General features: G+C 35.9%; 1 protein-coding gene across 3 annotated transcripts; it reads left to right on the forward strand.

Moving 5' to 3' along the window:
* The first annotated feature begins 47,344 nt into the window (after nt 1-47,344).
* SCCRO3 (defective in cullin neddylation 1 domain containing SCCRO3) lies at nt 47,345-110,180 on the forward strand. 3 transcript variants are annotated; one of them, XM_090405232.1, is made up of 4 exons: nt 47,345-47,555; nt 68,497-68,566; nt 98,321-98,475; nt 105,642-110,180. In XM_090405232.1, the coding sequence occupies exon 4, from the start codon at nt 105,698-105,700 to the stop codon at nt 106,652-106,654; it is 957 nt and encodes a 318-aa protein (XP_090261358.1). In that variant the 5' UTR covers nt 47,345-47,555; nt 68,497-68,566; nt 98,321-98,475; nt 105,642-105,697; the 3' UTR covers nt 106,655-110,180. The 3 variants fall into 3 exon arrangements, with proteins under 3 accessions (XP_090261358.1, XP_090261366.1, XP_090261373.1); XM_090405240.1 differs by having other exon boundaries at nt 47,345-47,544; XM_090405247.1 differs by lacking the exons at nt 47,345-47,555; nt 68,497-68,566 and adding an exon at nt 68,777-68,821.
* Nucleotides 110,181-144,179: the final 33,999 nt, after the last annotated feature.

Genomic DNA, 144,179 nt, shown 5'->3' on the forward strand with positions numbered 1-144,179 from the left:
AACTACTAATAGCTTGCTGTTGACCGGAAACCTTGCCAATAACATAACAGTCGATTAACACATATTTCATATAGTATGTATGTATTATATAGTATATTCTTATAATAAAGTAAGCTAGAGAAAAGAAAATATTATTCAAGAAAATCGTAAGGAAGTGAAAATACATTTACAGTACTGTACTGTACTGTATTTATCGATACTGTAAGTTTACGTTGTCTGTTTACAAGATGAATTATACCATCAAAAATGAAAATATAATGTAAAAAATAAATTATTCATATTTATTTACAGGTGTAATGATTCATGCATTGATAATGAAGAAGCAGCAATATGATTGCTTAGTGGTAGTTTAGTGCAGTCGATATGATTGCTTCGTGGTAGCCTGGCCTATACACTAATGAATGAATCGTTATAAAATTTTTATTTTATGCTAATTAATTTAACTAATTAATAACCATTAATCTTATGTAGTGATGATTTAATACTGCAAATGGCCATGTACGATCTGCAAGTGTTTGTGTGCATAAGTTTTGATAAATTTTAACTTTTTATAAATTGATTTGTGTATACTTTATGGTAGCAAATGATAAAATAGACTAGTATCTACATATATTTTATGCATTCATGACATACTTAACTTTTTCATAATTTTTTTCGATATTTCTAATCTATGCAGTTCATCTGAGAGTCGTTTCAAATTGTCGAAATCTCTAAAAAAAAATTTCCAATATATTTATTTTAAAAAAATTCGCATATAAGTGGACCTATGCAGTTCAAACCCGCATTTTTCAAATATCAACTGTATATAGCAATGTTGACATCTATGTCCCACAAAAGGTTATATAGTAGTAGGGAAGAAGTACAGTAGAATAAGTTAATTTGAGATGAGCTGACAAAAATAAATAGAAAATGCTTGTTGTTGTTAGACTTACATACCACAGTAAGAAATAAATCTATATATGAAAATGTTTTTAAAAGATAAGGCATTCAAAATTAGCTTTGTCCATTTGAAACAAAGGCAGAAGCAATCATTATTATGGTAAATTCTTGCTACATTTCTGTTCAGAATAAGACCTCATTACTAGTATAAATAAATGAATGGTTTGCATAAATCCGCATGGAAAGAACATTGCTATTACAAGTAATGACTCTGAAGTTTTAAAAAGAATCAAAGTCAAGAAGCTTTTAGAGATGAACTTGTACATTCAGATACAGAAATATTGGGGGAAGGGAAGATTAAATTGAAAACAAGAACCAAATCTTAGAATTACAAAATCAGAAGAAAATGTTGATTCAGTTAGTAAAGCATACGGCAAAATTTATCTGCAAGGATAGAAAAATTGGAATCTTATGTTACTCAAGACATTTAAAGAGGTTTAATGGCCGTCCTGTAAAAGAAGTCATATCAGAAATTCTTGGAAAGTATGTCTGCACATGCCTTTAGAGAATAAACAAGAAAATGTATTGTTAGGAAGTGACCAAACAAAAGTCAAGGAAATCTTATGGATGATACATATCATAAAGACATTCTGAAGGCTATTGAAAGAGCTTAGAGAAAAGAGTCAAAAGGAATTGGAGGTAGAGCCAACATGAAAACTGAGGATAAGGGTATGCTGGATGTCTGCATTAATTACTATGAAAAAAATTGCAGAATAGTGATGGAAAATATGTAGGAGTGTAGTCATGAGTATGTCAATATAAATTAAAAAAAAAAAAGTATGGAAAAGCAGTTGAGATACATGATATTCAACTGTGAATGCTAAGATATGGAGGTTTTCTGTGGTTATTATAGTATATACTACACAGAGAATTTATGTAGATGATTGCATAGAGTTCTCAAGATGCTATGAAAAAAGGGCAACACAGGAATGAAAGCTATAGATAACTTTCCTTACTGAGGGTTTTTGGTAAGATTCATTCAAACATATGTGACAATAGACTAAGAAAAAAAAAATTTTTTTTGACAAAGAAAAACCTTAGTTCACAAAAAATATAACTTACTTTTGGCAGTCAAGCAAAAAAATAACAAGGATCTGGATATGTGTTTTAGATCTGAAATAAGGCATATGAAGTGCTAAGATAAATGCTGTTTAAAATATAATAAATATTGTGTATGAGATATTATACAGACAACATATGCATATACTTAAGTTAATCAGCAAATTAAGGATGTATATAGGAAGATGTTTCTATTTAAAATCAGGTTTAATGTGAGATGCACACTGGGTCTACTGTTACAACTTGAACAGTGCATAAACCTTTATCAGTAAATCATTTACAGCTCTTAGCAAATACCAACCACGTGTATAACATGCAAATAGCAGCACTCAATGTTCAAAATTTCCCATTTTATGTACGCCCAAAGTCTGTTAGGCCACATATCGATGCCAGCATGTCACTGCTTGTTCCAAATTCACCTTCAGGCAGGAAATGTTGTCTCTTGCAGGCTAATCTCTCAAAACTCCAACTAAATTGAAGTCCAACAGATTCAGATCTGAACTTCCCGATTGGGGGTGCTTAAGGGTCAAAGCTGTATAACTGAGAGGAGGCCTCCACATAGCCTTTAAAGGAATGCGGAGAACCGACCAGGGCTTCTGACTTAATGTCCAATCCTCACCTTCTCGTGGTGCACCCTGTTGGGTATCTACCTGGATACTGAACGAACGAGGATGGGCTTGGGAATTGAATAAGTACCAGATTGATATAATAGGGGCAACTGAAACAAAAAAGACAAAAACTGGTGAGATCTTTCTGAGCAATAAATACAAAATGTTATACTCAGGAAATGACAATCAAGGAAAATAAGGAGTAGCCATAGTATTAAACACAAAATACGAGGCTAATCTTCTTGAATGGCAAGCAATCTCAAGTAGAGTGATGTGGGCAGATATGAGAATGGGGAACAAGACAATGAGACTTATTTGTGCCTGTGGCCCCACTGAAGGTTCAACTGAGGTAGAAGTGGAGGAATTTTTTGAGGCTCTAGAGAAAGCTACTGACACAATGAAAAAGGAAAAGTTGGTCCTTGTTGGGGATCTAAATAGCAGAGTAGGAAGTGATGGTCAGACATACAAAAATGTTTTGGGAAAATTTGGAGAAAAGAGCAAAGCTGCTAATGATGGCAAATATCTGTTGGATTTCTGCTCAGGACATGGATTGGTTATTACTAAAACCATGTTCCAACATAAAAATGTGCACAAATTCACATGGAGAGAAGAGGCAAGGAATAAGAAACGTCTCATTGACTGTGTTATTGTTGATAGTGATGTTTTCTCCCTGGTGCAGGACACCAGAGTGTACAGAGGTTTTGAAATTGGAAGTGATCACTATTTAGTCTTGAGCAGGATAAAATTGAATTTATATTAAAAGGAATGACATGTAAGTTTTAAAGCGAATAAAAGTTGAGCAGCTCTCAGATGTGAACTGTAGACTAAAATACACAAAGATTATTGAAGAAAAAATGAAAGAGTTTGAGAACAAGAACCAAACCTTACAGATTCAGTGGCAAATCTTGAAGAAAACATTGATTGATTGATTCAGCCAAAGAGGCATGTGGTGAGGTTGTCTGTAAGGATAGAAAAATCAGAACTCCATGGTGGACACAGGAAGTCAAAGACGCAGTGAAGGAAAAGAAGAAAGCAAATCAAAGGTTCCTGGCAAATAAGTCAGCTTTTACTCTTACAGAATACAGAGACAAATGTAAGAAAGCTAAATACTGTGTAAAACTAGCTAAACAAAAGTCATGGGAGGACTTTGGCAAGAACGTAGAAAATAAACAGCAAGAAGGTGGTAAGATATTCTGGAGGTTGTTGAAGAAGCTTAGAAATGGAGGAAAGAGTGCTGTAAAAGGAGTTAGAGATAATAAAGGTGACATGAAAATGGAAGGAAAAGATATCCTTGATGTATGGAGTAATTACTTCGAAAAATTGCTAAATGAAACAAGCAGTGATAGCACAGTGGTAAAAAACACTCAACAGGCATACAGTCAGGAATACATATCCATACTTGTAGTAGAAAAAGCCATCAAAGGCTTGAAATGTGGAAAGGCAGCCAGAGTATATGATATTCGACCAGAAATGCTGAAGTATGGTGTTATAAAAGTCTTACAGTGGCTGCACTGCATAGTTCAGAAGGCCTGGACAGAGAGGGACGAATTCCTGATGATTGGAGTAGAGCTCTAATAGTAGCCATATATAAAAAGGGAAATAAAACTGAATGTGAGAATTACAGAGGTATTTCCCTACTGAGTGTTTCGGGCAAGATATATGGAAGTATACTTAAGAAACGGTGAGAAGGATTGTGAAAGAAAAGCTTGGTGAAGAACAAGCTGGATTCAGGCCAAATAGAGGCTGTCAGGATCAGATCTTCACTTTATGACAATTAGTTAAGAAAGCATGGGAATATAACAAAGATCTGTATTTAAGTTTTGTTGATCTGGAAAAGGCATACGACAAGGTGCCAAGAGAGAGAAGCTATTCAATACAGTACTGTTATATGGTGTCAGTTGGGCATTATATCAAGCAATACTTAGTCTTTATTTGAGATGCAAGTCAGCAGTTAGAATTGAAGGAAGTACAGGAAGATAGTTTAATGTTAAATCTGGTGTTAGACAAGGATGTACGTTATCCCCTCTGTTATTCATTATCTATGTGGATTACATTATGAAGGGAAGTGGTATTAAACATGATATCAGAATTGGAGATGTTAATGTCTGGTCTTTGCTTTATGCGGATGATGTTATACTTCTAAATAAATCCGCTACAAGTTTGCAAGATTCCCTGACTAAATTGAATAACTGTTGTAATATATATGGTATGAAGGTCAGCATTAAAAAGACAAAGACAATGAAAATAGGTAGAATTGTTGAAAATGTCAACTGTGTTGTGAACAGGGAACCTGTAGAACAAGTAAAACATTTCAGTTACTTAGGCACGATTTTTACTGAAGATGGTAAATTAAATATGGAAATAGACAACAGAATCAACATAGCTGATATTGTAGGAAGTCGATTGAATAAATTCATATGGAATATGAGAGAAATTAGTCGGAACACTAAATTAGCTGTATACAAGACAGTGTTCAAACCAGTTTTAACTTGCGGATCTGAGAGCTGGGTCAGAAGTAAAACACTTGACCAAAGATTAGAGACTGCAGATATGAGAGTCATGAGAAAGATTAGAAGCGTGAATATATAATTAGAGGCGTTAGATAGAAATATAAGATCTGGTGATGTTGGAGTCTTGACAAGTAACAGAGTGATTTGGAGGAAAATTGTAGATAGGAAGTTAGTAATGAGGTAAATTTTTCATGAAGTGCTATCATATCCTGTACACCCCCCTTGAGGGTACATGTCAGGAATTTGATGATGATTTTCAGATTGCCAATGAAATGGTGATATGTGGTTGGGCACATTCATGTCCAACTGCTGTTGTGTGTTTCTTGCCTTGTGTCTTAACATATCCTAGCATGGTGTCTTAATATATTTTGATGGAGGTTTTGAATCCTTTTATCACTGAAATCAACTTAGATACTCCCGTCCCCCATTCATCATCTCCACCACTATTAAACCATCACTGACACAGGATGATGACCTCTCTAAATCCTGAGTGCAATGCCACATGCCTGCTGTGTGACTATCCGGGTCATATACTCAATTATGTTAGGGATTAAACTACTCTTTAATAACGAAAATCTCATCTGAAGAGAATATCTCAGTGTCTGTTTGCATACTGCTGGAGAAGTGACTGATTTTATCACTCTCTGCCACATCAGTTGTGTTAGGAAGTGTCCAGTAGAATGAACAATAAGCTCTCAACCCTAGGTCATGAAGTTAGTAAACGTGAGATTGTTCTTTGTGAGACATTCATCTCTTGCAAAATCAATTTCTGTGTTCTCACAGGATTATTGTGGAGGGATGCCTTCACGGCCCTCAAAAGCTGTTGCGTCCTAACACATTGCGGCAGACCCGTTCCTTTGGCAGTGAGATACCTTCCTGTATTCTTATAATGGTTAATAGTTCGATACACAAACATCCTATTGATTCCAAGTGCTTTTAGTGTGTTGAAAAAACGTGACTGCATTTCAACCTTGTGAAATGCTCTTAAAGTTGCATGGTTCTCACCATCTCCCCCACTGCATGTTAACCCACACAGCTAGACAACTCTCTCTACTGATAAACATGCACCACGTTGTACCACTATAGGAACTGGGCTTGTGCAATTCTGTGGACAAAGCAGGGTGTGCAGAGGTTGTAACAGTATTTATGGCAAGACTGTATATATAGAATACACAATGAAGAAAGTTGCATTAAACCTGATGCTTTATGTAGATGATGTTATAGTACTCAATAAATCCACTATAAGAAGTCATCATTGTGGATCTTAAATTGAATTAACAGCTGTACGCAGCATGAAAATCAGCAGTTTAAAAGATAAAAACTATGAAAATATAGAAAACCAGAATTGCATCCTCAATGAGGAACCAGTAGAACAAATCACGGCCTGCTGATCATACCAATGTACTATAGATTTATTACCTTTCATGAGCAGGATATTAAAAAAAGTACATTTCAGCTAAATACAAAAGTTTAAGTAAATGTGATAGATGAAATATGCAAAAGATAATAGAATAATTAAAGATGGTTGTGCACCACTTTAATAAGTTGCAGGACTTCCTTTCGCTGCGATGGCTGCAGCAGTCCTACAAGGTATACTTTCCACAAGTGTACGATAGCGATCAGTGGGAATTTTGGACCATTCTTCCTTTAGGCATTTAATGAGGTCCTGGACTGTTGAGCAGAGGTCTCTCAATAGACATTTCAGTTCATCCCACAGATGTTTAGTAGGGATGAGATCAGGGTTGGGTTGAAGCTAGCATAACTTTTATGTCCACATTGTATTCCAGTTACAGCAGCAGCCTTATGGCATTGTATTGTCTTTCTGAAAGAGACACCACAAAGTAGGAAGCATTGCATTGTCTTGAATGTTCAGATACCTCTCAGAGTTCAGTGTTCGTGACACCTCAAAAAGAGGTCAGAGGCCAAACTGGGAAAAAAACAAGATCATATCATCATACTGCCATGTCTGAATTACATAGTTGGGGTTATGCACTGTGGTAAGAGACAATAACTCGGCATTCATCATGCCCACATCCATCCATCTGCTTGGTAGAGGATGTAGCATGATTTGCCATTCCAGAACAGCTTTCCGAGCTTCCACGTCCCACTGTACTTTGCACCACTGAAAATGATGTTGCATGTTGGTTCGGATAACGTGGGACTTGCATATTGTGCTCCTGCCATGGAAACCCATGTTGTGATCTTCGGTTCTGAATGTTTTTACGTAGGTTTGTTTTCCAGTCGATGCCTGGAACTTCTCAACTTCTTGGCCAATGAATGGCAACTTTACATATATTATCCTTCGTAGTACCCTATGGTCATGTTTGGTGAGTGTTGTGGGGGTTATCCACGTGGGTAGCACTTGCAGTTGACTCCTTGTTCTTCCATCTCAGTATGGTATCACTGATTGTTGACCTGGAATGGCTCAGTTTCCAAACATAGTCCTGCAGCATGCATCCTATTGTAATGCCTCTTTTAAACTCCGTCAGTTCCCTTCTTGCAGGCATTTCACCCAGTCACTGTTGCACTGGCTTGGGTGCATCATATTCCTCCAATTTATGCCGACTACAAACATATAGCTCATTTCATGCTATTCAGTGAGCCCTATGTTTATAGCCAGTAGAAATTGGAGAATATGAACATCCGAATGGGCACTTTGACCATTGGGATGTTCATTACTTCTTTGCAAGAAACATATATGAAAAAGCAAAAAAATTAGCTAAATACCGGACTAAGAGTACATAAGACAAGTGTTTTAACCAATTTTAACTTATGGATTTGAAATCTGGATAAATCAGAGACCACAGATATTGCAAGTTCAAAATTGTGGAAGTGAATGCAGGTCTTAAATGGTAGAATTATTTTCAAATGAAGGTATTAGAAAAGAATTTGACATTGGCATTAAGTTAAGTATGGTCACTTAAACAATAGGGAATGGCTAACAAAACAGTTCTTTAATTCCTGCTTTGTAGGAAAGATCCAAAAGAAGAATAAATCTGAGTTTATAAACTTAAGTGGTGCTACGCTATCAGATATGTTCGTTTTTAAGATACATACTAGAAAATTATGATCAGACATTTTTTCTTATGATACAGAATATTTATAAACAAGCTTTGCAATTTCAGACAGCTACAAAAAAAATTCAAGAAGTTATATCTTGATGTGTTTAGTTCCTGTCTTAAAGTTTGTTTAAATCATAGTACCACATAAGTTAAATGAAAAGACCAATACTGGTGCACAGTGAACAAAGTAGTTCTCAAAAAAATAATCATTTTCAGTATGATACAGATCCTCTTAATAGGGTGAGTAGTAGGCAGGCACAAGTGTGTTATTTTGACAGTTTTTTTTTTTTCTTTATCATAACAGAAACAGCTTATGACATCAGTGAGGTAAAGAATTTTGCAGAGAGTGCTAATTTCATTGCAGCATGTGAGTCAGTAGCATGGAATGTGTTACTCATGTTGTTGCGACCTTCAGGGAGTCAGAAACTCATTGAGGAAGGACATACTGTTTGCAAGAGCTGTCATACGCATTCTGGAATTCATTCATGCTACTTGCACACAGAACATCAAACGGCAGTTCATTCCAATCACGCACCACAATGACAGAAAAATCTACCCTTATCTCCTTCTTGACAGCACTCATTCTCATCTTCCAAGAATGTCCTTGCATCCTTTCCCCACCCTTCGTACAATGAAAAATTCCATCTGCTGAAATTTTGTATAACCCTTTCAGAAGTTTGTAAGTCTCAGTCATATCACCTCTCTTTCTCTTTTCTCCTGTGTGCGACTGTCTGCAGCCTACAAATTCTCAGTCTGTCTTCATAAGCAGTATTCCACAATTCTAATATCATTTTTGTCACTCCTTTGCACTCCCTCCATTGTATCAGAATCTACTTGGAAACCAAGAGACCAGACCTGCACACAATAGTCCAAGTGACATCTTATCAAGACCTTGTAAAGAGGCAAAATAACTTCCATATCTTTACTTGTCAAGGTTCGTTTCAGCATTGCAATTATTCTCTGTGTTGTATATTTACAATTTTTGCTATATGACCCTTGAACTTCAACTTCCTTTGTATTTCTTTTAGCATAATCTCACTATTATAATACAACCTTGGATATCTAATCACACTAAACATGTCCTTATATTTTTTTTAACATTGAACTGATAGTCATTTTCACATTCCCACAATTCCAGCCTATTTAAATTATTCTGCAAGTACTGCATATCAGCAGCACTCCTGATTACCCTACCTATCTTTGCATCATCAGCAAATAGCTGTAACTGCATGTATCCTTTCCAATGTCATTAATGTATAGATTAATGTTAATGATTAATTAATTAATATAGATCCTTGATGCGCGCACACACACCACTGGTTACCTCGACTCTTGCAGATCCCCCCCCCCCTCATATATACTACTTTTTGATATCTGTCAGTCAGTTAGCCAGACATTCTCTTATCCAATCCCATATTCTCCACTTTATGCAACAAAAAGAATTAAAGATGCCTAGAAATTATATTCATAGTTTCATCCAAGTGTAAGTGAAGTCACTTCACGACTGGGCTACTTCTATATAGAGGCTAATGACTTTCACATCAACTGCCTTAGTATCACATAATGTAATGTGCATATCTTTACAGACATATAATGCTGTGCATTATGGGAAGGATTGCTACCCAGGCTGGTTTCAACCTTTATTGAGGTTTCATCAGTGAAAGCTAGATCTAGAAGTGGTACCATGGTTGAAGAAGTAATGCAGAAGTCATATTTCCATATATAATTAGTCAAAAGGTGTCGCACCTTATTACTACACCTCCGGATTAGAGTGAAATGTTGAAAGTTTTTCACTTGGTTATACTATAAATTAAAGATGCCAAGTAATTATATTCTTGATTTCATCCTTTATCCAAATGCAAGAAAACAAATTTTGCACATGAAGTCACTTCATGGCTGGGCTACTTGTATATAGATGCTAATGACTTCACATCAGTTGCCTGCAATTCATAGCATTATACATGTCTGTAAGGATATGTGCATTATGGGATACTAAGGAAATTGATGTGAAGTCATTAGTCTCTCTCTATATATATATATGTATATATACAGGGTGGTTCAAAATTCCACATACAAATTTTCAGGGAAGGTAGAGAACATCAAAATCAACCATATTCATATAGGAAAGTATGATCGGAAACACTACCAGAAGGTACTAACGGACACAAAGATACAGAAATAACATAAGGCAGTAAGTAATGTAAAAAACTTTATTAGGCCTAACTGAACAGTTCAATAATAGGATACGTAACATGGTAAACGAGGTGCATGTCTGCCATCTTTAACGCCTCTGTAGTGCAATTGGAAGAACGATGGTACGTTGCACCCTTCAATTGGAAAAGGCATATGTTCGAGTCTCGTCATGATGGGAGGAATCATTATATGGACTTTTTCAATCGAAGGGAGTTAGCTGATCTCATACGGAAGTAGCAGGGTTTTTTCTCCCGGAAACTCAGGTTTTCCATCCTGCATACAGAGGCTCTTCAGCGCACATGCAATTTACAGACAAAAAAATACTAGTTGTGGTGGTGGGCGATAGATGGCATTGATGTAGATGATTGGTAGTAGAGGTTCAGTGTAGTGGTGGAGATGGAGAGTTGTGCAATAGGTGGCCTCCCGCGATGAGTCCTCGGGCTCCTTGGAGGTGTCACGAATAATAATAATAATAATCTCAGCGTTCGTAAAATGGCGCATGTACTTCCTACGACGTCGAAAGATTGAATGAGGAAGCTCCAAATGCTCACTTGGAGCACCGACGAACAGCGCCACCTATCACTTTCGGGTGGCGTTTCCGGTCATGCTTTCCTATGTGAATATGGTTGATTTTGATGTCTCTACCTCCCATCAAAGTTTGTACGTGGAATTTTGAACCACCCTGTATATTCAAGAAGCCCAGTCGTGAAGAGACCACGTGCAAAGTTTGTTTGCTTCCACTTGGATAAAAGATGAAACTAAATATAATTTCTTGGCATCTTTAATTTATAGTACAGTAGAATCCGCTTATACGGATATGGATTATACATAAACCTACAAAAAATAAAATCAGACATTGAATTCTTAAAGATACAAATTGAGAATGTAAACAAGTTCACTTATCTAGGAAGCATGTTGAGTCAAGATGGTCGCTCAAAAACCGATATTAAATACCGAATTGCTAAAGCAACTGTGGCCCTACAGAAGTTAAAACCATTATGGGGAGATAACAGAATAGCAATCACAACCAGACAAAGACTAATTGTCACCTTGACGAATTCTATCTTCTTGTATGGTTATGAGGCCTGGACTTTATTGAGGGAAGATGAGAGGAGACTCCTGTCTTTTGAAATGAAAACTTATAGAAGACTTTTGAGAATTCCCTATACCCTTCACGAAACCAATGAAAATGTCCAAAAACATTTATTCAATAGACGGGAGAAAAAGGGAAAATATTCTGACAGTCATCAGAAGAAGGCAGATAAAATGGTTCTGACATGTGGAGAGGGCTAATGGCATTCCAAAGCAAGCATTAGAAGGAATTGTTCTGAGATTAAGGGTTAGGGGGCGACCTCGATTAAAATGGACAAATTCCTCCCTTTCTCAACTGACATCAAGAACAAGAGACCGAGATGATTGGAGGAGGCTAACAGAATATCACCTACCAGCCATGAGTGACCCAACGGTCTATTTAGGACTGCGGGAGAAAAGAAGAAGAATCCGCTTATTGTGATCGCGGATAATATTATCAATCGACTATTGTTATCAAAATCAGTCGAACCAAAACCACATCATTTAAAACGAATTAAAAATAATCCGTCTATTATAATCAAAGTTTCGGTTATTGTTATCAAAATTCTGGAATGTTTAGCTTTTGGCGTCTCAGAATTCTAAGACATAAGGGTTAATCAGGAGAAATTTTGAAAAAAAAAGAAGAAAAAAAAACATTCGTCGAAATATTTCTTTTTTTTTTCTTTCTTTCTTTCTTTTTTTTTTTTTTTGTTAATCTTCCTTAAATTTAATATCTTCCAGGCAATTGCAGGTGGTTAATCTTAATCTTCCATAAAACTTAAATCTTCCAGGCAAATGCAGGGGGGTATAAACACAGTCTAATTGTGATATTATGAGTTTATTTCGTGCTCTCTTTCAGTAAGTGAATTTGACTTTAAGTGCTCGTTGAAACAGCCCTTAGCATTATGGCAGAAGCAAGTAAAAAACATAAAGATCGCTGTAATTGGTTCCTTTGTCGCGTGTGGCAGTTTTAACACTTGCCGGCCGATGCATTCGGAAAATCTACTTTATTATATAACGGACTTTCGGATTTCACGGACATCCCCTCGCCCCAATTAGTCCGTTATATCGAGGTTTTACTGTACTTCGTCGCGTTGTGCAACATAGAAGACAAACTTCCAAAGGCATTATGAGCATGAGCAATTTATTCATTAATTACTATATTCAAACACGACAGTCAACACTAGATAAATTTTTTAAAATAAATTTTATGTTGTTGCTTATTAAAAAGTTGTTTATAACAAATTAAATAAATTTGTTATCCTTTGCTTAATGTTATCAGCCAGTTATTGTTATCAAAAAGTGACTTCCCAAAGTGATTACAATGAGCTGCGTCTACTGTATAACCAAATGAAAAATCTTTCAACTTTATGCCACATAATACAATAGTTTTGTATTCTGTCAAAAGCCTTAGTAAACTCCAAAACTATCATGGTGTATTCATTCCCCTTGTCTAACTCAGTGGAAATATTATTATACAATAGCATGTGATCAAGTTGCTAAAACATGACCTTCCTTTAGTAAACCCAGGGCCGTCCAGTGAAGGTATGTAGGTTGTACCCTGCACAAAGGTGCCTTATCAGGAGAGGCGCCATTTCATTTAAAATTAGATTTTAATTTTCAAATTCAGTTTTGTGGGGGCACCCTCTTACCCAAGGGGCAGCCCTAAGTAACCCATGCTGTTTGTTACAAAGTGGGGATTCTCTGTCAACTCATCTCAATGCTAGCAGGATGTTATTTCTTCCAGTCCACCACCATCATTCCTGAGATACTGGTTGGTCGATAGTTGGATGCATTTGTCTTTGCACCACCCTTGTCCAATGGGATTACTCTACATTCTTTACACTCCTATGGAATCTTCCCTATTTTGAGACTCAAATTATATAGCCTTGTCAAAGGAGTAGCCAGTTCAGCTGAAACTGTTTTACCATCCCTGCTGATATATCATCAGTTCCTATTGCAGAATGCTTATTCAATTTATGCAGCAGCTCTAGTATTTATTTTCTCCTCATTCACATGAGTTTCCTCACAATAAAGAGGTAACAATGAATTCAATGTTGCATATACCAGGTTCATAGCTTTTAGCAAAATCGCTACTCAGTTGAATAATCGCTTCAGCATTCAGTAGAGTTATTCTTTCGATTTATTCTTTCTTTTACTTGCACCATAATGATAGAATTCTTTTGGGTTGTCTAACTTGCAGAGCCAGTTTCTTTTCATAGTCAGACTTAGCTTTCCATACAACACTTGGACTCTTCTCGCCTGCTGCTTATAATTATCATAACTGACATCATCCTTATGCACACTGTATTCCTTCCAAATCTTTTTTCTTACAAATCTCATTTCTCTCTTGTGAAGTGATGCATTTCTTTGTCATTATTTATTGTTCAAACTCTAGGGCACATTCTGATATTGCATCATTTAAGTATTTTTTAAACACTTCCATGCACTGTCAATATCTTTCCCATCCAACAACTGATACCATTGCACAGAACGTAGCATACTCCTGAGGTGGTCATAATTTCCTGCTTTAGTTCAGCACATAGCCTTTTCTGAATGGAACATTCATAAATTTAGCCACTTCCCAAGTGTGTACCGCATGATCACTATCACCTACCGTAAGCAGAATAGTTACATCTTTAACTGAAACTCCCTCTGACAGTATAATCAGATTTACACTTTGACCACGAGTTCCTTCTGTCATGCTGCTTGAAGTTATCTTTCAACAACAATAAATTCAGTTTCATTCTTATGTGATTTCAGTTACCCAATCAATGTTCAGACGAAGTCATCCAGGACTATAACAATACTCCCACTAACATTAACTTCATACAGTTATTAAATGATTAGATTAAAATTTTGTCTTGGCTTGGTCATCAAGACATCTTTATGGGCGCAAAATATAAATAATTTATACTTGCACATGCAGGTATACTAGCAAGAAGGCAAACAAAGACGGTGAGTAAAGGCAGGAAACTAAAGCACTATTGGCATTCTCTACACATGCCCTCATTGGATCTTGCTTGTTCCACTGGAGGTGTCAAGATGAATGTCTCTGATTATTAGTTAAGGCAGGCATAGTTATTTAATTTCATAGAATGTTGTAATTCCAGGAAAATGTTTCAAATTGGTATCTATTTTTGTATTTGTTACAATGAATGTTATCCTTAAAAAGAAAATAAATCCTTGTTTTAATCCTTTACCCAAGCACAGGCAAACAAAGTTTGTGCATGAGTTATCTTCACATCAGTTGCCTCAGTATCCCATAATACAAAAATATTATTAGAAGGGTCACTGCCAAGATTAGTTTTGACCTTTATTGATTAAATTTGTTCAAATTCTGAGAGGTCCCCAATTTTTCTGATCTAAGAGAGTTCTCATCTAGCTCGAAAACTAGTTTTCAGCAAAGAGAGACATGTGTGTGTGTGTGTGTGTGTGGAAAGGCTGTGCCATCCACTTTGCCAAGCCTCAGCTATATACATCAGTAGACAAATCCACCACATGATAAGCATCATCTTTACTTGGCAGGCAAGAAGTTGTCACTATGCTAACTCAGTTTTGTGCAGTTACAAACAAATACCTACCATGTAACAAATATCAGCATATGCTAGTGGGGTGTATGGGCCTACTGTTCTACTCAGAGATAAGGCAAGACTGTAAGGGGATTACCAGTTAAGCATTATTGAAATCACATTAGCAGGAGCTAAACAAGGAATAAAACCAAGGTGATATCAACACAGAATTCATATATTTTCCCCTGTGCAAACTGTAAAATGATGTACCACCCATGCCAAACATTCTCAATCAGAATAGCGCTAAAATTGTTTCCACTTCATCACAAAAAATTAGAATATATTATCTTGACAGAAAATTATATTGTTTTAAGTTTGTGTGCGAATTATCGCCTCTACTAGTATGTAGAGGCCATTGACATCCCATAATGCAAAAACATAGAAATGGTTACTACCTAGACAAATTTCAACTTATAAATGAGGTCTCATCAGTGGTAGCTAGAGCTTAGATGATACCAAGGTTAAATCAATACACAATTAATATTTTCATACATACAATTAATATGTTGTAAAAGAAAATCAGCTAATGCCTTTTTGCTCCCGCCTAGGGAGTAGGCGAGACCCGTTTAGTCCTATCTAACTTTTGGAGACTGAGTGGGCAGTTTAATCTCCACTGGTAGCATTCAGAGATAGCTCTCACAAGGCTATCACTAATCTGTACACAGTGAAGAAGGCGGCTAGCAAGTGCCGCCATCTCGTGGTTTCTAACACAATATTTTTAATGTCTGAAAATAGTGTGGGTTCGACGGTCGAATTTCTTGAGTTTACGGAACAAAAAACCCTGTCGCCCGTGCCAGAGATGGACTAACTCGGGAATGGGTCGAGAAAAGGGTTAGAAAATTAGGACTACATTTTTCACTTGGAGGGTTGTGAATGGGTGGAATGCTTTGCCAGAGGTGGTTGCGAATGCTTCAACTGTGAATGAATTTAAGGAGAGGTATGAAAAGAATTGTGTAAATAATGGTTAGTGTGTCAATGTCGGGTCTCCCGCGATGAGTCTTTTGACTCCATGGAGACACCGTTAAATAATAATAATAATAATAATAATAATAATAATAATAATAATAATATATTTCTTCTGATTGGAGTGTTTGGGCAATGGTAAATATGAGATTTTTGTGTTAATTTATAAAGGAAATCTAATCCTTAAAAGTACCTGTGGCATAACTATAAACAAATTAAATGATAACCACAGTAATTAACTTTAATAAAAGTACAGGTAATTCTTACTGAAAATATCAGTACATTACCAGTGTGTAGAAACAAGCAAATCAAAGAACAGGAATACAAGATCAAAAAAAACCAGCTAATGCCTTTTATTCCCTTATAGGGGGTAGGCAAGGCTGTTTTAGCCCTAGCTAATTTTTGGAGACTGAGTGGACAGTTCAATCTCCACTGGTAGCCATTCAGAGATAGCTGGCCCATGCAGTGAAGAGATGGCTAACAACTGCCCTTTATTTTGTGGTCCTTGACACATTATTTCCAGGAGAAAAATTCCGCTTCCCTGTGCTAGAGGTCGACTAACTCGGGAACCGGTCGAGAAAAAAAAATAAAAAAAATAAAAGAAAACAGGCTTAGAAAAAGTTCCTCTAGTTAGCGACTAGAAACAAATTCGGACATTCTAACGCTGAGGAACGCAAACACCACTTCCATTGAGCTACACAGGCTCGAATGTTTACCAATTAAAAATGGCTGCTGCGAACTAGAAATGAATATTAATAAACAATAAAACTTTTATTAACCATAATGACAGTGAAGACTAGCAAAAAAGTTAGCGTTTAAAGAGGGAGGCCTATAAAGGAGGATAACATAAGTGTTTGTTATATTAAAGCTAAGCTACTACATTACTACTGTCCTAATTAGTCATAGTTAACTCTTAGACCAAAAGGTTACGTGAACAGAATATGTGCCATAGACTGGATTTTTAGACCACCAGTATTAGGGTAGTTGATATGAGTCAATTTAAATTGGCTTGTGAAATTCGTATCAACTACCCTAATCTTAATAATAATGTTGGTCTAAAAATCCCAAGAATATGGATGGCACATATTCTATCCACGTAACCTTTTGGTCTAAGAGTTAACTATGCAATGTAAAGAACAGGCACCTTTCCAGCCAATTCTAGATTGTTTATTTAGAGTATTTAGGGTATTTAGGGCATAGTCAGAAATTCCAGATTTATTATAGTTATTAAATTTAATGTGTCATTTATGTTCCTTTTTTTTCGGATAGGAATTGTGCATCCTGTGTCACCTATATAGGGCAAATTACAGGTGCAACGAATTCGTATACTCCAGGATGGGCCAGTGAACGAATGGATTCTTGGATGGCTAGATAAGTTCTTTAATTTTGCAGAAAGTTTACGGTGACATTAAGGTTGAAGTTCTGTAGTATTCTGTTTCGTTTATCTCATATCCCTTATCATATCATATCTTCTCATATCATATCTTATCATACCTTATCATATCATATCTTATCATATTTCGTTTATCATATCTCATATCACTTTCATTGCCAAGCTGAAAATTGTAATTTCGTGTGGTGGCCAATTTTTTTTTATTTTTTTATTCAGTTGGCGACGTCCACGCGATAACACGTGATCGGATGTTTGGTTGGAACTTGCATCGCGCGATATCGCGTGATTGGCAATGAACATGTTAATGCATAGAATGGTTACAGTTTTATTGTAATCTAGTTTATTTTTGTTTTTTAGTGGTCTTGAGAAGTATTCTGTTGATAGTATTTTGGCTGTAGCCATTTTTCATAAAGGCGTTTTTCAGCCCATCGCCATGCCAATCTTCAGGTTTATAGTAGCAAGATGAAATCCATCAGGTACTCAACACAGTGGCAGCAACGTCCATCAAGTAACTGAGCTGGGTATGTTCTATGAATTATGGGATAGTAGGGTAATTTGATGCAGAATTATGTTTTCATGTACAAGTATCTAGTTATAAAGCGTTTTCATGTGTAAATTTTTGTTTCCTTATGCTCGGATAAAGAATAAAAACAAGAACAAGTTCGTGTCAAGTATAATTTACTTTTCAACAAGTTGTAAAAAATAAGAAATAAAACTTGTAAAACTATCCCTCAGAATTTTAAATTAATACATCATTTTCTAACTTGTTTATGGAAATGTGATTTGTAACTATTAGCTCATCATTCATAAGTCGGTGGGAGATATACTTCAATGAACAAGTTCTCAGAGTAGTGGAAAACATCAGTGTATGGTAAACGAACCATAAGCATAGGGTTTGTAAACATGAGCTAATCCTTATACGACTGGTCAAACTTTCCAATTCCTACCTCGGCGGCAGTGGCGGCTCGTCCATAAGGGCTGCAGCCCCGCCAGTATAAAATGAAAGCCCCTGTTTTATTATTACCGTTTTTAAATTTTTATATATTTACCACACATTTACACATTTACCCTGTGTGGGGACATGACCAAACCGAACGTTAAAGAATCCCAGAGTTTTTAGAGGATTATTAGAATATGCTGGAAAATTAGATAATAGTTTAAAAAATCATTTTAAACTATTATCTAATTTCAAAAACTATTCAACACGAACTTTTAGATTGCATTTTAAGTGTATGTGTGTGTAAAGAAGAAATATGTAATGAAATTGAAAGAACTAAATATCTTGCTGTCAGATGACATAACCGATGTTTTGGAACGCACTCAGCAAGTGTTTGTTTTTCGTTATCAACTAGCAGATATAGTTTACGAAAGACTCTGGGGATTTTTTAATCCAAAATTAGTGCCGCCGTAATGACTGGAAATAGAGGTGTACAAACAATTATAAAGCAATCATACAGAAATCCACATTGTGTACATTATGCCCACCAACTTAATTTAACCACGCTACCGGATATAAGTCCGTATTACTATGGATGCGAAGTGCATATTAAAATTGCAACATCATTGATATTACATTGAAATTGATGATGGATACGAAGCTTTTGAGGATGCGTATGTGATCTTTAATGGTCGGTAAGGTGGTTTAATTGGAAAAAGCTGCATCACAAAATTCGCAAGCTATTTTTTTTTTTAGTAGTCTTGCTTTAATACCTGCATTTTTTTTTTCTTTTTCAAATGCACCTGCAAGTTTTGCCGCACTTGAGGATATTTTTAAACGAATTCCTCGAAGGTCAAATACTCGATAGAATTCCAATAGTAGAGTTGTAAATACAGTTTTTGAAAATAAGGAAATTTTGAAACAATATTTTGAATCTCTTCAAAATAATAAAATTTTTGTAACTATACAAAGAGCTACAGGACTACTTCGCAGTTCACTCAGTATTTGTGAAGCAGTGGAGAAGTTTACCGGGATTATTGAAGAAAAAAGAAATAATCTTCCCTCAATCAATCAGCAAGAGTATTTTCCTTGCGCACAAAGGGCAAGATTTTCGAAACAGGATAATAATATAGCAGCGAAAGAAGTGTGCGATTATATTATATGCCAATTATATGCTTCACAAAACACTTGTGAAGCAAAATCCAAAACACTCAAAACTACAAGAAACTGTGGATTCATATCCAATTTTAGATACAGAGCGACTAAATATAGAATTACGTGTTTTTTATGAACGATCAGAATTTAAAAACTTGTCAGGACATACAAAAATGTATGACGTATAATGTATAAGACAGGAATTTGTGAATCTTTCGTTGAAGTATTCAAACTTCTACAAATAATAATTACTACACCTATGACAAATGATGAACCTGAAAGTGTATCTCAGCTCTCAAAAGAATTTAAAATTCTTTTGAATTCACTGCTTTAGCTATTAAGTATAGAGAAAAACATGATTATAAATATTACAAGTTTTAATGATAAGATCATGGATAAATTTGTAAATCAAAAAGAACGAAAAATGGAATTTGTAAATAGATAATTATTTATTGACAATATTTTTCTTTTTACATTCAATTGTATTTATATGTATAAGTTCACTTAGCAAGTAAATGATATAATTTTCTCAATTCATATTTATTTTTTATTTTAATTGCTACAGCCCACCACTACAAATTCTTACTACCACTGCTTGGCGGACGGATTTATTTATTTAGCTACCTCGGCGAGCACAAATTCATAGTACACCTGAGACTAATCATCTAGTCTGAACGCAAAATCATAGAAGCTCTCCCACTCAGGATTCCTGCTATCTTCTCCTAACCATGTATGTGAAGCGGACATCCCACGCAGAGTTGCTACTACAACAGCCCTATACAACGATACTGCAACAATGGTTTGCTCACTCTGACCTAGATCAGCAACTGAAGAAAAGAAATCTAAGAACTGCAACGATGGTTCATAAAATACCGAATTGATGTCAATGCAGACAAGAGCACTGCAGCGCTATTCGCAAGAAAATGAGTACTCCCGAAACATAAAGTGTACATAATTGCCATACCCCTTCCATGGCAACCTCTATCCATATACCTACGTTACAACTAGAAAAAGGGCTTCGCTCCACACACTCATGACGATAATATTTGCCCAAAAGCATAGAAGAATAGAGGAATAGCTTGAAAAGAAGTCAATAGACACCATAGTGTCAGGAACAAACAGCCATGGCTACTGCCTTAATAAGATGCGGAATTTCTTTCTGCTGCGATGACTACAGCAATCCTGTGAAACATACTTTTCACAAGTGTATGATAACGATCCATAGAAATTTTGGACCATTTTTCCTGTGGACATGTAATGAGGTCCAAACTATTGTGGGGCGAACTTGACTTCACTCCGGATGCTCCAGTTCTTTCCACCGATGTTGAATAGGGTTGAGATCAGGGCTCTCCGAAGGTCAGTCAAGTGTTGTAACTTTTGTATCCATAAACCACCACAGTTACAGCAGCAGCCTTATCCTTATGACACGATGCATTCTCTTGCTGAAAAAGACAGTGATCAGTTCTATAGAAACCATAAAGTAAGAAGCACTGTGTTGTCCCTAATATTCAGATATTTAGGACAATCACTCAGAATTCAATATTCATATCACCAGAAACAGAGGTTCAAGACAAAATCAGGAAAAACAATACCATACCACCACACCGCCACCTCCGAATTCATAATTGGGAAGATAACACGTTTCTTACCACAGGTTAGGCCCTGTGGTAAGAAACGTTCACCGAGAATCCGCCACACGCACACTTGTCCATCTGCTCGGTAGAGAGAGCAGTGTGATTCATCGCTCTATAACAGCTTTCCAATCACCCACGGCCCACTGCACATGCTTTTTGCATCATTGAAGTCAATGCTGCATGTTGGTTCGAGTAATGTGAGATTTATGTATTGCAGTCCTGCCATGGAAACCCATGTTATGATCCATGGTTCTGAAAGCTTTTATGAATATTCATGTTCTAGTCGATACCTGGAACTGCACAATCAACGCATAGGCCGACGAACGGCGTTATTTACGTATCATTTGTAGCACTCTGCGGTCACATTTGGTGGGTGTGATGGATCATCCAATTCGGTTAGCACCTGCAGTTGATTCCCTGGACTTCCATCTCGGTATGGTATTACTGTTTGTTCACCTGGGATGGCTTAATTTTTAAATGATATCCCTAAACAGATAGACCTGCAATATGGCATCCTATCACAACGCACCTTTCATACTCCGTCAGTTTCCTTCTCATAGCCTTTTCTCTGGACACAGTTGCACTGACTTCGAAGCACCACATTCCTCCAGCAGTTCATACCGCCTACAAATACGTGACATGTTATACATTGTTCTAGTCAAAGTATTGTAGGAATATTCGTTACTCAACTTGCTAAACACAGAACTTAATACACTCCTACTAGGACAATCATAGATGCTCATAAGCCTGAGGTATAGCTCAGAAGTTTAGAACCACACGGCGGATTCAAATGTTAACAAACAGATAATCGAACAAAAATATTTATGACAGCGTTGAACCCATCATTGTATTTCATCACTGAAAATGCTGCAAAATTCCGTGCAATACACATACCAGCTACTGAATTAGAAACCTTTATGCAGATGCACGTAAACGTCAGTTATGCAACGTATATGCAAAATATTCTTCTTCGAAAGAAGTCAACGTACCCCCCACCACCACCACGAACAAGATGCATCTTGCTATGTAACGTGTTTGTAGCCGGTATAAATTTGAGGAATGTGATGCTCCCAAATCAGGGCAACTGACTTGGGAGCATCATATTCCTCATGAAATGGCTGCAAGAAGGGAACGGAGGGAGTTTAAAACAGGCGTTGTGATAGGATGCCATGTTGCTGGCCTATCTGCTTGGTAAATATTTAACAAATTGGGTTACCCCATGTCAAGTCAATGATATCATAGTGAGATGGAAACTCAGGGAGTCATTTCCAAGTGTTACCAGCAGAGGATGACCAAACCATACTCACCGAACGCGATCGTAGCGTTCTATGAAGAATAATATGTAAAAACTACTATTCGTCAGCTGACCCATTGAATCTGGAGTTCCGGGCTTCGACTGGAACAAGAATCTGCACAAAAACATTCCAAACCGAGGCTCACAAGATGGGTAACCCAATGGTTGCATGTGAGTTGTTTCGTGATTCAGACAGTTGAACGAATTCCAGCAGTGATGGAATTCGTTTACAGTGATTGAAGGCCATGCACCACAACTACAGGGAGTGGCCGATATTTCTGATTGTCTACCCTGCAAAACAGGAGTGATACCCCAAATCAGCTATTATCTCACCTTTTGTCGCTAAAGGAGCATTGGTATCTGTTTCCGCTGTGCATAGAAGGCTTAGAAGTTTGTATGCTGGGCGATCTGGCAGAAACTCGCACTTTCTTTAAGAAGGGTGCCAATTCCTTCATAGTTGAAGGACCCTCATTCTGGAAAAATTTTTTCCTTGGCTTCTTTTTAGTAGGTCATCGTAAGAAATTATACTGTCTTCACTTTCTCAGTTGTTCCTTCCTTCCTCAGCAACACGGAATGCTACCGGTGGGTAACATCAGTTTCTTCAGTATCACCTTCTGCAAAAATTAATTTCGAATTATTACGAGGTTAAACTGGTAATTTTGATTTCTATACATGACAAGTACTTAAAATTTGTTCTTTTTGATAACCTCTGTTGGCTGTGATAGAGTTTGCAGGCAGACTGCTAATAGATGGTATGGAACTTAGCATTATTAGAACTACAGGACTTGGTTGGCGGCATTGGCTAGTGAAGTAATTATTTTCTTATGAAGTTTTGGATTATTTTCGCACCGAGATTTATGGCAGAATGAGGATTTTTGGTTGATTTTTCTCCAGTACTGTGCGCCCACAGATACGAGATCCTTGATACTTCTGCCAATGTCAGAAGAAGGATAATCTATTCCGATAATAAGGAAATCAATCCATCTTGTCGATTGAGTTTTTATTGTTACACTTCAGAATAGTAACTTTTCTTTTAAGAACATTGTAATTTTTAAGGTGTTAAACTATTTTGCTTGTATAACAGTTTGAAAATTTTACGTATAAATCACGTGATTTAGCATGTTGGTGATCAATTCGTACATCCTTTATTCTTTCTCCCCTTCAGCATTAATTGACTACTCTTGGCAATCTGCCAGCCCCAGTTCTATGAACTGTGAGCGTACAATACTTTGATTTTTTTCTTCTATAACGCTATTCTGAGTCACTGATCCACTCTGAGATGGGATATTCGTTCTTGAAGCCGTTGGAAATATAGATGCAGTGTTTACTAATGTAACCACTTCTCATGGTAGAAGTTGGACAGTGATGGGACAGATAAACAGAGAGTCAGATATTATTATCGTCGGGAGAATGCCCGTGTAGCTCAGTAGAAGTGTCACTTCCTTCCTTTACTCCAGGCCATCCTTAAATAGACAAGTTCCAGTCTAGTCTCCGACTGTAGAATTTTTTTAAAGCCTTTCTTCGACCGGTTCCCGAGTTAGACGATCTCCATGGGCAAGAGTTATTTTCTCCCGAAAATCGGGTTTTCGTCCCAGAAACTCAAGAAAATCGACCGTATTATTTTAGTCATTAACAAATCCTGTTTGGATTAGCTAAGAAGAGATGAGAACACTTGTTTGTCCATTACCTCATCGGTTGCCGCTTATAATTAATTCTAGTCATAGGCCAGCTATCTCAGATTGGCTACCTGTGAAGATTGAACTGCCCACTCAGTCTCCAAAAGATGGATAGGGTTAAAAGGCCTCGCCTACATCTAACAACTTTTTGTTCCCGTATAGAAAGTAAGCGAGACCGTTTAGCCCTATCTAACTTTTGGACTCTAAGTGAGCAGTTCAATCTATACTGGGAACCAATCAGAGATAGGCTTGCCCAAGACTATTACTAATTAAGCAGCCCGTTGTGAAGATATGGCTCAACAAGTACCGCCATTTCGTGGTCTCTAACCATAACATAATATTTTTAATGTCTGAAAATAGTGTGTGTTCGACGGCCGATTTTCTTGGGTTTACGGGACTAAAAAACTCGTGTTTCCGGGAGAAAAAACTCGCGTGCGAGTGCCAGAAATCCACTAACACCAGAGCCGCGAAATGGCTTAAAATTGTACTTCTAGTCGACGACTAGATTAACTCAAGTCTTTCTTCTTGCGGTCAAGTGCAACAGAGTGCAAACGCCACTTCTACTGAAGGTATTTACTTATTATTTTTATTTTTTAGATTGTAGTGTGCATCGTGGTTTGGAAGATATATTGGTGCCTGTCTTCTGCAGTCGAGCGAATTGCAGAATTGTCGTTGTTGCTGAAAACGCGCGTTTTTCAGGTGAGAGCCATGTCTTGATAATACGGATCTCGATGAGTTGATAAGGAATTTTCTCAGAATGGGACTCCAAAGACTCGATAGCGAAACTTTCGTCGGTGTTACTTTCGTTGGAGTCATTTAGAGGCAATAGGCATTGATGGTAGCGCCAATTTGTAGTACTGTTTGTTCCTATTATGTGTAGCTGAATAGCACCAGTACAGTATTTACAACAGAGGACACTGGTGATATATTTGTCGGCACATTTTGTCAATTTCTATCGAACAGTCTTTCATTGTTTTCTTTGAGGCAAAGATCACAACTCGATATTCTATGGAAATAATATTCGTAGCGGTGTTAAGTTACGGAATCGTTAATTAGACTGTTATATGCTGATGTGTGTGAGCATTGCTTTTCGGGAGTATAAGATATTTCTTACTAAATTGGTAAGAGATAACATTGTCTGAAGAGTTTTCTGCATCCAAATCTGTTCCTTATCTCACAGAGTGTGAAACAGAAGGGGTAGGGGATCTTTCTTTTGCCTACTTCATTTGTAGTAGAGGACTGTCCAATTTTCATAGTAAATAATACTTCATAGGCAAGTGCTGCAGGTATGCATTCAAGGTGCCCAAATAGACGAGGAAAGGAAATGAAATTATGGCAATGAAATTCAAGTTAGCCTAGCACTATTATACACTAGCTGCAAAAGGAAATTGTCATATGTCATTTTTTTATTATAAAGACACGTGCATAAGTTATATCAATATATGACTTGCAATGTAGAAATGATTTATACAAAAATTATAATTTTTCCTAAAGGAGAAATGCATAAAATATGGAAACGGCAGAAATGAAAGAAACACATAACACACTCTAGTCACCAGTGGAGAGGCTGCCTTCAGCAAGGAAAACCTAGATTAAGTTGTTGCATTTTAATTCACTTAAGTTCAAGTCTATTTTATGACTGAAGGAACTTTTTCTAAGCCAGATTCCAGAGTTAGTCGATCTGTGACAAGGGCAAACAAGTGTTTTCTCCCCTAAACTCAGGTTTATCGTCTGGTTAACTCAAGTAAAATTTCACCATAGAAACCATAGTATTTCAGACAATAACACATCCTCTTTGGGTAAGGTACAAAGATACGACAGCACTTGTTTGCCCATATCGTCATTTGTTGACGCTTATAATTAGTGATAGTCAAGTGCCAACTATCTCTTATTGGCTACACTGGAGATTCAACTGCTCACCCAGTCTCTACAAGCTAGATATGATGAAACACCTTGTCTACCCCTATAAGGAAATGAAAAGGTCTTAGCTGATTACTTATTTTTATTGATTATTTTCATAGTTGGACACATTGTGTTTAAGCCATGAAGTTTTGTTTTCAGAATTTTTCTGACTTTTTTCGTATATTTTGTTGTTGTCTGCTGTTTAACTTTGGAGAAGAAAATTTCACTGGCTTCTAATATTCCTAAGTATTTATAATATTCCTCAGCTGAAATTCATTTCATATATATTATTTCTGATCAAATTTAAAATTGCCTCTGCCATTAGATTTTCTTAGTTTAATTAGATGAAATTGCACATTTTTCCAAACCAAATTCTATTTGGATGTCCTGACTGAAAACTCGAATCATGTTTAGTAATAAATCTATTTGCTGTGCGATTTACCATATAACTTCAAATTATTCATATATAGCAAATGGAAAAGTTTAATATTATATTTAGGAATTTCATATAAGGTCTGTGTAGCTCCTTCGAAGTGGCACTTGAATCCTCTGTGCTTGATCTCTAGAAATTAGACTTAACTTCAAGTCTAGTCACCGAATAGAAGAACTTTTTCTAAGCCTTTTTTCGACTGGCTCCCGTCGATCACTGGCACGAGCAAGCGGGTTTTTCCTCCCAGAAAGTCGGGTTTTTCATCCCGTGAACTCAAGAAAATCGACCGTAGTACCCACATTATTTCAGACGGTAACATATCTTGTTAAAGTTAGGTATCGAGAGATGATAGCACTTGTTTGCTAGCCTCTTCGTCGGTGGCTGCTATAATTAGTGATAGACATGGGCCAGCTATCTCTGATTGGCTACTGGTGGAAATTGAACTGCCCACTCAGTCTCCAAAAGCTAGATAGGGTAAAAAGGCCTCGCCTACTTCCTATAAGGGAATAAACGGCATTAGCTGATTTATTTTATTTATATCCAAGTTTTGTTTTCTTCATAATAATAGACAAAGGTATCAAAAAAACGTTAAAGTGTAATGGTGACAAGCAATCACCATTTGGAGATCTGTGTAACTCAGTGGAAGTGATGTTTTCACTCATCAGCGCTGAACCATCAGAAGATAGACTTCGAGTTCAAGTCTAGTCGCTGACTAGAGGAACTTTTACTAAGCTTTCTTTCGACCGGTTCAAAAGTTAGTCGATCTCTGGCATGGCAAGTGGGTCGTCCCATAAACTGAAGAATATCGACCGTCGAACCCACACTAATTTCAGACATTAAAAATATTGTGTTAGGGTTAGGTGCCACGAGATGGCAGCACTTGTTACGCCGTATCTTCACTGCAGGCTGCTTAATTAGTGATAGCCTTGGACCAGCTATCTCTGATTGGCTACCAGTGGAGATTGAACTGCCTACCTAGTCTTAAAAGTTAGACAGGGCTAAAATGGCCTGGCCTACTTCCTATACGAGAACAAAAAGGCGTTAACTGATTTTTTTTCCATGATTTCATAGCAGCCTCCAGAAACGAACATGTTTTGCTTATTTGTAGTGATTTTAGGATCCGGAATGGTGGGAAGAAATTGATTACATATCATTTTATCTATTAGAATTTGGTCATTTCTTCCTCTAGTTTTTGAATATTATTTATTTGAATATCAATGAAATGGTTGGTAGTGCTGTACAAAATTTGCAATGTTGCCGTGAACAACTTAAGCATTATTGAAAGACATGTGATAGGACGATAAGTTACTAGGGGGATCTGGAAATTTCTGATAAACACCTAGAACAAAACTGATATTAAAGCCACTGATATTATTATTATTATTATTATTATTATTATTATGGAACATCTCCTGGGAGTCCAAATACTCATCGAGGGAGGACACCTACTCCACATCTCTCTCTCTCTCTCTCCACCAACTACAACTAACCGCACCTACACCAACGCCATCTACCACCCGCGACCACCACTAGTATTTCCACAGACAATCACAAACAACCATGCCCATGGCGGGATTCGAACTGCAAGCCTTTTGGCTGGAGATCAGATACACTAACCGCTCAGCGAACCAGGCTGACCATATAACCGCAAAAAAAAAGAACATACGAGGATAACAGAAATGGCTACACGATGATTTTGCAAAGGAATTTGACAGAATATGGAATTCTGTTACGCAAATTAGAACTGATGAGAATGGACATGACAGTGATTATGCAGATAGCAGGGTGTCTGCTGACAAATTTCATTAACTCGTGTATGGAAGGGCAGACTCGATACGAAAACATTTGACTAATGGTGGGTAACAAGGTTCAGTGCAGAGACCACTGCTGTTTAATTTGCACAAATAATATCGGAAATAACCTGAAAGGAAATACACAGTTATTTGCTTATGATGCAAAATTAGGTAGAGTAATAGTTAATCAAAGCGATGTGGTGAATTTGCAGGAAGATTTTAATAGGCTGTATTGGTAAAAGATATATCAGTTTAATGCGAAGAAATGAAAAGTTATGCATTTTGGGATAAATCGATTACAAGCGGTGTACCACATTGATAGAACTTTCCTCCGGGAAATAGATGAAGCGAAAGATTTAGGGGTGGTGGTAGACACAGAGTTAAAGTTTAAAGGACATGTTGCTAAGGTAGGCCATAAGATTATTTGGCTATTGAAGAACACATTAACATGTGGAGATAAGAAATTGTTATTCCTCTTTATAAGGCCTTCACACATCCATATCGGGATTACTTCCTTATTCCCAAGAAACCCTTGGATTTCTTGTGGATGAGGAAGCAGTAGGATATTTCAGAGGTTAGTGACCAAGATGGTGAGTAGCCTGTGGATTGTTCCCTATGAGGATAGATTGAGTCCGTGTGGATTGTAGAAGTTGGTTGATAGGAGAAAATGAGATATAATAGAAATATTTAAGTTACTTAAAGAGGTTTATGGGATTGATGCGGGAGAAATATTCCACCACTTGACTAGAAGAACCAGATCAAGGGGGATAATCCCTGGAAGTTTAATAAAGGTATTGTTAGTAGAGGTGTGAGGACTAGGTTTTTTGCTTGTAGAGTTGTAAGTGAGTGGAATGGGCTGACAGAGTCCGTTGTGAATGCTTTGTCTGTTAATCGTTTCAAGAGGTATAATCGATTGGGTCTCCGCGATGACTCTATGGACTCCATGGAGGTGCCCGTATAATTTATTTATTTATTTTTTTTTTTTATTGTTCTTTCAAATATTTACATATGTACAATGATCATCTATTCAGTATATTATTTTACACGGTTCAGCACTTTGTGCTACATATAATGAGATTTAAATTGTAATGATGATAACAGTTTTTTTTTTATATAACAATCATAATAATAATTAAAATTATATTGTTCAGAGTTACATAAGTTGTATAATATTACATGTTGTGGTTTACTATTTTTTTTTTCAAGTTTGAAAAGGTGTGATTATACAACAGTATTTACACATATGCAATCTGAATATTATGTGTCTTTATTTTCACAAACATACGGTGTAAACTCATGGTTTACTTTTAAGATAATTTTTTTTTTACATTGCATACATTGGTTACAGTTATTATATACATTACATTCATTTGTTTACATATGATACATTACTTTACATTGGTTTACATGTGATATTTACATTACGTACATTGGTTTTCTTGTGATTCGTACATTACATACATTTCGTTACATATGATACATCTTGGATGAGAACTAATTTTTTTTCCTTTCATCCTCGAAGCTTAAATGTAAGCTTATCTGAGGATGACAACAGTTGGTTATTATGTATTGTTTTTTTTTTGCTGTGTTAGGATGCTACGGAATCTATAATTCAGAAATTCGCGCGCGCGCACTCACACGCCCCCCCCCCCACACACACACAATAAATTGGAATGTACTGATGCGTCGCTGAACTGGAAGCCTGAGCGAATATATTGTGTTTCATTAAGTTTGTATGGTATTTTGGGTGCGTGTTTCTTGTTCGTAGAATGTCCTTAGAGCTCTTTTCAGGCTATTGTAGTTTGTAAGGTTTCTGTATTCAAAAGGTAATTTGTTTATCATGTCTGGGATGTAGAAGTTTCGCGTGGCCTTTCCGTAGTGATTATTGTATTTATATGTGATATAATTAATAGTCTGAGGTCTTGTTATACGGTATGTATTTCTAACTGTCCTGTAGTTGGCATTGAAATAATGTTTTAGCAAGGCTGCATAGTAACATAAATGTTTTGCTGTCAGTATTTTGTGTTCTGCCATTGCAATGTTTATAAGGTCGTGATTTTCTCTTTGTTCCCAAAAGATCAGTTTTGTCATTTTGTACTGTAGCGACATTAATCTATTTAATTTGTAGGGTGCACAGAGAGCATACGTTGTTATAGCGTATCTTAGTATATTTTGGCATAGTGCTTTGTATATTAGTGTTTTTATGCGTATGGGAACTATGTCTCTTAATCTGTAGAGTTTGCCACTTATTGTTCGGAGTTTGTTGTGTAGATGTTTTATATGGCTATTCCAGTTCATATCTGCATCGAGATAAATTCCAAGGTATCGTATTGTTTCAACCTGAGTGATTGTAGTGGTTTTGCTTTTCTGTGTGTTTTTTGTGTTGGAAAGTGGATGTTGGATGGTTATATATTTGTTATCAACTGGTCGAGTCAGTGGATTTCTGAATATCATTAATTTTGTCTTTTCTGAGTTTAGGTGTATGGAGTTTTTCGTGAGCCAGTCTATGATCAAATTTTTACATGTTGCATATTTGTTTGGGCTATGCTTGCGTTATTATGGATGGATATTATTGCTGTATCATCTACGTACTGGAATATCTTACCTTTGAGTTGTAATTGATTAATATCGTGCGTGTAAATGTTGAATAGAGTTGGGGAGAGTACAGCTCCCTGTGGCACTCCACAGGTTACTAGTAGCTCTCTGCTTCGGTTTGATCCGATACGTGTGATATGCTTTCTATTTTGGAGGTAGTTTGTAAACCACCTGTGAAGAGGCCCGTCTATTCCAACATGCCTCAGCTTTTCTAACAAGGTTTGATGTGTAAGTGTATCGAATGCTTTGGTTAGATCTATAAAGATTACCATGGCTATTTTGTTTTTGTCTAAGGCGGTATTAATTACGTCTGTAAAGTCTTCCAAGAGAGATGTTGTTCCGTTATTTTTCTGAAAACCATATTGTGTTTTGGGGATAATATGAAAGATCTCAGTGTATGCTGTGAGTTTCTTCAGTATGGTCCGCTCCATAATTTGATTGATAATTGGTAATGTTGCTATGGGTCTGTAATTGCTGATTAAATTTCTCTTTCCTTGTTTGTATATGGGTGTAATTATGGCGGTCTTTAGTATACTTGGTATCTGTCCTGTTTTAAATATTTTATTTATTAGTTTTAGTAGGATAGGACTTAAACTAGTTGCATGTTGCTTTATATATTTAGGTCTGATACCATCTATTACTGGGCCTTTGTTTGGTTTGATTTGATGTATTGCTGAGAGAAGTTCTGCTTCTTTTATGGTTGGGAACCATAATGTCTGTTTTGATCGCGGTCCAAGTGGAGGGTCTCGTTTTTGATTGGGGGAATGTTTCTGTGAAGTTCTTGGATGGAGTCTGCAAAATATTGGTTACAGTCATTTGCTAGTTGTTGGATAGGTTTTGCATCTTTCATGAAGCTGTGTTTTATGGTTTTGGAGGCAGTGGTGTTTGGAACAGAATCTAGCATCTCATTAATCAGATGCCAGGTTTGTTTCATGTTGTTTTGTGCGGAGGTTAGTTCGTCTCTGTAGTAGCTTCTTTTTGCATTTCTGATTTGTGTTGTAAGGCGATTCCTTGTTATCTTATATTCAGTTTTTAAAGTTGTGTTATTTGGATATCGCTTTAATTCTTTCCATAAAGCGTCCTTTCTGTGTATTTCTAGGATTAAGTTTTGTGTTATCCAAGGATTTTGTGTTGTTTTTGATCAAATTCGGACTTTCTTTGTAGCTTTCTTATATATTTCCTCCAGTGTGAGTTTAATGTTGTTTTATAAGATATCTGCTGAATCTGATGCCAGGTGTTCCCAGTCTGTTTTTCTTATTTCGTGGTTGACTATTTCTTCTTCTATTATTGTTTTCTGTCGTTTTTCTTCTGTGGGACATTGCATGGGTATTGTCTTGGTGTGCAGGTTTAGAGCGGTGAAGTAATGGTCTGCTACTTTGCACTTTATGACAGATGCAGTGTAACTATTTGGTGATGCTCGGACGTTTATATGGTCTAGACAGGAGGCAGTGATAATATTTCCGAATATTTCTTCTCTAGTACATGATGTTATTGTTGGTATTAGATTGTACATGGATAGTGTGTCTAGGTATTGTACAGTGTTGTTCTGGTTTTCATTTGCAATATTTATGTTTATGTCGCCAATTATCATTAGGTGTTCGGTTGAGCATATTTCTTGGCTTGAAAGCCAGCAATTGAGTTCATGTAAGAATTTTATCATGTTTAGGTTTGGTGGCCTGTAAATAGCATTTGGTATTATGGGATGCTGTGTATTCGTGGTATTCATGATTTCGAGGCAGAGGGTTTCAGCATGCTCAAACTGATAGGCCATTTCTTTTGCTATTAATTTTTGTTTCATAAATATTAGTATTCCACCCCCTCTTCTTGTTTGACGGCATGATCTATGTTGTTGGAAGTCTGGAATTTGGAAAGCAGTCGCTTCATCATTAGTTATGGATACTTCTGTAAGAATCAATATATCAATAATATCAGTGTAATTCCTCAGATAAGCCTGTAATAATAACCAATGTTTTCGGATGCTTCTGATGTTAATATGCAAGATTGTGAGACCACTCGCTTGTACTGTGTTTTGTTTCCATGCATCAAGAGATTCGAAAGTACAATTACTGTGTATTTTGGTGTAATTACATCTATCTGATGATTCACATTCATTTTTGTTGAGATCTTCTTATTGAACTAAGTTAGAGTCTTTTGTTTCACTCTGGCAACCTCTCTATATCTTCCGAGCTTTTTATTTGTATAGACTTTGAAGTCTGTGACTTTCTCAAGAATATTTTGCCGTCTTTGATCCATAAAAATTGATACATTTTTTGTTTTTTCCTTTCTTGCTTGGTACAAAAAATTCTTATTGAAAGGTGTTAAATACTCAGATAGATAGATTGGCGTATTGTCTTGCGATGCATTTAAATCCTTGACTACTGGTTTTTTCAGCCTGCTGGCTTTTATGAGATTGTCTCTTGTAGCCTTGCTTGTCAGACGAACTATGACTGGTGCCGGTCGTGGCGAACCTTGTTTTCTGTTCTTCCTGGGAAACCGATTCATGGTCTGAATATCATTATGCTGTAAGGGGATGTCAATTGCATGGCCTAACTTTAGAACAACGTCTCTGAGATTTTCTGTGGATTTTCTGTGTTGTTGTTGGTTTAAAACTTCGTATTGTTGTTTCAGGGAATTAAATTCTTGACGGAGTTCCGATGCGTCTTTTATCAATTTGTGCTGCCTCTCAGTTAACGCGTTAATGCTGGTTTTAATGTATTTTACCGTTTGTAAGACTTCTTCGACTTTTGAATTATTAAATTTAACAAACTCTTCATATTCACTAATTTTTTTTGTTATTTCTTTATTCTGTTTATCAAATAGTTCTTGGACAAGATCTACCAAGCTGGCTTTTATATTTTCTAAACCTTTTTCTAGTAATAAATTAACGGAACTCAAATTATAAGACTCACCGGTGTTTTGTTGTCTGTTCAGTTCATCGTCCGATTCTGCCTCCGGCGTAATCAGTTGCGTCGTGGGTGGTGGCGTTTCTTTGTTCTCTCTACAGTTTAGGCACTTTCATTCTTCTCGTTTGGCATTGGATTTGCGTTGCCAGGTTGTTTCAGAAAGTCCGGAACATGTAAAGTGAAGATTCCTATGGCATTTCCTGCAGGTTATGTAACATCCGTCGGACGGCAATTCCTTCTGACACGTGTTGCACTTCATGACTCTTCTTTCTTCCTCTGGACAGCTGCAAAGATGGCGACGTCTTTTGTTCTGTACTCGTTAGCAACCGCTGTGTACGCTTCAATTTTTTTTAGCACACCCAGATTTTAAATTCCACTTGGCCGATTTCGATGAATTATATGTCACTGTTTTCAGCATGACAAGTAGAGTTTCTTTATGACACTTTTAAATTAAAAGCAGGAGTTAGAACCACATTAAAACTATAAAAACGGGACGAGCGATACGACCATGCAACCGATCGTAATAATAATAATAATAATAATAATAATAATAATAATAATAATAATAATAATATTATTATTATTATTATTATTATTATTATTATTATTATTATTATTATTATTGTTATTATTATTATTATTATAAGACTGCATTAATCACACCCATACACAAACAGGGAAAAAGAAACATAATAAGTAATTACAGACCTATCGCTACGCTGCCTGTAATCAACCAAATCATGGAGCGCATTGTACATCAGAAACTCTCCACATACGTTGAAAAATTTCAAATCATACCCAAAACACAATATGGCTTTCAAAAAAATAAAGGAACAGCAACACTCCTGGAAGATTTCACAGATCTAATAAACGCTGCATTGGATAAAAACAGAATAACATTAGTGGTATTCATTGACCTAACAAAAGCATTTGACACACTAACACATAAAACCTTGTTAACGAAACTTACCCATATCGGAATTGGAGGTCGCCTACTCCAGTGGTTTATAGCATACACGAAAAACAGAAAGCACATCACACGTATAGGATCAGCACACAGCAAAGAGGTACATGTAACCTGTGGAGTACTGCAAGGAGCTGTCCTATCTCCCATTCTATTTAACATATACACACACGACATAAGCCAACTCCCCCTAAAAAGTAAAATCTTCCAGTATGCAGACGACACTGCCATAGTATCCATTCAAAACACTGCAAAAATCGCTTACGAAAATATGCAACACGACATCAATCAAATCACTAACTGGTTAACCGAAAACGGCATATATATAAACCCTGGAAAAACAAAGCTAATGATATTCAAAAACCCCCAAACCGTGCCCATAGAGACTAAATATCTCAATATCAAACATTCATCCTCCTATACACAAAGTGCAGAACCTAAAATCACAATCATCACACAGGTGAAAACAACACGCTACCTTGGACTTCACTTCGATGCAGATCAAAGTTGGAATAGCCATACAAACTACCTACATACCAAGCTTAGGATAATAGCAAGCAAACTATACAGATTAAAAGACATTGCCCCAACCCACATAAAAATACTAATCTATAGAGCATTATGTGAAAACATTTTAAGATATGCAATCACATCATACGCATTCTGCGCAGACTTAACAGGCTACAATGGCTGCAAGATAAAATGATAAAACTGATATTCTGGGAACAACCCACTCTTATGGAGGAAGCATGGACAAAACACAAAATATTTAAGGTGAAACACTTACGCCACTACACAGTCATGTTAAAACACTACTACAGCCCAACATATAGAGTAACCAGAACAACATATCAAATAACAAGACCACAGTCAACAAACTACATAACATATAAGTACAACAATCACCACCGCAAAGCCACCCGAAACTTCTACGTACCTGACATGATAAACAAACTGCCGTTCGACAACAGAAACCTAGGAACATACAGAGAGCTAAAACAGGCACTATATAAATATTATAGCGAGAATGAAAATTAGAGCAATTCCTGTTTCTCTCTCCCCCACCACACATACACACACACACACACACACACACACACAAACCTATGACAACCCCTCCTCTCAAAAAACTACCACTATAAGAACACAAAGAAACAAACACACCATGTCTAAATCCAGCCCTATTTGCACAAAAAAAAAAGTTAAACTGTAATAGCAGTCGAAGTCTTTCAAGCACGTACCAACAAACAGTAAAATCAACACCTGGCTTGTGACCACTATAGGAACACAACCATGAAACCATCACCCTCTGTCATCTATTATCTTCCTCAGATAAGCTCTGCTAAGCTTCGAGGAAGAAAATTACTAACTAGCAAGTATCTGTTATACACACTTGTAATGCGTTATAAATATTATATACATATAATTACTACAGCAACTATGTATGCAATTCATCTGAGACATAAAAAAAAAAAATTCTGTACAATCCTTATTGTAATTCTGTAAATATTATTATTGTATGTAACTTATACTGAGACATAATAAAATGTAAAAAAAAAAAAATAATAATAATAATAAAAAAATTATTATTATTATTATTATTGAAAAAAAAATTATTATTATTATTATTATTATTATTATTATTATTATTACTATAAGAACATAAGTTCATAAGTTATCTTCATAACTCCTCTACTAGTATGTTCTTCTGGTCATATCAGTTCCTTTAATATCATTTTTATCTAGGTGTTTATTAGAACTTTCCAGCCGCCCCCCCCCCCAACTCGTACGTAGGCATACCATTATCCTTATCTTTCATGAAGAGAAGAGTACGCCCAGATATCATCCAGTCTTCCGCTGAGCCTGACTGCGACAAATATTAAATTGTTCTTCCATTCGACCACAAAGATTGGTTACATGCTTTAACCAAAATCCATGTTGTTTGTCTTTGACAGGTGCTCTCCTGTTTTTTTTTTTATTTTTAATTTTTGTAACTTGTGCACTAATGATTTCTTAAATAATAATGACATTTTGCGTTTGTTTTTATTTTATTTTTCATTCTCTTTCCTTAACCCATGAGGCATCTTTATTATGTAAATTTTATTACCAAATTGACTTTCAAATTCAGTGTTTCTTCTTTTCCTGGTGAATGACTGTTTGCTTTTGCATTTGTCTGGAGAGATTGAAAGAACTGACGTTGGTTCAGCCGAAATTGCATATTTTATACATATTAATTAATTCTTGCGTCATATCTTTTAATTCTCTGTGTACTCGCAATAATTCTTTCTTTTAGCTCTTAGGTAAGTTTAACAATTGTTTTGTTGGATAAATTGTAGGTATTTTAGTTTTTGAGACTATTATTTTTCAGTTGTCCTTCTTTAAGACTCTAAGTTGCTTAGATCTGCTCGAAGTTTTTTTGCTTTTCGTTTCAATCGGAGTAGGCGAGGCCTTTTAACCCTATCTAGTTTTTGGAGACTGAGTGGGCAGTTCAATCTCCACCGGTAGCCAATCAGAGATAGCTTTCCCATGTCTATCACTAATTATAGCAGGGCCAAAATAATTCATTGGCACGTATGCAAAAAATATGGCTTTCCTACATCTGATAGCTGGTGGTAGCATAAAATAGAGACTGTATTGGAAAACGAAACAGCAAAAATTCTCTGCGACTTTAGACTGATCGGCATTTGGAATACAATAGACTGGACATCACAATTATCGAACATCGACAGGTTTGGATTATTGATATCGCAGTACCCAGTGATAACAACATTAACAACAAAGAACTAGAAAAAATTACTAAATATCGAGATCTGGCAATTGAAGTTGGCCGACTGTGGCTTAAACACGCCACAGTCGGCCTGTTTATAGGTGCACTTGGTGCAACTTCAAAGAAGCTATCCCACTATTTACAGCAATTAAACATCAACGAAATGACCCTATATGACCTACAGAAAACAGCATTACTTGGAACAGTCCATATTTTACGACGCTATCTGACGGTCTATTCTTAGATTCTTGGGTAGAATCTCAATTGTTCTGTATCACCAGTCAAATTTTTGTTTAGATGATATCTTCTTTTCACAGTGTATCAATTTTGTGAATAAAATACTACTACTACTACTACTACTACTAATAATAATAATAATATAAATAAAATAAATCAGCTAACGCCTTTTATTCCCTTATAGGGAGTAGGCGAGGCCTTTTAACCCTATCTAGTTTTTGGAGACTGAGTGGGCAGTTCAATCTCCACCGGTAGCCAATCAGAGATAGCTTTCCCATGTCTATCACTAATTATAGCAGCCACCGATGAAGATGCTGGCAAACAAGTGCTGCCATCTCTTGGTACCTAACCCTAACAAGGTATGTTACTGTCTGACATAATGTGGATACCACGGTCGATTTTCTTGAGTTTACGGATGAAAAACCCGAGTTACTGGGAGCAAAAACCCGCTTGCCCGTGCCAGAGATCGACTAACTCGGGAATCGGTCGAAGAAAGGCTTAGAAAAGGTTCCTCCAGTCGGAGACTAGACTTGAACTTAAGTCTGACTTCAAGCGACCAAGCGCAGAGGCCGCAAGCGCCACTTCCACTGAGCTACACAGGCCTCCAATAATAATAATAATTATTATTATTATTATTACTGTGGCATCGTGGCATTTATCAAAGAAAAATACAGTGCGACTGAAAAACAAAATCATTTCGAACATGCGGAAACATTGTTGGAAATCACAAAGTTATATCTTATGCGTCTTGCGTCTGTGACTTTGACTATCTCTGTATCTTTATATCTTTAATTGTCTTTACTTTAGCCTTACAGTTAACATAAATTTTTGTATCACTTAATATCAGATATTCGTTTGCCGACGAATTTGTATTAATTAAAGACTGCGCCAGCCGGCAACTAAATTCTGATATGTCATCCAAGAATACTTAAAGGAAATGTAGGGATCAAGAAGTAAGCAGTCCTGGTCCCAATTCTTCTATCACTAATTGTTTCCCCTTAAATGTATGGTACGAAATTTTCCAAACGGTAGCTCAAATCCGCAGAAAGGATAACAAACTCATTTGATTATATTTTAAGAAACACATTTATTATTGCACAAAGACAAGTATACATGTTAATCAAATCCTAAATCTTAAAAGAGTCTGGGTTCCCTTTACTTAATTAATCACAAACAAAACTTCTATACTATAGTCCTTTACTTGACACAAATTCCTCACTTCTAAACGTACATCTATTTTCAGACTCAGCCTGTGTAGCTCAGTGGATGTGGCGTTTGCATAGCACGCCCGCACGAAGGAAGACTTGGTTTCGAGTCTAGTCGGCGACTAGAAGAAATTTTTCTAAGCATTTTTTCGACCGGTTCCCGAGTTAGTCGATCTCTGGCACGGGTAAGAAGGTTTTTCCTCCCGGAAACTCGGGTTTTTCGTCCTGTAAACTCAAGAAAATCGACCGTAGAACCCACATTATTTCAGACATTAAATATATTGTGTTAGGGTTAGGGACCACGAGATGGCGGCACATTTGAGCCGTCTCTCTTCACTGCGTACCGCTTAATTAGTGATAGCCTTGGGCCATCTGTCTCTGATTGGGTACCAGTGGAGATTGAACTGCCCACTCAGTCTCCAAAAGTTAGATAGGGCTAAATGGCCTCACCTACTCCCGTATACGGGAATAAAAAGGCGTTAGCTGATTTTTTTTTTTTTTTTATAACTAAGTTACCTAATATTATTACACATGTAATATTTCATATATACACAAGACAACTCAATACTTCTGACATGAATTTCTCTAGGATAATACTTCTTAATCTTACTAAATCCTCCTTCCAAAATTTTAGTTAACAATTAGTTACGTTCTGACCATATAACATTACTGTTCTTAAATTACACAAACAGTTCGGATCTCGGCCTCCTGTTCGGCTGGAGCCTAATATGCGTCCTTCTCAAATGTAGACAAAAGTGTCCAAATCGCAGACTGTTCCTATAACACTATACAGAAATAGCATGCTTCCTTAACTTCTGTTTCCCTACTCTTCGGTTACTTTAATTCAACATTTAACATAAGAAAATCTTCCGCTTACCGTTCTTGCCTTGAACTGGATACTTTGGTCGGCTTACTGTACCTTCACTGATGGCGGTCTTGCTATTCCTTTGTTTCCATACGAACCGAAAAACACTCATACACAGATTTGAACACTGACGTTGATTTCATCAGTGGCTCTTTCTTCTTATGGATCTGAATACATTGTAGTTGCAGCCTTGGCCCACGTAGCACTCATAGCTAGGGGGGGATTCTTGCTACACGTGGCGGGAAGCTCTACACAGCTCTCCAACAGGACTAGGTGCCGACGAAACCCGGAGACAAGAGATAATAGAGCGATTCGAATTCCCGCCGAAACCTTTATACTCCAAAACAGCTGCTTCACGCGGTGGTGTCGTCACACATACGGCGGCTGCCGATTGGACGCTGTGGCTACGAACTGCTTTTACATGGCTTAAAGTTTGCTCTAGCTTATACATATTTATTTGTTATTCATTTACAAATATTCTCTATTTAACTCATGGGTTATTTCAGCATTGTTTAGAGCTTACACACTTGGATATTTACATGCACTTGGATTGTTAAAAGGCACATTCTCTGTTCGGAGGCATAAGCATGTCCTTAAACTCTCCTTATGAGGTAACTTAATGCTGAGCGGGAAAAAAGGATGACTCATCATTTTTTTCCGACACAACAACAAATAGCCACAATAGTATCAAATATTCAATAACACAATATACAGACCCCCAGATAATAATCCACTCAGCTTTCTTCACGAGGTTAGAAACATGGCTAAGCGACATCGAATCCCGTACAACACACAGGCTCATCCTAATAGGAGACATTAACATAAATACTCTTGACCACGCTTCTTCAACCACTGACACATATCTTGATATACTAAGTCAGTACAACATAAACCTTACCATTAACTCCCCAACAAGAAAAGAAATACTCACTAACACAATCATACATTGATCATATCAACATACGGGCTCCCATCCATACATATACATCATCAGTAATTAACGTCAAAATTGCCGATCACTACTTTGTCTCAACTTCGTTTTATTACGTTTCCTACCCCCCCCCACCACAAAAGTCGACAAAACTCGATCATACTAAACAGCATTGTCGATAACCATGTAAAAAATACAGACTGGAATTTCCTACTTAAAATAAATAATCCTGTAACATTATACGAGAATTTTCAACTAAAGTTCAGAGAAATATACAAAAAAGCACAAAGCCTACACAAACGAGGCGACAAACAGACAACAATCCATGGATAAATGACGACATACTAGTAGTATTACTGTAAAAGAAAATCTACGGAAAAAACTGAAAAAGTCACCCAGAAACACAAATTTACAAACCTTCTACAAAACACAAGAAATCAACTAACAACAAATATTCGTAGGGCAAAAAGACGCTACTACTTCCAAAAATTCATGGAATATAACGACAACATTAAGCAAACATGGACTACACTCAACGAAATAGTAACTAGAAAATAAGAAAACTTCAGCACAAGATTTAATTGCAAAAAAAGCTTCGATCAGGACAAAAACCAAGAGGAACTAGCAGACTCCTTCAACCATGCTTTCGCAAACAATATCACACAACTCAAAAAGGACAAACCACCAACGATCAACAAAAAACTACCGACAGAAAGTCAACAACAAACGATATATTTTCCACCCGTAATTTTAACAAAACAGGAACTGAAAGAAGCACTCCAACAACTAAAACCAAAGACCAATTTAGGAATAGACAAAATAAGACTCACAGACCTTAAAACACACTTTGAACCAATAAATCCAATACTTTTGAAACTCATGAACATAATATTCGACACAGGCATTATTCCACAACAACTAAAAACTGCAGTAATTACGCCAATATACAAACACAGTAAAAGAAACGATACTCAGAACTACAGACCAATAGCTACACTACCAGTCATCTCAAAAATTCTAGAAAAAATAACACACACCATTTACAGAACTATTTACAGAAGTACAACATCATCTCACAAAACCAATACGGCTTTCAGAAAACAAAAAAGCACCATTACTTTATTAGAAGACATCGCCGACACAATAAACAAAGCCCACGACAAAAACAAGTAAGCCGTCCTTATACTGCTGGACCTAACCAAAGCATTTGGCACACTTGAACATGTCATACTACTCACCAAACTATACTCAATAGGTATAAGAGGAACACTGCATACATGGTTCAAGAACTACCTCTCAAACAGAACACAAGTAACAAAAATAGGTACATGTCACAGTCGGAGTATACAAGTAAAACACGCAAGGTGCCATATTATCACCCACCCTATTCAACATATACATTAACGATGTTCATAATATATCCATAAGAAGTCAAATATTTCAATACGCAGACGACATGGCACTACTAGCAATCCACACAGACATTAACACAGCTCTCTGCAAAGCACAACAAGACTTAAACGAAATCGCATCATACTTCCACCAAAACCCAATTCTAATCAACGGCACCAAAACACAGATGTTGATATTACACAACCCAAGAATTATATGCGCTGCATCTCTATCGATGCACTGTCACACATATACCGCTGCATTAACAAAAAAATACCTGCCAATGTTCCGAAATCAAACCTGTAACACTTGCAAAATACCTCGGTCTCTATATAGATTCCCACCTTAAATGGACAAATCATATAGAATACCTACACACCAAACTCCGGATCATCGCAGCAAAACTCTTCCAAGTTAAAGACATTATTCAATTCAACATAAAAAAACTCCTATATCACGGTATCTGAGAATCCTTAGATATGCTAGTAGTGCAGTGTCATCTGCGTACTGAAATATTTGACTTCTTATGGATATGTTATGAATATCGTTGATCTGTTTCAAACAGCCACCTAACAAAATTAGAAACATTACACAGGAAAATCATGTCAACAGTGATCTGGACACCTTACACACAACAACCAATATCCGACAAGCACATGGTGATACACAGAATTCTGAGCATTGAAAACCTGAAACACTACATTACATTAACAAGAAATTACTTCAACATCACCTATCGAAACAACAGAGACACATATCGTATAAAACGACCTACAACAACTCTCTACATCCCTACACCCTTCAACAATTCATACGGTTCTTTTGTGAGATCACATCAGATACCCACGCAACTCAACAACCTACCAAGAAATTTAAAATACGTAGATAACTACAGAACATTAAAAAACGAACTCTGGAAAATATACCAACAAAGTTAATATACCATTAACACCAATATACACATCACAAATCACCAGCATCCCATACATAAACAGTAGTAACAACATAAATAGTGAAGCCTAAATCCCACTCTCTTCACAAAAGCTAACCCAAGCTTCGAATTCGAAGTAGGTGGGATTAACTTGCCTGACTCAAGCACACGATCCTTATAACAAAGAAGCAGATTATGTATTAAAACAGTTATTAAAGTATACAACAATATAGAAGATACTGATTATTATGTGATAATATCATTAATATAATACTCTTATGTAACATGAAAAAATAATGTAATAAATCAAAAAAAAAAAATCAAAATCAGCTAACGCCTTTATATTCCCGTATACGGGAAGTAGGCGAGGCCATTTAGCCCTATCTAACTTTTGGAGACTGAGTGGGCAGTTTAATCTCCACTGGTACCAATCAGCGATAGATGGCCCAAGGCTATCACTAATTAAGCGGTACGCAGTGAAGAGAGACGGCTCAAATGTGCCGCCATCTCTTGGTCCCTGACCCTAACACAATATATTTAATGTCTGAAATAATGTGGGTTCTACGGTCGATTTTCTTGAGTTTACAGGACGAAAAACCCGAGTTTTCGGGAGGAAAAACCCGCTAGCCCGTGCCAGAGATCGACTAACTCGGGAACCGGTCGAAAAAAGGCTTAGAAAAATTTCCTCTAGTCGCCGACTAGACTCGAAACCAAGTCTTCCTTCGTGCGGGCGTGCTATGCAAACGCCACATCCACTGAGCTACACAGGCTCTAATGTAATAAATTATTCTTATAATTAAAAAATTATATAAACAAAACTAAATTATTATACAAAAAATTCTTAATAATTTTCATTCTTAACATTAGAAGAACACGTGTTGTAAATACATAATATAGAGGTAAAAAAATACTACTAAAAATTTTAGTTGAAATCAATGTAGAAAATGCAGCACTTAGAGCAGAATTCTGTAAAATTATAAGTTGTAATGTCACTCAAGATGTCAATTGTATGTGTAAATATTTTAGCAATCAATAAATTACTATTACTTAAAAAAAATTAGCAGCAGCAACAGTTCTGCATTAATCTCCCCACTATTTTATGCAAAGGTAGTCAAACTGTCCTTAAACTCGATCAACGCTTCCACATTCACCACACTTTCAGATGATGCATTCTGAACAACCACTCTCCATGCATAGAATCTCATACTTATCCACTTGTTTGCGACCTCCTTTATATTTCCAGCGATCCCCCCCCCTTGTTCTACTTTTGTATATCTCTATTCTACGAAAAATCTCTTTCACATTAGAATCATAATTCCTTTCTCTACTTCAAAGTCATCGTCCTTCTCATTTCATAATCCGTATATTATGCAATAATATACGGATTATGCAATGAGAATTACATCTGGCATATATATAATCCATATATGCCAGATGTACTTATTGTACTTACAATACCAGATGTACTTCCAGAAGAAATGGAACATGCCCTTAAGAAAATCAATAAAGCTAAGGCCTCAGGACTTGATCGTGTTAAGGCTAAAGAAATCCAGCAAGGTGGACCAACTATATTCAAAGCCTTGGTTATCAGATTCACTTGGTACTTCAAAGAAAGAAAGATTCCAGAGGAATGGAAGACCTAAAAAACCAAACTTCTATTCAAAAAAGGGAAGAAGGAAGACAAAAAAACTATCGTCCAATCTCTCTACTCTTTCACACATATATAAAATCACGAACAGAGTAATACTGAACAGAATCCAAAACACTCTTGAAGACAACCCCACTAGACAGCAGGCAGGATTCAGAAGAGGCTTCTCCACAATAGATGATATACAGGTCATTTCACAACTAACAGAAAAATGCAGAGCATACCGAATCCATCTATGTTTCCTCTTTATTGACTTCAAAAAAGCATTTGATACCATATAACACAATGTAGTCATCAGTGCATTATTGGAAATAAATATGGACCCCACTTACATCCACATGATAAAATAAATTAACAAAAATCAGACCCACAAATAACACTGTTTGATCAACCTATCAATGCAAATATAAAGAGAGAGATCTGCCAAAGCGATGTGATTATCCCAAATCTATTTACTCACACTTCAGAATATATTCTGAAAAAAAAAATAGGCCTAACTGGAGGAATAAGTATGGATGGTGAAAAACTACAAATCCTTATGTTTGCCGATGATCTGGTACTGATAACTCACACCCCAAAAAACCTAGAAGAAATGGGTGAAAAAATATATACGAATTGCAATAAGATAGGCTTAGAAATGAATCTAGAAAAAACAAAATGCACGAAAAACATCTACTCAAGTGACAGTCACCCATGTATTATTAACGTCCCTATAGAACAAGTTGACTATTTCCATTACTTAGGACAAACAATAAAAATGAATAATGATTTATCTGAAGAACTAGTAAAAAGAAAGATAGCGCAGCCATCATTCAACAGACTAAAAGAAACATTTACTAATTCAAATCTTGGCATCTCTGCAGAGGCAAAACTATTTAATAGTGACATTCTTCCATCACTCACATAAGGATCAGACACATGGAACACTACAAGAAAAGAAGAGATTCTCAGAATAACTCAGCGTGCAATAGAACGTAGGATTAGCAGGGTTTTTTCTCCCGGAAACTGGGGTTTTTCATCTCGCATACAGACAAATCGCCCTTCAGAACACACGCAATTTACAGACATAGAATACCAGTTGTGGTGGAGGTGGGCGGTAGATGGCGTTGATGGAGATGATTCGTAGTAGAGGTTCGGTGTAGTAGTTGAGACAGTTGTAGGTGTCCTCCCGCGATGAGTCTTCGGACTCCTTGGAGGTGTCAGGTATAATAATAATAATTTGTAACATCAGCAAAATGGAACATGTTAGAAACACGGAACTATGAAAGAGATTAGGCATAAATGCTGTGGTAACTGCAAGATACAAAAGCAAGATGAGATGCGCAGGCCACATAGCCAGACTTAGGGATAACAGATGGACATATAGAATACTATTGGCAACCAAGAATAAAGAGAAAACCAAGAAGACCACCTACAAAATGGGAAGATCCGCTACTGAAATCTATGGGTACAACATGGAAGAGAGATGCTCAAGATCGAGATAGTTGGAAGCATCTTTGTGACCTGCACTCATAGAGAAATCCTGAATGAAACACAGGCCCATCAAGGTAATCATCAATGCAATACCTGAGCTTCAGCCCATTGTGAACCAATGTAATTCCTGTACTTCAGCCTCTTGTCAACCACCATTCCCAGATCTTTTTCTTCTGCACATTCTTTAAACTTTTCTGACCAAGTGTATACATGGCATTTCTTCCTTGTTATTTGTCTCCTTCAAACTAATGGGTTGGTTGGTTGGTTGGGTAGATGCTACTTTAATCGCAATAATCATGGAACAAAATGGATTCCTGTTGCGACATTTCTTAAGTATTTTTGTCTGTAGATATGTGATCACGGGGTCGGTTTACATGATTTGAGGGACTAAATCTCCGAGGTTTCGTGAGAAAACCTTCACCAACGTATGAAACTATCTCGCTTTTGACTAAAAAGACCTATAAAGGTTCTTTGCATTTGTGGTTGGAACTCAAACCCAGGTCTTTTCTACCGAATGTCGAAACCAACTGAGCGCCGGTGGCACATCTCATCCTTACCTCCGAAATTTCAAAAACCTCACATTCTGCCGGATTGAAATAGTAGTTTTGCTTACTTGCACATTTATACAGTCTACTCAGATTCTCATGTAGGGTCAGAATGTTTGCTTGACTCATTGTTCTTCCCAACTATTCTGAACTGACCACGCTAAGGAAATGTCAAGTGATTCGAGTCACAATGCAGTAGGTATTATTCTTGAATCAGTATTATTCCCTAAATACAATAGGTAACGTGTTGATGACTGAGAACATGGGAAGGGACTACTCCTTCTCTTTCTCGTTCCTCCAGGCAACCCCGTTTCGGTGAGTCCCTTGAGCGCTTTCGACAGACTTATTTAGAGTTTACGTAGAACTTCGTTATCGCTTTTAGTAATCCCTTGCATTAGAAGATTTCGAAAAATGTTGATACGTATAATAAGGACAGTAGTAGTAATACAAAGAGGGACTGATAACGGAAAGTCCCTTAGAAAGTTTACTCACTGAATTGGGAGAAATAGGCATTGCGAATAATTGCTATTACAGTAGTGTTGTAGTTATTCGTATTATATCATAAAGTTTTGTGTGTGGGTTTTTAAATAGAATAATTTATGGCTATCTTGAGTATACAAAATTATTGGAATAATATTTTGCTATCTGAATCAAAATCACGGAATTGTGGGGTAGTTGTCCTAAACCTGTATTTGAAAACCTTGTGTGATTTTTAAGAACTGCAATGATATGGGAAGTGCTACATTTTATGTAAATATGTATAAATAGTTTTATTTTTATTCATAAATTGTCGAACAGTGAAATATGAAGTTAGAATATAATACTGCTTAACTACAGAATAAACAGATCTGTGAAACAGTATATTCTAAGACTGAAAAATGAAATGATATTGAAGTGGTAAACATCAGGTATTATTTCTTATTTATTGCGGATTAGGATTACATCTGATCTATTTAATGAATGTTAGAAAACATTCAGTAATGCTTATAAATTTGCGAAAAAATAAATTCACTTCTACACCCTTTCTATTATAAGTATTCACGCAGGCCCTCATTACTGCTTTGCATTATTCGTATACATTTTCATTTGCCTTGCATTATGTGCATACATATATTATAGATTGAGAGATGGATACAGCTTGTTAGATAATAAAGTATAAATTACAACAGATCCCCTCATTGTAGCTGTATAATATCTTACAGAATTTATCGTTGTCGAAATTATTAGTAGGCAAATGCTAATAGCCATTTGAGTACAATGCCTTATCGAAAATACAGCCTATTATAGTTATTCACAGTGTATATGTAATTTATATTCACTGTGTATTTGTGATTGGAATTAATTTTTCACTGTTTTTGTATCTCGTCTGTTTATTGTGGAAAGAAAGAAACATTTACATTCCTCCTTCCTTGCAACCTTAAATCCAGCCATTGGAATCTGATATCCCTCCTATAAACAGTGACATTAAAAATGAAGCAAAAGACAAGAAAATCTTTACAAGTGGAATCTTCATTCCTTTCATAGGTAACAGAATGAACAAAACTGTTATTTTCATTCTTTGAATATTGAAAATATTTATATGTCTACATGGGATATGTGACACTTGAGAGGGAAGAAATATCTTGGATGCTTATTGCAGCAAAAGATTTTTTTAATGGATCTCTCGCAATATCACCATATAGATCATCATTATGACAAGCACATTTCTTGTACTATTTCCTTCTCAAAGATAAGCTGACATAATGTTTTACTATTAGCTTTTTTAGCAAATTAAAAAGAGAGGCTTATTGCATGGTTTTTGAAACCATTTCTTATTTCTGTTAATTTTTGATATAATATTCTTTATACTGAAGTTTTATTTGAAAAAATAAGTTCTGTAGTATGCTGTCACTCATTGATTTTCCTTATCCTGGTTCTATCAAATATCTGTCCAAAAACATTTAGAATGCTACTTTTAGATGATTGAAATATTTCTTTAGTTGTAACAAGGTGCATTCACATTGTCCACATGCAATATATTATTCTCTAATAAAGTATAGCCATTAATGGTAGCATTAATAATTTGGTAACAATTTCTGCTGATACATAAGCAATCAAATTTGCAAGTGTCATTACATTACATAAGTTGCAAGTTGTCCAACCATAAATTGAAGTACGCCAGCTATTGGCAAGGTGCTAAATGGCATTATAATCGCCTCCTTATTTAGTTATGATATATATATATATATATATAGCAAAAAGGCTGATTATTTGGGGAAGGAGAATAGAGATGACTGAATTCAGGAGAACCTATCTGAACCTATAATTTTTTTTGTGAATCCTGTTCATGAAAGGCTGTAAACCTACAACACATTTCAGACCATCAGGAATTCTGCTCTAGAGACCAAACATGATGTCTTTCTATGTCATTTCAGTCATTTAGTAAGCAGGGTAGAGGTCATATGTTGTTGAGTGATCGGGGGGGGGGGAGCTTGCCATTTGCAATTATCATATTATCATGTGATGATGGAATTTAAATCCATAGCTTGTTAGAGCTAGGATGCTATCTACTCAACTAAACAGGCTGGATAATCCTTTGTAAATCATGAAGCCATACATTTTAGCTTGTGATGGAGGGAAAAAAATGAAATGAGTAAAATAATGAACTGATGCTTAGCCTGATTGATAAATATAGGGTCTCTGTTTTTCATCCTACAGTGGGATCAAATTGCACTATGCCATGGATGTTTGTGAATGTTTGTAGGTGGGAGATAATTTTCATCGTCCAGTGTAAAACTACCATGCTGCTTATTTGGAAGACTGAAGCATCTTGATAAAGTATTGTTTACTCTCAAGAGAGAATTTCCAGGTTATCCAATCTTTAGCTAATCACAGTACTAATGGGCAGTAGGCTACAACCTTTTGGGTGGGATTCACACTAAAAAAATTGTTCAATGTCACTAGATTATGAGAATTGTAACAACTTTTTGTATATTAATATTTTTATGCACATTTTCTCAAATGATAGGAAGTGATGTACTGATATTTATAGTGTTTACAGGAACTTAGTGCCATTATCACTGCAGCTTTTTGCTCATAGGTAACATCAGCATATTAAGCTTTCTTTGGATGCCATCAGCTAAATACAAATAATGATTTACCTAATATTTCTTATTCTGAAGGCAGTAATAGAGTAAGCAGGTACTATGAAGGAAACTGTCATCTTTATTTATTGTTAGCATTCAGCAGAAATGACTTATGTATTAAAATTGGCTGAAAATAACAGTTCTATAAGGCACAAGTTATAATTATAGGTGCTATCCATTAGGTAGCAGTTTCATTCTCCATGCATGAATATTTCAATGTAGTGAACATTGAAAACAGTATGTTCACTACAGAATACTGAAATTGGAATGAGAAAGTTCTATCTCTGAAATTGTATGTGCTCTTTATGTATCATAGAAAAAATTTAATGTTATATTTTTGATCAACAGCTGATATTAGTATGCACCACGTGTTTCAGAACAGCTATCTTTCATCCTTATGTTTTCATATTTCTTGTAACATTAATCTGAGAAACTCAGGTTTTTTATCTTGCAAAACAGACAGTACACTGGCCTCATAGCCTTAGTTGAACCTATCACCTCCAGATAGCCCAACTAGCTTATGACATTAGCTTGATAATTTTCAGTTGGAAGACACTATGAAAATGAATAACTAGTATGCTAAACAAAGTGGAAATGACTTGTGTATTAAAATACTTATACTTATTTAAGAGGAATTTCAGACACCCTAGTGAATTTTAAAAATTATTCATTAGTTAAATGGAAGATATATATACTTTTTGTTTATTTGATTTTTAAATTAGAAACAATTTTCACTGAAATAGCTAAGTTTTTTGCATACCTTTAGTGCTAATACTGAATAGAATAAATATGAAGTTGAGTTAGACAAGTGGAATGGATTATACCATGCTACTTTTAGACTTTGCTAAGGCTTTTGACAGGATATGGCATGGAAGACTGCTGCATAAATGGAAGAATAGGGGATTGGATTATAAAATATTGGCATTTATAAGAGGATGGCTGACTGAGAGATATCAAAACATGGTATATTGGAGATGAGTCTGCAAGATTTAAAGTGACCAGTTGTATACCACAAAGATCTGTTTTTGGTCCATTGTTATTCATTCTTTACATTGATGTACTGGGATGGATTTGACATATACCTGTTTGCTGATCATTCAAAGATAGGCAGGGTAATCAGGAATGCAGTATTTGCAGCATAATTTGAATAGGCTGGAAGTGCAGTGTAAACGAAAGCGGTTTTTATTATCCTACCAGCTGCGCCATTGTAAACTAAAGTGTTTTTATTAACTTTTATTTTGTTTATCCTTTATTTTATCTTATTTCTTTGTATTCTTTATATCTCTCTAATTTATTTCTATACCTCGCTTCTATATCTTATATATCTTATATCTCTTATCGTCAATACCCACTTCTTTAACTTATGTCTCTGTTCCTTATACAACTCTATTAACTTTAAACTAATATCCTCCTGTTCCTTATTTCTACCTCCAGTATTCCTATTTTTTATTATACCAGGGATCTCTAGATATTTATTTGAATTAGTGACTGCGCCTCAGGAAATCCTTTTATGGCATTAAATATTACTACTTTTGGTAGATATCATTCCTTACTCTTATATACAGTCGTGGCTATCCCCTTATCTAATTCTCGTATTAATTATCTATCTTCCCCGCTCACAAGCTCGGTTGTTTTTTAGAACAGTGCATCAAAGAATTAAATTATCAGGCAACACTCTATTAATATTTAAACAACAAAATTTTAATTCACATAAGACACATTCTTACACTGCATTTTCAATAATAAAAGGAAACATCACAATTTAAATCTGTATAAATAGGCTAATTGTTCCTGCATTATCTCACGCAGAATCATGTCACATATTTAACTAATTTTCTTAATGCAACATAAGTCATTTATACTAAGCAATGGGACTTGTTACTAAATGATTAAATCTTACTCATTGAACACATAAACAATATCTTTTACACTCAATTGCTCTTTCCTTTCTGTGCTGGGAATATTCCATAGGCAAATTTCACCAATTCAGCAAACAGTTATACTATGACATAATTCAAACTACAAATTCCTGACACTTAATTACTTTATAATTCTTTAACTGTTAGATTTGCCTATTTAGATCAGCCTCTACTTACAGTCCATTAATAAGTGTTCTCTTAAAAGCGCAAGGAAATTTAACAAATGGGTCAACTCACTTTATAGCTGTTACCCTCTGTGTACTTAGCTTCGAACTGGACTTCCGTTCTGTGTCAGATCTTTTTTCAATCCCTCTTTATGCTGGCGATGGGTCACTGATGCTTCCTTGGGACGCTATACTGCCGCACTTCAGGCGAAGATTATCGGCTTGTGGAATGCTTGCATGCACGTTGGATTAATGGAGCAATTTCTTCCCTCTGACAACAGCTCCCAGCGAAGACTCGTCAATTCGTCATCGACTATCAGTTTTGCCTGGTGGATCGGCTCCTCGTCATCTTTCTTTCAGACCACTGGCATAATTTCTCGAACCGATGTCGCGTCCTCAGTGGCTTACATCTGCCGGACAACCGTTGGCGACTTCTCGATCCTGACCTCTGGATCTCTGACGAAAATTTCTCAAACCGATGCTGCGATCTTTTCGCCCACGCCTTTTATTCGGTCACTTCTGAATCCTTGTGCAGAGATATGTGAACCCCGAACATTTCGGCGAAATCCCTTGATCCTTTTCTTTGACTGACCCTTCCTTTGTTTTTCTCCTACACTCCCTAAATCCTATTCGTTCTGGCAGTGGACATTTGTTTGAAGCTTTTGTCGGTCCACCTAGCACTGACCTTGAGCTTCCCATGTAGAACACACACGAAGTTTGACGTCTTTACAAAAATCAAAAATTATACTGCTTTACTATTGGCAAGGTATTGCCTTAATACTACACCTTCTAGAATATTCCCTTATTTGGCATAGAGCACATATACAAATTCCCATTGGGATTATTTACATATAACATACAACTATTTACAAGTTACGGGTCTTACTGGGCTTGACCTTGGTAAACTTTATGTAAAAATATTTAGACTTGTTATAGCTACATAAATATTTTTACACAGGCACGTGAAAACGTTGTCACTTCAGTGACAGTAAATTTGAAGTCCTGCACTTTTGCGTGATGAGATATCCAATGTCATTATATTGGTGGCATTATGCTAGAAAAAACTGATCGGCTAGGGTCTTGGAGTTTTAGCAGTTCAAGAACCATATAACAAAGATTGCAAATACAACTCAGATGATAACTGCAATGATGAAACAAACCTTAACATCTAAGGATAAGGAAGTCATTTTTGCTTCTTTGCATCATTTACAAGGTCTTGATAAGACCTCACTTGGATTATTGTGCATAGGTCTGGTACTTGGTTTCTGTGGAGTGAGTGCAAAGGAGAGTTTTACAGATGATATCTGGAGTGGGGAATAAAGATTATGAAGACCAGTTGAGAATTTATGAACCTTAGACACAAGCAAATGGGAGAAAGAGAAGTGATATGATTGAGAAACTTCTGAAAGAATCACACAGGATATCATTAGATGGAATTTTTTATTTTATGGAGAGTGGATAAGAGGACATTCATAGAAGTTGAGAGTTGAAAAGCCCAGAACCACGTGCTGCATTGCTTTTTATTCCATCTTTCATCCTTTGTTCTTAATTAAGAGTATTTCAGGATTAGCCAGAAGCAATGAAAGAATTGACATCATCATCACTGGCCACTTGACCTTACAATTTTGGTGGTATTCAGCTGTAATCCAGCTTAACTCCTATTAAGCTTTTTACAAACAAGTCTAAAGTGCAGGTGTATTCTAACAGTAATTTATTCTTTTATATTTTTACATCTTACTAAGCACAATTTTTTCTTATTAATTCAAACAAAAAAAATTGGAAAATCTTTAGCGAAAATTTTCTAAAAAAAATAATTTCTCGTGTATGTAGACAGTACATAGCCTTAAATATCTGCATTCACAAATATAACACCTTGTACTTATTAATATTAAAACTACATCTCCACTCATTTGTCTAAGCTAAAAGTCTCTTCAAGTTACTGTTAATGTTAATCTCTTTAGGGATTAACCTCAATAGCGCTTGGAAGTTTATTTTATTTTTATTTTTTATTTTTGCACTTGGTTAGACTATAATAAATTTAGTTTAATCCTTTATCCAAGTGTAAGCAAACAAAGTTTGCGTCTGAAAATATTTTCAGGACAGGTAAGGTGGTGCAACTCTGAGCAAAGGTGGACCAAGCTCTCATCACTCATTGTCTCAGTATCTGCCATAATGCAAAGCACATCTTCTTGCGGACATGTATACTGCTATGCATTAAGGGAAGGGCCACTACCCAGACCGGTTTTGACCTTTATTGAGGTGTATTTAAGTAAAGACCTCTCTAAAAATTAGATGATCCCGAAAGATTGCCCAACTCGGCATTCTTCCACTCAGTGATGATAGGCTCACCCTGTCACCGAGAAGAACTTCTCAGTGTTGGCTCAACCCAGTGGCAGGTAAAAACCTACCCCGAGAAGAGCCTCTCATGTATCCAGCTCTCGCCCCTCATCAGTGAGTGTGGGAGGCAGACCCAAACGTGGAGATACTAAGGCAGAAGCAATAGGAGAGGTCATATTTACCTATACAAGTTGGTAACAGGTGTACCACCTTATTATTGAATTACTCTGGATTTAGAGAAAGATATTGGAAGTTTATTTTTGCATTTGGTTAGACTATAATAAATTTAGTTTAATCCTTTATCCAAGTGTAAGAAACCTGAAAATATCTTCAGGTCTGAGGTAAGGTGGTGCAACACCAGCCACTCCGAGCAAAGGTGAACCAAGCTCTCATCACTCCTTGTCTCAATATCTCCCATAATATAAAGCACATCTCCTTGCGGACATGTATACTGCTATGCATTAAGGGAAGGTCAGTGGGAGACCTCTGAGGTCACTGACAAGACCTCAATAAAGGTCGAAATCGGTCTGAGTAGTGGTCCTTCCCTTAATGCATAGCAGTATACATGTCTGCAAGGAGATGTGCTTTGTATTATGGGAGATACTGAGATAAGGAGTGATGAGAGCTTGGTTCACCTTTGCTCGGAGTTGCCTGGTGTTGCACCACCTTACCTCAGTCCTGAAGATATTTTCAGGTGCAAACTTTGTTTGCTTACACTTTGATAAATGATGAAATTAAATTTATTATAGTCTAACCAAGTGCAAAAATAAACTTCCAACATCTTTCTCTAAATCCAGAGTAATTCAATAATAAGGTGGTACACCTGTTGGCAACTTGTACAGGTAAATATGACCTCTCCTATTGCTTCTGCCTTAGTATCTCCACATTTCGGTCTGCCTCCCACTGACGAGACCTCATTAAAGGTCGAAACCGGTCTGGGTAGTGGCCCTTCCCTTAATGCATAGCAGTATCCATGTCCACAAGGAGATGTGCTTTGCATTATGGGAGATACTGAAACAAGGAGTGATGAAAGCATGGTCCACCTTTGCTCGGAGTTGCCTGGTGTTGCACCACCTTACCTCAGTCCTGAAGATATTTTCAGGTGCAAACTTTGTTCTCAATAGTGCTTCTTGTAATGTCTGTTGTTTTTACTGTTGTACCATATATTGTTTTTTCTATTATAATGTATTTATCAGTCATCCTTCTAAAGTTGTAGGGATGGCAAGTACTAACCTCCTAAAATTTTCAACAACCACAATTCTTTGAAAATCCCTTCTGCTTTCTTGGAGTAGGTAGAGTTAGTTCTAGATTTGGTACATTTTCTTTGGTCATGCAGTCAGATACCTGTGCTCTGGTCTAATCATGCTAAACTTGAAAGCATATAATGTATTGTTTTTTTTTTCCTATTATAATGTATTTATCAAAAATCAGCATATGATATCTGTAGGGAAGGAAAGATAGTCATGAAGTTATTTCATGTGGAAACTTGTTTGTATATGCTTTTATAAATATGAATTAATTCAAGAATATACTTTGTCTATTATTATTATTGAGAGAGACCTCCAGGGAGTCGGAGACTCATCGAGGGAGGCCACATATTACACGCACCACTATCATACTTATTCGTGAATTCATTCACATTGCTTGTACGCACAACATCCCATGGCAGTCCATTCCAATTATGCACCACTCTGTGAGAGAAAAATCTTGATCTCACTCCTTTTTTAGTGGCATTCGTTCTCAGCTTTCAAGGATACCCTTTTGTCCTTTCTCCACCTTCATAAAATAAAAAAAAAATGCATCAACTGAAATCCTGTGTGACCCTTTCAGAAGTTTGTACGTCTCAATCATATCACTTCCTCTTTCTCCTGTTTGCTAGTATCTGCAGTCTAGAATTCTCGGTCTGTCTTCATAATCAGTATTCCACAATCCTGATATCATTTTTAACACTTTCCTTTGCACTATTTTCATGCTGTCAGAATCACAACAGAAACAAGGAGACCAGATCTGCACACAATGCTCCAACTGAGGTCTTATCAAAGCCTTGTAAAGAGACAAAAATGATATCTTTACATCTCAAAGTTCATTTCAGCATTGCCATTATTATTTGAATAGTATTATAATTTTTGCTATATGACCCTTGAACTTCAACTTCCTGTCTATAAAACTCCAAGATCCCTAGCCTCATCAGTTTCTTCAAGCATAATCTCAATAGAATACGGCATTGAATATCTAATCATAACAAGTTGTAGGGATGGCAAGTACTAACCTCCTAAAATTTGAGGATACCACATGGAATTCTAATCAGTAAAATGCAGCATATGGGGACTGTATACCAAGAGTCTGAATAATAAATCAAGTAGGGGTTAAATGGATGAATAACGCTATTAAGCTTGAGCTGCAAAAAAAGAAACAATCGTGGAGTGAATTTAAGGAGAAAGGTGACGGTGCAGGAAGCAGGTGCAGGAACAGTATAAAGCTCAGACCAGGAAGGTAACAAGGATGGTAAGAAAAGCAAAAGCGGATTATGAAAGAAAATTGGCCATGCAGGCTAAAGAAAATCCCAAACAGTTTTTTCAATATGTTGCAAGTAAAAGGAAAAATGTTCATGGCAGAATGATTTTAAAAAATGATGAGGGTAGGGAGGTAACCGAATCAGTCGATATAATGGAATTACTGAGCGAGCACTTTGCAAGAGTATATCATCCAGGTGGTGACATTGCAGAAATTGGAGACCCAACAGCTTATACTGGAATTGTGATGAATGAAGTAGAAGTAAACGGTCTATTACAAACCCTCAATGTCAATACATCTGTGGGATTGGATGGTATACCAGCTCGTGTTGTACATGAAGCGGCTAAAGAATTGTCAGTGCCCTTGACCATTTTGTTTAATTTGAGCCTCGGGTCTGGGTCGGTCCCAAGGGGGTGGAAAGAGGGGAAAAATAGTTCCGCTGCATAATGGTGGTTCCAAGGCTGCTGTTGAAATTTACCGGCCAATCAACATAACAGGAATCGTTATCAAGGCTTGGAGAAAATAGTCAAGAGGAAAATACAAGATTGGATAGATGAAAATGGGATACTGTATTGGGGACAGCATGGTTTTGTGAAGGGTAGGTCATGCCTCAGTAACTTGCTCACGTATTATAACACAGTGACGGCTGAACTGGATAAGGATAATGGGTTTACAGTGATTCTACTGGACCTTGCTAAGGCCTTTGACAGGATACCACATGGAATTCTAATCAGTAAAATGCAGCATATGGGGATGGATATAGGGTTGGCGAGATGGATAGGAGGGTGGTTGACAGAGAGATATCAGAGAGTAGTTTATTCAGGAGTTGAGTCCACAAGACTGCCTGTGACTAGTGGTGTACCACAAGGATCTGTTCTTGGACCACTGCTGTTTAATTTGTTCATTAATGATATAGGTAAGGATCTGAGAGGAACAGTTCATTTGTTTGCAGATGATGCAAAGTTGGATAGGACAATAGTGAATGCAGATGATGTCAAAATTTTGCAGGATGATTTGGATAGATTGGAGGTCTGGGCTAAGGAGAATGGATGTCAATTTAATGTGGCAAAATGTAAGGTTATACATTTTGGGGTGAAAAGATTAGCAGCGGTATATCACATTGGTGGAACTGTACTCCAGGAGATTGATGAGGCCAGGGATTTAGGAGTGTTGGTGGATAAGGAGTTGAAGTTTAGGGGGCACATTGCAAAAGTGGCCAAATCAGCTCATCAAATCACTTGGTTGCTGAAGAATACGTTGACAAGCAGGTTATTGTTCTTCTGTATTGAGCCTTGATAAGACCCCATCTTGACTACTGTGCCCAGATTTGGTCACCTAGGTTTCTTCTTGATGGGGAGGAGGTTGAGAGGATCCAGAGGCGAGTGACCAAGATGATAGCAGGTCTGTGGAATGAACCTTATGAAAACAGGTTGAGGATTTGTGGGTTGCAAAAATTGGTTGAATGGCGGAGGAGGGGAGATATGATTGAGACATTCAAATTACTGAAGGGTTTCTATAAAATTAATTCAGAAGATATTTTTGAGAACAGGGCTGGTTGTGGGAGGACTAGGAGACATCCATGGAAGCTGGGCAAAAGTGTGGTTAGTAAGGGTGTTAGAGCTGGGTTCTTTACTTTTAGAGTGGTGAATTAGTGGAATGGGCTGCCAGAGTCTGTGGTGGATGCTGTGACAGTGAATGAGTTGAAGGCAAGGTATGATAAATACTGTAAGAATGTCGTATAGTTGCAATGAACATGATTTGGGGGCCTCCCTCAGTGAGTCTAAGGACTCCCTGGAGTTGCCCGTAATAATAACAAAGTGTATGAACTTACATTTATTAGTGTCATTTGAAATGACAGCCATTTTCCCATGCTCACAATTCCAGCCTATTCAAATCATTCTGCAAGTACTACACATCAACAGCAGCAGCACTCCTGATTACCCTACCTATCTTTGCATCATCAGCAAAGAGCTGTATGTCACATGTCAAATCCTTCCTAATGTCATTCATGTACAGATTAATAACAATGGACCAAGGACTGATCTTTGAAGCACACTAGTTGTGCTTCAAAGGATCGTGCAGATTCTTACCTCCATATACCACTTTTTAATATCTGTCAGTCAGCCATCCTCTTATCCACGCTAACAGTTTATAATCCAATCCCATATTCTCCAATATATGCAACAATCTTCCATGCTATATTCTGTCAAAAGCCTTAGCAAAATCCAAAAGTGTATCAGTGTATCCATTCCCCTGGTCTAGCTCAATGATAACATTATTATAGAACGTGAGAAAGTTGCTGAAACATGACCTTTCCTTAGTAAACCCATTCTGTTCATTACAAAGTAGAGATTCTCTGTTAACCCATTTCTGAATGTGAGTCCTAACCAACTTTTCCAAAATCTTCACTACCACTCGTGAGATACTTATTGGTCGATAGTTGGATACATTGATCTTTGCACTGCCCTTGTGTAATGGGATTACCATACATTCTTTCCACTCCTGCAGAACTAGAGGAACTTTTACTAAGCTTTTTTTTTTTGACCGGTTCCCAAGTTAATTGATCTCTGCCACAGGCAAGTCTGTTTTTTCTCCTGAAACTCGTGTTTTTTGTCCTGTAAGTACATGAAAATCAACCAACCCACACTATCTCAGAAAATAAATATATAGTGTTAGGATTAGGTACTACGAGATGGCAGCACTTTTGAGTTGCAGCTCTTCACTGGGTGGCATCTATAATTAGCTCTCTCTGATTGGCTACCGGTGCAGATTGAACTGCCCAATCCATCTCCAAAAGTTTGATAGGGCTAAAATGGACTTGCCTACTCTCTATATGGAAATAAAAGGTGTTAGCTGATTTTTTTTAAATTTATAATTAAGAGTAATAATAATTATATATAATCATAACTATATAACTGAAATTATAATATTATTATTATTATTATTCAGATCTCCATGGAGTCAAAAGACTCATTGTGGGAGGTCCTTCCTAAGAAACACAAAGTCTATCAAGACTCATCGAGGGGAGTTCCTCCCCCTTAATTTATAATTAAGAGTAATAATAATTATATATAATCATAACTATATAACTGAAATTATAATATTATTATTATTCAGGCCTCCATGGAGTCAAAAGACTCATTGTGGGAGGTCCTTCCTAAGAAACACAGTCTATCAAGACTCATCAAATGGAGTTCCTCCCCCTAAGAAACACAAAGTCTATCATACCACTCCTTGAACTCATTGACCGTTCTCGCTCTCACCACTCCATCAGGCAATGCATTCCATGGTTCAACCACCCTCCATGCAAAGAAACCACTCCTCACCCTCTTGCTCACAGTTTTCTTTCGTAACTTCTAGGGATGGCCTCTTGTCATCACTCCTTCCCACTGTTCAACCAAGCAAAAGAACTCCCCAGTGTCAACCCTGTAACCACCTCTCAACAGTTTAAAAGTCTCAATCATATCACCTCTTCTTCTTCTTCTATCTACCAAACTCTGCAGTCCACATTCCCTCAGCCGATCCTCATAACTATCATTGTACAGTCCTGAAACCATCTTTGTTATCCGTCTTTGTACCCTTTCCACAGTTAATTTACCCCCTTCAAATCCTGGGGACCAAATCTGAGAACAATAATCCAAGTGTGGTCTGATCAGGGTCTTATACAATGGAATGATAACTGTTTTATCTCTACAGATCAGTGTCTTACTCATTATTGCAGCAATCCTCTGTGTTATCTTTGCCACCTTTGAATATGTACCCTAAATTTCAGGTTTTTCTATCAATCATCAACCCCAGATCTCTTGTCTCCCCTACTTCCTCCAGTATAACTCCTCCCATAGAGTATGCATCGATGTTTCCCAAACCTCAAGACCTTACATTTTGCTGCATTAAACTGACAACCCCATTCATTTGCCCATCTATCTAGCTTATTCAAATCCTCCTGCAGGTTTGTCACATCTGCACTATTACTAATAATCCTTCCAAGCTTCGCATTATCTGCAAACAACTGAATAGCCCCTTGCAATCCACTGACAGTGTCATTGATATAAAGGTTAAACAATATAGGTCTCAGTACTGAGCCCTGTGGGACCCCACTTGTAACTCTCTGCTTCCTTGAAACTGCCCCACCATACACAACTCTCTGATACCTATCGGATAGCCATTCCTGAATCCAGTTGATCAATCTGACAACCAGACCCATGTGCTGCAACTTAAATATCAGCTTATCATGTGGCACCCTGTCAAATGCCTTCGTTAAGTCTAAGAAAATGGCAATATATGCCTTTCCCTCATCTAATGCTCTTGTAACTTTATCATAAAAGGCTAGCATATTGCTAAAACAAGAGCACCCCTCCACAAATCCATGTTGACTCTCACAGATAACATTACCTTCATCTGCCCAATGCTGTATACGGTCCTTCACTACTTTCTCCAAGATCTTACTAACTACTGATAATACACAAACTGGTCTATAATTAGACACTTCCAGTCTGCTACCACCCTTATGCAATGCACTATCTTACCTTCCTTCACATTCCATGGGCACCTTTCCAGCAGCTAGACTTTCATTGAAAAGCCAGGTCAAAGGCACTGTCAGTTCCTTAGCACATTCTCTCAAAACTCGTGGTGAAATACCATCTAGTCCCACAGCTTTACTGACATCCAGAGTACTCACTATTTGAAACACACTCTCCTCCTGTACCTCTAAACCTTGAACCTGCCCTATCCCTCTAGCATTAAAACTGACTCCTCCAGGATGAAATACTCCAATAAAGTAGAATTGAACAATTCTACTATGTCCTCTGCATCAGTCACTCTATTCCCATTTTTATCCCACAATATCATTCTTCCACAGTCATTTCTCCTCCTACTTGCCACATATCTAAAAAAATTCCCTAGGATTTTCTTTGGATCTTAGGGCTAATCTCCTCTCATATTCCAGTTTCATCTTCCTTACCATACTAGTCACTCTTCTGGCCTGTACGCTTCATGCATCTTCTCTTCTCCTGTCTCCTTATATCTCTTCCACAGCCTCTTTTTCGCATGCAATTCCTGTTTAATATTGTTTGTCATCCACTTTACTTCAAATTGTGTCCTCTTGTTCACTCGTGGTATACAACTTACCATTGTTGCTAACAAATATTCTTTCATAATTTCCAATGCACTAATGATATCCTGGTCTTCCAATTCCTCCCTCCATAAACTTCCCCAAGTTGATGTCTTAGACTATTATAATCACCTGCCTTATAATTCCACATACGTTCCCGTCTCTTTGATACTCCTGCATGTCTATTCATCTTCCAAGTCAAAACCACATGGTCACTCTCTCTCTCCCCCCCCCCAACTGGTGGGAGAGATGTCATCTCAGTTATTATCAACTCTTCTGATGCTACGACAAAATCCAAAACTCTTGAACCTCTTGTTCCCTCTATTACATGTTGCTTAAGACATTTATCCCTCAAGAATTCTAGAAATTCCATTCCCTTATTGCTACATGCATCTTCCTCTCCCCAGTTTATACTACTGTAGTTTAAATCTCCTATAACAATCATTCTTCTTGCACTTGCCAAACTCAACTGTCTAAACATTTCCTGGTCCCCACCCTCTGTACTCCTGGGTCTTTAGCAACACCCCCACTAAATACCGTGTCTTGCCCACCTCTACCTCGCACCATATGCTTTCAAAATCATTAGTGTCACTGCTTTCCAAAGTCTCCACTTTTAGAGAACGTAGGTCGTCACTTATCATAAGCATTACTCCACCACCACGCTTTCCCTTCCTATCCTGCTGAAAAATGCTGTACCCAGCGACTTCTATTCCTGTTATTATATCCTCTTCTGTCAACCACGTCTCAGTGATCCCAATAATCTTTGGCCAGGCTGATGCTATCTGCGCCACCAATTCCTCTCCCTTATTCCGGATACTCCTGGCATTAGTATATAGCATATAAATGCCGTTGTTTCTATACCCAGCATTATCCCCTCTAGACTCCACTGGGCTCGCTGTTTCCTGATGTTGTCCCTCCTTCTCCCAAGTACCCATTTCCACAAGAGGCCACCCCTGCTACCGTCCTCCCTGGGACATACTGGCTTTTTCAGAACAGCAATCTCTCCAGATGCCTACATCCTTCCTCATTCAAATGTAAGTGGTCTCTTGCATACAATTCTTCTGTCCTCAAATGCACTCTAAGCATCCACATATTCCAGACCTCTCTTGTCACACATTCTAGCTATTATGTCATTCAATATTACCGCTCTTCTGCTCAGTTCATCATTATCATACCTAGGCAACATGCACACTATCTTTCCTCTCTGTGTCTTCTTTCGTCCCACTTCAAGCAAGAATCTCATATCTCTTGCTGCCCTATTTACACCACTACTCAAGTTATTTGTTCCCACCATCACAATCATCTCATCCACCCTTTCACCTCTCTTAACTGCCAAAGCCACCCTTTCTATTGTTCCTCCTGGCAAACACTCCTCACGCATCCTATCTTGAACACCACTAATCATTGAGTCCCCATACATTATACCTCTTACCATTCCCTCTCTCCTGTTGTTTCCATTTTCTCCTCTTCTTTCATTCCCATACCTCTCTCTCATTCCCTTTCTCCTACTGTTTCCATTTTCTCCTCTTCTAGCACTCCCATACCCCTCTCTCATTCCATTCTCTCCTCTTCTAGCACTCCCATACCTCTCTCTCATTCCATTCTCTCCTCTTCTAGCACTGCTATACCCCTCTCTCATTCTGTCTCTCCTACTGTTTCCATTCTCTCCTCCTCTAGCACTCCCCTGCCTCTCTCTCTCTCATTCCGTCTCTCCAGCTGTTTCCATTCTCTTCTCTTCTAGCATTCCCATACCTCTCTCTCATTCCGTCTCTCCAGCTGTTTCCATTCTCTTCTCTTCTAGCATTCCCATACCTCTCTCTCTCATTCCGTCTCTCTCTTACTGTTTCCATTCTATATATAATTATTACTCTTGATGTAGTGTATTACTCTTTAAAAGTTAAACTTTTCTTAGATTATATGAAACACAGAGTTGAGTTAGATTATTAGTATATGGTGATACAGTTTGGTGCTTGCTTGCTGTGTGTCTGTGACCTCTGAAATGTCCATATGGCAATTCTCTCTTAAGCATGCAATAACAATAAACAATAAAGCTTACTCTTGCTGCAACAAACTAGGGACCAAAGAAGTAGTGTGTTAGGAAGGTTTTGTATACAGATTTCCTTTAATGCAGTGTTAATGCTGGGGAGCTTTGGCTGAAACTTTATGGCAGTTTGTTGGAGTGAGCTCACTGTTATTATATTTGTTTACTGTGGTGCAGATTGACATTCTTTCCATTATTGAGTCAGCTGTTCTCAGTATACACGAAGCACAGTAATGAATTTATTTATCCACAAGCTATTGTTTATACATTTCAGTAAAATATGAGTGAAGATGAATATAAAATTTCCATGATTATTTCATAGGCTAAGAATGGCAAACGATTTCTGATGCCATATATAGTATTCTTGAAAGCCATTTTGGTTTCTTGCTTCAAAGCTTTAATTGTTGTATTTTGGCTAAAATGTGGATTTGCTTGTTTCTTAAAATATAAATCTTTTGAAGATAAATCCTTGTTTAAAGTGTATTAAACAAATTAGTTCACAGTTTTAAGCACTTGTATCTCCACAACAGAGCTAGAAGTGTACATGGGCAGTTAACAGAAGTTTTGTGCCTCTGAAATGAGTTCTTGTGTTGATTGTTTAGTACTGGTGACATCCACACTTAATGGCATTTACAAGGTAGTACAGTTACAAGGACAACACTGAACCCTTTGGTTGAAAAACACCTTGTTTTGGTAATGTTTTTGGCATTAGGAACATTCTTCTGAAATGTTCCTCTTGTCAGAAATGCAACCAAACAACTTCAGATTTTGGAGGGGGGGAGGGCATATAGTGGTAGTAGCAGAGTTTTTCTTCCCAGACATCCCTCCCATTTTTGTTATCTTTTCTTACACATTACTGTCGGATCTAGGATCCAACATCTTGACAGTGTTTATAGAGCAGCAACCATCTGACATTCAGATAGGAGAATCCTGGTGGTATGTGCATTGCTTGGCAAGATGGCTAGTGCTAGATAGCCCAGCCAAGATCAGTCAGTCGGGTTACCTGCACATGTTAGTGATATTGTAGTAAGTCTCTTTTCCCTTAGTTGGGAACATGGATCAAGGCTTGCTGCAGTGCTGGTCCATCATCTGGGATCATTGCTGTTCCACTTCCAAGCACATTTATTACTTGTTGGATGATGGGTGCCCACTTGCAGCACTGTGGTGTGGGGAGGGGGAAGAATCTCTGGTGTCAAATCTAAAATACCCTTGAATATGAATTCTTTATCCTCAAATTTATAGGGACTTCCCCCTATAAATTTGAGAATAAATTTATAATATTTGGCTCATATAAATATTCCATTGTTCATCATACGTGTATCAGGTGAATGGCCATTTGGGAAAATATCATTCTTGTTTATTCAAAAGGGTTTATAAACCCTTTGGCAGGATTTTATAGAACAGTTAAAAAATTATGTTCAGGTGATAACATCCTTACAAAACATAATTTCTACAAATACTCAGAAATATTACCTGAGCAATCCCCATGGGAAATACCAGTTAAGACAAAATTCCATAAAACACAGTTATTCTAGAATAGTGATATCTGAATGGGATCTGCTTGGCATTCTGGATTATCAGATATGCCTAATTTGGCAATAGTGTCGTAACAAATTCTGTTTTGTTAAAAAGTCTAAATGCATAAATTGGAAGGGAGAACATTCAGCCCACTTCCAGGCATGCCAAAGGTTGAAGGATGAAAAGCAGTATAAATGATGAGTACAGAGAACATCTTATTTCAGGTAGTAGAGAGGAAACTTACTATCACAACATCTAGTGCAAAGGCCTCTTGCTGAATAGGCAATAGAAAAAAATATCAGAAAGGAGTGCAAATATGGTTGTCCTATCATCCTACAACTATAGCATATCTGAATGCTATGATCTTATGTACTTCTGTGTGAAACATATTAATAACATCAGCTAGTATGGCTTCCTGAAACAACATTAATAATGCCAAATTGGGCAAAATAAAATGAACCATTGAGCAAAATAAAATAAAAATTATAATAAGAGCATGCGAACTCTCCAGATATCTCCATGGAAAAAAATTAACATTTGGAATTATCGCTGAAACAGTTCAGGCAACGTCCAGTATGTTTGTCAATTAATTGCATGTGTACTTCTGACTGGTTTCTTTGTTTTTGTGGGATGAAAAATAATGATATTCTGGAATAGAAGTGTGCTATGTCTGTTCTAGCCACTTTTTTTTGTTTTTGTGGGATAGGAAAAACCCAAGTAAATAAAACTGCCATGCATTCTCGCAGAACATAAACCTGTTTGTTTCTGCTTGCAGGAGATATATCTAAAACCCAAAACAAATCCCACCATGCAATTTGCATGGATAGGAGGAAGAGGATTGATGCGATAGAAACAACTTGGTACGGGATTGTTATAGGATTAATGTTAAAGAGGTTTTTCATAAAATGGTGGGAGATTGGGGGAGAATAAGATGTCATCCCCGGAAGCTGTATAAGAAGGGAGAGAAACAGTTTTTTTTTTTTTTTTTTTTTTTTTTTTTTGCATGGAGAGTTGTGAATGATTGGAATATACTGCCTGAAAGTGTGTTGTCTGCAGAGAATTTGAATGTGTTTAAGGTACGATATGATGAGCTGTGTATATGACAAAAGGGACCTCCTAGATGAGTGTGACTCTATGGGATCTTAGGATAATAATTTTATTATTATTCATAAGGAGAGAACTAGAGATAGACCTACACATGGAGTTGCTATTGTTATAGGCAACCAAACTCCATTTTCATCATCTGATAGCCATTCCGACATAATGATTAGCTTTGATATTACTTCGCTATTTACTGATATACCATTAACTGAGACTCTTGAATTGATAGTCCTATTTCCCCCAGATATGTTTAAATTATTGAAATTTGCAGTACATGCTAGTTATTTCACGTGGAAAGGAAAAAATACAGACAATTAGATGGAACAGCAGTGGGTTCATCACTTTCTCATCTTTTGGCTACTTTCTAATTAGAACACTTAAAGAGCCACGCACTCAACACAATCATGTTCAATTGTGGTTTGACTGCATTATATAGATGTGTTTGCTATTTGGCCATATGGTCCAGACACAATAGATACATTTTTAGTGCATTTAAGTAGCCATCATTCTAAAATTCACTTCACAATGGAGAAAAGGAATCTAATAACTGTTTACTCTTCTTAGATGCACTAGTAACCCCCCCCCTCCCCTTATAGATAGCCTACACTTATTGCCAGATATTTGCACAAATAATCACACCACCAGCCTGCACAACAGTATGGTATACTGAAGACAACCACAGAGCCAGAGCTGTCTGTTCCAATAATACTGCTGAACCCTCCTATCTTTGCCACACTTTTTCAGCTAATGGCCATAAGGGAGGTATTTAGTATTTATTTAAATAATAAATACCTCCCCTCATATCCCTTTCCTTCTCTAATACACAAGACCATAACAAAACTGTTACTATTTTATGTATTCAGGACCCATTTAAAAAGATATCCAGAGTGCTTAATAAATACCAACTTCACACCACAGTAAAACTATATATTAAATTGATAACCCTTATCTGTTTGTCTTGGACAATCCCCCCTTTCTCCCTCCTTGTTCACGTTCAGGAGTATATGAAATGCCTTGTACTTGTGATTTGGCTTACTGTGGATAGATTGCCATCTTTCCACAGTAAGCCAAGTTGATATCTGCCTTGAATGAATTCATCACCATCATTATTATTATTCCTGATGCCTCCAAGGAGTCTGAAGACTCATCGCGGGAGGACACCTACAGCTGTCTCAACCACTACACCGTACCTCTACTACGAATCATCCCCATCAACGCCATCTACCGGCCACCACAACTAGTATTTTTTGTCTGTAAATTGCGTGTGTTATGGCAAGTCAAGACTAGCAAATTGTGGACATCCCTTCTGCACTGGATTAGATTGAAGAAAATAAAAGTGCTACATACACAGAAGTCATTGCAAGTCACAGAGACTGTTTTTATAATTTGCAGCTATTTTAAAACATTCTTCAAACCTCAATAAGTATAACTATCATTTTACCATAAATATTGGAAACAATCATTTTAAGATTGAATTAATACTTAAACTTCTCTGTCTCTGTATCCATCAATAGGCAGCACTAACTAGGAATTTAGTTCTTTCTTTAGTATTGTTAAATTTTACAATTACAATTTTAAACTGTTTCCCACCATTAACTAATTGTTGCTGTTTATGTACTGTAACAGTTTTGTTCTCGGATGATGCTAGGTAGAAAACCTGCAAAATATCAACCCCTAAGTAAATAAATAATAAATGGATTATTTATTTTCTCATTAGTGTCTTGTGTTGTGAATTAAACTGGTAAAAACAAATTTAAATAGATTCATTCATTAATGAGTGCTTTATTTATCATCAAATGAGTTTAAGGAAAGGTATGATAGATATTATGTGTGAATATCAGCCTTCTCTCTCTCAGCGAATGTTAAATGATATTGAATTACATAAAACTAAATGAAGACTTTTGTAAGTTTTGCTTAAATATATATTATAATGAATTATTTGTTTTCAGCCTTTTCATTTTCTTGAAATTTAAAAAGTTAAAGGTGATCAAAAATAAGAACAACAAATTGAATATTTTAGGTTATATACATATTTTATCCAGAGCAGATGGAAACCAAAAGCCTTTGCTTCAGGAAGCTGAGGAAAGCAGGTATGTTAAAGGTTTTGATTGAATATAGTTTGTTTGGTTTTAGCCTAAGTGTACATGTAGATGTATATTTATTTAAATATTTGTTTTTTAATTGAGAGAGAGAAATGTTATTGAATGAGCTGATATGTTTATGTAAAAAATGTGAAAATTTTGTTTCTTCCTACTTACAGAAGTGGAGGAGAGGGAGGGGGAATGAAGATACCATGCATATGAATGCATACTCAGGCTGATATTGGATTATGATTCACTACTATGGTTATGTATAGATTTTTGATGTTTGTCAAGATAATTAAATTTTTTAATGTAACTAATAGGAGATGGCGAGAAGGTAGAGAAAAGCAGCTCAAGACAATTTCATAAATTTAAGTTTACAAATCTGAAACAGAAATGCATTGAATTTATTATAATTGTTAATTTTGGTAAAATGAGGATTATATCTATATTGTATATTACAACTACTACTCTGAAAGACTAATAGAAATCAGACTCAAAGCATTAAGTGATCACATAACAATAATCAGGGAATATGCACCAGAAAAGGGGAAAGACGAAATAGATAATAACACCTTTTATAAAGAATTGAAGAATGTCATAGTCTGTTTTATTTATTTTATCTATTGCTGGTGGCAGGATATTGAAATGCCAGAATAGTAAACAAAATACAAAACAAGGACAGAGAAATGGACACAAACGCTGAGATCTTGTCATTTTATAATAATATGAGAATAATGAACTTGGTATTTGAACACCGAGAAATACATAAATATACATTGTCAGCCAGAGGATGTAAATCATTTATTGACTACATTATAGCAAATTTTAAATTAGCCAAGTTAATCCTAGATGTAAGAGCATATAGATTTAAACCAAAATGGTTAAAAATAAATAAAATGGGAAAATACCTATCAACTAAGTTACAAAATTTTCTTATTACAAGATTCCCACACTAGGCAACAGTATTAAAAATGCACAGATTTAAAAACCGAAACCACACATGAATCAAATGATAGAAAAATCAGAAAAAAGATTCTGACAAAAGCAGCAACAGAAAGTTTAGGAATAAAAAATAAATGGAATGGGAAAAAAGGACTACGAAACTGGAACAAACAAATAGAAAATATAATAATAAAAAGTTACCAGAAATGGCCAAATTCCAAACCAATAGAAGAAGAAATAAAGTACAAAAGAAAGTGTAATTGTAAAATGAGAAAGAAGTAAGGGAAGAAAAATAAAAACAGAGAGAGAGAGAGATGATACCAAGAAATTATATACTTGGTTTAATCCTTTATCCAAGCATAAGTAAACAAAGTTTGTGTGACTGAGGCAACTTGTATATAGAAGCTGATGATCATCACTTGCTTTAGTATTCCATAATGTAAAGCACATATCCTTGCAGACATGTATAATGCTATGCATTATTGGAAGGGTCGCTACCCAGACCGGTTTCAGCCTTTGAGGCAAGGATATGTGCTTTGCATCATGGGGTACTAAGGCAAGTGATGTGAAGTCATCAGCTTCTATATATGAGTTACCCCAGTCCTGAAAATACTTCAGGTGCAAATTTTATTTGCTTACACTTGGATAAAGAATTAAACCAAGTCTATAATTTCTTGTTATCTTTAATTTATAGTATAACCAAATGGAAAAATGGAAAAACTTCCAACATAGAGAGATGGAATTTTGTAACAGAACTGGAAAAGGGTGCAACCAAACCACAACCCAAAAACCTACATGGGCTGTTCAATAAGTAATAAGACTAATTTTACTGTGGCGAAACCACTCATCACAATATTAATTTCTGTGGAATAAAGAAATGTTGCTGTCTGTATTAACAAAAGAGGTTGATAGATGGCATATACAGGCTGATGTGCCAGAGTGTCATGTGACTAAATGCAAGTGCTCATTGGCGCGCCTATGAGGCGCTACCAGTCTTCGAAATGGAAGCGTCCTTGGAACAGTGTTATGCGATTAAATTTTGTGTGCGTTTGCAAAAATCGGCATCGGACACTTTTAACATGATACGTGAAGCTTTCCACGATGAAGCACTGTCGAGGGAAATTGTTTTTCGCTGGCATAAAACTTTTAAGAAAGGAAGGCTGTGGAAGATCTTGAACATGAGGGAAGACCTTCAACGTCCATCACAGGGACAATGATCAACACAGCAGCGATTATCATCAAGCACGTCAAAAGGAAGCGTCCATTGCTGAAGAATGGCTTCTTATTGCACCACGATAATGCAAGGCCACATATTGCTGGTTGTGTAGTGGACGTTTTGCAGAAGAACAACACAGATATCCTACCACACCCTCTATACAGTCCTGATCTCGCACCGTGCGATTTCTGGCTGTTTCCTCAGCTCAAGAAACCACTAAGAGGCCGCCATTTCGAAAGCAACAAAGCATGTGTAAAAGATGTGGAGGCGGTTTTGAAAGAACTCTCAAAAAACGGACTCTCATATGTGTTTAAGAAGTGGACGCAACGTTGCGACAAATGCATCGCGTCTCACGGTAGTTACTTTGAAAAAGACCATGTAAATGATGACGATTAAAGGTAATCTGTTTTCTGTATAAATATAGTCTTATTACTTATTGAACAGCCTGCGTATAAAATAATGAATAAATAAAAAAGATAAAAATACAAATAATAGATTTAGAAAAATGGTAACTTGTTTTCAAATCTTTGGGCTGATAATAATAAAGAAGTAAAATTTTATAAAACAAAAGCATTACCTAACAAAAAATCTTACAATCTCAGAACTATAAAATACAATTAAATGAAAAATAGAAAAACATCAGGAGAAGACAGTATAATAACTTTGGAACTAGACAAAAATGCAGGTGATAAATGCAATGACAGACTCCTGTCATTGCATCCTTACAGGCCATTATGGATCAAATACGCATCCTCATACGCTTCGTATCCATCATATATTTCAATGTAATATCAATGATATTACAATTTTAATATGCACTTCGCATCCATGATAACCTTGACATCTATAGACGGTCTTGGGTGGTAGCGTGGTTAATACGATATGGATTTCTGGAGAGCTCCAAACTCTTGAAAAAAAATCACCAGTTATTCAAAATTTATAAAAAAGGAAATAAAGATGACTGCATTAAGTGTAGGGAAATTAGTTTACTAAATGCAGAGTACAGTGTGTATACACACATTGTCGTCGTCATCATTGTCAGCCACTTTCTGTTCACTGCTGGATGAAGACCTCTCTCAAAGTTCTCAATTTCTATTGTGGACTTTTCTATGTCATTGAATTCTAGCTATCTCTTTAATCTCATCCTCCCACTGTCTGTTTGGTCTCCCTCTTTCCATCTCACTCTCTCTCTCTCTCTTGGATAGTATTCAGATATCAACTTTGTCCATTTTTGAGTGTTGCAGCTTGCAATATGACTTGCCCATTGCCATTTGGATCTTTTAATGACTGTTATAATGTCTCATTGTGGTCTGATCTCTGATCCAAATATTGTGCTTTCTGTCTAGAATGGTTATACCAATTTTTGATCTGTCCATTTTTCTCTGGGTAATCCTCAACTTGTTGGTCAGTTTTTTTTTTTTTTTTGCAAAGTCCACAATTTATTTCCATATGTCATAACCAGAAGTATACAACTATTAATATTTTTCTATTAAGGTAGATTAGGATGTTTCCCCAAAAGCTATCCAACTAAGTTGAATTCTATGTATAATTTCTTCTTCTCAGTCTCCTTCTACTATGGCCTTTTGTCCTAGATAAACATAAGAGGTCATCATCAAATTACTGACATGTACCCTCAAAGGATGTACAGGATATGATAGTACTACATTAAAAACTTGCATCATTATTTCCTATCTACAATTTTCCTCCAAATCAATCTGTTACCTTTGAGGACTCTAACATTATCAGATCTTATATGTCTGTCTTCTAAGACCATTTTAACTATATCAATCCACCTATATCTTGGTCTTCCTCTGGGTCTTTTTCCTGCCAACTTGGAAGAGAACATTTGTTTTGCTAATCTTTCCTCTCCAATTCTGTTTAAGTGACCATACCACCTGAGATTAGCTCTGCTATCCTGGATGCTAACAATGTCAAGTTCTTTCCTAATATCCTCTTTTTAATATGATATTGCCATGAATGTCATCTGTTCGCTTCCCTAATCTTTCCCAGGACTCTCATATCTGTGGTCTCTAGTCTTTGGTTAAGTGTTATATTTCTAAACCAGCTCTGAGATTCATAAGTTAAAATTGGCTTCAACACTATGTTGTTTACAGCTAGTTTAGTGTTTTGACTAATTTCTCTCTTATTTCATATACGTTTTTGCCATGCTGGCTTTGTTGATTCTGTTGTCTGTTTCCATATTTAATTTACCATGTCCACTAAAAATCGTGCCTAAGTAGCTGAAACGTTTTACTTGTTCTAAAGGTTCTCCATTCACAATTCAGTTGATATTTTCAATGTTTCTGCCTATTTTCATTGTCTTGTTATTGCTGACCTTCATACTAAATCTATTACAACAGTTATTCATTTTAGTTAGAGAATCTTGCAGACTTGTAGTAGATTTATTTAGAAGTATAATATCTGCATAAAGAGCAAAGAACTGAGATTAACACCTCCAATTTTGATATCAGGTTTAATACTACTTTCCTTCATAATGTGATCCATATAGATAATGAATAACAGAGGAGATAATGTACATCCTTGTCTGACACCAGATTTAACATTAAACCATCTTCCTGTACTTCCTTCAATTCTAACTGCTGACTTACAACTCAAATAAAGATGAAGTATTGCTTGATATAATGCCCTGTTGACACCACACAACTATAGCGTTTTGAATAGCTTTTCTCTTGGCACCTTGACATGTGCATTTTCCAGATCTACAAAACTTAAACAGATCTTTGTTATATTCCCATGATTTCTCAACTATTCTGAATCCAGCTTGCTCTTTACCAAGCTTCTCTTCCAGAATCCTTCTCAACCATTTCTCAAGTATATTTGCATAAATCTCACCAGGAACACGTAGTAGGGAAATACTTCTGTAATACTCCACATTCAGTTTTATTTCCCTTTTTATATATGGGTACTATGAGAGCTCTACTCCAGTCATCTGGAATTTGTCATTCTGTCCAGGCATTTGAATTATGCAGTGTAGCCACTGTAAGGCTTTTATACTTCCATACTTGAGCATTTCTGGTTGAATATCATCTACTCCAGCTGCCTTTCCACATTTCAGGTTTTGACTTTTTCTACTTCAAGTATGGATATATATTCCTGATTGCATGCATGCCTGGTCAGTGTTTTTTACCTCTTTGCTATCACTGATTGTTTCATTTAGCAATTTTTCAAAGTAATTACTCCATACTTCAAGGATATCTTTTTCTGCTGTTTTTATATCAACTTTATCATCTCTAATTCCTTTTACAGCACTCTTTCCTCCATTTTTGAGCTTCTTCAACAACCTCCAGAATATCTTACCACCTTTTTGATATTTATTTTCTATATTCTTCCCAAAGTCCTACCATGATTTTTGTTTAGCTAGTTTTACACAGTGTTTCACTTTCTTACATTTGTATCTATATTCTCTAAGAGCAAAAGCTGACTTATTTTCCGGGAACTTTTGTTCTGCTTTTTTTTTTTCTCCCTTCACTGTCTCTTTAACTTCCTGTGTTGACTATGGAATTATGATTTTCTATCCTTGCAGACAACCTCACGACACGCCTCTCTGGCTGAATCAATCAGTTTTCTTCAGGATTTGCCACTGAATCTTCAAGATTTGGTTCCTGTTCTCAAACTCTTTCAATTTTTCTTCAGTAATCTTTGTGTATTTTAGTCTACAGTTCACATCTGAGAGATGCTAAACTTTCTTTTATTCGCTTTAAAACTTTCTTACATGTTATTCTTTTCAATATGAAATTAAATTTTATCCTGCTCAAGACTAAATGGTGATCACTTCCAATTTCAAATCCTCTGTACACTCTAGTGTCCTGCACCAGTGAGAAAACATCATTATCAACAATATGATAGTGAATGAGACTTTTCTTATTACTTTCCTCTTCTCTCCATGTGAATTTGTGCACATTTTTATGTTGGAACATGGTGTTAGTAATAACCAGTCCATGTCCTGAGCAGAAATCCAACAGATATTTGCCATTATTAGCAGCTTTGCTCTTTTCTCCAAATTTTCCCAAAACATTTTTGTATGTCTGACAATCACTTCCTACTCTGCTATTTAGATCCCCAACAAGGACCAACTTTTTCTTTTTCATTGTATCAGTAGCTTTCTCTAGAGCCTCAAAAAATTCCTCCACTTCTACCTTAGTTGAACCTTCAGTGGGACTATAGAAACAAATATCTCATTGTCCAGTTCCCCATTCAGATATTTGCCCACATCACTCTACTTGATATTGGCTGCCATTCAAGAAGATCAGCTTCGTATTTAGTGTTAAATACTATAGCTACTCCTCCTTTCCATGATCGTTATTGCCTGAATATAATATTTTGTATTTATTGCTCTGAAAGATCTCACCAGTTCTTGTCTTTTTTGTTTCAGTCATCCCTATTATGTCGATCTGGTACTTATCTAATTCTTCAGCTAGCTCCATTTCTTTGCCATTCAGGCTTTTTATGTTGATAGTACTGATCTTGAACTCTGGTGATGTTGAGTCGGACTGTATTTTAGGATTTGTTCCAGTAGCTGACTTTTTTGCTGTTTCAGTGATTCCCTGAGGAAAACAACGAGGACCTTGTTTAACCGGACGATGACCCAGCCGCCATGAATTATGTCATGTATCATTATTTTATGTTGTGGTTTAATCCAGTAGAATACAATTTGTTTGGCTAAATCCCAAATTGCCAGCCAATCCTTGTTCGTTCAGTATCCAGTAGAACAGGGTGCACCACGAGAAGGTGAGGATTGGACATTAGGTCAGAAGCCCTGGTCGGTTTTCCGCATTCCTTTAAAGGCTATGTGGAGGTGGCCTCTCAGTTATACAGCTCTGACCCTTAACCACCCCAACATATGAGGTTACTATATCAATTTCCAGGCATTCCATATGTATTGGTTTTTTGGTGATGTATTTACTATACATTATTTTTGTTTTGTCTTTGTTTATATTTAATCCTTTCTTTTTTTACTTTTTACATTCAATTTACTGATGATTTGTTGAAATTCTTCTGCAGCGTTTCCTAAAAGAACAATGGCATCAGTGAATCGTAGGTGATTTTGTTCTTCACCACCTACCATAATTCTTCTATTTTTCCAATCCAAGCTTTTAAAAATTTCTTTTGGGGTTACTGTAAATAATTTAGGTGAAATTGCATCTCCCTGTCTAATTCCTTTTTTATAGGAAATTTCGTATTTGTTACCGAAAGGTACAGTTAAATTTATATATATATGACTAAGTACAGGATATTTCAAAAGGATGTATTCGAATTTGCAGGAGAGCAAAGAATAACTTGGAAGACATGCAACAACTGAGTGAGTGTCATGATGTAGTGAAACACATCAGTTTTTGGTCTTGTAACTTTATTACCAAACGACAACACTAAATGGTGTAATATATCACACCATTTTTAAAATCTCAACTTTCGATGGTGCAGAGCGAGCACGTTGTGTGTTTTGGTTTGAGGAAATAAAGTCTGCAACACAAGTTCATAGGAATTTCTGCGTGCAATATGCCAAAGAACCTCCGTAGGTGCACAGTCTACACGTGGCACAAGAATTTTGTGGAAACAGACTGTTCTGTACATCATCCAAAGTCAATGGGAAGGTCGCGTGCTGCCGATGTTGTTGTCGAAGAAGTTCGGGAAAGTTTCCAGAGAAGCTCTGAAAAGTCAATCAGATAGGCGTCTCATCAAATTTGAATTCCACATGACTGTATGGCATGTTTTATGACAGTACCTACATTTAAGGCCCCACAAATTTACCCTCATACAACATTTGAAGAGAGATAAGATACACTAGGATTTCTGTATGGAAATGATCAGTAGGATAGAACAAAATAAGGACTTGTTGTAAATGATTGTTTAAGTGCACTTTTCATATAAGTGGGCAAGTAAACACAACTGCAGAATTTGGGGAAGCAAAAATCCACACACCATCATAGAACATGTTCATGGCATCCCAATGGCTAACATTTTTTGCACCATAAGTAAGAAGGAAGTGTATGGATCCTTCTTTTTTTCGGAGTCTACCATTACTGGTGGTATGCATCTGGACCTGCTACAATGGTACCTAATACCACAATTAGATGATGATGATGACCATGACGGATGCTTACATTTCCAGCAAGACGGGGCAGATCCTCATTACTTGACAGACATAAAGTTGTACCTCGACATCTGTTTTCCAGGCAGATGGATTGGTAGAGTGGTACCCACTGAGTTTCCCCAAACCTTACACCATTAGATTTTTTTCTTGTGGGGCTTTGCGAAAGATCAAGTGTTTGTACCACTACTACCAGCCAATTTGGATGAGTTCTGTTCCAGAATTACTGCTGCCATTTCTGAAGTTACACAAGATATGCTCTGCCACTTGTGGCAGGAAATTGATTACAAATCGACGCCTGTAGGATTACTGGAGGCGAACTTGAACTGTTTTTGTGTTAAAACTTCAAGTGTTATGCTACATTTGCATGGTAATAAAAATTGTTCATCTATCTCAATTTACCTTCTGTTCTTATTCAAAGGTTGTATACCCCCTTTTGAAACACCCTATATAGCAATGTAAGTTTTTTTCTACTCCTTGATTTTTAAGAACTTCCAAAATATCTAATGTTGAGATTGAATGAAATGCTTTTTCAAAATCAATAAATGCCAAGCCTAAAGGTTTTTGGTATTCATTTGTCTTTTCAGTGATTTGTCTTGTTACATATATATGGTGAATAGTGCTGTAATTTTTTCTGACTCCTGCTTGTTTTGGAAGTTGGCAAAAAAAATCTTAATTTATTTTGTATTCTGTTGCTAATATGATTTTTGTAAAAATTTTTGTATATTCTTTCTTTTAAGTGTACACGGTGAACAGCACTCATATTTGTAAATTTAGGGACACAAAAACACACGTATTGAACAGATTATTTTATTAATTACTAACAAAATAAAACTTGACGTTTCGATCCCTGTATCGAGGTCATCATCGGAAGAATACAAGTGTATAAGGAACCAAGCTACATGCTCATGTCCTCTATACTGGTAAACTAAATCTATGTAGTTAATTAATCCTTTTCCCTAGCCTGACCTTTAGTGATTAAAAAATAAATAAATAAATAAAGTAAAATAAAATAAATAATTAATTACAACTACAATAAACTGCTAAAGTCCTCATGTATTAATATTCTTCTGGATAGTTCTGATTGTTATATGATTTCTTTCAGTTGTTGTAGGATGTTACAAACACTTCACCAGGTGTCTTCTTGTAGTTGGATTTTTTATGGCTAGTTTAAGTTGTTATACAGGTTGTAGATGGGTCCTCCACATGCTTGAAATGGTTAGGCCATCATTTTTGTTGAGATTTGGGTTGTGTTTGAGCATTTCACATGACTCTTTAAATTCTCTCTCAAACCAGGTTTTGGTGCGGTGTAAGGACTTTGTATTTTTCCAGTCAATTCTGTGGTATGTTTGGAGTGTGTGTGGTCAGAAAGGCCTGTTTTTCCAAAATGGAGGTATTTAATGTGTCGTTTGTGTTCGTCTTGTCTGATTGGGATAGTTTGTCCTGTTTCCCCTATGTATGGTATGTTACATGTGCATTGTATTTTGTATACCCCTGGGTGGGCTAGGTGTGGAAGAGGATCTTTAGAAGAACTGAGTAGGTGTCTTAACTTATTTGGGAGGTTAAAGGTGGTTTTAATGTTGTATTTGCGTAGTGTTCTGTCTATTTTTTCAGAAATGCCTTTAACATAAGGAATGGCAATTGCATTCCTGAAATCATTTTTGTTCTTACTGGTATCTTTATGGAGGATCTTGTGAATAGTTTATGATATGATAGTACTACATGACATGATATGATAGTACTACATGAAAAATTTACATCATTACTAACTTCCTATCTACAATTTTCCTCCAAATCAGTCTGTTACTTATCAAGACTCCAACATTATCAGATCTTATATTTCTATCATCTAAGGAACTTTGTACCGTATCAATCCACCTATATCTTGGTCTTCCTCTGGGTTGTTTTCCTGCCAACCTGGCAGAGAACACTTGTTTTGCTAATCTTTCCTCGCCCATTCTGTTTAAGTGACCATTCCACCTAAGATTAGCTCTGCTAACGCATTCCTGGATGCTGATAATGTCAAGTTCTTTCCTAATATCCTCATTTTTAATATGATATTGCCATTGATGCCATCTGTTTACGCCTCTAATCTTTCTCAGGACTCTCATATCTGTGGTCTCTAGTCTTTGGTCAAGTGTTTTACTTCTGATCCAGCTCTCAGATCCATAAGTTAAAACTGGTTTGAACACTGTCTTGTGTACAGCTAATTTAGTGTTCCGACTAATTTCTCTCATATTCCATATGAATTTATTCAATTGACTTCCTACAATACCAGCTTTGTTGATTCTGTTGTCTATTTCCATATTTAATTTACCATCTTCAGTAAAAATCGTGCCTAAGTAACTGAAATGTTTTACTTGTTCTACAGGATCCCCGTTCACAACACAGTTGATATTTTCAATGATTCTGCCTATTTTCATTGTCTTTGTCTTTTTAATGCTGACCTTCATACCATATCTATTACAAGAGTTATTCAATTTAGTCAGGGAATCTTGCAAACTTGTAGCGGATTTATTTAGAAGTATAACATCATTCGCATAAAGCAAAGAGCTGACATTAACATCTCCAATTCTGATGTCATGTTTAATACCACTTTCCTTCATAATGTGATCCATATAGATAATGAATAACAGAGGGGATAACGTACATCCTTGTCTCACACCAGTTAACATTAAACCATCTAACTATACTTCCTTCAATTCTAACTGCTGACTTGCAACTGAAATAAAGACTAAGTATTGCTTGATATAATGCCCCATTGACACCATATAACTGTAGTGTATTGAATAGCTTCTCTCTTGGCACCTTGTCATATGCCTTTTCCAGATCGACAAAACTTAAATACAGATCTTTGTTATATTCCCATGCTTTTGCAACTATTTGTTGTAAAGTGAAGATCTGATCCTGACAGCCTCTATTTGGTTTGAATCCAGCTTGTTCTTCACCAAGCTTTTCTTCCACAATTCTTCTCAACCGTTTCTCAAGTATACTTGCATAGATTTTGCTAGGAACACTCAGTAGGGAGATACCTCTGTAATTCTCACTCAGTTTCATTCAGTTTTATATCCCTTTTTATATATGGGTACTATTAGAGCTCTACTCCAATCATCGGGAATTCGTCCCGCTGTCCAGGCTTTCTGAACTATGCAGTTCAGCCACTGTAAGACTTTTATACCACCATACTTCAGCATTTCTGGGCAAATATCATCTACTCCTGCTGCCTTTCCACATTTCAAGCCTTTGGTGGCGTTTTCTACTTCAAGTATGGATATGTATTCCTCACTGTATGCCTGTGGAGTGTTTTTTACCACTCTGCTATCACTGCTTGTTTCATTTAACAATTTTCGAAGTAATTACTCCATATTTCAAGGATATCTTTTTCTCCTACGCCTGGATAGGCTTATGTGTTCGTCAGACATGTTGTAATAGGTTTCACGGTATAATAAGAACACAGATGGTTAAGAAAATAACTATTTATTAACTTAAAAGCTAATATTTCGCTGGTATTATATCCAGCATCTTCAGAGCACACAACACAAAGTTTGGTACAAAGGCAAGACAACCACAATCCGGCGTAACAGTGGGGCTAGTAAAAGTGATTGCAGCGTGCAACACAAGACTAAAGTCCTAATATGGCGGCATCTAGGTAAAAAAAAAAATGTTTATACAGCATAGTTTCTGTGAGAGGGAACGTGATTTATTAGTTAGCACCGTTTCTATTCCATCTGTCTCTAATTGCACTATTTGTTGAGAATGACACAGACTGCAAAAGCCTCTGTACAATACCTTATTCAGTGATACAATAAAACTAAATTCAATACTTATGACTACTCGCATGATAAGAGCAGACACAAATTTAACGAAGATAAAATTTGATTTTTTTAAGTCCCGTGTTGAAAAATGTGAAAAAAAAAAAAAATTAAAGGGTTACTAGAAATGCTTAAGGGTCAAAGCTGTATAACTGAGAGGAGACCTCCACATAGCCTTCAAAGGAATGTGGGGAACCGACCAGGGCTTCTGACCTAATGTCCAATCCTCACCTTCTCATGGTGCACCCTGTTGGGTATCTACCTGGATACTGAACAACGAGGATGGGCTGGCAATTTGGGATTTAGCCGACCAAATTGTATCCTATTGGCTTAAACCAATGTAGAAAATGATGGTACAATATGACAAAATTTCATTCCGGCTGGGGCATCGCCCGGTTAAACAAGGCCACCGTTGTTTTTGCCATGGAACCAGGACGAACAGCGAAAAGTCAGCTACTGGAACAAATTTGAAAACACACCCAACTCAACATCACTAGAGTTAAAGATCGGTACTATCAACATAAGAAGCCTGAATGGCAAAGAAATGGAGCTAGCTGAAGAATTAGATAAGTATCAGATCGACATAATAGGGATGATTGAAACAAAAAAGACAAAAACTGGTGAGATCTTTCAGAGCAATAAATACAAAATATTATATTCAGGCAATAACAATCATGGAAAGAAGGAGTAGCTATGGTATTTAACACTAAATACGAAGCTGATCTTCTTGAATGGCAGCCAATATCAAGTAGAGTGATGTGGGCAAATATCAATGCGGAACTGGACAATGAGATATTTGTTTCTATAGTCCCACTGAAGGTTCAACTAAGGTAGAAGTGGAGGAATTTTTTGAGGCTCTAGAAAAAGCTACTGATACAATGAAAAAGGAAAAGTTGGTCCTTGTTGGGGATCTAAATAGCAGAGTAGGAAGTGATTGTCAGACATACAAAAATGTTTTGGGAAAATTTGGAGAAAAGAGCAAAGCTGCTAATAATGGCAAATATCTGTTGGATTTCTGCTCAGGACATGGACTGGTTATTACTAACACCATGTTCCAACATAAAAATGTGCACAAATTCACATGGAGAGAAGAGGAAAGTAATAAGAAAAGTCTCATTCACAAAGCAAAACCATATGTTGCATCGAAACAGCATCTAACTAAAAACTATTGTCCAATTTTTCAATTATGAAATAAGTGTTTTATTGCATTTGAAATTCTCGATGTCATTATGACAGATCACGAAGGCTAACTTAAATTAAAAGACTACCAAGAATTGAAACATGCCATATAATGAATATGTGAGTTCGCCTGCCAAGAATCCATAAAATTCAACCAAGGTTTGAAACGTTTGTATTAGTTGAGCTCAGCAATGAGAAGTTCCATCTGAACGATAAATGACACCCTATTGTGAATGTGTTAAAACTAATAGTGAATGTTGTTATGACAGTTTCAGATGTTATGGAATTCGATTGAAGAGAATTAGCATTTCGACTCGACGCTTGTCAGTTGCTTTTGTCTTTGGGTCGCGCGATTTTTTGTTAATACTGCATCAATCATTTGCACATCTTTATAGCTGCTGTCTTGTGTAAAACAAAATTCAGATTGTGTATTGTAACAATTATAAAAAAACTTGAATAATTTATAAGCGTATAAAAGGATATCACCTGTAAATCGTTGACATCCCAGAAAATTCTCAGACGTGCCACCTCTGGCACGAGTGCCACAGGTTCGCCATCTAGGGTTTACTGTATAAAGTGTTTATTGTTGAAAATTGTCTGTTTTCTGCCAGGAAAGTGCATTTAAAATCATAAGTGTGTTATTCTCAAGCTGAGCAGTTTATTTTCTGGTGAGTTACATACATATGTAATGCTTTTTTTATGTAAAAGTTTATTTTTATTGTAATGGCCACTAAACTGCAACAAAAGGGAATAAACCAACATTGAAGAGGAAATTCATTTCTCTTGAAGGAAAAAATTAAGATCTTGGATCGGTTTAAAATTGGAGAAAAAACAGGAGTTGTTGCAAGGACTCTGAATTTAAATGAATCAACAATTCGAACAATCAAACAAAATGAACATAAAATCTGAGAAAGTGTTATTGCTGGGTGAACGGTAAGTGCAAAGCGCATTGCTTGTGTTCGCGATATTCTAATAGAAAAAATGGAGAACTCTCTAATGATTTGGATAGAAGATTGCACTCAAAAGAAAATTCCTTTGGATGGACACCTTATTAAGCAAAAAGCTCTCAAAGTTTATAAACATTTAAAAGAACTCGATCAAGATCCTTCAGAAGAAATCTCTTAGCATGGATTTTGTGCCAGTAAGGGTTGGTTCGAAAACTTTAAAAAGAGGGTTTTCTCTGTATAATCTTAAAATCCAGGGAGAATCAGCATCAGCAGACGTTGAAGCTGCCCGGAAATACCAGCAGAACTTTTAAAAATCATTAAAGAAGGTGGTTACAGTGCAGACCAGGTGTTTATTGCAGATGAATCTGGGTTATATTGGAAAAAAATGCCAAACCTCACCTATATTTCAAAAAATGAAAGTTCAGCTCCTGGATTCAAAGTTTCTAAAGATAGAATTACTTTACTGTTTTGTAGTAATGCATCAGGTGATTACATGACAAAACCAATGTTTATTATTCGATCTGCAAATCCTTGTGCGATGAAGGGCTCGACAAGTCCACCCTTACCTGTTTATTGGCGAGCCAACAAAAAAGGCATGGGTTACAGCTAGCATCTTTGAAAATTGGTTTTTCAAGTGTTTTTTACCCAATGTAGAAAGTTACACAAAGAAAAAGAATATTGACCTCAAAATTCTACTTATTTTAGATAACGCACCAAGCCACTCAACAAATTTAAGCCATCCGAATATTATAATAACTTTTTTGCTGCCTAATACTACTTCACTTATTCAACCACTCGACCAAGGAATAACATCAACATTTAAGTCATATTATATTTGGTGAACATTTAAATTAATTTTGGAAAAAATGGAATCTAATCCAAACATGACACTGCCTGAAGCATGGAAAGAGTTTTCAATATTGAATTGTGTAAAAATTATTTCTCTGTCCATTCAGGAATTACAGCCCTCTACGTTGAATGATTGCTGGAAAAAAATATGGCCTGAAGCCGTTCTGGAACAAAATTTCGTACCTCCAGTGGATGCTGAGCTACGTCGTATAATAAACGGCGCACACATTTTTGGTGGAGAGAGATTTTGCGATATGGTTGAAAACGAAATTAGAATTAATTGATGGAGAAACAGATTTAAATGAGGAGGAACTGATACAATTAATAGATGGCGTCGAACCAAATGGCAGGGAAAGTTCTGCTGAAGATTCTGATTGTGATGAATCTGTTAAAGAATTCAGTTTAAAGAAATTAGCAGAAGGATTGGACTTGGCAAGAAAGTTAGGAAGTTATTTTACTAATAATGATCCCTCAATGGAGTGCTCAGGAAAATTCACGAGACAATTGGATATTTGTTTAGTGCCATATTATGAACTTAATAAAAAATTGCAGCATAGTGGAAAGTGAAGTCTTATTACTGACTTCTTGATGACTAAACCAGCTGAAGTATGCAATAAGAATTATACAAATGATGTCCAAGAGATTTCAAGCGGTGATGATCTCTGGACACTTAAAGAACATCTACGAAATGTTATTTCTGAAGACAGCAATGACGATTAAAATATGCACTTTTTTTTGTGTCTAAAACATTTACGCATTATGTGCAATGAAATTTATGTATAATTTGTAATTTTTGTAATTTTTTACTACGTATTTGTCTCATAGTTTGTTTTCTTAACTTACATGAATTACCTGAATGAAATAAAAATATTGTTTTTGTTGGATATGGCATTGTTGTTTATATAATTTAAAAGAAAAATGATTTCGGAACCTAATCCTACTTTTTCTATGTGATCTAAGTCTCGTATAATGCGATTTATATAACACGGCATTTCTATGGAGCCTAACATCCGCATTATATGAGGGTTACCTGTACTTTCTAGTCCTTTGTCTGATGATAATTCAATAAGTTGGAGGATTTCTTAATGGGAAAGGGATATCTCTTTGTGTTCGACAAAGGAGTTCATAATCCACATATTTTGCCTCTGGAATCCTCATGTTCGGGATAATACTTTTCAGACAACTACAACAACATCTTCAATTGGGCTGCAATAATATCTGAAATTGAATTCTATGAATAGAAATCATCTGCTTTCATAATATAATCTGAGTATGACTGAAACATTTCTTTATTTCATTCGGCAGTCATATTAAGTCAGAGTTCGAGTTTCTTTTTGAATCATTTGATCTTATTCCAAGCATTAAATATCGTTGTATCTGGACCTTGAAGTTTTAAATTCAACTCATTTATGTAAGAAAATATGTTACTGAGATATGCCAGCCTGGCTACCCATTTCTTATCCTGGAAATAATAGGACAGGTCACTTTTCTTATCAATTAGAAACAGCTCAACTTCCTTTCGGAGTTCATATAACCTCTTGAGAACTTTACCGCATGACTGCCAATGAACTTCCAAATGGAAAAAAGATTTTGATGATCAGAGCACATTTCATTGCACAATGCTTTTAACAGTCTTCTATTTAAAGCACTGTTTTTTATATAATTAATAATTTTAACAGATTGAAACAGGACTTCATTAAGCTTGGCACCATGTTTTTGGAGGCCAGGTTTTGCCTATGAATGTAGCAATGCATTGACAATAAGATATTACCTGTCATATCCTTTATTTTAGTGACTAAAGCTAAATTTCTACCTGTAAGACAGGCAGTGCCATCAGTACAAACTCCAATGCAATTTTTCCAATCGAAATCTCTCTCTTCAATGAAACCATTTAAAACTTTGAAAATTTCACTGCTGGTATGTGCATAGGTAATTTAGAAACACTAAAAATGTCTTCATGTCATTTTCATCATGGTCAATATATCATAAGTAAAATGCTGTTCTGAATATCTGTAGATTTGTCCAGTTGTAATGCAAATAATTTCGATTTTTTAATTTTTTCTATGAGTTGCATTTCTGTATCTTCTGTCATATCAGATATCCACCTTTCAACTGTATCATTCGACAATTGGATGTTATAAGCAACAATCAAAGAAGGCTTAATGAGTTCTTTGCCAATGGAATACGGGTTTTTACATTTAGCTGTCTGTAATGATATAAAATAGGATGTTGTCAGAAATGAAGTGTCAGTGGTTGAAGCTTTCAAAATAATTTTCTTTTCTATTTTAAGTGTGTGTCTTTTATGTGTAAAGAATTCAGTGGGTTTGTTGACTAGACCGGAATATTTTTGTTGAGATGTCGGGTAAGTCGCTATGGCTTCATTTCCCAGAACCAATTGCCACATTGAGGTTGTGGCAATTGGTCATTGTGAGAGCATTGTATGAAACCAAATTTTAAACACTTAATCGCGTAGAAAGGTTTATGTATTCGTCGCACATGTTGATTGGATTTTAACGGTATAGATGCGAACACAAATTGATAAGAAAATACCAGTTATTAACTTAAACACTAATATTTCGCTGGTATTATATCCAGCATCTTCAGAGCATACAAACAAAGTTTGTTACAGTAGCGAGACAACTGATCCGGTATAACAGTGGAACTAGTATGAGTAATTGTAGCGTACAACACAAAGACTAAATCCTAATTAGGCGCCATCTAAGTTAAAAAAAAAAAAAAATAATAAAATAAAATCCCCCAAAATGCTCCCACTATCTACCACAGAAGACTACAACAAAACTATCACCATCCTATACATTAAAGGCACATCTGAAAGATATCTAGGGTGCTTAACAAACATCAACTATGCACTGTTGTGTCCCTATTTACTACTATTAAACTTTCCTTTTCTCCTTTCAAGTGAATCTCTATATTTTCTTTAATCAAAACTTAACCATGCACGAGATATTACAAAATTCAAATATTTAAGCTTTTTCTCCCCTTAGTGTCCCTAATATTTATATTATACTGCACCTTTCAGGACATTTAGTTTAAGATACATAATTCGAAAACAAGGAGCAAAATACAAAAATATGTCTGAGTGTGAAACTATTAAGCAGTCGTGACCCTTTATCTCATAACTTAATTTCCTGCGTGATTAGGTTCGTACGTTTTTCAAGTGGTGCATTAGGCAGCAATTTCAGACAACTGTGTTATTAGTGAACAAAAGTTTATTTAAAATCTCAAACATGGTACAATTCAATTTCTATTATACACACAATTTAATACTAAGAATAAAATTTACAAAATTACACAAGCAAAATACAAGTATTAGGGCAAAATCCTATATCGGAATTTGCGATCATCCCGTCATAACAGACTTTATACATATAAATATACACATATAATCCTGGAACAAATTAACACTTTACTTAACCTTATACTAGTCAGAATGCTCTATATTGCTGTAATACCATGGACATTAATGTTTATTTTCAGTTTACCTTATCCAACTTACAAAACAATATAGGTTAAACTATCCTTTCGCTATACCCATACATACGTTTGACCTTTAAGACACTCTCATATGAGATACCATGCGCATACATAAATCTCTAGCACATGAATGCTTATCAAATAATATAAACTAGTTTACTCTCATTCTACTCTGATTTGTACTAAAGTCCTAGTATATCTTCGACTGTCCAGTAATTAACAATGATTGCAACTATATGCGATTTCAATTGATACAAGATTTTACAGTACCTTTCTAGGACGAACCCTGGTTTTCACGATCTATGCCTTTCGTGCTTGAATTAAGGACACACACAGGATCTTCTATTCTATCACTCTAGAACTCATCACGTGGGCATGGACTTCTGTATGGATTTTCTTTCCCTCGATATGAGTACTGGATGATGAGATACATAGACAATTCTTTCCTTCTTGTAACTATATGCCATTCCTTGTCTCTTGCAATAGGTATATGGGATCGAATTCCCACACACTTTGTTTCCTTGTTGCATCGGACGGAGATAACTCCTACGCTGTCACTCAGGAAAACCCGTGTTACCTATACGAAAAATTCGTGAAGAAACTCTCAGGAAAATAAAAGCCTTGTCGGGGGGGGGGGGGGGTTCCTAACCCTTTTATCTGCATGGCTCCTATCGGCACCTTCTTCAATTTCCTATCCCCCCCCCCCCCTACTGGAATCGATCTCACTTGCCAATTAAAGTCGTGTTTTTCTGCCCAAAACATGCTATGGTTCCTTGCACGCAACTCTCACGGGACGACATCTCACTTTCGGGAATTGACCTTGAGCGGTCATTTGTTTTAAGCTAGCCTCTATACTAAATTAATCCCCTTTTTAGAATTTACTTGAATATTTTAATCTCCTTTTTTCAAGTGTTAAACTAGCCTCTCATATACAAATTCTTATCACTAATCTTCTTTGTCTTACTTAACCTATTTTTTTCTAATCTGAACGAGCACGGTTTTTATTGGTTCGGATTAGCGAGATACCACTGTATTAGCACAGTATTAGACCAAATAAATATGGGGTGCTTAAGGATCATAGCTATATAACTGGGATTAGACTTAGCCTTTTAAGGATGCAGAGAACCGACTATTTGTGCTTATGGTCTCCACAGAAGGTTCTACCAAGGAAGAAATGGATGAATTTTTTGAGGCATTAGAGAAGGCAGCTAGCTCAGTGTATAACTGGGAGTAGACTTCCACTTAGCCTTTTAAGGAATGCGGAGAACAGACTAGGGCTTCTGACCTAATGTCCAGTGCTCACCTTCTCATGGTGTGCACCTTATTAAGCATCTACCTGAATACTGAATGAACACTACTGGCAATTTGGGATTTAGACCAAATTGTATTCTTATTGGCTTAAACCACAATGGAAAACAATGGTACAACATGACAATTTTATCCTCCTTTTTTTTTTTTTTTTTTGTAATAAGATTCCCTTCTTTATTATTTAGTTAAATAAAAAATTTCTGCTATAATTATTTCACTTGAATGCAAGCATATTTTCTATCTTTAAATATTTTGTATTAGCAACTTACATAGGACTTTATATTTTTATTTTCTTGTTACACCATGATAACTGAAATTTTTACATTCTAGGTTATCGGGGTGTAACAGCACTGTATTTAAACCTTATGTGAAATTGGCAACACTCATCTGTTCACCTAAGGACAGATTCTCTCCTTTATTGCATCCAGCAGTCTATGAAGTGCCCTGTTCATGTAATTGAGCCCACTATGGACAGACAGGAAGAACTGTGGACATCCGCCTCAGTGAACACAAAAAATATATCTGGCACTTTCGCTATGGCAAGTTGGGTCTGGCAGACCATTCTTTGGATACTCCTGCACACAGGATCAATTCCTGGAATCAACAGAAGCCCTGAAACATACTCTAAACTTCAACAAGTATGGCTGTATAAATCTACCAAAGATTTGGGAGACAGTCATCCTAAGACCAAATTAATATATTTTTTCTTTTTTTTTTTTAACTTAGATAGTGCCTAATTAGGACTTTAGTCCTTGTGTTGCACACTACAATTACTCATACTAGTCCCACTGTTACACCGGATTGCAGTTCTCACTACTGTAACAAACTTTGTTTGTGCTCTGAAGATGCTGGATATAATACCAGCGAAATATTAGCGTTTAAATTAATTAAATAGTTATTTTCTTATCAATCTGTGTTCGCATCTATACCATTAAAATTCAATCAACAAATTTTAAATAGCTGTCCATGTATGTAGAGTGAATGCAGACTTTTTCTTCTGTGTGCTGGTAGTTTTCCCCTCCTTTAGTACATCCTGGAGATCGCTCTGTAGGCTTGAGGTGGATGAATCACTATTTGTTGCATCACAAACACCTTCAATAAGAGATTTCTTAACACCAAAAATAAACAAAGTCCCTTGTCTCTTATTCACATTAAAATTTAAATCAGTAGGCCTTTTAAAAAACTTAAAAAAATCACAGCACTCGGGTTTCAAAACAAGCACTTACACACTGCAATGCAAACTTGTGAAGAAACAGTATTCTGTATTACTAGATATGAAAACCGGATACAGACTGCCTTAATCTTCAATTTCAGTGGAAAAAATTTCTTTATACTTCTTAGCTGATTGGTCACTGACATTTGCAACACAGATATTATTTTGTTCAGTTTTGAGAACAGAGGATACGCCACCCATTGTTGTAATTGGCTTGCAGGCAATTTTTGTGACCAGTCATAAACAGCAGTATTCCCTTTCCCGAATGTTAAAAGATTTTGATGTCTGAAAATTCCTGATCATTCATGAATACTTCCATGTTTAAAAATATGCAGCTTGGTCACTGACATTTGCTACACAGATGTTATTTAGGCATTCTGGGTCTGAGCTTTTCGACACATTCACGAATATTATTCTCCTCAGAATATTTCCACTATAAAATATTTATTCATGAAAAATGCTTAGAAAACTAAAATGACAAATTCCTCTCGTGGCCCGGTATAATTGATGCTAGGGCCCGGTACCAGGCTGTGATATGTTGGTTGAGAAATACTCTTGTAGAGGACAATCTACTAGAAGAACAGAATGGATTCCAAAAAGGTCGATCTTGCATAGACTTAATTTTTACATTAAAATTATTAATTAAAAAAAAAAGAATTTCAAACAAACACACATGGACTTTATTGATTATGAAAAGTCTTTGATAAACATAGATAAAAAATTGTTTAAAATATTAACCAATATAAATGTACCAAACCAGCTCATAGTCTGTTCAAGAAATATAAACAAGAAGTAAATAGCAGTCACAGTAGAATACACATATCAGAATGGAAAGACATATCAAAAGGAGTACAGTAAGGATGTACCCTATCACTACTTTTTAATATATACACACACGCAAAATTAGAGCAATCTGGAAACAGCATAATCCCTTTGGTATATAAATAATATACCTACAAATAAAGATAGATATACTATTATTTCCAGATTAATATATTGTACTAGCTACATCAGAAGATGATTTACAAATATCAGTAAAATCATTAAATGAAATTTCAGAACAACATAATATGAAAATATCTGAAGGACAAAAATAATGGCTTTCAAAGAAGAAACTCAAGAAGTAATATAATGATAGATAATAAAATATTAGAACAAATAAATACTAATATTTTATTATGTCACTGTTAGAGTAATTTAATATTAGAATACAGTGGTATCTTGCTAATCCGAACTTCTTTAGTCCGAACCCTCCAGTAATCCGAACTGTGGTTTGAAAGAAAAAAAGTTTTATTTATTATGTATTATTATTTTGTGTACTATCATTTTTATTTATTAATTATTATTTTAACTATTATTATTTATTTTATTATTATTACAATACAGTATAACTACAGTGATACACAAAAAAGAGGAAATTCAAAACGTGCAGAATTTAGTTAAAAATATAAATCCAGATGTTGAAATTTCACAAACAGATGTTATGGAATGGATTACAGGTAGAACCGAAAGTGAATTTGAAATCAAATCTGATGATGAAATTATAAATCTGATGCTACAGAATGAATTAGAAGATGATGATGATGAAGAACTCAAAGAAAAAAAAAAGTAAAACATGAAGAGGCAGTTGACAGTTTTAATATGTGTATAGAATGGGCTAAGCAGAATGATACGCCATTCCACAAAATGTTATTGCTAATGCAGCTCCGAGAAGAAGCACTCGAAAAAAGTTTAGCTTCAAAGAAGCAAAAGAAAATCGGTGACTTTTTTACAAAGAAATAAAAAAAAAATTTTGTGTTATTTTATGAAACGTTTTTTGTGTTTTGTACAAGAAAGTGATATTTTTTAAGCAAATTAAGTTATGTACTGAACCGTGCAATTTTATTAAATCAGAATCCCCAACAATACAGGTACATACAAACTAAATTTTTTACTAAAATAAACTTCTGTACTGTATTATATTTTGAAGTTTTACATTAGTACAGTAGATTTTTTTTCTATCAGTTACTTCATTTATTTACAGAATTAAATTGATGTACCATTAGAATCTGATTATTTTTGTCTTAAACGCTAGTTATTGTCTCTTGGGGGGAAATTCGCTAATCTGAACGAGCACGGTTTTTATTGGTTCGGATTAGCGAGATACCACTGTATTAGCACAGTATTAGACCAAATAAATATGGGGTGCTTAAGGATCATAGCTATATAACTGGGATTAGACTTAGCCTTTTAAGGAATGCAGAGAACCGACTATTTGTGCTTATGGTCTCCACAGAAGGTTCTACCAAGGAAGAAATGGATGAATTTTTTGAGGCATTAGAGAAGGCAGCTAGCTCAATGTATAACTGGGAGTAGACTTCCACTTAGCCTTTTAAAGAATGCGGAGAACAGACTAGGGCTTCTGACCTAATGTCCAGTGCTCACTTTCTCATGGTGTGCACCTTATTAAGCATCTACCTGAATACTGAATGAACACTGCTGGCAATTTGGGATTTAGACCAAATTGTATTCTTATTGGCTTAAACCACAATGGAAAATGATGGTACAACATGACAATTTCATTCCAACTGGGGCATTACCTGGTTGAACAAAACTCCCATTGTTTTTGTCAGGGAGCCAGGGTGAAACAGCGAATAGTCATCTACTGGAAAAATCCAAGAACACATCCCAACTCAACATCAACAGAATTCGAGATTGGTGCTATCAACATAACAAGCATCAATGGAAAAGAAATGGAGCTAGCTGAGGAATTGGATAAGTACCAGATTGACATAATAGGTGTAACTGAAACAAAGAAAACAAAAACAGGTTAGATCTTTCTAAGCAACAAATACAAAATGTTATATTCAGGCAATAACAGTCACAGAATTTAGTATAGTATTCAATACTAAATATGATGATAATCTTCTTGAATGGCAGGCAGTATCAAGTAGAGTGATGTGGGTAAATATCAGAATGGGGAACTGGATAATGAGACTTATTTGTGCTTATGGTCTCCCACACAAGGTTCTACCAAGGAAGAAATGGAGGAATTTTTTGAGGCATTAGAGAAGGCAGCTTACTCAATGAAAAAGGAAAAATTTATCCTTGTTGGAGATCTAAATTGCAGAGTATAAAATGATTATCAGACATATAGAAATTTTTGGGGAAAATTTCGAGAAAAGAGCATATCTGATTAAAATGTAAATGCCTGCTGAATTTCCTTCACTTCTTCCAGTATAATTCCACCAAGTGAGTATGAAGCATCCCTTCTGTGGATCCCAAATTTTAAATCCTTACATTTAGTTTGCATTGAACTGACATCCCCATGCCTTTGCCCACTCTTCCAGCTTATTCAAATCCTCTTGAAGAGTCAAAACATCAACACTATTACTGATAACTACAAAGCTTCACATTATCTATAAACAACTGAACATCTCCCTGTAGTGCTGATATAACTTTGCCATCTTCACTAAAAATCATTCTAAAATAGCAAAATATTTTAGTTGTTTACAAGTTCTTCATTCATCCACAGAAAACGTTAAATGCAAACCATTAACTGCATGAGAATGGAAGGAGGATAAGATAGTACCATTGCATAAGGGTGGTGGTAGTAGACTGGAGATAACTATAGGCCTGTTTGTATTTCTTCTGTAGTTAAGATTTTGGAGAAATTAGTAAAAACTTGTATAGAGAATTAGGCAGATCAGGGTAATATTATTTATGCAGGCCAGCATAGAGTGCTAACGGGCACTGTTGTTTTAGTAATCTGGTTACCTTTTACAATAAGAGTAACAAGAGCAATGGATGAAGGTAAGGCATATACTGTCTTTTTTTTTTTTTTTAATTATTCCAAGGCATCTGACAGGGTGCCATATGAATAAGTTGCATCATATGAGATTGGACATCAGATTAGTGGATTGGACTAGCTCTGATAGATATCAGATAGTTATATAGGAGAGCAGTATCAAGTAGTAGGAAGGTTACAAATGGAGTTCCCACAGGATTCAGTCCTCAAAACATTGCTGTTCAATTTTTATGTCAACAGCAATGTTCTGAGGACTGAACCCTGCGGGAACTCTACTTGTGACCTTCCTACTCCCTAATACTGCTCCCCTATATACAACTAACTCTCTGATATCTATCAGAGAGCCAGTCCAATCCACCAACCTGATATTGAAACTCATATGATGTAACTTAAAAATTAAATTGTCATGTGGCACTCTGTCAGATGCCTTTGGAATAATCAAAAAAAAAAAAAAAACAGTGTATGCTGCCTTACCTTCATCTACTGCTCTTGTTACTCTCTTGTAAAAGGTAACCAGATTATTAAAACGAGTGCCCTTTAACTAATTGCTGCTGGCCTGCATAAATAATATCACCCTCTGTGTGTAGAGGCTTAAGTGCTGTGAGGACATCATGTTGGAGGCTTCATGGATTTTTTTACAACACTCGGAAAGGATTAAAAGAGAATTTAATACTTCCTATATTTCATCCTGGTCAGTAGGACATCTACGGGGATTACAAAAACAACTAATGCAACAAGAACACAAATAACATACAATACTGAGCCCAACGACACTAAAGTCCTATCTAGGTGGAGCGTCCTCTAAGGGCGGTTGTAGGTGGCCTGGAATGTAAGGTGGGACCTCTGGTGACGAGTGTTTCCCAAATCTTCGGAAGCATAATGTAACCGTATTTATCAAGATTTGGTTGATTTCTGAAAGTTGCTGCTGCTTCTAAGAATAGTCTCTCTTTCTTGAATTTGCTGTGGTGGAACATGGTGGTTTTCTTCCATGATACCCTGTGGGTGGTGTCCAAGACATGGTCAGCCAAGCCTGAATGACCATAGTTGTGTCTACAGATATAAGACTTGTGTTCCTCCAGGCAGATGGATGCTGATCTGCCTGTCTGTCCAAAGTATGCCAGCTTACAGGAACAGGGTACTTTGTAAACTCCAGGCAGAGAGAGAGGAGGGAGCTGATCTTTTGTAGAACGGATAATGGTAGTAAGTTTGCGGTGGGACGTATATGCTGTGTGTAGGTTGTACTTTTTTAGAAACTTGGCTAATTTTACAGATGTGCCACGGATGTAGGGTATGGTGATGGCATTTTTAAAATCTTGTTGACGGGGAATGGGGGAGGAATTGATTATTTTTTTGATACTGTGATTGCTGTAGCCATTGGAGAGGAAAGTGCTGTGTATGTGGTTAAGCTCAGTAGTGAGGGCAGTTCCACTGGAACAAAGATTGTGGGCTCTCTTGGTAAGAGTTTTAATAATGCCACATCGTTGAGAGGGGTGGTGGTGAGAGAGTTTGTGAATGTATCGGGTTTTTTGTATACAGTGAAGGCAAGGGTAAACAATTGTTCTTTTCCTTTTCCATAGTAAACTGGATGTAGGCTATTGGGATGACTGAGGAAGGAGTCTAACGTGTCTGGGCCATGAGGCCAAATAGAGAACACATCATTTACATATCTTAGCCAGATAGAAGATTTGAGTGGGGCTGAGTCTGTGGCTCGTTTTAGTTGTTACATTAGTTGTTTTAATCCCCGTAGATGTCCTAGCGACTAGGACGAAATATAAGAAGAGTGTTGTAAAAAAAAAAATCCATCAAGCCTCCGACATAATATTACCCTCATCTGCCTAATTCTCTATACAAGTTCTTACTAATTTCTCCAAAATCTTAACAACTACAGAAGAAATACAAACAGGCCTATAGTTTGATATCTCCATTCTACTACCATCCTTATGTAATGGTACTATCTTATCCTCCTTCCATTCTCATGCAGTTAATGATTTGATGTTTTCTGTGGATGAATGAAGAGCCTGTAAACAACTCAAACATTTTGCTATATTAGAATGGTTTTTAGTGAAGATGGCAGAGTTATTATTGAAATAGTTAATGTTGATATCATGGGTAACCAACTGAATACATTTTAGCTAATTCTAACTCTCTTATTCCATAAGAGATTAGTTAGAATTAGCTGAAATCCTACCAGTATATAAAACTGTTTAGCTTATTGTTTAGAAATAAAATAGTTGATCAGAGATTTAAGACAATAGATATGAAAGTTCTGAAGAAACTTAAATAACCGAACTTAGATTGTCATCTGAGAATCAACCTCTCTCTCTCTCTCTCTCTCTCTAGGCTGATAGAAAGAGAGAGAGCAAAAATCCTCTTTTGCAATCCCATATCAGAAGGTTAAATGCATCATAAGTGAACTCTTAATAGGCAAATAAACAGTTACTGAAGTATAGAATCAAAAGGCTTCGGTTTAACTTTGATAGGATTGTTACTGTGTTAAGAGGGTTTTTGCTCTATTAGGTTTCTGCCTGGTCTCTGATAAGAAAACAGTTTGCAGCTGTCAGGCCAGTGAAACCTAATTTAAGCACTAATAAAAGGCTAATATATGGGCTCATGGGTGAAGCTTGTGTCTTTTAAGTAGTACAAATCAAGGCAACTCCAATGCCAAAGGTTATATTCTCATAAGATCTCGGGTAAATTTTCAAAACCTTTTTTAAGATTCTTTCCATATTTGGCTATAAAATATGGATGAATCAATAATATCCTCTATTTTAACATCTTACCTATGCCATATTGAAGCCTTTTGGATCTATATTTCTGTAATTGTAATTTTAATATTTTCACTTTAGCTTCAAAATGAAAGTAGAGTAATTTGAAGTTTGTAAGAAACACTTTTAAGAGGTGATTGCACACAAGTACAATTATTGACCAAAGCAGATTTCATATAAAGAATTGAACACTATTGGATAAGGCATTTAGAACACATGCATAAATTGCATTTTAAAACAAAGGTTGAAGAAAAACTGGAGACTTCAAATAGCACAAAACGATTAAGACTGATCACTCAATTTTAAACTTTTGTAAAGCAAGAAAATTAATTGAAAATGTATCTAGTTTTGCCACTGAAATGGAATCTGCTTGAATAGTTGCCTGTACTTCATTTATATGCAAATCAATTTCAAAATAGAATTATGAATTATCAAAGAACCTGTGAAATATCTGAGTTAATTTCAGACATCTATGAACATAAAAAAAAAAAAAGAACATATATCAAAAAACAATTTTAAGAATTATCAGAATCAAATCACCATTTTAGTCTTACTTTGGATGGGTGGACCAGAATTGGAAATAAAATATACTTCAGATACTTGAAGTATACTTGTGTAAAATATACTTGTTGTTCATTCAGATACAAAATTTTTTAATTTATAATAAGTTTGTATATATATCCAGAAAAATGTTCATCAGTTAATATTCAAATATTGTGGACTTAGGAATGCAAGCATTCCTAAGTACACAGAATTTCAACAGAATAATGTTAAAAAATAATGACAAATGGATGCAGAAATTTGGATGTGAAAGCATAATTGAAAATTTACTCTGGCTTAATCATGCAGTTGATGCATTCAATAAAAATACACCAGCAATTCATTATTTAAAATATTTAAAAATTTAGATTTATTTAAATATATATTAAAATTAAATATTTTAAAAAATAATTTTCATGATTGAAATTGTATAGGCTCAGGAACAGAAAACTAGCCAAGACTCAGAAACCTAGTTAGGAAGACAGACAGGAATTTGAAATTAACATTCAAGACAATGTTGAGCAGTGCTAATTTAAGGTGGTATGATTACTTAAACAGAATGAGGAAGGGTGGTTAAGCAAAAATTGTTTGTTGCCAAGATGACAAGCAAGAAGACCAAGATTTAGGTGGTTTGATTTAGCTAGCAGTGCCTTAGAATACTGAAAATGTTAAATTTGAGAATATTGAGAAATTTAGTGACTTGACAAATAAATTTTTGTTTTATGAAAATTGTTGATAATGGCTAGTAATAATGTTAATATAATTCTATAATGCTATCATAGTGTCTGTACACCCCTGGACGCTACATATCAACAAATGATAATGATCAAAACTTTATCAAGTATTCAGTTTAAATGTGATACTCCTTTTTATCTTGCTTATAGCCTTTATTGGTAACCTTTTTCTCTTAAGTTGTCCATCTTATATTATAATTACCACCATGCCTCCATGGAAACTCATCACTTGAAGTACACCCTGTCACACATAACTCATTAACTCATGCTTTAAACTCATTCATCATGCTCTCAGGTAGTGCATTCCACTCACTAACTCCTTCCCATGCAAAGAACCTTATGCCTTTACTCACATGCTCTTATACAGTTTCCCTGTATGTCCTCTTGTTCTATCCCCTCTCTCTCCTCTCTCTATGACAGATTTCTTCCATATTATTATTTATTTATTTTATATATTTTTTTTTAATTTGAGGCTTTATACCTGTTTGGAGTTGGCTCCCACTACAGCAAACAGGATAGTCTGATATTGTGAATTTTCTTTGTCTGTGAAGTTTTATTTTGAACTTTTGAGTAGTTAGTTATAATAAGCAATTTTTATTATAAAATCGCTTATTATAACTGTTTTCTTGTAAAGAACTGGTTGCATCACTGAGAATTAAGAAAATTTCATGGCTTTTGCATTATATTGACATGTGCTGAAACATGTCAATGCAGCAAGAAAACTTAGCAAATAGTTGAGTAAAAATTAAATAAATTTACGTTGTTTTATGATTATTATGAAAATCGAGGATGAGTATCATGTAATGGTAATGAGAAGAGAAGGGTTATGACTTAAAGTATTATTTTAATATTTTGTCTTTTCAGGTGTGACTTAAGAAATAAGGAAATGTAAATTTCCATTGATTAGAAGAAAAACAGAACATGGAAAAGAAACTTTTTCTCAAAGAGTGGTTTTTCCAAAGTAAATAGTTCCTAAATCATATATATATATATATATATAAACAGGAAAGTACATTGGGGTGAGTATTACTTTCAGAAGAATTTTGGATCCATATTCTTTAAACAAGTTTTTTTTTTTTTTTTGTTACATATGCCATTGTTTCAATTTATAAACTAAAGTTCACACAGAACTGAGTTCCACTGCAATGCAGTGAAACTCAGTTCTGTATGAACTTTAGTTAATGTAACTTAGTAGTTGTGGTGTATGTAGGGAGAGGAGTCAATAGTGACCATCTCAACCTTAAAAAAATGATGTATATTACCTTTATGCCAACATATGGGTATGCTAAAATGGCAGTATTCCAACTATTTTATCACCCTTTCAAACTCTCTTAGCCTGATCGGTTTCAAATTATTTTAAATCAAAGAAAGATAATGTAGACAAAATATATGATCAGTGTGAATAAATAAAAATGAAAGGTAAAAACCTGATAACTATACTTGAGGCAATCCCAAGAAATGCAAGTTATCCATAGCTCCCTGATAAGCTTGATAAGCTTATCAGGGAGCTCTCTGACAAGCTTATCAATGAGCTCCCTGAGCTCATTGATAAGCTTGTCCAGGGCATTTTTTAGAAATCTCTCTCTGTATGCAGGAGTTGATCCTATAATCAGTTTAGTTGAAAAGTAATGATTCTTACCTCCCAAACTGCAAAGGCTAAATGACTGACATTCAAGTGTTCTTGGAAGATTTCAATGTAACGTAATTTTGAGACAATGATAAACTTAGGTGTTGTATCTCATCTCTCACTGAGAGAATGCTTTTACTCTGCTTACACACACAATCTGAAGTGGGAGATTAGAAAAACTGATATAATCAAAAATGTTTCCATGATTTGATGTAAATTAAACCATTAGGCACTAATGCTTGAAAATCAATTATTAATACTATGATATTATGTTAATAATAAAGTTACGACTTTTTTTTTGTTTTAATTGATTCCATACACGAGAGGTCGAAGAACTTATAAGCACATCAGTGCCACGTGTGGAGTAACAAGACATTGTCCATTATAACATAGTATTAAGTAATTTAGATTAGAATTAATTTAAGAAGCTAACTCCTCCTCTACTTAGGAATTTCTCTGTATGGCCTGAGAAGAATTCAGTCAGAATAGCCAAGTCTCATTTCATATATCCCAGTCATTCTTCTGTACCTTTGCTTTAACTTTGGAAATTTGACATGTGACTAATCCTAACCTCGTTGTCATTCTCCATGCATTGTACTATTAAGAGTTGAACTGCAGATGCTCATTCATGAATGAATGGATATCCGCTGATAATATGAAACTTCTATATTTAAATTTATTTAAATGTTTACATTTATATTTAAAGAATGGCTTACTTTACAATAGTTGATATAATTTATAACATTACCTGTTTATTACTTTGGGTTGCCCAGTGCTATTATGTTTTGAGATAAGCAATTCAGTATCTACTTTTTCTTATTATAATTATAGTTTCAACTATTTTTAATGGAAACCCTGAACTGCAGTTAATCATTTTCACCTTGCATTATCATCTATTTCCAATCCAACAGAAACTTTGGATTCAACTAGAAAATGCTAATTTTAAAAACAAGATTGAAATGTATGTTAATTGATTTTCTAACAATTTTTATGTATTTTTGCTTCATAATGACACCAGTTCATGAACTCTTGATCTTTAATACTAATGTATCATTGTAAGTACTTTTATACTTCTACTCATGATGCTAATACATGATTGGTTTACCCTCTTTTATAGGTTGTATTTACATTAAAAAAAAAAAAAATCTTCTGGAGAGAGCAAGAAGTTATTACACTTCTTTCTTTAAATTAATTTTCTTGTATCATACTTTTCTGATATTATATGATGAAAAACACCAGTTTCCCAGAGGAAAAATCCTGACACCTGTGTATGAGATCAGCTAAAATCAATTTGAATTCAAAGAAAAAAGCCCATATAAAATTTCTATTCAACGAGCACATCGATTTGTCATTCTTCCAACAGCACTATAATGAGGTGCTTATATGAAATCTTTCTGTGTGTGTGTGGGGGGGTGGGAGAATACAAGATAGTTCAAACCAAGATTTCATTATTATTAGCTTTTTATCCACAATTTTCTAACAGATTAATCAGTGACTTTTCATGCATACAGTATTGTCAGCAGCTATATTTAGGTTGTCTAAGGTGGCATTTTTCTCAAGGGCTCACTTTAGTGAGTACAGGAATGGCAAACCCAAGGTACCTGATGCTGAACCATGTCTTACTTCATGTAATATACATCTGTTATATTATCTATGGACTGGTCCCTACCTTTCTTTCTTTCTTTTCTTCTTGCTCCTTTCCCCAAATGCTATTAGAGTATTCAAGGACTAGGAGTAAATGCTTGCTATTTTGCTATTTCATTTTGTCTTATGCAGTGGGAGTCTGCCTTCCCTTTTAGATATTTGCTTCACCTAGCAGGCTGAAGTTCCAACTCACCTGACCAATGTGGAATGAATTGGGATCAAAATCTCCCAGATATGTGAAAAGGGTCTCTGCAACCTTACCACTTCTTTTTTCTTGCAGGTTGTTGCTCAGAATAATCGCTGTGTTGAGGGCTTAGGCAGAGGATCCTGTTCAAGAAATATATTAGCGTCTCTAATACTGGTCAGTGATATTGAGAACGAGGAATACGAATGGTATGGGATTAATCTTAGAGATGAACTTTACATAAGCACATGGAATGTATGGGGGTCTACAGATGGATACTCTTCATGTTGTCTATAAAGAAATAGAGAGGTATAAAATTGACATCATGAGAATAGCAGAGACCAGGTGGAATGGAGAAGATCACTTCAGAAAACAGAATGATAAGCTAGTCAAGTTCAGACAAGAGCCCTTCTTGGTTATTATCCCATTAATGACAGGGTACTTTGTATTAGACTTAAAGCTCATCCTACCAATGTGTCAATCATGGTAGTTTATGCACCCCACACAGATAGGCCTAATGAAGAGAGTGATGAATTCTATGAAACTCTACAGACTATTTTGGACTGCTTGCCAAGGAGAGATGTACTTTTATACCAAAGTGGGAAAGAGTATAAGAGTTTAGTCTGGGTGAACATAACACCTATGGTGAAAGACTGTTGGAATTTGCCCATGCCAAGTTATTACCAATACCTGCTTCCAGAAACACTCACTATGGACTTATATTAGTCCTAGAGTGAACTATGGTACAGACCATCAGATAATAAGGACCAAAGTAAGACAGACTCCAAAACCTTCCAAGTCAGTCTCATTCAACTAGGCTGGATGTCAGAGTAATCCCTGGTGGGTTCACAGAAGGAAACATCAACTCGGTTTGATGATCTTTTGGAGGTTAGTGAGAGAACTCACCTGAAATGCTTTGGGAAGGAGTCAAGGTTATTATACAAAATACAGCCAAGATGTAACTAGGTCCAATTAGAAAACCAAGAGACCCATGGATATCATTTGGAGAAACAGACACAGTGACTGAAGAATATAAGAGATTATATAGAAAAGTCAGACAAGCCATCAGGCAGGAGAAGCAAAATTTCTATGCTAATAAATGTGAAGAGTTCCAGAGGAGGCACAATCATAAAAGGGGTTTCATTTAGTTCTTGACTTAAAGCTAAATAAGTCCAAAATGAATGTCATAAAAGACAGGAATGGCGCATTACTTAACAAAAGAATTGTAAATCAAAAACAGATGGAAAGAATACTGCGAGAAACTGTACCATAGAGTGGATAAAGAAAATTTGGAGGAACCCTCTCACCATGAAAATTTCGATTTAGAACCTCCTCCACCTGGGCACAGGTTGAAAGAGCAGTTAAACAGCTTAATAAAAATAAAAGCCCAGGTGCAATGGAATCCAGCAGAGTTAAATGAGGCCACAAGGGATGAAGGAATAAAAGTGTTTCTTAGGTTGATTATAAAGATATGGGAGATGGCTTAGAGACCAGGCACAAAAAAGGAAGATATGAAGGATTGCAAGAACTATGGAACTATTAGTTTAATCTGTCATGCAAGCAAGATTTTATTAAAGATCATTCTAAATAGGAATGAAGCCAGAGTTGAGGCAGAATTGCATGAGGAAAAAGCAGGTTTTAGGAAAGGTAAGGTACCACAGTTCAGATCATAGAGAAGTATAAATAATTTAGACTCCCTATAGTAATGTATTTCATAGACTACTCTAAAGCATTTAATTTAACTGTGTTTAGCATGTGAAACTGTGGGAAGTAATGAAAATAATGGGTTTTCCTCAACATATTATCAGGTTGATAGCTAACTTGTACAGTGAGCAAGAAGCCACAGTAAGAACAGCTGTTGGGTTAACTGATTGGCTTCAGGTTGGAATGGGAATCAAGCAAGGATACCTACTTTCTCCTCACCTGTTTAGTATCTATGCTGAGGACATCATGCGTGTAGCATTGGATAAGCTGAAGACAGGAATTAGGATAGGTGATAGATTGATCAGTAATTTGAGGTATGCTGATGATACAGAACTCCTTTGTAATGACAAGGAAGAACTAGGACAAATTCTTGACAAAGTTAATGAGATCAGTATGAGCAGAGGGCTTCAGCTCAATTCTAGCAAGACAAAGATTATGATTTTCAAAGGAAATAACAGGGAAATTCTTGAGAAACAAGTGTACCTTAATAAAGTCAGCAAGTTCGAGTACCTGGGATCCATTATTAATGTAAAGAACTGCTGTTCAGAAGACTTCAGAAGAAGATTAGGAATGGCTGAAACAACAGTCAGACTTGTCTAAAATCTGGAAGGATGGATCTGTTTTGATGGGAACAAATTTGAAGATCTTGGATGCAGTTGTTTTACCAACAGCAACTTGTGGGTGTGAGACTTGGAACCTAAAGAAATCTGATATTAAAAGGATAGCTGTTTTTGAGATGTGGTGTTACAGAAGGCTGTTAAGGATATCATGTATTGAAAGGCTGATAAATAGATGGGTGCTAGAAAGGATCGGTGGAATTTTAAGACTCCTTATGGGATACTGACAGAAGGTAGTTGAAATACTTTGGACACATTGAACGGATGGAAGGAGACTTCTCAAAACAATAATAGAAGGTAAAGTTCCAGGAAAAAGAGGAAGGGTAGACAGTCAATGACATGAATGGTGTCTACACTGTAACGGACCTTTAGAGAGTTGAAGCCTCCAGAAAAGCATACAACAGGACCATTTGACATGGACTGGTGTGGCTTATCACTGAACATTTGAGTGATTATATAGCATCTGATATCCAATGAATTATCATCTATCATGCAGGTATCATCAGTAGGTGTACAAAATAGATACATCAAGAGTCCTATAAAACTTTCATTACTGGTTTCTTATCAGTGAATTTCTTCCAGAGTTATTTTTTATAAATATCTTTTCAAAATCTTTGTGGATCATAATATTATATCCCTTATGTAGCTATTTGTTTTATTTGTTTTACTAGTGCATTTTTCGCATAGTTGGAAATACTTGGGTTCAAATCTTGTCCAGCATGCAAAGAACATTTATAATGCTTTTCTCCTGAAGGGAAGTTTACTAATCTCATTCAGAGGAGGTAGGATTTTCTGCCTGAAAACCTGTGAAATGCTACCGGAATTCATTCAGTATTGGCAAACATGCTACATAGCCAGTTTAATATTTCAGGGAAGCTATTTCCTTTGTGTTGATATTAAACAGCCATAGCCTAATTTTCTTGTATTAGTTGCCGCTTGGTATATGGATTGTGCTACATGTTTTTATACTATCAATCCATCTAATATTTTTTCTTCCTGTGAGTCTTTTTATTACTGGGATATGGAGGGATATTTATCACTTGTGGTATATATATCTACTCTATATATATAAAAAGATAAGCCGAAATTTGAAACATTTTTATGTCAAGTTTTTTGTCTCCGGCTTACCAGCCCAGAACTTGGGGGGGGGGGGGGGGGGCACAGTAAGAACACACAAATACACACACTAGGGGCACAGCACCCCTAGTGTGTGTGTTTGTGTGTGGATATTTTAATCCTGTTATTTTCGCTGATCTTTGTTGGTTTTTTATCTCCTTATGTCACACTTAAAACACCCTTGTTTCCTGCTTACCAAGGAAAAATAATAGTGAAGGTTATTGTACATCCTATGCACCTTCCTCCTCACAGAAAATCTGATCTCTGTCTCCAAAGCAATGAGATACATGGCACCCTTAAAGAGAGATAAAGAAAATCAGACTTAATTATTGAGGAGATTAGTTAACACAAAACATCAATTAAGACTCATTCTGGAGATTTTTGTATTGCAGATAGTTATCTAAATAGTGGAAGTCATTCAAGTCAGTGCTATCTCAAGAGAAGCAGATTAACTGTGTGCTTGGTAAATGCTATCAACTGTTTGTTTTATTAATTGTTCTTTTATCAGTAAATGAACTTTAAAAAAAGTGTGTGTGTGTGTGTGTGTGTGTGTGTGTGTGTGTGTGTGTGTGTGTGTGTGTGTGTGTGTGTGTGTGTGTGTGTGTGTAAAATGGGACTTCTAAACCATCTTTGAAGAGATTTGTGTTTTATTTATAACTCCAATATCGATACTCTTCACTTGATAAGCTAAGTACTTTTCAAGCCATAAAGGAATCTTTGTAACTTAAGCATTTTACGCATATGTATCTATTTAAATCTTTTTCTAACAGAAATTGTTGCTTAGGTTTAGTTATTTGATGATATATTGAAAAAAAAAAATTAGTTAATTTAATAAACCTGTGCCTTACTTTACTTTTGTAAATCTATTCTCCTAATGTACTGTCCATCACAGATAAATGAATTCTGCTCACTTCTTCTTCTTTTGAGTATTAGATAAGATGAATTATAGTACTTCTTCTTTGGTGAAGTAGCGATTTTTATTGAAAATTTATTTTATTGTTTTATAATTATTTTTATTTATTCATAGTTTTAGTTTTGCTTTAATCATGCAGAAAAATTCTTTATGATGAAGCACACAAGGGTTCAGTTAATAAACCCTTATTTCAAGATAATATTCAAAATAAATCAATTACCTGCTATCTTTCTAAGAGTGCAGATATCAGATAAGACTTATTTTAATACTATATACTTTTTTATACTTGATATTTCTTCTGTACTTTTTTTTTTATGGTTATACTTTGTCATTTGTATATACCTGTGGCTACTGGATGTATAGCAGTTATTATTTTTCAGACTGTATCATGGTCCACCACAGATAGCAAGGATTGCAGTGCCTCTTTGAGGAACCAATGGGGAAGTGCCTTTCTTGCTGTCCAGCAAATCAGTCTTCTGAATTTCAAGACCATCACACAATGTATACCGATTCTACCGGCAAGGTGGAAAATAGTGGCACTCTTCCAATGAGCAACAATGCTGGAGATTCTTGGGCTCAAAGGGCAGCTAATTCTGATGTTTCTGTGATTGTAAACAGCAATGGTGAGTCTCACGTTAATACTGTCTCGACTGCTAACACTAAGAATAGCCTTGGATTAACAGAAAAGTTCATGTTTTATCCACGCATCCCTCCCATTCGTGCAAATAGTGGTGATGGTAAACGTCCTAGTCACTCCATCCATGAATACTCTGAAACTCGTATTCATGCCTTATTTGAACATTATAAAGATCCCTGTGAAGATGCTATGTTATCTGAAGGTATAGAAGAGTTTTGTCAAGATTTAGATCTAAAACCAGAAGAATTTAAAGTGCTTCTGTTAGCTTGGAAGTTTGGTGCTGAACAGATGTGCCAGTTTACACGAAATGAATTTGTTAATGGTTGCAAATCTTTACAAGTGGACTCCATCCAAGAAATTCAAGCTAGGTTTGTAGATCTACTAGTTGAAATTAATGACTCTTGCAAATTTAAAGACCTTTATCGTTTTACGTTTAAGTTTGGCCTTGAAATGGGACAAAGAATTTTGCCATCAGAAATGGCAGTCCAGCTGTGGAAATTGGTGTTTTCTCAAAAAGAGCCACCAATTCTTTATCGGTGGCTTGCTTTTCTTGAGAAACATCCAAACATTCGTGGTATACCTCGTGATACATGGAACATGTTTTTGAACTTCACAGAAGTAGTTGGAGATGATCTCAGTAATTATGATGATGCAGAAGCATGGCCAAGCTTATTTGATGACTTTGTAGAATATGAAAATGATCGAACCAATCAGAATATATATCAGAGTAAAGAAAGAGACTGTGTAGAAGTTTGACCATAAGACAGACTTGGTACTTAAGTTGTACTGTGTTTCAATCAAATGTGATATACTTATAATGTACTGTGAACATAAATCTAAATATGATTGTCATGCAAATTACAGTTTATTCTTTCTTTAAGCAGAAGACAAACATAATGAAATTGAGCAAAAATTTACTTATGTAAACTTTTTATTTTTTTTTTATTAAAGCCCATATTTTGGTAAAGTATCTTTGACCATTTTCTATGTAAACCTATAGGTAGCAACTTCCTAGTTTAAATCAAATGATAACAGAAGACTCATATAGTGATATAGGTAATGTAGAATCTTAAAAATAACAGCAGCTATTATGAAGAGTGAATATAAAAATCTGTTTCTTGCAGGATATCTTCCCGGTTGGTTTTATTATACAAAATGTCTATATTAAAAATAAAGATGAGAGTTCAAATCTTCAAAAAACTGCATTTAAAGCTGTTTCAATTTATTTTGGATTATGAAGTAAATTTTTGCAGATTTTGTCAAATAACATTTTGAAAAGAACCTACTTTTATGAAAAATGCAGCATATTCTGCAGCCTAATTTTTCTTATGTAAAGGTAAGGAGGATGTTAGTATATTGTCCAGGCAGAAGACACAAGATAACCTGCATAAACTCTGTTCATCTTATCTTACAGATATGAATGTTGTCTTCTCTAAAATATGTGATCTGAGAGAACATGGAATTTGCTAGACACCAATCCATGAGACAGGGAATTTATTTGTCTTTATGAAAAGGTAAGGAGGATGCTAATTTGTTGTCCAGGCAGAAGACGCAAGGTGGATAACCGTTCATAGGATCTTGTTAGTTTTGTAGTTGTGCTGACACATCAAATGATAACCTGGTTGATTTCTTTATTCAAGCCTTGGAGAGGTTTGTAGTGATCTATAGTCTGTTGATTAAATTTGATATCATAACTTGTTGATAAAGGTGACTTGATAATGTCTATTTCCTGCTGTTATAGAAGATCATTTGAGCATAAGGAATAGACATGAGTGGAGTTTGATGATTCTAGTTGTCTCAAATATTCTGAAAGCTTTAGGTCATCAGCTTTTAATTATGATGTAAATCTATTACTGTAGGATACTTTGGCAAAATTAAGCAGTACCAAAATCAAGATCTTCAAAAAGAATTCTAAGTTAGCTTTGTCAAAGAATGCTCAGAAAGATTGGAACTGTGTTGTTAATAGTTTATATTGCTGTAGATCAGAATAGGATGACAGTTTTCTATACCAGATTTAGAAACATCTATGTCAAACAATCAGTACCTGGTTTCTGAGATCATGATACTATATCATCAATGTTAGAAGGTAGCAATTTTGAGAGTTTGGGTTTTAGCAAATTAATAGATTCATTTGTCAGATCAAGGACATTTGCTTTATGGATCTGATCAAACTAGAGAAATGACTTGCTCACTGACAAATATGGCAAGATCTCATTGATTTATCTCTTTAATCTTGCACTTTTAATATATGCAATTAAATAAGAAGTAATGGTGTTAAGGAATCTGATTTTGTCCTCTTAACTGTGGAGCTTCCATATCTATTTGTTACAAACAGATTATCCATGAAATATGAAGGTTCTTTCCGAATATAGGCTGCTGTATAGCAGTTTCTCCATCTTAGTCAGGATGACTCTAGCTTATAAAGCCTTCTTTCTATCACAAATGATCTTTGTTTTTACAATAAAAGTAAACATTATCATTCTTGATAACAGTTCTGCTGTTATCAAGAATGGCCACACTATCAAATTGCACAGATTATAAATCACTGTGGACCCCTCCCCATTCAGATAAAGCAAATGAATGTTTCTGTTGCACATGTGATGGTCTCAATACAAATAGCCATGATTCTAAAGACAGTCCTTTCAGGTTATTTTCCTTATTACTTTTTCATCAAGAAAAACTAGATTTTATGCAATGTTGGTGTCTACTAGATTGCATTGTATTTTTGCTTCTCATATTTTAAGGTGGACATGGAAATTTGCTCAGCAGTTATAGCAAACTCTTGCTATAGCAGACTCTTTGAGACCATAGGAATAGTTTGTAGAAGTGGATAATTTTCTATAGTGAATTTCCATTAGAATAGCATTGTACCTGTGCTGATATTATAAATACCATTATAACAAAGTACTGAAAAGGACTTTCAGTACTTTGGATGGTGTTTGCTGTAGTGAGAGTTGAGCACAGTGAGATGATGAACAACAAACAGGATAATATCTACTGCTCGGAGCAAGGAAAATCGGACCTTATAAATCATGCAATCTCCTTAGCACATTTGATTATACTTGAAGAGATCTTGTTTGATTCCTATCACATCATAAGAACAATGTTTATAGGTCTTTTCAAAATGAGTAAACTGGTCTCTGAAGCAGGATTTTTCATCCTGCAGAGCATGCAAACTGTACAAAGAACACCTACCATTTAAAAACTTAATAAACCACTCATCTTAATATTAGTTTGCTTTTGTGTAATGTAAACAGTCCACTGTTGCAGTGTACCATATAGACTAATCATGTGGTCCATTCTTCACTAAGGCAGATTCCTTTTTGAAAGTATTAAAAAAAAAGCTGCAAAACCTTATGTCATAAAATACAAATAGGAACAGTTGTTTAAAGCTGTTATAATTTTGGAAAACATGCCATTCACCAATAACTGATTTTATTGTTACCATTTTGTTGTTAAAAATATTATTACATGTTTCTTCTGTTATATTTAGATGTAAAGTGGTTGATCTTATAGGTTTACTTTGAAAATAGTCAATATTACTGAAATATTGACATTTATAAATACTTTTCTCATCTAAGCCAGTCTGTGTCCAATTTCATTATGGTTTATTCTGAAACTTTTTTTTTGTACACTAATATTTCATTTATAATCCTTATGCAGCTGCCCATGTATAGTAAATCATCATAATTTTTTTTTTTTTGCATAATATAAAATTTTTAGCTTCAAGAATTCATTTCTTAAAAAAAGATGCTCAATATAAGTTCATAACATCCTTTCAAATACCATATTGATAAGCCTTGTTTTGAGGATTGATGTATGGTGAACCATTGAGCCTTATTACTTGCAGCTGTGATGATTATCACATCAGAGAAATTTGCCTTTGCCTCCTTCCCTATGTCTTGTACTTAGAATTTGAATACTATATTTAAGTAGTGTTGCTTAGAGTTTGTACATTGAGGTTGTTATTTTTAAATTAATACTTTTGTATATTAAACAACTTATTTTGTGATTATTAATGATACTTTGTAATATTTCTTTAATGACATTGAAGCATAATGTCTTTTTTTTTAAAATTGTTTAGTTTACCAGAAGGGATTATAATGTAACATTCTGCTTTATACAGTCATATTGGTTTCTGCAAATTTTTGAGGGACAGTTATTTTTTAAATATCTGATATGCACATATATTACAATGATTTTATGAATTCATAAAGTAAAGATAATATTGAAATAACTAAATATTTAAACTAAAGTGATAAATAAAATTTAATCCTCTCAACTGAGAGTATATATACCCTTATTAATATAAGCTTCAATTAAACTTTAACATAACTATTCATCCATCAGTTCATTACAGAAATTCAAAGTAGGAACCTCAGTTTACATACTGTGAAATAAAAATTAGCAACAAATATTGGTGTATAGTATTTTTATTGGAACATCATTATTTTAGAGGTGAAATGTTTGGATGAAAACAAATTAGTAATAGGCAGGTATGAAACAGTTTGTTCATTTGAATCAACCATAGTTTTTTGAAAACATAAATCCCACTCTTGAAAAGTTGCAAACTGTACTACATTGATGTTATTGTGAGCTAAGAGTTAGATTTGAAATTCTGTCTAGACACCACCAGATATTTAGTGTCTCAAGCCACTTCAGATCTTCAGTAAGCAGTAACATCGATCGTATACCATCAACAATTGTTCATCACAGTGAGATTCACATACACATCTTGGTTGGAGAACACTATCCACTTAAAATTAAACTTGCCATGAAATTTATTCTTGTTTAATCCTTTATCCAAGTGTAAATTGCACGTGAAGTAATTTCCCAACTGTGCTACTTGTATATAAAGGCTGATCACTTTACATCAATATTCTTAGTATCCCATCAATGAAAAGCACACCCGCCTTTCAGAATTGTATATTGCTTTGTATTATGGAAAGGGGGTCACTACCTAGACCCACCAAGGTTGTTAATGCAGAAGTCACGTATTTCCCATATATAGGTAGTGAAAAGGTGTATCATCTTATTATTAAAATACTGTGGATTAGAAATAGTTGTAGATCTGTAGAGAAAGGAATTTTAATATTTGGCGTTAAGCTGTGATAGATACAGCAAGCTGGCAGTGAATTTATTTTATTATTATTATATGAAAAGAATTTGGCTATGCAGGCTAAAGGCAATCCAAAAGAACTTTAGCATTATGCTGCAAGCAAAAGAAAGAATGAATGTGAAAGAATAACTTTACTGAATGCAGATGGTACAGAAGGTAACGAGATTGTTCAATTAATGAGTAAGGGGTGCTTAAGGGTCAAAGCTGTATAATTGAGAGGAGACCTCCACATAGCCTTTAAAGGAATGCGGAGAACCGACCAGGGCTTCTGACCTAATGTCCAATCCTCACCTTCTTGTGGTGCACCCTGTTGAGTATCTCCTGGATACTGAACGAACGAGGATGGGCTGGCAATTTGGGATTTAGCTGACCAAATTGTATTCTTAATGGTTAAACCAAAATAAAAAATGATGATACAACATGACAAAATTTCATGCCGGCTGGGGCATCGCCCAGTTAAACAAGGCCCCCGTTGTTTTCGCCAGGTAACCAGAGCGAACAGCGAAAAGTCAGCTACTGGAACAAATCTGAAAGCACACCCCAACTCAACATCACCAGAGTTAAAGATCAGTATTATCATCATAAGAAGCCTGAATGGCAAAGAAATGGAGCTAGCTGAGAAATTAGATAAGTACCAGATCGACATAATAGGGGTGACTGAAACAAAAAAGACAAAAACTGGTGAGATCTTTCTGAGCAATAAATACAAAATGTTATATTTAGGCAATGACAATCAAGGAAAAGAAGGAGTAGCCATAGTATTCAACACAAAATATGAGGCTAATCTTCTTGAATGGCAGGCAGTCTCAAGTAGAGTAATGTGGGCAAATATGAGAATGGGAAACAATACAATGAGACTTATTTGTGCCTATGGCCCCACTGAAGGTTCAACTAAGGTGGAAGTGGAGGAATTTTTTGAGGCGCTAGAGAAAGCTACTGACACAATGAAAAAGGAAAAGTTGGTCCTTGTTGGGGATCTAAATAGCAGCGTAGGAAGTGATTGTCAGACATACAAAAATGTTTTGGGAAAATTTGGAGAAAAGAGCAAAGCTGCTAATAATGGCAAATATCTGTTGGATTTCTGCTTAGGACATGCATTGGTTATTACCAACACCATGTTCCAACATAAAAATGTGCACAAATTCACATGGAAAGAAGAGGCAAGGAATAAGAAACGTCTCATTGACTATGTTATTGTTGATAGTGATGTTTACTCCCTGGTACAGGACACCAGAGTGTACAGAGGATTTGAAATTGGAAGTGATCGCTATTTAGTCTTCAGCAGGATAAAATTGAATTACATATTGAAAAGAATAACATGTAAGAAAGTTTTAAAGCGAATAAAAGAAAGTTTAGCATCTCTCAGATGTGAACTGTAGACTAAAATACACAAAGATTATTGAAGAAAAAATGAAAGAGTTTGAGAACAGGAACCAAATCTTGAAGATTCAGTGGCAAATCCTGAAGAAAACATTGATTGATTGATTCAGCCAGAGAGGCGTGTCTTGAGGTTGTCTGCAAGGATAGAAATATCAGAACTCCATGGTGGACACAGGAAGTTAAAAAGGCAGTGAAGGAAAAGAAGAAAGTATATCAAAAGTTCCTGGCAAATAAGTCAGCTTTTGCTCTTAGAGAATACAGAGACAAATGTAAGAAAGCAAAACACTGTGTAAAACTAGCTAAACTAAACAAAAGTTATGGGAGGACTTTGGCAAGGATATAGAAAATAAATATCAAGAAGGTGGTAAGATATTCTGGAGGTTGTTGAATAAGCTTAGAAATGGAGGAAAGAGGGCTGTAAAAGGAGTTAGAGATGATAAAGGTGACATGAAAACAGGAGAAAAAGATATCCTTGAAGTATGGAGTAATTACTTCGAAAAATTGTTAAATGAAACAAGCAGTGATAGCAGAGTGGTAAAAAACACTCCACAGGCATACAGTCAGGAATACATATCCATACTTGAAGTAGAAAAAGCCATCAAAGGCTTGAAATATGGAAAGGCAGCAGGAGTAGATGATATTCGACCAGAAATGCTGAAATATGGTGGTATAAAAGTCTTACAGTAGCTGCACTGCATAGTTCAGAAAGCCTGGACAGAGGGACGAATTCCCGATGATTGGAGTAGAGCTCTCATAGTACCCATATATAAAAGGAAATAAAACTGAATGTGAGAATTACAGAGCTATTTCCCTACTGAATGTTCCTAGTAAGATATATGCAAGTATACTTGAGAAACAGTTGAGAAGAATTGTAGAAGAAAAGCTTTGTGAAGAACAAGCTGGATTCAGACCAAATAGAGGCTGTCAGGATCAGATCTTCACTTTACAATAAATAGTGGAGAAATCATGGGAATATAACAAAGATCTGTATTTAAGTTTTGTCGATTTGGAAAAGGCATATGACAAGGTGCCAAGAGAGAAGCTATTCAATACACTACTGTTATATGGTGTCAATGGGGCATTATATCAAGCAATACTTAGTCTTTATTTCAGTTGCAAGTCAGCAGTTAGAATTGAAGGAAGTACAGGAAGATGGTTTAATGTTAAATCTGGTGTGAGACACGGATGTACATTATCCCCTCTGTTATTCATTATCTATATGGATCACATTATGAAGGAAAGTGGTATTAAACATGATATCAAAATTGGAGATGTTAATGTCAGCTCTTTGATTTATGTGGACGATGTTATACTTCTAAATAAATCCGCTACAAGTTTGCAGGATTCCCTGACTAAATTGAATAACTGTTGTAATAGATATGGTATGAAGGTCAGCAATAAAAAGACAAAGACAATGAAAATAGGCAGAATCATTGAAAATGTCAACTGTGTCGTGAAAGGAGAACCTGTGGAACAAGTAAAACGTTTCAGCTACTTAGGCACGATTTCTAGTGAAGATGGTAAATTAAATATAGAAATAGACAACAGAATCAACAAAGCTCTTATGATAGGAAGTGAATTGAATAAATTCATATGGAATAAGAGAGAAATTAGTCGGAACACTAAATTAGCTGTATACAAGACAGTGTTCAAACCAGTTTTAACTTATGGATCTGAGAGCTGGGTCAGAAGTAAAACACTTGATCAAAGACTAGAGACCGCAGATATTAGGATCCTGGGAAAGATTAGAGGCGTGAACAGATGGCATCAATGGCAACATCATATTAAAAACGAGGATATTAGGAAAGAACTTGATATTGTCAACCTCCAGGAATGTGTTAGCTGAGCTAATCTCAGGTGGTATGGTCACTTAAACAGAATGGGCAAGGAAAGATTAGCAAAACAAGTGTTCTCTGGAAGGTTGACAGGAAAACAACCCAGAGGAAGACCAAGATATAGCTGGATTGATACTGTACAAAGTGCCTTAGACAATAGAAATATAAGATCTGATAATGTTGAAATCTTGACAAGTAACAGACTGATTTGGAGGAAAATTGTAGATGAGAAGTTAGCAATGATGCAAATTTTTCATGTAGTACTATCATATTCTGTACACCCCTTGAGGGTGCATGGCAGGAATTTGATGATGATCATAACTTTGCTAAGATATATCAACCAGGTGTATGTAAAATTATGCACAGTGCTACTACTACATTGAATGAGGAGTTAGAAGTGCATGAAAATGAAGTTGAAGAGCTGTTACATAGCCTAGATAAGAATTTGTCATTTGAGACAGATGGAAAGAATATCGTCATGTTTACTACAGGAACATTCAACCAAATTGGTTAGGCCTTTCATGCACTTGTATAACTTGTCTCAGCTCTCAGGAACGAAATCAGAGGAATGGAAGGAAAGTGTAATAGTTCCATTGTACAAGGGGCGGGGGGGGGGGTTCAAAAACTGATGTGTTTAATTACCGACCTATCAGTATCTCTGGTGTGGTATTGAAGATTTTAGGGAAGTTGGTAAGAACTCACATACAGAAATGGATAGACAAACAAGCTATAATGTGCACGGAGCAGCATGGATTTACTAAAGAAAGGTCATGTTTTAGCAATTTGCTCATATTTTATAAGAATGTTACAGCTGAGTTGGATAAAGGGAATGGATGCACTATGATGATGTTGGATTTTGCTAAGGTATTTATTTGTTAGGATACCACACAAAAGGCTTGTATGAACTAGAGAATATGGGAGTGGAATATAGACTTGGATCACTGGATGGATGACAGAGAGATATGAAAAAAAAGTGATACCGTCTTTACTCGAATATAACTCGCCCTCACGTATAACTCACACCCCTGTTTACTTTACTAAAAAAGAAATTAAAGTTTCGCATATGCCATACACACACGAAAAAAGATTTAAACACGTTCACGTTGGAGCAATAGTAGCTCGCATGACATGGTAAACAACATGCCCTCCCCAACAATGACTATACTGCAGACACAAGAAAAACAAGTATTTTATTGTGTCACTGAAAAGGTGCAGAGACATTTGTAGTCTGTATAATATATTTGTCAACAAATAGTGTAATTAGAGACAACTGGGATAAAAGCAGCATTAACTAATAAATAATGTCCCCTCCCACAGAAACTATGCTGTATAAATTCAAGCAAAACTATATGTTGTACTGCCAAACACAGTATCTAGCTAAAAACTATTGTTCAAACATTTGTCTAAATTTTCAATTACACGAAATAAGTGTTTGCTTGATTGCATTTGGAATTTCGATGTCATTATGACAGATCCCAAAGGCTAACTTCAAATAAAATTCTACTGTGAATTGAAACTAACAGGCCGTTTAATGTATGTGTGAGTCTGCCTGATGTGGAAGTGGCACGTAAACAAGCAGCAATAAAATTCAACTGAAGGGTTGAAACTTTGTGTCTGTTGAGTACTGCTTCTGCGTTGCCTGCACAACACAGAAGCAGTACACAAACGGTAATGAGAAGTCCTGTTGGAATGATAAACGGGCAAAACACCATCCTGGCATGAACATGTTAAAACTAAGAAATATATAGTGAATGTTGTTATGGCAGTTTCAGATATTTTGGAATTTGGTTGAAGAAAATCAGCATTTCAACTCAACAATTGTTGACTTGCCTTTGTTGTTGAGTCGTGCAATCTTTTGTTAATACCACACCAATCATATGCACATCTTCATAGCTGCTCTATCTCTTCCGGCCTACCATTGCTATCCATTTCGCACTCTCTTTCACTTCTCATTTATCATTTGTAATGGACTGTTCATTAGGTATCTCAAGTCTTGTAAATTACTGGTAATTTTTGCTTGAAATAATGGGAGAGAAGATGATGCTATTTGGGTAGATGACTTTGGTGATGCACACATGGAAGCTGCTCTCGAGGCTGGAAGTAGTGATAGTGAATAGGAGATTCTTGGTAAGCCATACACATTTTCAGTTTTTTTCCTGAAAACTTTAGTTTCCGAAAATCCCCACATATATCTCGCACTGCGGTTTTTTAACTTTAATTTTGGGAAAAAAATTGCGAGTTACATTCGAGTAAATACGGTATATAGTAGGTGTGAATCTGCCAGATTTAAGGTGACCAGTGGTGCACCTCGGGGTTCAGTCCTTGGGCCATTGTTGTTCAATCTATACATTAATGACATTATAAAGGGTCTAACAGGAGATGTGCAATTGTTTGCCAATCATGCAAAGATAAGCAGGGAAATCAGGGATGCTGCTTATATCTAGCACTTACAAAATGATTTGAATAGGCTGGAAATGTGGGCAAACTAAAATGCCTGTCAGTTTAATGTTAGTAAGTGTAAAGTTATGCACTTTGGCATGATGTGATTTCCAGCAACAATATATTAGTGGGGTTTATGCTACAAGAAACTGATGAGGTTAGGGATCTTGGCATAATAGTGTGTAGGAATTTGAAGTTCAAAGATCACATAGCAAAAGTTGCAAATACAACTCTGAGGATAATTGTGATGTTGAAGCAAACCTTGATATGTAAGGATAAGGAAGTCATTTTGCCTCTTTATAAGGCCTTGATAAGACTAAACCTGGATTATTGTGTGTAGATTTAGGCTCCCAGGTTCCAAGGTGATAAGAAAGCTGTGGTAAGGATGTGCAAAGAAGAGTTACAAATTATAAACTTTTGAATGAGTTATAGGATATCATCTGATGAAATTTTTCATTATATGAAAGGTGGGGAGAGACTACAGGAGCATCCATGGAAGTTAAGGTTCAGTCAAGAAAGGGGTAACAGCTAGGTTTTTCTCTCGCAGAGCAATGAGTGAATGGAATAGTTTGCCTTTAGGGGTAGCAAGTGCTTTTGTGTGAATGAATTTAAAGGAAGGTATGGCAGCTGGTTTGGGTGATTTATAGCCTCTCTTGATAAATCCTTGAATCCCTGGAGGTCTTAGATAATAATAATAATAACAATTATCTGAGATCTTCAGGAAGTCAGGGCTCATTGAAGGATTATTTGTAGTTAAAAAAAAGAAAAAAAAAAGGAGTCAGCTCCAAATGGACATAAATGTTCTGGACTGAAAAGAAAACTGAGAATAGAAACATTTGACATGTTGATATTTATAGGTAAAGTTGAAGAGTTGGTGGATATTATGATGATATTTTTGCATGAAAAAAAATAGTAAAAACAAAGGGGGTGGGGGAACTTAAAGGGAACAGTCTTGTTTTGGAATGGGACCAGTGACCAGTCAAAAAATAATGTTTATCATTATTAACACATTCACAACAGCCATTGTACAAATTATTTCTCATCACTTGCCCATTGGGGCAGGATGGCAACAAATCATCTTATACTTCTGTTTTACTATCTGTTGGGCATGTGATCAATCATTTTGTGCTTTCTGGCTATATAATTCACCAATAATTAAGAGAACTTCTATAATTGTTTGTATTTTTAAATGCCTGAAGGTATAGGTAACTATATTTTAATCTGCATTAATTAGGTATGAATTTGAATTATTTTGTTGTGGTATTTTGAGTAGTGCAATAAATAGGAACAAATTACATGTCATCCTATAAACTCTAATTATGCATGTGTGACTTTATGAAGGGCTTTGTTTTGAAATAAAAGTGAAGAGCAGTTTGCTTTGCCAAATAAAGGGAAAAAGAAGTATATTATTAAGATGATTAACAACTATGTACGAAGGGAAATTTATCAAATTATGAAGTGTGATCGCATAATTTGTTTGGGCAATGCATCACATGTTGATTGAGCTCTTAGCAATGAAACTGTATATAGTGAATAAATCCCCCCCCCCACACACACACTTGCACACTGCCACCACTGTACTCCACAGGTGTAAGGAAAACAAATATATCACTTATCAGGAAAGTAATATACCCTAAAATGTATTTCAAAATAATTGGTAAGGAAATTTTTTTCTGAGAATTTTTGATAAGTTCACATTTTTGAAATATTTTTTTTTAACTCCAAGAAATAAGTCTTTAGTTTTTGGAGTTTATTTCCAAGAAGAGCTTGGCTGATCTTAAAAGATTAACAAGGCTTATCTAGTTTTTTGGAGATATAAAGAATTCTGAAGCCAAGGTTCTTGAAAAGTGATCTTTCGTTTCTATTTGCTGGGTGCATATATGTTTGAGAAATTTACTGTTTGGTTTTCAGTTTGACTATTACTGATGTTATTCTTCTCTCTTGGTCTCTTGTGGATGATGTAGGTTTCCCTGATAAGTTTGCTGCCAGTGTTGCTCCCCTCCATTCCACTCAAGTACATGCATTTGATTTGTGTTGCCTCCATTTTCTTGATTTCTTTTATGGTTTTGCTTTTTCCTGGAGGAATAGTGCATAAATGGTTTTTATTTTCTCGTCTGATTTACTATCGTATCTTGTTTTTGGAATGTAACACAACCTATTGTATTTAGGGTGCCTATTCTAAACAGTGAGCTACTCATTATTGATTGTTAGTTTGTTATATAATTTGCTTATGTCTGTTTTGTTCTGTTTCCCTTCCTTTTGAGTTTCCTACTATTTATTGTCTTTTATCTTTTCATTTCTGGGAGTGGCTTTAAGCAAGCATATCTTTTGATCATTGCTGTCTGCTTCTGTTGTATTAGGTATTATTTTTGTGACATTCTACTTCATCAGGATCTCTAGGTTGTCATATTCTTCTACACTTGTTCTCTTTAGTGGATAATTTCCTAGGGTGTGGTCTTTTGCTTCAGGGTAGACTGCTGCTCTGATATTAACTTTAGTGTGAGCCTTTTTATCTGGAGGTATGGGTTGGTCAACATTTTCTGGTGGACTGTTCCATTTCTTTGTCTGGCATACAGAGATGAGTTTAGGGGGTGGGGGTTAGATCTGCTTCATTTCTGTTTTGTTTGGTTTCATTGACTCTTCTGACTTGCTGTTATTGTAACTTGGAGGCAAAGTTTGAGTAATGTTATCATTAGAAAACTCCTTGTTATCTTTTTTTCTCTCTTTTTCTTCCAATTTATCATTCTCTAGTGTATCTGTGGTCAGCTGTTGCATAGGAAACAATGAAAGAAACCACTATTTCTGTTGTTTCCTTTTCTTTGATCCTGTCTGTCCTGTATTTTTTCTCTACTTTTTATTGAAATCTCTTCTCCTGATTTTGACTCTTGTTCTAATTGTTGGTTTAACGAGCATGGGATGCCATTTGTATTTGTGAGTATTGAAGGTGATGATGGGTGTTGACATGTTGAGTTCGTTGCTTCTTCATGTAGTAATTTAGTTGTCCTTATGTCATTTTCTAAGTTTGCAATGTTTTCTATATTGTGCAGATAGTCTTACTTCTTTGATCTTCCACTATCATGACGTGTTAGTAGTTATCTGTGTTGTCCCACTTTCCATATTGAGTTTGTGGGATTTTTTTTTACATTTTCATTGTGTGTTTATAGTATTTCATCAAGTGTTGTCAAGGCTGTTTCTGATATATAATTTTCAGTTTCATTCTCAGTTGACTTTTTTTTTTTTTTTCATCATTTGCCTGAATGGTGCTTAAGTTTTCATTATTTGGTGTCTGTTTTTCTTGCTGATTGCATCAGTAAAGGTTTGGATTTTGCACTGTATGCCCTAGCATCTTCACTGTCACATTTCCTGAATGGTCATTGGGCGTATCCCATGTAAAAACAATTACCACAGTGTGAGTTTGGGCAGTCTTTTACAAGATGCCCTTCTTGGGAGCATCTGCTGGATACTTTTGTCATTCTTAGATAAGTTATAATTGCAATCTAGTCTAGTATTTCAAAAAAAATTGTACTGATTTCTCCCTTCTAATTTTTATACTTAATGATGCCATTCTCTACTAAGAGGGAAGTTCTTGAAAACTTATCCATATTTTTTGAAAAACTTTTTGTAGCATGTCATCATTTATTTCAACAGGTAGTCTTTTAAGCAGCATGGTTACAATACTACTTCCACCAAATGAAATAACAGAAGTTTTGCTGTCATACTCTATTCCATGTTTGATTAATTTCTCTTTGGCTGTCATGTTTCTCATAGTAATTTCTAATCTTTCCCTTGCTTTTTCTCAACAGTTTAATGCTTTAAGCGTATCTGTTCTCACAATTTCCACAACTTTCAAAGTCATTCACAACTGCTTTGTCCGTTGTGAATGCAGGAAAAATGTTTCAGCCAAGTGCTGAAACATTTCCACTGCATCAATCCTATAAAATCCTTAAAGCAACTTAAATATTTTTATCATATCTCCTCTTTTTCTCCTGTCAACCAACTTATGCAATCCACACACCCTCAACCTATCTTCATATGGAACATTTCACAGACCACTCACTGTCTTGGTCACTTGCCCTTGAATCTTCTTCACTGCTTCCACATCCCTCAAGAAACCCAGGAGACAGACTTCAGCACAGTAATCCAGATGTGGATGTATCAAGGCCTTATAAAGGGGAATAACTTCCGTATCTCTACTTGTGAATGTGTTCTTCAATAGCCAAGTAATCTCATGAGCTACCTTAGCAAATATGTCCTTTAAACTTTAACTCTCTGTCTACCACTACCCCTAAATCTCTAGCTTCCTTAATTTTGTGGTGTACGGTGCCATTAATGAGATACACAGCTTGTAATTTGTTTATCCCAAAATGCATAGCTTTATATTTCTCCACGTTGAACTGATACCCATTTTCTTATGCCCATACTGATAGCCTATTTAAATCGTCCTGCAGGGATGCTTTAAATAGGCTGTTACTAAATTAACTATTACTATACCTAATTTCGCATCATCAGCAAACAACTGAATATTCCTTTCAATTTATTTCCTATATTATTTATGTACAAATTAAACAGCAATAGTCTCAGCACTGAACCTTGTGGCACACCACTAGTCACCTGTTTTTGCCTTGATTCTGCCCCTCCATATACCACTTTTTGATATCTGTCCAGTAGCCACCCTCTTATCCACTTAACCAGTGTCATATCCATCCACATTTATTGTAATTTGTGTAATAGCGTTCCACGTGATATTCTGTCAAATGCCTTACAGAATCAAGCAGAATCACTATATAGCGCTGAAACATATTCTTTATCCAATTCTGCTGTTACTTTATTATAAAAAGACAGTAAATTACTAAGGCATGACCGACCCTTTACAAGTCATGTTGCTCCTATTATATTTCGGTACAGAATAATTGGATTTCTTTATAATTTAGTAGAGATCACTATATACTGTATACATGATGTTAAGAAAATTAATATTATTCCATTAAACTAGTAAAAAATAACTACTTTAGAAGAGCATTCAATCAAGTTAACAGGCATGAAGCAAAATAATAAGTACAACTTGCTCTAATTCACAGCATTTTTGTGTTTAAAGAGTCAAATTAAGTTGTAAAGTACATGTTACTTATATTGCATTATACATTGTCAAACATAAAACATTTTGATGCTGCTTGTTTGCACCAAGTTCTAGTATTTTTTATTGTAAACACAAAAATTTTGGAGAGCGCACAAAGAATGCTATGTAACTGCAAACTCATAGGGACCATAGAAATAGCTTATTATAGTAGATAGTTTGCTAAACCAAATCTCCCTTTAGTAGTATCATACTTGTGGAGCTTTAGTGGTTACTTTTCAATAGTTTGTTATTGTGAGAGTCAGTTACTGCATCTTTTTTAATTCAGCTATTTCTTACTTAGAAATTGCTAAATTAAAGTATTGGTTACAAATAAACATGTTACTCTGTCATTTTCATCACACTTTATATGAGTGGCATAACCCTGCATTAACATGCCTTCAATAAGGAAGATATGACACCACTATCCTGCATACTAGAGTCCCGAAGTGGCTTGAAAAATAGTTCCATGTTTAGTTTCAAGATTTTCTAACCATAGTCCACCCATGGTACTAAAGTGCTATCAGTTTACAACCTTTCTAAGATAGGATTCTCATTTTTAAAAATAATTACATACTTTCTACCCAAAATTTAATTTTTTGGAGCTAACAGTTTCCATCAATTCATTCTGCTTTATAAGTCAATAAAATTATGGAACTGTAATTTTAATCTAAATATTAGTTAAAATCTAAATTTCTGACAAATCAATCTTTATGTATTATTTTAGTGAAGTTGAACAATTGCCACACTGATTTGGGATCAATCAAAAATTACAGTCAGATTAATCTTTCCTTGCTGTTTGTGTGAATTTTTATACCATTTAGCTTTGATGTAATGGGTACATTAAAAAATTACATTTAAAGTTTGTTCCACTTAGTTATATTTAAAATTTAATTTTTCTTTTTTCATATTTCATAAAATAAAAAAAAGTGAAAATTGCTACGTTTGTTCTATTTTGTTATATTATATCAGTTGTACGAGATTAGACTAAATGTGATTTGAATGAGAATGAATTTTCATATAGAGACAGCTCAAATGTGGCATAGGTCTGCTTAATGATGATAGACATTGAACCCATTGTCAAAAAGATTTAATAAAATGTTGAATAAACTGAAAATGTTGACAGTGGCATTACCTAGCAGTGGCTCGAGACTGCAGCTTAATGACAAAGGCTTACTAAAAATAAAATAATAATTAGGCCTGTGTAGCTCAGTGGAAGTAGCACTTGCGTCACTAGGCCTCCCGAAGTTTGACTTAAGTTCAAGTCTAGTCTCCGATTAGAGGAACATTTTCTAAGTCTTTCTTCAACCTGTTCCCGAGTTAGTCAATCTCTAGCATGAGTGAGCAGGTTTTTTCTTCCGGAAACTCCGGTTTTTCATCCCGTAAACTCAAGAAAATTTCAGACAGTAACATATCCTGTTAGGGTTAGGTACCAAGAGATGACAGCACATGTTGCCCATCTCTTCATTGGCTAAAGACTGGCCAAAGACTACTCATAACGATAGTCTTTGGCCAGTCATCTCTGATTGGCTACTGGTGGAGATTCAACTGCCCACTCAGTTTCCAAAAGTTAGATAAGATTAAAATGCCTCGCCTACTACCTATGAAGGAATAAAAGGTGTTGAATGATTTAGCTGATTAAAATAATAATAAAAAAATGTATGAAAATCTTTTCTAAACATGCATTGTCATACAAAAAGACATTTAGGTTACAAATAAATCCTTACCAATATCTCATTTTATTTCGTAACTAACATTTGACTTTAATTTTCAACAACTGGAAATTAAAGTGTCAGTTTCTTCTGCAGGATTATGAAATCTACATGGAATTTAAATTGAAATAATTTGAATTAGTTCACACTGAAGGTTTGCATTTCCATTTCACAGTTGGACATTTCATGTAATTGCATTTTTATAAGGCTTTTATGAGTAATAGTCACTGCTGAGTTTCAATCATAGGAGCCTGATTTTAATTTGCATTATGCTTTGTTGGAGTGTATTAGTGAAAAGTGCATGGATGAAAATTTATCATCTGGGGGTTAGATAGTTACTAATGTGTTAAGTAGTCAAACATGTAATTAATTAACTTTGAACTGGTTAAAATAAGTGAAATAGCATATCCAGCAGAATTATTATCAATATCAAAATTGTATATTTTGTAAATTAACAGCGATGAAATCATTTGTCTGACTAGTGGACACAGATTCATCCTTGTGTTCACTAGTCAGACAAATTATCAAGATAATATTTAGTCTTTTGCCAGGTATTTTTGTACATCCAGTAAAGAGATTATCTTCTACATGTTGCACAGCAGTAAAACTTATTAAAGTAAGTGGTTGCCAATGTATTCTTGCAACAACTTATTCTGATAAGTTGTTGAATGATAATGATGAAGACTTTTGCTGTACTTTACTCAAATGTTAAATTTGATAGTGTAGAAAGCATTAAAAAATTAATTTTTTTTCTAAATTGAAACATGCAGACAAAAAACAGTCCATCATACTGAATGAATTAAAATTAGAGCAAGATATTAAGTGAAATTAGTTATGCAATGATGTTGAAGTTTAACAAATAGAAAAAGTCATTTGTTTCTCTTTTGATACTGCAGTGAATTATATGGCATCCCAATCAACTCTCTCCTCCGCCACCCAATGATGGTACTGGCATTTTTCATTCTTCCTCTTTTTCCTATACTTCCTGTATTATTATTCGTTGAGTATTTTTCACTCTCCTAACTTCCAGGCCACCACTGGGATCAAGCATCTTGCCACCATTAGGTTTGCCATGCAATGCAATCCATGGACATCTGGAAATGGAGAGTAGTCTTGCACTGTTTTGGCAAGACAGGTGGCCTAGCCAGAATCATCCGGCTGTTAGGCTTGCTGGCACAGGTCAGCAGTGTTGCAGTAAGTCTTCTTCTCCATGGTCAGGAAACAGAGCCCTAAGGCTTGCTGGTATGGAGGAGCCCTGGTGTTTCACTCTTGAGTGTAGCCATTGCTTGCCAGAGAATGAACATCCATGATTGTGGGAGGCATTCTGGCAGTGAATCAACTTCCTGTTGAGTTGAGAATGAGTAATTTTTCATCATGTTTATCAGGGCCTTCAACAAGTTCCAACCAAGTTCAGGAACCATTTGCACATTAATGGAAAACCAAAATAAAAAACAGAAAGCATCAGAGATAGCAACAAGTATACCTTCATTCTTAATTTTACAGTCAACAGGAAGATGTCCCCTTTCATCCAGAAAGGTTTTGAAAAATTGGCAGAATTTCCAAAATCTATTAAGAATATTTCCTGAATGGAGTTTTTGTTGAAACAGCAATCCTGACACAATCAGATCAACTCTTTCCTACATCTGTTTGGGGGAATACTAATTGCTGTCGTTCCCTACAAAACTTTGAAAATTGTTTTTTTGTGGGACCTCATACATGATTCTGACGAAAGGATTTGCTCAGAACTGAAGATCATTAATATTATTCTTTCATTCAACACACTGCTCCATTAGGCTCTTCGTTCCTAGCCCATTTCTCAGCTTTTAAGTGTCAAAAGCACATTCATCCTCCGACTGTCACAGCTCACTATCTACACCTGATGTAGCAATAAAGAGCACAAGAACAAAGACTGTAGGCGAAAAACACCAAAAATAGCTAATTGTGGGGAAGATCAGCAGTGTACTCATGTGCATGCCAAAAGTGGAAGGATGAAAAAAAAAATTTTTTTTAATTAAAACAGAGAAGAACTTCTCTTATCAGGAGACAGAAGCAGTATATCACAAAAGCAGCAACAACGCATAGTGGTAAACCTTCTTATGCTGAGAAGGTAGTTGTGAAGAAAGTGTCAATAGGAACCTTAACCCATATGACTGTCTCACCCTCTCACAATTACAACATTCCTGAATACTAGGATATGCTTACTATCTCTTTAGAGTGAATCAGAGAGAAAAATCTATATGGGTTCATTCTTGTTGATACACCAAAAATGGTTCACATGAGTGAAAAAACAATAATGGAACATGCTCCTCAGAGAATCAAGGACATACCTCCAGATCCATTAGTGGATGGTATGTTCTTCCCATAAGAAAATGCAGCCATTAATATATCTAGTGTGATGGATGGAATTCAGTTTGATATCTGGGATATTTTTCCTGGAGAGAAAGAAATGGACAGTGGCTGTCCAAAATTCACAAAAAGAAAAAATTCAAGGGCGATTAAATGAAGTAATCATAACATCAAAAATAAAGTTTTTCAGATAATAAATTTAGTTTAATCCTTTATTTTACACCTGAAAGTATCTTCAGGACTGGGATAAGGTAGTACAACACCAGGCAACTCATTGCAAAGGTGGAGCAAGCTAACATCACTCCTATCTCAGTATCTCCCATAATGCAAAACACATCTCTATCGGATATGTATAATGTTATGCATTAAGGGAAGGGCCACTACCCAGACTAGTTTCAACCTTTATTGAGGTCTCTTCACTGGGAGCCAGGCCCAAGTGGAGGTACCAGATAGAAACATTAGCAAGGTCATCTCTACCTATAAGAGTTGCCAAACGGTGTGCCACCTTTTTATTAAATTACTCTGGATTTAGAGAAAGATGTTGAAAGTTTATTTTTCACTTGGTTAGACTATAATAAATTTAATTTAATCCTTTATCCAAGTGTGAGCAAACAAAGTTTGCACCCGAAAGTATCTTCAGGACTGGCGTAAGGTAGTACAACACTGGGCAACTCATTGCAAAGGTGGAGCAAGCTAACATCACTCCTATCTCAGTATCTCCCATAATGCAAAGCACATCTCTTTCGGATATGTATAATGTTATGCATTAAGGGAAGGGCCACAACCCAGACTAGTTTAGATCTTTATTGAGGTCTCTTCAGTGGGAGCCAGGCCCAAGTGGAGATACTAGGTAGAAGCATTAGCAAGGTCATCTCTACCTATAGGAGTTGCCAAACGGTGTGAGACCTCAATAAAGGTCGAAACTAGTCTGGGTAGTGGCCCTTCCCTTAATGCATAACATTATACATATCAGCAAGGAGATGTGTTTTGCATTATGGGAGATACTGAGATAGGAGTGATGTTAGCTTGCTTCAGTGTTACCAAACACTGAAGAGGCCTCAATAAAGGTTGAAATCAATCTGGGTAGTGACCCTTCCCTTAATGCATAACATTATACATATCCGCAAGGAGATGTGTTTTGCATTATGGGAGATACTGAGATAGGAGTGATGTTATCTTGCTCCACCTTTGCAACGAGTTGCCTGGTGTTGTACTACCTTACTCCAGTCCTGACGATACTTTCAGGTGCAAACTTTATTTGCTCACACTTGGATAAAGGATTAAACTAAATTTATTATAGTCTGATCAAGTGAAAAATAAACTTTCGAAGTTTTTCAGAATACTGTGTTTTATCACAATATGCTGCATCTACTCACTTCCTGGTGCAGTGTCTTACAGGCTGATCTTGATGACGTTGCAGTTACCACTCCCTGTACTTTTAATAGAGGATAGTGCTTGCATTAACATTACAGAGAGTGTTATAGAGCATATGCTCAACAACAATAATCTCCCCATAATTATAATACTGGATAAAAACTCATGTAATATATTTTACTAGCATAGAATAGCCTGAGTATCATAGGCATCTTTTGTCTGGTATTATAATTATTTAAATATGCCTTCCCACAGAATTACATTATTTAAACAAATAATCTCTCCCTCTTAAACATAGGAAGCAACATCTTCCATATGATTACTTGAGACACTCAATGGCAGTTAGTGTTCATGTAGTAATCTTCCACATGACTACTTGAGCACTCACTGCTATTGACTTAACCGTCTAGTCATTCTCCCTCTTTTCACTCTTTAAGGGGGGGGGAAATTGATGAAGACTTGTATGAGAGTGATCATTTCTCCATGATATCCACCTTTCTGTATGTGCTACATTATGAATAACATGATGGAAAATAGACTGAGCTGATTAGCTTACCTTCTTTCCTTGAATTTGATTTTGTGACACTCATCTTATCTCCTATTAGTGATGCAATGAATCATATGACAGCTTATTACACAAGCTGCCATAAATGCAGTACCTAAAACATCTAGTCAGTTTCTACTTTCCTCTAAACTAGGATGGAATTCTAGTTGCACAGCAGCCAAAAAAAAGCCCAGAACAAAGCCCTGCAGCATCTTTCACAGTTAGCCCACAACTGGTATCCACCTGGATCATTGCAGATACTCCACAAGAGCAAACTTCACTGCTTTTTATTTCTTGCACCTGAGTGAGATATTTCCATTATCATAGCTGAAAGAAATCCTGGATCCAAAACACATCTTCTATAACCAGATCTACCAACTAAAGAGGTTTGGGATAAAATCCTGAAAATGAAGGGCAGATATACCAGCCACCCTTTTGATATTTGAACATAATGGATGTTCACTTGCTCAAACTCTAAAGGAGATTTTTGCCAAATCATCAGCTATATCTTCTTATCCCCACAAGCTCCTGGCCCCCCAAAAAATCAAATCAGAAAAACACGAAATTCTGTTCTCTTCATATGGCATGGAAGATTACAACAGGCTTTTCACAAAACATGAACAGAAAGCTGCTTTACTTAAATGTCACCTAACTGCTGTTGGAACAGATAATATCCATCACAAAATGCTTAAACAGCTTTCGCCATCTGCTGTGAATCAACTGCTCCTACCTATTTAACAGACTTTTTTGAGAACATAATTCTTGAAACCTGGCAAAAGACAGTTATTATTGCCTTTCCTAAGTCAGAGGAAGGATCCAAAAATCCCAATAATCTATTGTCCAATTTGACCCAGTTTGCCTGTGTACTATTTTGGAAAATGTGGTTAACCCTAACATCTTATGGTTTACAGAAAGACACAGTTCATCTGGAAAAAGCAGACCACACTGCTTGGAGATTTGTAATACTGAAAGCCCTACACCACTTCAGTGTCATATTGAAACTGTGTATCAAGAACTTTTTTATCTAATGGAACCTTCTGAATGGGAACCACCCTCTCCTGATCCCTACACCCAAGAGGAGGAATCGATTCTGCAAGGTTTAGTATTAAGCGTCAATGTTTTTTTGCAATCAAAGTTACGTTGATAGCTACAACTTCTATCAAATATAATGATACCTTCTGTGTGGATGACTGTACCATCTTCTGTCATTTGTGCAATATGAAAGTAATAGAAAGACAGCTGCAGCAAGCCCCTGACTTTCTATGTTTGCATTTTTGCTGCAAACATAGAATTCACTGTGATCCAGAACTAATACCAGGAAAGCATGTTACAGCAGAAGTTAGATTCTTGGGACTCATGTTTGATGAGAAACTTACTTTTCTTCTTCATATACGCTAGTGTGATAAGTATCATGTGTAATGAACATCCTTTCACCTCTTGGGATGCCAACAATTGTTCTTTGCTCCATTTATTTATATTATGTACTTATCGGATCAAAACTTGATTATGAGTTCCAAGTCTATGCCTCTGCCAGGAAAATACATCATGAGTTAGATTCTGTCCACCATTGAGCAATCTGAATTCTGACTGGTGCATTTTGCAATTCACAAATTCCATGTCTTAATGTTGAAGTAAATTTACCACCATTGTCATTTTGATGTGAACAGCTGTCCCTGATACAGGCAACTAAATTGAAATTCCTGCCAGATTATCCCACATGGCCAACAATATTTTGTTTGCAGTGGGAGAATTTGTATAGCATTCATAGACTGCCATATGTTTCATTGGTTTGCAAAAAAATGCATCCCTAGAAGCTATAGATATCAGGGTAGATAACACTGCACAGATATCAACAAATACACAAGCTGCTATGGTATTCGAACCACTATGTAGCTTTTCTTTGTGCAGATTATCCAAAAATTCCACTCCACCTACTGTCTACCAGCAGTTCTTTCAAACTCACAGACCAGAATACTCTGATTTTATGCCTCTGTAGAGATGATTCAAAATCAAATGCTCTAGTAGAGTCTGAAGCTGTCTTCCCAGATATATATATACTAAAATCCCAATGGAATATAGTAACTTCATTGCTGAGCTGCATGCCATGGAGCTTGCATTAAATTATGTAAAATTGCAGTACTACCAAAGGTGCATGTAATTATTTTCCAATTTGTAATGTAATTATACAAATAGAAGCTCCACAGGCAGTAAGTCTGGATCTCTAGTGCTCTCATATTCAATATCTCCTCTCTCAGTTATAGAGGCTACATCTAGATTTTGTTTTTTTGACATCCAAGTATTGTCTACAAAGAATTCATACTCCCTTGTCAAACTGTCAACAGCAAGTTTACTGTAAGGTTTTGAAGCAGATAAGGGAGAGCAGGCAAGTGGAAGATGGTGGAGAACCTGTTAGATCCGAAACCATGCTAGGATTAAGGGAAACAAGGCTGCAGATACTGCAGCTCATTTCTCAAGATGTTACTATCTGCTTGTCTCCTACACTAATTATAGGCCAAAAACTTTTATCTTAGTGGCAAGCATTATGGAATAGAGATGCACAACCAGCGCTATCAGATCAAGCCTGAAATCAAATTGTGGCAGCTTAGTCTGTGGTTCAGTTTTTTCCATAAGGCATATCCTAATTGAATACTCTCATTATATTCATTAGCAGAGTCATTAATTATCATTTTAATAATCTGTGTGACCCATAGTATGCACTCAGATATATTTTATATACTTCATTAAGTATTCATTTATGTAAATTTCAATAGAGTATTAATTTTTATAATCATATACATACATACAATATATGGTGCTACCCAAAAGTTTGGGGATTTGACCATAAAAAATTAACTTACTGTAACTCTTAGTTTCCACAATCTTCTTTCGAGTAGTCCTCTTGGGCATGTTTACAGTGATCCCAGCAGTTTTTTCTGTGATTTCGTTCATCATTAGAAGTCCTCAAGTGTGACTGTGTTGAACACCTTCTACGATTCTGTCTGGATCTCCTCAATCATGTCAAAACCTTTCATCCGGAATTTCATTTTGGAGAAGAGGAAAAAGTGGCAAGGGGGGGCAAGGTCAGGTGAATAAGGTGGGATGGGGAATGACTTGTGTTTTTGGAACCTGGAACTGTCAAACAATGAGTAATATGGGGGCACGCATGTTGTCATGGTGGAGCACCTAGTCATTGTTCCTACACTTGTCTGGATGCTCTCCCTTATCTGCTTCAAAACTCTACAGTAAACCTGCTGTTGATAGTTTGACAAGGGAGTATGAATTCCTTGTAGACTGCTTTGGATGTCAAAAAAAAAAAAAATCAACATTGACTTGATATTGCTGTGAACTTGGCATGCTTTTTTTTGCTCACAGTGAATTTGGTGACTTCCACTGCAACAACTGCTGCTTTGTCTCAGGATCATAACTGTAAATCCCTGATTCACCATTAGTTAAGACCTTGGAGATGAAGTTAGGGTCATCTCTGGTTTGATCTTTGAGCTCTGCAGACAGCAATGATGTTCTTTCTGGTTATCGCTCAGCAGTCTCGTGTTCAAAGACAAAATGAATTGAACGACCTTGTACAAGAGTCCTACAATCTCGCAAACATCATGGATAGTTCACCTGTGATCTACAAGGATAACTCATAACCTCTTTCTCTTTTGCATTGTTTTCTGGTGTTGTGCTTGTCATCCAGAACACCCATTATCATACAGATGTTCATCCATCCTTGATGCATTTGTACCACAAAAAAATTTTTTTTTGCTTTGGCTCATAGCATTATCATGAAATGCTTCCATAAGCATTCAGTGAGTTTCTGCAGCAATGTTTTTTATGTTGAAGCAAAATTTGTTGCAGATTCTTTGCTCCTTAAAATTCGGCATTTCAGTTGGAGAAGAAAATCGGCAAACCACTAAAATACGACGCTACAAAAATGCATGTAACCCAAGAATGATGCAAAACAGCCTTTCAGCTTACCAGTTATTGGAAAACTGATTCACAAAGAGTACTTCTTGCCTTTTATATAATGGTAGAAGACTAAGCCTGCAACTGGTTTGCATATGCAATTCAAATTCCCCAAATTTTGGGTAACACCTCTTATTGTCTGTATAAGTTTTATTTATAGAATGTAGATATTATATAGATCTGATTTTTTATATACCTAGCTGGCTTTTTTTTTTTTACTGTTTTTTATATTCCTTTTTTTTTCTCCACTCGCTTTTATACACTGCTTCTACACGTATATATGCAATGCATTAAATATCAGTTTTCCTGTACTTAAGATGGTATTTATTTTTTGTCTGTCATTTTGTACTGCTCTAACCTTTGTATTAGCACTGTCTTTCCACCAGCAAACTCCAAACAAACAAATCAAATCATCTGAGGGGATACTTCTGTAGTGCAATTTACACATATGACACATGCTTCACTTGGAAAGACTTGAGTTTGAATCCTGCCTAGACTGCAAGGAACATTTCTAATGTTTTTTTTTTTTTTTTTCCCAACTGTGAGTTAGCTGGTCTTGTATATCAGACCAGCTAAGACTCACACATCAAAGATTACAAGCCCTGTATCGCATATCAGTGCTATGTGTGGCCAAGAAAAAAAAAAGGTATCTATTGACATGTTTCTTAAACAGCTGAAAGTAGTAGTCTGCAGGAAAGACAGACTGAGGTAGACACTTCCAAAGAGCAGAGGTAGATTGAATTAACACGTTCGCTGCCAACTACGAGTATACTCGGAGTTGGTAAACCAGCTACACAAGCCAACTATGAGTATACTCGTATGACGCTTACCACCGGCAACGAGATTACTGTACTGACCTTGAAGAAGTGAAAATGCTTGGCTTGTGGAACTAGCACCAAAACTGTGTATTCTCATAGATGGTATATGCTCTGCACAAGCCAACTACGAGTATACTCGTATGATGCTTACTGCCGGCAACGAGATTACCGTACTGACCTTGAAGAAGTGAAATTGCTCGGCGGATGGGAACAGACTATGCCAAAGTAGCATGACAGCGAACATGTTAAAAAAGGATGAGAAATTGGTTCTTCAAGTTTGAATCTGGACAATAAATGGATTGCTAACCAGCAGCTGCTCATGTTCATATATTTTTGGGTAAAAGTGCACGAATGATGAAGACCAGTTCAACAAAATATCTGCTATTCCGGTGATTGACAAATCTGTGAGAGAGGAACCATCAATTATATTACCTTCTTTTGGATAGCATCAAGCATTCTGAGGAAGCTTTTAGGTGCATCCCCGAATGTGTGAGCAGTATTCCAAGGCAGGGCAGATTTAGAATTTATACAGTGTTAATTAACAGCTGTACAGATGAAATATCGTGTCTTGAGTGGAAAAGGATGCTGTGCTTGTGACAGGAAGACTAGGTGTAAAAGTTAGCACACATCATCTTAAGAAAGGGAAGTAAAGAAAAATTTTTCAATCAAGGGATAAGACCTGTGTTTTGGTAGTGTTGAAGTTTACATTGTTATCCCTACTAAATAATAGCAAGGAGATAAGAGCTTAACATATTGATTATGGAAAACTGATGTTTTCAATGATCATTCACTACAAAGTTTGTCAGGTGACAAACAAATGGAGTGTACTGTCATTAGCAAAACTATGGATAGGATTTGAGGTTAGTGAGAGAAAGTCATTAGAAGGTCATAGGATTTGAGGTTAGTGAGAGAAGGTCATTTATGTACAGGAAGAAAAAAAGTAGATGAAAGTATAGTTCTGGGGTAATCCAGCATTGGTTGAGAAATGTGAGGAGCGGAAGTTATCAACTATGACTTCTCATGTGTAGTGAATGACCACAGAGGAAACTTGACAGTTGCAAAGGGTAGAAGACAGACTGGATAACATTTTACATTTTGGAAAATTGTGGAGACAACTATCATGTTTGAGTAAAACTTTAATTTAATATAAACCAAAATCCACAATTGACGTTTCGACCTTTATATCCAGGTGTCATCATCTTCTGGAGCACATATATACTATATACAGAAAAACAAGCTGCACTACAGTCTACATGGTTTGTTAAAGTTACTGACCAACTGTTATAGCAATTATTGGCCTGACCTCTGGTGAAAAAAAAAAAAAAAACTTACTACATCAACGCTAGAGTCCTATTATTAATATTATCTATTGGTTGTAAAGTTACATTGGGAGCAACAACAAGTCTATATATATATATATATTAACATCATGATTATACATATAAATTCCAACCAGTTGGAATGGTTTCCAATACTAGCTGAAGGTTGCCTAGAGTCCTGAAGTATGCTGGATACTAAATATTAAGTAGGCTGAATGTGTGCCATCCAGATTCTTGGAATTTTCATGCCACCATTATTGTTGATATTTAGGTGGTTTATCAGAATTTTGCAGGCTTCCTTAAATTTTCTTTCACACCAGGTTTTTGTATGGTGTAAAGAGTGGGTACTTTTCCAGTCGATTTGGTATAAAGTGTTGAGATTGTAGTGCAGCTTGTTTCTCTGTATATAGTATATATGCTCCAGAAGATGACCTTGATATAAAGGTCTAAACGTCGAATGTGGATTTTGGTTTATATTAAACTAAAGTTTTACTCAAACACGGCCCATAATTTTCCAAAATGTATTCGGATCACCGTGTAAGCCTAAAAGAAAGGACAGACTAGATAAGATAGGCCTCTCTGTGAAATCCAGTCTGATGCTTCAGAAGTGTCAAGAGCACCCACATCATTTTTTTCAAACCTTTCCACAGCTTGTATCTAAAGGTTGATAGCGATGTCTAGAAGATTCACTACAGACTGAGAGTGGCTAAATCCATACTATCAGACATTGATTAGTTGGTAAACCTTCATGTGAAATTAACTGTTGTTGATTTTCTCCATGATTTTTGAGAGAAGCACAGTAAGAGCAATTGGATGGTAGTTGGTCATGGCAGATTTTATCAAATTTTTGAAATGCACTGAAAATAGGCTGTTTTTGTGCTGTAGGATAGATACCATCAAGTAGGAAAGAGTAATACCCTATGCTGGAGCATGGGATATTAATTCTGGAGCATAAATTTCTAGCACGGGAATAGGGATGTCATCAGGACAGAATGACTTACGTGTGTAGAGGCTTAAGTGCTGTGAGGATATCATGTTGGAGGCTTCATGGATTTTTTACAACACTCAAAAAGAATTAAAATAGAATTTAATACTTCCTATATTTCGTCCTAGTCACTAGGACATCTATGGGGATTACAAAAACAATTAATGTAACATATACACAAATAACAAACAATACTAAGCCCAACCAAGTGGGAGACACTAAAGTCCTATCTAGGTAGAGCGCCTTCTAAGGGCAGTAGTAGTAGGTGGCCTGGAATGTAAGGTGGGAACTCTGGTGATGAGTGTTTCCCAAATCTTCGGAAGCTTAATGCAACCGTATTTATTGAGATTTGGTTGGTTTTTGAGAGCTGCTGCCGCTTCTAAGAAAAGTCTCTCTTTCTTGAATTTGCTGTGGTGGAGCATGGTGGTTTTCTTCCATGATACCCTGTGGGTGGTGTCCAAAACATGGTCAGCCAAGCCTGAATGGCCATAGTTGTGTTTGAAGATGTAAGACTTGTGTTCCTCTAGACGGATGGATGCTGATCTGCCTGTCTGTCCAAAGTATGCCAACTTACAGGAACAGGGTACTTTGTAAACTCCAGGCAGAGAGAGAGAGAGAGGAGGGAGCTGATCTTTCGTAGAACTCTACATCCAAGAATCCAGTTCACTATGGAAAAGGAAAAGAACAATTGTTTACCCTTCCTAGACACCTTAGTCACACGCCTGCCTAATGATACACTTACCTTCACCGTATACAGAAAACCCACACACACAGGCAGATACATTCACAAACTCTCCCACCACCACCCCTCTCAACAATATGGCATTATTAAAACTCTTACCAAGAGAGCCCACAATCTTTATCAAAAAAATAATCAACTCCTCCCCCATTCCCCGTCCTTCTCGTCAACAAGATTTTAAAAATGCCATCACCATACCCTACATCCGTGGCACATCCGAAAAAATAGCCAAGATACTAAAACAGTACAACCTACACACAGCATATAAGCCCCACCGCAAACTTGCTACCCTTATCCGTTCTGTGAAAGATCTCCTTCTTCTCTCTCTGCCTGAAGTTTACAAAGTACCCTGTTCCTGTAAGCTGGCGTACTTTGGACAGACAGGCAGATCAGCATCGATCCGTCTAGAGGAACACAAGTCTTACATCTTCAAACACAACTATGGCCATTCAGGCTTGGCTGACCATGTTTTGGACACCACCCACAGGGTATCATGGAAGAACCACCATGCTCCACCACAGCAAATTCAAGAAAGAGAGACTTTTCTTAGAAGCGGCAGCAGCTCTCAAAAACCAACCAAATCGCAATAAATACGGTTGCATTAAGCTTCCGAAGATTTGGGAAACACTCATCACCAGAGTTCCCACCTTACATTCCAGGCCACCTACTACTGCCCTTAGAGGGCGCTCTACCTAGATAGGACTTTAGTGTCACCCACGTGGTTGGGCTTAGTATTGTTTGTTATTTGTGTATATGTTACATTAATTGTTTTTGTAATCCCCGTAGATATCCTAGTGACTAGGACAAAATATAGGAAGTATTAAATTCTATTTTAATTCTTTTTGAGTGTTGTCAAAAATCCATTAAGCCTCCAACATGACAGAATGACTTATTGGTAACTATTCAAGGATTATTTTGATTTCTTGCTGATATAAGACTAGGAGAGGCAGGTATTGAGCAGTCCTTGATAAAGTGTATGGAAGGAAATACATTGTATGGTCTTCAGCACAAGATCATGTTGGAGGAGAAGAATGATGCCTCATCATTAGATGATATAAGGATGTGCAAGAAATATGGAAAGATTTCCCAGTTTCAACCTCTCTCATCAGAATTAAATCTGGATATGTTTTTTTGCAGCTGTTGCTGGCTGCAGTGTAGGCTGACTATGATTCCGGGGTTTTGGTCTCAGACCACTTTATAACATGCTGAATTCATTTTTTTTTTTAGGCTGCCTTATCATATTTGTTGGTGAGCAGAGGCTTGTATAGTGATTGAGAATTTTTGATAGAGAAATGATGTACTATATATATATATATATATATATATATATATATATATATATATATATATTTTTTTTTTTTTTTTTATTTTTTATTTTTTTTTTTATGTGGCTCCCACCCACAAAAGGTTTCTATAAACCTGTAGTGCATTTGTACTGTGGGTGGGCCAAGGATTTTTTTCCATTTTTTATTCTTTAAATTTTTTTTTTTTTTTTGTATTTTTCATTTAATTTTTACATAGTCCAGAAACCCTGCTCTAGAAACCAAACATGAAACTTTTTTCAAGCCACTTCAGGCTTCCAATACGCAGGGCATTGGTCTCACACTCGCTGGGTGATGAAATTCATCTCCCACTTAATGGAAAGGAATGAAAGTCAAGGATATATAACTGTATATATATTTGTAATCCCAAAAGATACTTGAATACAAAAAGGCAAGGCTGAGAATGGCTGGGTGAAGAGTGTTCCATGATAAAAATGTGAACATTGTTATGGTTTGAGTGACCAAGAACTAACATCTGCAGTGCACTTGAGTGTTTTTTATTAACAAAATTTTTAATATTTTATTTAAAGTTAATAAAAATTTTATTAACAAAATCATTAAAAAAAAGTCATTATTAACAGCAAATACTTCAGCATCCCCAAGTAGCTTGATCAGTGGAATTGGAGAACAGAAGCTGATTTGAGTTGTGGACATTGCAATCCTCCCAGGGAAGATCATCTTACTGTTTGGGTATGTAGACTTCTGAAAAATCAAGATATAGAAATAAGAAATCGAAGTGATGATTAGAATTTGGAGAGAAATAGAAAGAAATGCAGTTCCATTAAGAATAACAGGTCTAGTTCAGATGACTAAGTTGTGCATACACATCATTTATAATGCTATTAAGGCTATGAATGAAGTGAATATGGAAGCTTTTTGCATGATTATTCATGTTTGTGGGTTTTTTTTTTTTTTTTGTTAGAGTTTTGTTTTTATGGTTTTTCTGGGGGGGGGGGGGGAATTTGGTTTTGCAAGAGACGTTTACAATTATATTGCTCCTCTTTGCTGGTTGGGAGAAAGAGTTAAATAATGATTATTGGAATGCAGTGAGAAGCGAAAAACTCATGAATATATGCACACAAAAGGCACCCAGTCTCCTGTCCACACATAGCCTTGACAATTTTCTCCTGTATACTGTCATATATGGATCCTCTTCATCCAGGCATAATTGGAAGAAGGATTATTCTATGAGTAATCAGGAAACTTCCTGATTTATTATTAGGTTTGGCCCAATATAGTATTAAACAGTCAGCCTAAATCAAAGAATGGAATTAAAGCTGGCAGCGACAGAAAAACTGTTACCAAACATTGCTTCTCGATTTATGGTTTCCAGTTGCAACACAATTAGCAAATATTACAGATCCATTAATTTCACATTTTACTATTAATAAAATATAGAGTACAGCTCTTTCATTAGGCTTATTGAACAAAAGGAAATGATATATGCTGCAATGCTGTATGCACTGCATAGCAAAATGCACAAATAGGTTATTATTGTGTTTATTAAGCTATTTGTGCATTTTGCTATATCATGTACTTACGTTATTTATTAGATTATGAAATGGAAAGTTTTTTCACTTAGTTTCAAATTAAATTAAACTTCCCAAGAAATTATGTTCTTGTTTAATCCTTTATCCAATTGTAAGCAGACAAATTTGTGTGTGATTATCTTCATAACTGGGCTACTTGTATATAGAGGCTGATGACTTCTTATCAGTTGCCTTAGCATTCCATAATGCAAAGCACAATCTTTTCGTACACATATAATACTATGCTTTATGGAAAGGGCCACTAACCAGACCATTTTCGGTCTTTATTGAGGCCTTATTCACTTGTAACCAAGTGATAAAACTTTCTACAACCAATCTCATATTTCAATAATGCACCTTTTTACTACTCCTATACTGGAAATTCATGACTTTGCATTAATTCAACCTTGGTATCTTTTCTGGGTCTGCCTTCCACTGATGAAACCTCAGTAAATTTTGAAACCAGTTTGGGTAGTGATCTGTCTCATAATGCTATTTGCATAGTATTATGCATTATAAGATACATTCAAAAGGATGTGTGCTTTGCATTATTGGATACTAAGGCAGTTGATGTGAAGTCAGTGGACACCTCCATGGGCAAGGTGCATCATACCACGTAATGAGTCACGTGTTTGTAGCTAGTATAAATTGGAGGAATACGATTCCAAGTCAGTGCAACTGTGTCTGGATGAAATGGCTGCGAGAAGGGAACTGACAGAGTTTGAAAGGGGGATTGATGGGCCTATCTGTTTGCAAATTGTTTACAAATTGGGCCATCCCAGGTCAACAATTAGTGATACTATACTGGGTATCACTAATTGGGAAGCACAGGGAGTCAACTGCAAGTTCTACCTACAGTGGACGATCTGCCATACTCACTGAACATGATCGTTGGGTGCTATGAAGGATAATAGGTAAAAACTGCCATTCGTCATCCAACACGTTGAATGCAGATTTCCAGGCACAAACTGGTACATGAATCTGTGCAAAAAAAACATTCTGAACTAAGACTCACAACATGGGTTTTCATGGTAGTACTGCAATATGTAAGCCCCACATTATCCAAACCAATACGCAGCATTATCTTCAGTGGTGCAAAGACCATGCACAGTGGGACGTGGAAGTGTGGAAAGCTGTGGTATGGAGCGACAAGTGATGCTACACTCCACCAAGCAGATGAATGGGGTGTGTGGCAGATGCCTGGTAAACATCTCATACCTGACTGCATAACCCCAACTATGAAATTTGGAGGTGGCAGTGTGATGTCCTGTTTTTTCTGGTTTGGCATCAGACCTGTTTGTGGTGCCACGAACATTGAGCTGCAAGAGGTATCTGAACATTCTGGACAATGCAGTGCTTCCTACCTTGTGGTTTCTATGGAACTGACCATTCTCTTTTGGCAAGGCAATGCACCATGTCATAAGGCTGCTGCTGTAACTGTGTGGTTTGTGGACATGAATGTCACCACACTTGACTGGTCTCCACAGTCAAGAAAAAGTTTTAGTAAAACCTAAGTTTCTGGAAGAAACTTAGGTTTTTTCATCTCACATAGAGATAAACTGGCTAAGACCACAAATCATTTATGGACAAAAATACTGTTCGTGATAGTAGATAGCTTGTGCAAACGAAGACAATGTCATTACGTATTGTACATAGATTAAGAAGTGCAGACAGTGGTAGTGTGGAGTAGTGCTCTCTCGCAATTATTACATGATGCTTAGAAGTGTCCCATAATAATAAAACCTATCTTCTTCTGTTAGTGCTCGAACTCCTCTGTTGCACAAATGCAGATTTAAAAAAAAAAAAAATAATGCAGAATTAGTGGGTGGTTATATTTTCAGATATAAGATTTATTTTATTTCTCTCGTTTTATTTAATAAAACGTCTTCAGTGTTCATGGTTTACAATTCTATTAATTACAATACATTGATTGTCAGTCAGTGTGTCATTCAGCACTGCTGAATGACACACTGACTGACACAGACAGACAAACATACTAATTACATTATGCAACTTGCATTGTCAATACTGAACTGAAATACTGTTATGTCAACTAAATGCACTAGTTTTATGCATAAATTATAATCCACATTGAACAATTTGCATTAAAACGTAGTATTTTTGACTAAATTTTCACAGCATATGTTAACGAAAAGAAAATAAATAAATAAAAAAAAATTGATTTGATATATAATGTTGAGTATACACATACTCACCCGGCATTCTCTGCTGCATGTTTAAAAAATGTAACTGAAAATTGTAACTTGCAATATGTAATGTCATCCTCTTTGCCTTGTATAATAGTAAAGTGTAACTGTAAATTATGATTATTAATAATGCATTATTTACACTTTTTATATCAATTAAAATTAAATTGACTATACCAGTTACAATGGTAACAATTGTAATCCTCCTTATACCACATGTAATAAAACATTGTATTGTTAATTACATGCGAAATAATAAATTGTTAAAATTTGAGAGAGCTCGTATCAGAGCCTCCATAGCTCAGTCGGTATAGACCAGGGTTCGGCAACCTGCGGCTCTTTGAATGAATAATTGCGAATACTAATGCAAAATTCATGTTATTTATTAAATTAGAAGAAACTAAAAACCCTAACTTTAGCATATGCAATAAATTAAGGACATTTTACATTAAGTCAAGGATATTTTACAATCGAAAATAGTACATGCGATGCTGAAAAAAATTAATACTTTCATGTTTGAACTCTTTGAAATCATATCATACGCGATAATCCTTTACATTCTATTTGCATTTTACAAAAATTCTACTTTATGGTGGATATGACTTCCCATGTAAACGCACTAAATAACAAACTACACGGAAAGGGAAATACAGCAGTTTTGCTTTTAGAAGCGATTTCGTTTGAACAAAAATTATTTGTTTGCGACAGACTTAGAAAAAGGCACATTATTACATTTTCCTACGTTGAAGAAATATCAACAAGAACAAGCTGATAATTCCATAAATTTAACCTTTTCCAAAGAAATTGTGGTAAATATGCGATCTGTATTTAATGGGAAATTTGAGGAATTTAGAAAGAACAAGCCAACTATGTCATTTTTATTGCGACCACTTGAAATTAATCCTGCCGAATTAAATTTTTCACCTTCTGCTGGAATTGATGAGGCTGCATTTCAACTTCAGTTAAGAGGACCTGAAAACCCAGGATTTGTGGAATTCAAAATTTAGAAATCTTAAAGCTGACCTGGAGGAGTTGGAAAGACAAAAATCTACCTTTGCAATACAAAAAAATGGTCTGAAATAAATCTTAAAAAGCAAGATCAGATTGTATTTGACACGTGGAATTGTTTACCGGACACTTACATTCGGTGATTTCAAACATACGCATATGGACTTCTATTGATTTTCGGATCGACATATTTCTGTGAGCAAATATTTTCTAATATGAATTTTATTAAAAGTAAGTTGAGAAACCTACTAAACAACATGAGTCTTTCGTCATGTTTGAAAATGAAAATTACGGCGTATTCGCCGCATATTGAGAAACTATCCGAAGAAGGTCAACAGCAAAAGTCGCACTAAGGAGATATTTTAAATTAAAAAAATTAAAGAAATAGGTATGTTATTAGATTTTATACACGTTTTTGTAAGAAGGAGCAAATCTTTGTTTTATTATTTAATATTTAAAAATATAATTTCGTGTGACATGCCACCCCTGTGTTTTACAAGTATGATAACGTGTTCTATAAAAAAAAAAATTAAAAAAAAAACTGAATAAATAATTTAATTATAATATTTTTCAACGTAGTTTCTAAATTTAAAGCAGTGATGAGCAATTAAATAGTAAATCAAATACTCGGTTCGATCCGCATAAAGAATTTTTTCTTTGATAAGAAAGTATTAATTTATTTTCCATTATTTAGCTATATTTTAATTTTTTAACCTGTACAAATAAATCCACATATAAAAATCAACATTCATAAAATAGATTTTTAATTAAAATATACTAATTCTGCCGTACAAAACGAACACCGTGGACCACACAAAAAACCCTGAGAGGGCCGCATGCAACCCGCTGACCATTGGTTGCTCATCACTGCGTGTGGCCCCTTAATTTTTTTTTTTTTTTTAACAGATATAATTTTAAAAATGGCTCTTCAATCCAAAAAGGTTGCCGACCCCTGGTATAGACGAAACCCTTTGGTAGGAAAGACCTGGGTTCGATTACCGTCAGTGACGTGAGGAACCTTTATTTATCTGGTCTCTTTCGACGAAAGGCGAGTTATCCTTTCTCCTACGGAGGTAGGAGGTTTTTTTCACATGGAAACTGGGGCTTTTCGTCCCTCAGAACAAGCAAAGCGGCCCCGTGAACACACTTCTACAGACCAAAAATTTCTCTCCCCTCCCAAAGTCAGGCTCTTCGACAAGTCGGTTGGGATGCGTGCGTTGAGAATATGTGGACTGCAGACACTAGTAAACAGGTCGCATCATATAACAAGACAGACCCCAAATAGATGGGATAAGGCACAAGAGGAAGTAGAGCTCATACAACCCCTTTGTCAGATGTCATGCTTTCTCTTAAACTTATACACATTAATTGCACTCACTGCTTCAACAGGCAATCTGTTCCACTCACTGCTCTCTGAGAGAAAATTCTAGCTCTCATCTCTTTCTTAACCGTACACATGCTCATTCCATGGATGCCCCTTTATCCCCTTACTACTCCCATATAAAGAAAAATTCCATCAACTGTTATCCTATAGCACCCTCTCAGAAGTTTCTAGATCTATTGCCACAACATCCCTTTCTTCTGTTTACTAGTGTCTGCAATCCACATATTCTCAATCTGTTCTCGTAATTAAAATTCCATAATCCCGATATCAACTTTATAATTCTTCATTTCCTCGGAAACAATAAGACCAAATCTGCACACAATGCGTAATTGATATACGATGCATCATCTTTTCGAGTAATTAGTAATTACTCATTACTCGAAAATATAAGTTCTAGTAATGAGTAATTACTCGTTACTAATGGCTTAAATTTCAAATCGAAACATTGATTTGGAATTTAAGGATTGATTTACCGAGTGTTGCATTTGGAAAACAATATGGAAAATCACAAAACAAAAGTTATGGAATTCAAAAATTACTAAATTCGTCTCTCTCGCGATTATACGACAGGCAAGGAATTTGCATACTTTGCATGCCATGGAAAAACTTTCTGCCTGCTAAGACGACACAGTAACTAACTGTAAAGTTTTAATTAATTTTCTACCAAGATATTCACTCAATAGAAAAAAATTAAATTGAAAAATATTCTACAGTAAGCTCTAAATTTTCAAGACGGTAACCTAAATCTGAATGTGCCTGTATAAACAAATCCGACAATACATGCTGCAAAGTATAAAGAAAGAATATTATATAATTTATTTTGTTTGAACTAAAAGAAACCTCCGTCTCTATCTGTCTTTCTCTCTAAGAATAACTTATTATTATTTGTAGAGGAGAACTATTTCAATTTTAAACATACCTTATTTATACACATATATCTTATTCCTATTGTTTCGAACCTTCTCGAGATCCAAGAGAGCGAAGATCTCTCGTCAGTAGTTGGTTCTTGGTGATTGAATTTGGTGGTTTGCGTTTATTATGTGTCTTAAAGATCATGCAATTTTTGAATCAGTGCTCTTACCAAACCAGTTCTGAGTCCTGCAGCAATGCCGGTAAGCGTTTTTTTTTTTTTTTTTCTTTCACAT

Source organism: Typopeltis vanoorti, chromosome 2 (assembly GCF_054136105.1).
Source record: "Typopeltis vanoorti isolate ZY-2024b chromosome 2, IOZ_Tvanoo_1.0, whole genome shotgun sequence".
In the NCBI taxonomy this organism is placed as follows: Eukaryota; Metazoa; Arthropoda; class Arachnida; order Uropygi; family Thelyphonidae; genus Typopeltis; species Typopeltis vanoorti.

Bases quoted from the DNA above. Each gene is read 5' to 3' on its own strand.
- SCCRO3 (XM_090405232.1), top strand. From the start codon at position 105,698: ATGGGGAAGTGCCTTTCTTGCTGTCCAGCAAATCAGTCTTCTGAATTT.